Source organism: Netta rufina (assembly GCF_964035555.1).
Source record: "Netta rufina genome assembly, chromosome: 2".
NCBI classification, from domain to species: domain Eukaryota; kingdom Metazoa; phylum Chordata; class Aves; order Anseriformes; family Anatidae; genus Netta; species Netta rufina.
Genome location: NC_140124.1, coordinates 35,508,208 through 35,646,605, shown reverse-complemented (window position 1 = coordinate 35,646,605; position 138,398 = coordinate 35,508,208). Strand labels below are relative to the sequence as shown.

Below are 138,398 nucleotides of genomic sequence, written 5' to 3'. Positions count from 1 at the left end.
AACAGCAGTAACCTCTTCAGCTACATCAGCTAAATCCAAGATGAATCATCAATCACAACGCTCAGTGAGGTGCTGCCTTATGTGGATACTCTGGTTTATGCGCTCACTCCTGCTCAAGTGGCTTGTTTTTGTATAAATAGGTTTTCAGTCAGCTAGAGGGAAATCAATATGCTGGGATTATAATGGCTCAACAATGGGTATGTCACCTATGGAATAGATAAACCAACTATTACTCATCATTTAGCCTATGCAAATGACAACCATGGGCAAAACCTTAGTTGAAGTGACAGGGATTTTTTAATTTTTTTTTGTTGTTGTTATTTTTCTGTAGTCAAGACATGAATCCCCCATAGTAAAGCCTCTTCGATATTATACATGCTCTCAGAGGCTTGTTCTTCCACTGTTTCTAGCTCACAGTGCTGCTCTCCCATCTAGACTGTCCTGGTCAGTTCAGACAGCAGTGGCTGTATTCACATGGCACTCATACATGTATCATGTCCCAAAACAGCCCCTCCAAAACATGCTAAATCACATCCTAGCAGTGCCTGATTCCATGACACAGATTTGGGGCAGAACCTCATGACATAGTTTAACCAGTTGGAGAGGCATTTTTTTTATCTCAGAAAAAAAAAAAAAAAGTGTTTAGAAGTCACTGGAGTGTGGATGACGAATTTAGGAGGAGAGTAGGAGCCAGGAAATCTGGAGCTCTCTTCCTGCCTGACTGCTGGCTCCGTGGCCTTGGGCAAGCCCTAATCTTTCTGACTCCACTTCCCGGCCTGTAAAACAGGGGTAATGTTAGTTACTTCGTGGTGATGACTGTACTAGTGACCAGTTAGCAATTTTTCTATGGTGAAGAAAACTGTTAATATTATAATCAATAGTGTTTTAAAGAGGAACAATATCCTTGTTGTTCGTATTGATATTTAAAGCTAATAAGCTAAGACTAACCCACCCACTTACCCTATTCATTAGGATCACTTTACAGTACTCCTCCGCAATCCTGTCTTTGGAAAACGGACAAATCCAGTTTGTAATCCAATTCGTCTGCTTAGGGGCATCCCAGGCATTATACAGCTGCTGTGCAACATCTGAAATGGAAATGACACAGTTTTCATTAGAGTAGGTTTTGAGTCGAAAAAAAAAATCTCTTATTTTTTTAATGGCAAGCTTCATGCTTTCTCTCACACTTCTGGGTTGTACCACCTTCTCTTTTTCCCCATTTGCTCCCACAGGAACTTTCCTTTCTCCCTCTTGAGAAACTGAAATGAAACTCCCAAAACATTGCAGATTTAACACATTTGATTAAGACTTTTTCAAGAAAAAATGGCTGTTCATCTTCAGTTCTTTCCCAAGCCACCTGATTCCTGGCTCCTAGGGCAGATGTTGGTCAGGTAATCTGCCCCTGTTTTGTGTTTCCTACCTCCCCCCAGTGAGGCACTACCTCTTTTCCTAAAAATAGATGGAAAACTTTCTGGGGCAGAGGACATCTTTTTGTTTTCTGATTTCTACACACTCCACAAATGGAGCTTAATGGTGCTAAGGAGCAATGGTAATAATAATAGCAATTAAGAGGTATGATTAGGGACTTGTTAGCCCTAATAATTCTTCACCGCTGGCACAATGCCTGGAGGCCTTCTGTAATCAGGCAGCCTGGGTCTCTCTGACCCACGTGGAGAATCAGGACCACAGAGGAACAGGGGCAGCCCAGAAGCTCCTGGCCACCCTTGCTCCAGGGATCTTTATGGAGGGGTGGGAAGCTGAACCAAAGGACCTAGCCAGAATTCCGGCTCTTCAGAGGTGGCAAATATTTTCTGTCTGCAACACCACTGCTTGGCTCTGTAAGCACTAGGTAAATCTAAAATATAGCCCAAACCCTCTATAAAAGTAATGTAAGCTGTCAAGATCTATAACTGATGCTTTGCTCTCTCTTATGTTCTGTTGTAGATTTTATTGCAAGTTTTCATAGAAAGTCCTTCACCTACACCCACATCCTGGGTAGGACAGTGTTGTCTGACAAGTGTCTGTCTGGAGGAAACCACAGCAAAGCCATCATAACCATTTTTTTTTTTTTGGTGGAAAACAGATTTTCTTATTAATTCTATAGTCTCTAGTTACTTCCTTTCCATTTTCTCAGTTCCAGGCCTTCCTTGTCGTTGCTTCTATTGTGCCCAAATGCACTGCCTGGGAGGCTGTAATAGAGCTTGCATCTCTCGTGTAACAAGGGATTACAGGACAAGGAATGGCACAGCCAAAGTCTTTTTCTAGCTTTCTCACAGAAGTCCTGACACCAGTTTCACAGTGCCACACTCATGAGACAACTGACACGGCAACACCCAGCCAAAAACACAGCACATTTCACACAAGTGGGTAAGAAGACTGTTGTGGAGGGACTGGCTTGGAAGACACCAAATAGCTTTTTTTGGAAAAGCATTTGTAGTGTTGGGATATGAGCCTCTGGCATGTCTCCACCAGCTGGGAGAAGGAACACCTCCAGAGACGTGAGGTGGGTACAGAAGGGTGCTCAGCCTTCGTCTCTGGCCTGGCTGGTTTTCCAAGGCTGCGGGCAAATGTGCTATTCATCACCTGTATGGTTGCAGCTGAACAGGGCTGGTGGTTTTCCATTTCTAACAAGACACACGCATGAGTTAAAATAAAAAATGAGATGGGAGGCAGGAGAAGCAGCTGCTGGGCCCGATGGCCGCTGATCCTTTCCATGTGAGGGGGTAACCTTTGGTAACCCTGGCCCCTTGTCATGTGACAGGGCCAGGAAATAAACCCTGGGCTCTTACCAGCACTCCTGTGTGTTACACCTTTATTGCAGTGATGACAGGTTGATGGCTCCACTGAAAGGTTCTTTTCCTTCAGGGAGTCCTGTCCAATGTTCAGCTTTATCCATCCATAAATGCTGCCTAAGTAGTGTAGGGTCGCTGGAAAAGGTTCCCGCTCCCCCTCCAGCCCCCCCCCACCACCGAAGACTGGCTTGGAAAGGGGCCCCTCACCTGCCTGTCAAAAGCCACTAACTCACTGTCACCACAGCCAGCTTTCTCCCCCTGGAAGTGGAGGGAACTTACCTCCGTGGAAGCCTTTCAGAAGGATCCCCCTTTCTCCCTCCCTTTCCCACCCCATCTCATCCCAACCCGCATCCTAAAAGACCAAACAATCCCCGCGTGCTTTTCTTGGATCTCAGACTGAATAGGGAAAGAAGTTCTCAGTTTGGATAACTCCTCTGACAGACTGGAGAATGCCTTAGCAGTTCCTCTTCTTAACAGCTTCATTTTTCCATCTTCCTTTTTGACAATGACATTATTAAAAGATCTTGGTATGTAGTAGGGCTACACATAGCTGCTGTAGGGCTATTGGAAAAAAAAATAGAAATCAGGAGTCAACTGAAGAGCTAAATGGCTTGGAAGGATACCAATCACAGTTTGTGAGCTCACCATTTCTTGAATGTGATTATCCTGTTTTATTCCACCCCACACACACCCGCTAGCTCTCTTTTAATTACCACTCGTGGGAAAGGTAAGCTGACCGGTTTGATAATTCTCAGCACCACAACAAGTGGTAGGAACGAGTTTAAACTGGAGATCCTGAAAGCTTTCTCTTTGCATAAGGCGAATTTATAGCTTGGAAACTAAATATTTGTTCAAAGAACTTTTGGAGGTGTTTGAGCACACAGGAGAGATGAAATGGCAGATTAAATATTTCATTTGCATGCGATAAGCATGGCATTAAGTCCTATCTTAATTCTTCACCTGTTTTCTGAAATCCTTCGACAAACACGGCACATTTCACTTCGCCGTTGCTCTTTCGAGTGGCTTTCAGGCTGATTTAATCGTTTTGTGATTCTGGCTGGGAGCACGCCGGGGGGGACAGACGCCGGTGCCTAACGGGAGCGCTGCAGGCTCGGGCTCCTTCCTTCTTCAGGCGACATTTGCCAGGCGCTGCTGCCGAGCAAGGACGGGGCTGCGCCCAGGAAACCAGATCTGGCTCCAGTGGGCATGCAGATGCTCCGGGGATGAGCTGGGTGCAAATGACTTTAAATAGAACAACCAAGCAAACAGCCAAGCAAATGGCGCTTGCCACCACCCGAACTCGAGTCACTTTTCACCGGCGATTTCGGGGCTGCTAGGTGTTGATGGCAGGGGGTACTTCTGCATGGCAAGCCATCTGATGTGGGCTTTACGAGAGCCATTTCCACGGCTGGGGCTTTATTCTTGGAACTCGCTTAGCTATCATGCAACTATGATCTACAGCTTGCCCGACCAAAGCTTTTCCGTGCTGTAATTCCTACAAACAGACCCATCGCGCCATGCATAAATCTGAACGTCTGCAAAACTGTGTGGCAGAGCTCCCTCCCTTCCTCCTTTCCGCACACACACACACGCACTCGCACACTCTGTTCTTTCTACTTGCTAGCAGAAATACAGAAGAGGAGAGAGAAAAAATTACTTCTCTGCTGACGATGATCTTTTAATCTCCCGCAGCCTGCTTTCGAAAAAATAAAACGTGTTTATACATAGATTCGGGGGACGATTCCAGCCCAGAAAGTATGTATAAACATGCAAATTTCTACTCTATCCGTAGTTTACTAGAACAAAAGGTATTCCTTCCTTGTACTTCTAGTAGAAAAAAATTAAAACAGTACCAAATGTGAGCATTAGCGACTTTGGAAAGGGGTTTTATTCTTTATGCCCTAAATGCCTAAACCTAATATTTTGAGGTGGCACACAAGCTGTGATCATAAAACGAGTTTTACTGGGAAGCCATGTTTACTTCTTGTTTATCAGACTTATTTTAATTCATTCTGGGTAGGTTCCAAGCGCTGTGTTAGAGATTAAAGGCAACTGCGCACCCCAATTAGCAGCCAGCCCTTTCTGAGTAAAAATATTTCTGAGGGGCGAGATGAAAGTGGAATAATTTCTGTTCATTAACAGTAGAGCGCTGGGGCGGGTTTCTTTTCACTAAATGGCTGTACCTTGATTTTGAATCTCTCACGATTTAAAACGAGTGGCCACGTAAAAGCGAAACCCAGTGCAAAAATGCCCCTCCAGGAATTGCATTCGATAGAGCACACGAGCTGTGCAGTAAAAAGCATGCTGACTAGTAAAACGTCGGGGCTGTGCAGAACTCCAAGCTCTCCAGCAGAAAATCTAGCTCTGGGGCACTAATCTCACCGTCTTCCATGCAAAACTTTTCAACTCAAGCCGCAGTGGAGGCCGTAAAAACTTTTTGCTCCCATTTAACCAAGACAGCAGAAAAATCACAGCGTTCTGGGGGGACGGGGAGGTCCGGGGCTGAAAAGATCGTGTCTAAAAGGACTTTACTGCTCTGCCATCTCTTTCCGAATATGACTCCTCTGTGCAAGCGTAAATCTTGCCTTGTGCACACGGAGAGCCAGGGAAGTTTTTCCCTTCGGAGCAGTACGGAGTTTATCAACTGAAAACTGAGCAAATAAATGGCGAAACTTTATTTCTGGCGTGTACTCTATACCTGAAAGACTTATTTTTCCCGTCTTCGTGGAGGCCTATAAATCTTGCTTCGCACCCGCTTTACCTTCCGAAAAACACCCGTGGGTTGGCCACGGCCGAAGAGCCCGGCGAAAGCAGACCCGACACCGGTGCCAGCTGGGGGGGCACAGTCCTGCATCGCCCCCGGCACGGTACAGCCCGGCACAGCCCGGTACAGCCCGGCACAGCCCGGTACAGCCCGGTACAGCCCGGCACAGCCCGGCACAGCCCGGTACAACCCGGCACGGCGCTGCGCGGAGGGGAGCGGGCGCGCCCCGGTGCGCACGGGCGTCCCCACCACGGCGGGAGCCGCCGGGCTCGGTTTCCAGACGGCTGTTAGCAAAGCTCCCCCGGTGCCTCGGCCTTGGCAGCCCTGTCCCCGCTCCGTTACCCCGGGGTAAATCTCCGGCGCCTCCTATTAACTTTCTAATGAGTAGAGAGCCGGGGAAGGGGAGTCAGCAACACGGGCTAAACCCACCCACCCCCCCCCAGGATCCCGACGGGGACCCCGATGACTGATTTATTTACTGTCATTGTTTTACCAGACAATGCTCGCTTCCCGAGAAACTTTGGGAGCCTCGGCTGCATATTGTTTGGAAATATCTTTGAAAATGCCCCATCTGCCCCTCGTTTCAGCCAATCGTAACACCTCTTTGATTCGAACGGGTGAAAGCTCAGATCCTGCCTTTTATTGAAACCAGCGAAGGACCTTGGGAGGGAGGAGGGGGCGGGCGGGGAGGAGAAAAGGGGAGGGGGAGCAGGGCCGGGGGGAGCCGTCGGCCGGCGTTAATCACACGGCCACTTCGGCAAGAGGAGACAGTGCCCGATGCGTGCGGCGCACATGCTTCGGCGGCCGCCATCCCCGCACCTGTGCGGAGCCGAGGGGTGCGGAGCCGGGGACTGCGGAGCCGGGGTTTTCCTTGTCCATCCCTTCGCTCCTGGGCTCTGGGAAGTACGCGGGATGCAGGGCCGGGGCCAGCCGAAGGATGAGGGCTTATCTCCGGCTCGTCGGGGCGGGTCCTGGCTCTGACAGCCGAGTGCAAGGGCAGGGATGCAGCCCGGCTTCTGGGAGGGAAGCCTGGCTGGGAGAGCTGAAAGTACAGCTCTGCCGCACCGGCTGCGCTCCTCCTGAGCCCTGGGAACACTTTTTAATAAAACGTCTAATAATACGTATGCTCCCACTTCATCTAGAAACACAGCTTTGGTGTGCAGGCTGGTACACGTGAGTGTGAGCAAATGCACATCTCTCCCGCCTGTGAGTGACCCTTCCTGCTACTTAGGAGCTTTGCCTTCTTCACTTTGCCCTTCTTCCCGGTATGCCAGGCTCTGCCTCTAAATACCAGTCGGGTGCAAGTTTTCAGGGCGATCTCTGCGGGAGACGTATTCATTCATCTGAAGTAGCCCCATGCAGTGCCCTCTGCGCTGAAAATAACATAAAATAATAATCGGAGGACTGTGTCTTCAGCACAAACCCGAGCCCAGAGTGCAGCCCACATCCTGGTCCTTATTCCGGCTGCCCCGTGAATCGGGCGTTTGTATGCGCCTATGTGAGTGCTAGTTATTGCGGGTGAACAAAAGTCTCCAGCAGCTCCTGAAGGCGCAACACTGGTGAGAGCAGTGAAAACAGCTCATTGTGGCCTCGCTGGCCACTAGCATGAAGGGCAAACTGTCTGCGGGAGCAAGTCGCCTCGCGGAGCGGCAGGGTGGGTGCATGGGACCCCACGCTGCTCCTTGTGGGTGCCCACAGGCGCACAGAAACACTCATACACACACACACACAGATGCTCCGAGCCGCCGTGCCCACTCCCAGGACACACGCGAGGGATATTTCCCCTGTGGTCGGGCGGCACGGCCATTCGTGTCCCCTCTTGGAGCTGCCCAAAACCATCCCTCGCCAATGCTCAGCGGGAGGGGTGCATCCCGCAGCCCACCCGGCTTCACCCTGCCCCTCTTCCCCTGCTTAAGGATGCAGTTAAAGAAGTTCCTTACTCTCATTATTATTATTATTATTATTATTATTATTATTATTATTATTATGGAGATGGCTATGGCTAGGGATATTGCTATGGCTATTACTATTACGATTATTATTGCTATTACTATTTCCTTTCTTTTTTGAAAGTGAGAGGTCCCATCACCCGGGCCAGTTAGCGCAGAAACTAGCCGGTACACATACATTCATTTCTCCCCAGGGTGTTGCGATGGGGAAGAGGAGTTTTGGCTCGGTTACAGCTGATATTTTCCAAGCTAGCTGCTTTCTCAATACTCCATCCGTGATGGTGTGATCCATCTCACCCTGCTACAGAGAAAAAAAAAAAAAAAATTCTTCACTTTTCACAGCCTTTCGTGTATCATTCCTTCTTGCAGATTAAGCGACCGGCTGCTGAAAAAAAAAATCACAAAGACTGTGAAAGGAATAAAACCTTAAGTCCATAAAGATGAAATGTAACGAGTATGTTGAATACATAACGCTGCTATATAACAGTTTCAATTAGTTGAGTAAGTCCTCTGTAACGTCTTGTAAAGGTGTAAGGACACGTTTACAGTATAAGCAACATAATGTTCTCAACTGTACGAGTTAATTATTTCCAGATTTATTTTTTTTTAGAAGTGAGTTTCACAAGTAAAGGCTCTGTCCGGGTATAAAACAACTGATGCATTTTTCCAACATTAAACATCTTGAGTTCATAATTAGAAGTGGAGGACAGAGAGGACAGTTAAATAATTGGACTTGGGGATTTTAGAGACAGCTTTCTCAAGACCATTCTGAAAGAAGTGAACAGGCTTTTGTCTTTATTGAGCTGCGGTTATGGCGACCGTGACTCCTTAGCTCAGATTTATCTCCACTAAACACAACAATACATGAGGCAATAACGCCGCCTGTTCCAGCCCAGATAGGTAACACGGTTATGGGGAGCAAACGGCTGGGAGGGAGAGGAGAGCAGAGATTTTCACTGGCAATCGATAGCGCTATCAAAAAAGAAATTTTGCGGAGATGCCTATTTCTTCTTCAATTCCTCCAAACGCCTTGAAATGACCGCTGTAAAGTCTCGGGAATTTTGTAAGGTCGGTGCACAACCTCAGCTCTCCTCGCCAGCAGCGTTGCCCTTCTCCCCCCCCCACCCACAGACGCCCCATCTCTGCCATCCCTCCCACGGGCAGCCGTGGGGACCGCGACACTCCCCGTCACCGGTGGGGCTGGGACAGACCCCCTGAGGAAGATGTGGATGCCCTTCTCGGTTTCTTCCTGCCGTGCCTGCGTCGCTGCCCGTCCACTCCTTCTCCTGCTTTTCACGCCATAAAGCTCGCCGGCTTGCGAGTACTTTGTGCCCGAGGAATTGAACTTACCCCCACCCCACAGCGGAGCCGAAATCTCAGCCCTTCCCTCTTGAGACTGCGCTGCCTACCTGGAACCTTTTATTTCTAGCCGGCTCCCCAAAACGAGCTGCCCGAGCCCACATCCCTCCTGCCAGATCCCTTTATAATTTACCTAATATTTAATCACAATTTAATTTCCTTCGGAGCGGGTGTAAAGCCTCAGTGGGTCCAACCGGAGATGAAAAGGAATTAGAAAAAGAAGGATGGGATTTCCCACGCTTAGGCCTTTCCTATAACTGAGTCCAGGACCTAAAACTCCGTGCGAAAGGCTTGGCTTTAGCTCCCTGCGCTCCACAGCTTCCAAGCAAAGCAGAAGTCGAGGCGAAGCAGGGATCCATTGGTAAAAATCAACGCAAAAATTAGTTGTCACAGATTGATTGGCAATAAAAAGGCCCACAAATCCCCCTCACTTGTACGTGTTAACCAAAAGTTGTCTGATTTAAAACCAGGTGCTAGCAGTGTAGCAAATAAAGAGTTCCAGATTTCTCTTAAAAGTACTCACATATTTGCTAGGTTTTTTGCTCATGAGGAACCTCGCTCACCTTGGGCTTGCACAGGGCGTCCGCACTGCAATGGGACCAGACAGAAATTCTGTAGAGGATTTTTTTTTTTTAAAGCAATCAACTACGACATAACTTTTCGGAGGAAGGGCTTCCTAACGAGGAAACAGTCAAACATCCAGAGTCATTAGCCGATAGCGATGGGAAACCTTGGTCATTTTAATTTTTAATTTTTTGCATGTGTATATACGTATATACCTATTTATATACACACAATTCCATGCAAAGCTTCTCTAGATTCCTGTATGGATTATACACCAAGGCAGGCAGAGAGGTGCTTAACAGCGAGGAAGGTTTTCCCTATCCTGTCAGACGTCTAAAGGCGAATGACAGAAGTAGAAACCCTGGAGCCATGATTCTTGGCTTGTTTTTTTTTTTTTTTTTTTGTTTTGTTTTGTTTTGTTTTGTTTTGTTTTTCTTTCTTTCTTTCTTCTCTCTCTCTCTCTCTCTTTTTTTTTTTGTTTTTTTTTTTTGTTTGTTTGTTTGTTTTTTTTTAATAAAGTAACAGGAGCAAGGAGTTTCTAATCTCTCTTGGTAAGAGCGTATTTGCGCTTCCAAGGGTGAGAAGACTGGGAACGTCTCTCTGACCTGCGATGGGGATCATATATTGTTCTAAAGTAGAAATGTCAAAGTAAAGTCATTTACCACCTGGACGTCCTTGACTTCGGATGATTAAAGTTTAATCCGAGGTGTGTGCACAGCTTTACCGTGTTATTTAAACACATCAAAGGTCATAAAGGGATTCCAATAGCATGAGTCGAACACCAGAAAGTGTTCTCAGTGGAGAAATCCGTATTTTATCCTAGCCTAAGCTCCAGAACGCTCTTTAAAGAAAAGGGAAAACAAAGAAAAAGAAAATGGGATGGACGGGGGGAAAGGGGATTTAATTTCTAAAGGGGATGCCAGACTTCAAAGCGGCTGGAGGGTCGCACTCGGGGGGGATACACCCGGGCGCGGAGAGCCTTCGCCAACCATTAGCTGTGCAGACATCTAGTGGGAAACCCTCGCCACTGCAGCTCGGCCTCCTCCGCCCCGCAGGCAGGCTCTTACCCCGGCTCCTCGGACGCCCGGCTCCCGTCCTCTCCTCCGGCCGCCTTCTCCCCGCCGAGCCGCCGCCGAGCTGCGCGGAGCCCCGCGGGCGGCCCCCGCTCGCCCCCATTGGAGGCCGCCGATGCCAGCCCGGCCCCTCCCGGGCCCTGCCCCGACGGGACGGGCCCCCCCCCCGTCCCCGTCCAACCCCCCCACGGGTCGGGCGCGGCCCGCGGCCCCTCGCGGCCCCCCGCGGCCGCGACCCCTCTGCCCGCAGCCCGCCGTGCTGCTCTGCCCGCTGCCGCGCTCGCTGTGCCACGGGCGGTGCTGCCGAGGCAGGCAGGGATCTCCCCCTTCCCTCCCTCCTTCTCCCCCTCCCTCTCTCCCCCTGCAGCCGCCGGCTCTCGGCTTCCCCTTGCAGACGGCCGATGGGGATCGATAAGGGGATGGGGACGGGACGGGAGCGCACCCCAGCTCCGAGGTTTCCTGAGAGCTTTCCTGCCGCCTCCTGCCTTGCATTTCTACCCGGAGCATGCAGGACAGGACAGGCGGAGGGGGGGTCGCTAAATCACAGCCATGGGCAGAAATTTGCCTTCGCGGACCCCGCGGGACGGGGGCAGAGGACGGAGAAAGCCGGGAGGGGGAAAGGCAGAGGTCGGCCCGAAGCTGTGAAACTTTTGCTGGCACCTGAGCTGCCCGCCGTGGGGGGCATCCCAGGCTGTCCCCGTCTAACAGGTGGCCTATACTCGGCCGCGAAAGGCGTTTCCAAGCTGCAGTGAGTCCCACTGACACCAAAATTGCTCGCTTTCCCCGCAGAGCTGGGTGGGTATTTTCTAAATGTGGTGGTCTTCCCTCCCCGGCCCACCTATCCTTTTTTTTTTTTTTTTTTTTTTTCCCAAGGAGCTCGGATCGCCACCATCTTCTTACTTGATACCTAATCACGTAGTGACTGAAATACGGAAGCCCCATCACCTGCCCGAATGATGAGGATGCCGAGGGGTGGAGGCGAGGACATCTCCTCCACCTTGGGAGGACTCAAACTTCTGCTCTTCCAGCCCACACATTTGTCTTTGGGTTCCTTTTTTTTTTTTTTTTTTTCCACGCGGGTTTTTCCCCGTAGCCTGGTTCCTTCGTGAGTTCTGTAAAGGACACATTTTTCTTTCCACCCCATGTATCAGAACCTACTTAAGATCCTAAATACCACCTTCCTCTTTTTCTTCTTCCTCCTCCTCTTCCTCTTCCTCCTCCTCTTATTTCCTCCAGTCGTCAGTCACCTGCAGTCCCCGAAGACTTCCCTGGCTCGCAGGGATGCTCCTCGTCTCAGAAAGCAAAACCATCCCTTTGGGTACCCAGAGAGGGGAAGAGACATCTTGCTACGAGCACGCGGGTTTGAATTATTAGGCTGTAAATTTCGTACCGTGATAAAAGCTTCAGCTGTGTTGTTCAATATTAAAGTTTTTGGCAATCGCATCACTTGTTTTTTCACTTCCTTTATCCCCCGCCTCAGACCTACATTCCCCTCTCACAGATTTCTGAGAAAATCTTTCATGTTTTGTTTTAATATCGCATATATACGTTTCAGGTTTCTCCGCCGCTATACAAATAAGAATGGACATATGGCAGGAACATTTGATGTTTGCAAACGGGCAGAAGATACTTGCTAACCGATTTCCGCTGTGGAGTTATATGGGATTCTCTTTTTATATATAGGCAACTTTTATGTTAGCTGGGATATTCTTGCTCGCAGTTTTTAAGGTTTCGGTCCTGTGGTTATTGTTAAAAAAAAAAAAAAAAAAAAAAAAAAAAAAAGTACAATCCATCATCCTCCCCTCCTGATAAACGCAACTTCATCGTAATGCTCTCACAAGAGTAGCTGTATGCACAACGCCTTCTTCCCAGCTGAAGTGGCAAATTATTTTTGGTTGGGTTTTGTTTCTTTTCTTTTCTTTAATTTTATTTTTCCGTGGTCTTGCCATCCTACTGAAGATACCTTATTGATGCGTAATGATAAAAGATGCATACTGATAATAGATGCATAATTAACGTTATTGAAAGCTAATGATGAAATGACGATTACTAGGTTAGATCGGCAGTGTCCGAGCTCCAGGGGAACTTCACCGCAAACTTGTGACCTCCCTTTTAGTGACCCCCGGGGTACTCACAGACGCGGAAACTCTCCCCCCGCAGTCCCCAGCTAAAGTTAATGGGTTCGACTCGCTGCCTCTCCTTTATTTGCCAAATATTTACATCATCCGAAGTGGTGATGACGTGTCTGTTCGTGCCTTCATCACCTCACAGAGGAGTTATTCCTTGTGGGTAACGCTTTGGGAAGGGTTACGGGAGCGAAGCGCCCCCCCGCCACAGGTGGGCTCCCAGGCCGGGGCTGCGGTACGTGCCCCCGGCTCCTGCGGGGCTCTCCCAGCCTTGCAGGGGCAGGAGCCTTCCCCGCACATCTTCTCGTGGGGTTTCAGACCGGGGCCGTGACAGACTTTTCCAGGTCGAGTCCCCGGACCAAGGATTTGTCGAGCAGAGGACACGGGGAACCCATGTTACATCCAGCTGGTTTTTTTTTCTTTCTTTCTTCTTCTTTTTTTTTTTTTTTTTTTTTTTAATTCTTTTTAGGGGGGCGGGTTGGCAGCGGGCTGCGCCAGGAGATGACAGATAGTCCCCACACACTCTGCAAGAGAAATTGCGAAGAAATATGGCTTTGTGAAAGTGGATGACAATTGGTAATTACTGGCAGGCAGCGAGGATCTTCCTCACAATGGGAAGGAAGTGGCTCTGAGCAAGGATACTCGGTCGCTGGCACAACGGCAGTAAAATCTGCAGGAAAGCGGCCTCGGGTTGCGTGCAAGGGGACTGCGGAATTTCTTCCTTTAGGTATCTGTGCTACAAGACCAAGGGGCATGCCTGACTAGCGACTAACCTTTATTGTTTAGCCGCTCGTTATTTCGCATGTCGCAGAGGTTGCTACGAAACCACTCCCTTTTCTCTGTGCCATTATTGGACTAAATATACTTTGGCTCCTGGGACGTCGCGAATTGTCTTCAGAGCGTGGGAACCTTGGCGTGTGCCCTCGGCTCCGCTCCGACCGCTTGGCACCGCCATCCCTCCTTCTCCCCGGGTATCTCCCCGGCTGCTTGTGCTGGGCTCGGCCCCGTCCCTCTTGCCCCGGAGACAATGGGAGAGCCTGGCCCATTGTCTCCAGCTCCGTGCACACCCGCGCGTGGATTTGGGGGCACAAGGTGGCAGTGCCCGGCTGTGGCATCTGGGCAAGGACGGCGATGAAAAGGAGAGCCGGTGCGCCCACCATGATGTCCCTGCCCCAAATGAGGAGTCCTGGTTAGTGCCCCACGCCGCCCTGCCCAGGTGTGGGCAGCTGGAGCTGGTGGCGTGCGGGGTCAGTAAGGACCGACTCTGCTCCCGCCTTCCCCGAGGAACCACGAGGCTCAAACGCAGAGGTTTAAGTCGATTCCAGAGTAAATAACCTCTTGGAAGTAGAGTCAGCTGTCGTGTATTTAAGAATCGGATTCAGCCTTCCACAGGGCCACATATGTAACTGCTTATCTAGAGAAGACATAAAATACAATAAGCTTTGGAAAAATTCATGATTCAGCAAAAATGAAGGGAGTAATATACTCACCCTGAGATGCAAGTTATCAGCTAGTGTGCATTTGGCTGGTGTTATGTTTAAAGGAAAACACTGTATAATTCCTATTTAGAGAATGTGTTCACGGTATGGACGGAAAAACATTAGTTCCATCTAACATGAAGAGTAGCAAACGTCTGTTGTTATTAAAGACAGCACGTAATATATATACCTGAGAAATGTACTCTAGGCGCTAGAAAGTATTTTCTAGACCCCGGTTTTACTAGCTTTTTACCGAATAAAATTTTAACAGAAATGCGTGTGCGTGGTGAAATGTAAAGCTAATTGGAGAACACGGGATCATATCACGGTATCGGGTAACTTTCTGCTGGGAGGTGGCTGACACAGGCAGCACCCACGGCATAAAGCAAGGGCAGTTCAGTGCTGCCGAGGACTCAGCCGAAGCCAGCTGGCTTTTTCTGCCCCGAACCCGCTCGCAGAGCCGTGCAGATGGCGCCTTGCTGCTCGTGGAGCGCTCCCCGAGGGCTGTCCCTATGGGATCCCACCCACGAGGGGAGAAGGCTGTCGCCAAGCCCGAAGAGGGATGTGCTTGGGGGTGAGGGAGGGTGATGGGAACCCCATCCCGGGACGGAGGGGTGCCTCAATCCCCTAACTCGATACAGGCACAATGTGCCAAGCAAAAGGCATGGGTGTGGCCGTGCACACAAGCACACACACACCCCGAAAGGGCTGAGGTGTACACGGCACCCACTGGGGGTGTGGGCTTTTGCTGGCTGCGCGGGTGCACGCCGTGGGAAGACGCCTCCCGTGGGCACCACAGGGCTGCAGGAGGGCGGCCGGCTGGCGGGGCCAGCAGCCCGGCACAGGTGTAGCGGTATAAAAGGCCCAGCCCCGGGTTTGGGGCCGCAGTCCAGCACCCTTCAAGGCCGGCCGGGCTGGCTTGGCAGGGATTTCGGTAGGGCGGGGAGCTCCAGGTGTGTCGGGCAGCCGTGCCCCTGCTGCCTCCCATCCGCACCGGGCTGGCCTAGGCAGAGCTGCCCGGGGAAGGGATAGGGATGGAGATGGAGACAGGGCCCCCGAGGGGAAGGGCAGCCACTTCTGCCCCTTCTTTCAAGCCCTGGGACAATTGCAGAGTTTTGCCAGATGCAGGGTGTTGTATCTGAGGGGTTGTTTTTCCCTCCACAGAGAAGATCCCCACCCGTGCTGGGGTAACTTCCACTGAGGGTGTCCTGAGAAGGTAAATCTCTGCTCCTGCCAGGGTGTGTGAGCCCCCGGCCCTTGAAGGGTATTTCTTAAGATAGCCGTGATTATAGCCCCACGTATGTACAGTCTCATCTGAGCAAAGGACTGGAAAAGTGAGGAAAAAGAGCTGTTAGACAGACCCAGACATTAGAGATAAACTGCCTCCATCAAGTCAACATTTTAATCACTAAAACCACTTCTGAAAAGGCAACCAAAAAAAAAAAAACTCTTGGAGAATGTACTCAAACAGCTGTCTTCCAGTAAAGGCAAACATGTCCAATATTTCCTGTATGACTTTTTTTCTCCCTTTTCTTTCTTTCTCTAGATACTGCGCCCAGTTGCCTTTAGCACTACAAGCCTCGCTGTTTCCCCTAGGTGAAGATACGGCTTTGGCGTCTGCATCCAAAAAAATAAATAAATATAAAGACCCTGCAACTTCTCCAGGAGACAGCAGCGTCCACTGCTGCCACTGAGCCCTCCTAAAGGGACGCTGTGTACATGTCACGCTAGTACAGGAATGCTATGGTGAGAAAGGCTTTGTGGAAATGCTTTCTCCCGCATTGTTAGGGAAAGGGCGACTTCAGCTTCCCTCCGACAGCCTTTCAGAGGGAAATAAAAACGGCGCAAAGTGGGCCTGAAGCTCAGGAAGAACTTTTTTTTTTTTTTTTTTTTTTTTTGTAATGAAAAAGGTGGAGGGATAAGTTTAATTGTAATCAGGCTGCAACAATACACCATGTGATCATGTGGTAGCAATTATTACAAGCTCCCAGCAGAAATAGAGAGAGGATATGCCATTGCAGCTCACTGTAGCCTGGGTTTATTTTCTTTTTCAAAAAATATGACCCACTGATATATCTATCAGGCGAAAAATGATTTTACCCTCCAAACGCTAAATCCTGAAAACCGGAGGATAGCCCAACAGTATCAAGAAAGATTAACTCGACTATCGCTGTATTATCCATTGCTACTACCCGGCCGTACTAGAAAGTTTTTAACTGGAAGATGTATCTGACCTGATAAAAACTGCTGAAGTGGGTATCTACTCAGACAGCCTGGCCTCCTCGCTTATCAGAATTTGCTAAGACTAAAATAAAAATGTTCTCGGGTTCCTTTGTGCGAACCGGGATAGCTGATTGCGAAGGAATCCGTCTGTTTGCATGGCAAGGCAAAATTAATTGAAATTGTAGGTGGGATTTATCACTGCATTCAAGCAGTCTGCGGCTGACAGAGAGCCTGCAAGGGCTTCTGTTCATCGGTGCATTTACACGACAGTTTAAGAGAAAGATTTTTTGCTGATTACCAACATGTAACGACAGATTTCTTGTACTTTCAGCCGCCAAATACAAAAAGAAAATAATCTCAACCCCCCTTGAAATATGCTAGTGAAAATATTACAAAAAATAAAGTAAAATAAACAAAACAAACCTAGAAAAGAGACCTTGTCGGTGAGACAGAAATCAGGATCATTCCCATTTTCACTTTAAGCACTTGAAATACCTCCTGCGTGTTTTCTAGAAATGAAACAAGAAAAATAATACAGAGAGGAGTGATCTGAGAACTCCCTCCACAAAAATTACTGTGTCCCACACTTCGGGCAAAAGCAATTCCATTATTTTCGAGCACACCTTACTTATAGGAGGTGGCAACTGGAAAGTTTGGGTAGACTGAAGTAGGTAGGTCCGTACCTACTGTGCGGCTGAGGGGTTTTGTGACGCTTTTTATACCTAGCAGAAATGTGGGATTAAGTTTTTCGCAAATCTTCCCGGCGTTTTCCCTTTCTGCATTTCCTTTTACGAATTCTTCTTATTTTGCAATTATCTCGGACCCCCCCAGCACGCAGTGGGAGGGAGAGAGTTAAGATGTCCTGCGAACCCTGCTCGTAAAGCTGCTCAGTTCCATTAGAAACACATGAATATCCTGAAATACAAAGTGTCTTTAAAACGGACTCAGGAATGTTTATCTCAAACCTTGATGCTTTAGAAATTATGGACGAAACCAGCGGTGACAGTTCGCGTCCAAATTAACCTTCTGGCAGGTAAATTTCATTTGCTCATGAAAATCAAATTCGATTAAGGATCTCGCTCCTGCTATCATTTTACTCCTGCATCTTCCAAAAACTTCTGGACTCTGAAGGACGGAGAATAATATTAGTAACTAAGATCCTCTATCCTCTCTATTATCAGCGAAGATCTTTTAGCGGGTTTAGAGGGATTTAACTCTGCGACAAACACATATTTTCAGCAGTCAGTCACAATTTTTTTCTTAATGCTCATTAATTAGCTTTAAACAATGGAGGGAAAAGTAAGAGTGGATTTCCTCTGACTACGCATTTTCTTCTGTATTCGTACGATTTTGATTATCCTACAAGAAATTAAAGCTCCTCTCAGTGGGGCACTCCTGTAGCAGGAACGTGTGTGTTATCACACAAAGGGCTGCTTTTTAAGAAAGCTGTCTAGATAATCTGTGCCGACAAACTCGGTTTTTGCAAAACCTGACATTAAGCCGAACGTACTTTTTGGTAGCGTAAGCAAAGAGAAGTTGTGAGGCCTCTTCAGAAAAATGAATGGCCATATTCCTGTTACGTAGGGAGATTTACAAATCGTTTATATTTTCCCGTTTAAGGCCAAAATCCTGCGGTCCTCCCTGTGGCAAGGCTATCTTTGGCTTCGTGGCTCCAGGAGCACAAAGTGCCTTGTAAGGGACAAATTCTGCCCTTGCTTACACCTGCGAGGTGGGTCACCACTCGCAGTGCAGCCAAGGGACGAATATGCCACTAAAGCACATCGCAATATCTCACATGGGCACTGTGGTGAATCTGAAAACCAGTTTAAAACCGTCTGGCTCTGAAAGGATTCTGCACCTTTTAAAATCCTCCTGCGGATCACGGTTGTTCATCCTCTTGCTCCCTGAGGAATTAATACTCATTTTAGGAGAAACGACTTAACAGACGTATTTCTCTCCGAGAAGCTTCACAGGCTATGTAAATACAAAGTGGTTCGGGGGGTTGCATGAAATCTCCTGGAAAATGCTGGCGCTCTATCATCATTCTGTATTTGCTGTATCTTAACCTTACTTTACACGAAAGGGGGCAAAAAAGAAGAAAATCCTACTGGTCTTTCTGTTGCATAAATGGAAGCCTTCGATTACCAAGTTAATTTCCCAAAATTAAGTCTTTGTAGACAATGGCCAAATCCAATCGGTGGGTTCAAGTAAACTCTTCCTTAGTTTTGGTAGATTTAGCTAGCACATCTCCAAGCTTGCTTTGCGAAAAATAAAAGCTCTTCAAGAATTGGTAGAGAATGATGTATGTTCAAGGCGGGGGGGATAGGCTCAAGCATATTTTTATCCCTGGTGTTCATTACAGGGTCCATGATTTTCGAAGAACATCTGTTCTGCCCGATGCCTTCAGCCCTCCCGGTTCCTTTCTGATATTTAATGGCAGATACCCATTAAGGCGGGAAGGAATTATAGCCTCATAGATGGGGAATGATTTTTTTTTATTATTTTAGGAAAAAAAAAATAAATTTGACGAGGCTTTTCTCCTCTATCGGTGTCAATAATTTATTAAAAGTCAGTCCTGACAAAATTCGGGAAGGAAAACAAACGCATCAACTCTCTTATCCGATAATAACTTCTTTTTTGGGGCTGCACACGCACCCTGCAGATGCCATTTTGACTATTTTGAGAAAACGGTACCATTACAGGACTCCCACCCACGTCACAGCAAACAAGGGAAGGGTAGAGCTGCATCACCGCCCTTATCAGCACCGAGAAGCATGGCCCTCTTCCCTAACGAGAAATAGAGGGAGAGATACGTGTAAGAGAGAAAAGAGATCTCTTTAATCTGATCTCCCTTTTGCACACAGAGCTGGAGCAAATCCAAGTGGGTAAACACAACAAAAAAACAACCACCAAAACTCAGCAGACCGGATGCCCCCCCCTCTCCGCTCTTCCCCCCCCCCCCCCCCTCCACTCCACCACTTGTACAGTTTGCACCGGGTCTCCGAGCGGCAGTTTCACATGGCTTCTCCCTCCCTATGGAAAGAGGCTGGAAAAGTCGGGGCAGATAAGCGAGAACCGGAGCTCCGCTGCTGCGAGAGAGGAGAATTAGTTCGGCTAGGGGGGCGGGCTGGGGGGGGGGGAGGCGAGCTGGAGAGATTGCAGCTCTCATGGCCACCCGATTTAACAAATCAGACAGATCTCCGGGCTGTGAATGACAGTTCTCACATTGGCTAGACTGCAACTTTCAACTTGACCTTGGCCTCTAGCCGTGTCTAACCCGTATGTAAAACAGCGCTGCCCCATAGAGCAGCCTCCCCTTCCCCCTTCTCCCCCCCGCCCCGCTGCAGGGCGATTTTGAGAAGCAGCTCGAGAAAGCAGGGAAAAACAAACCGGCCCGATTCGTGCCAGTCAAGCACAACGTTTGGCCGGGGGAATCCACAGGTTTCAAAACTGGAGCCTGGAAGAAAGGGAAAAATATGCGGGGAATAAATATTTGCTTTTGGCCATGAGGAAGAATGCGGAAAGGAGTACGCTAAGGCAAAATGGGAACCGTTTATTGGCTACAATGAAGGAAAAAATGGGGCTAAAACATTGCCAGATTAGCGGGGGGAATGACAGCGACTCCAGGTATCCCAGCCCATCTCACGTAAAAATCGCCTGGAAAAATAGATGGTCGCCTCTTTCTCAGGGCTGGCAGATCTGCCGGCTGCGATAGGCAAGGAAAAGGCTGCTCGGTAACAATGTACGTCCCGGGACTACTCTGCGCTCGTAGCAATGCGGGCAAAACAATGCTACAACGTCAATGGGAAGCACAATAGTCTAATAAATACGCCGAGCTGTCAGGCACAAAACAAAGCAACATGCAACTGCAAAAATTAGTTTTCAGTATGGCAGCATTTGGGGATGTTTTGTCCGCACACTTTAGGGCTGAGAGCTGTTAACGATGAGACGAACGCTTCTTTGGGTCAAGTTTATTGAGAGCTCCGTGGCAGAGCACTGCGGGTTCAAGGTTGGGCGCAAATAGCTGAAAGCTGGGGGGAAACGCATCCGAGCCGGTGGGAGGTGCGGTGGATATTAAAAGTGGGGGTCATTTCGCCCCATGAAAAATATCAGCGTTTGCCGTGAAAAAGAGAAGGCGATTTTTTTTTTTTTTTTTTTTTTCTAGTCTTCGCTCGCATAGAAAAATGACCTTAAAAAAAAGTAAGCAGCCCATAAACCATTTTTTCCCAGCACAAAAAGGCGCCGTGGGTCCGTCCGCACGCTATACAAGCCGACGTGCTATTTTACGGCCAAAGAAGATGCAAGCCGAACTGTAGGCCCCGGTTTTTATTATTATGATTACAGTAACAAATACTAGAGCAGAGTTACGGCGGAGATCCAGTTAACCCTCCCGCTGCCCGAGTCCGGCCTGAAACGAATCAGTAAACAGAGTGAATCTGGATTTCCTGCTCCGCTCCTCTTATCTGGCTGCCGAGGCTTTGTGGCGAGAGAAGCGAGCCGGCTCTTGGGCTTTCGACGGGCAGGAAGGAAGGCGGAAAACACCCAGGAAGGCCCCCGGGACACCCCGCTTCGGGAGCCTCAGTGGGGGGCCGGAGGGGTGGGGGGGTCCCCGCGGGGTCCCCACGGTACCTGGGCGGGGAGAGGCGAGGGGGGACGTGGGGACAGAGGGACGGGGGGACTGCGGGCGGCCCTCCCAGAGGCCGGAGGGGGCCGCTGGGGCTCCCGCTGCTCCCGGGGTGGGGAGGGGGCAAGGATGTGGCTCGGGGAGGGGGGGAAGAGGCCGGGGTGCCGGGGGGAGCCGCGCACCTCGGGGAGCGCGCCGCGGCAACAACAGGGCCGAAACGCTCACGCCTCGGTGGCGAGGGGAGGAGGGAGGGAAGGAGGCAGGGAGGAAGGAGGGAGGAAGGAGGGAGGAAGAAGGGCAGGCCCCCCCGCCCCCCCCCCCACCCACCCCCGCGGCGCCCGTGCCCCGCGCGGCGGCGGCCGGGCCGCGCCGTGCCCGCGCCCGTGCCCGCGCCCCCGGGCCGGGAGCCGTCCCCGCGCGGTTGTGGCATTATTTAATTATCTCCGCTTTATTCCTTCCGATGTTTATCAGCTGCTTTGCATATCACGTGGGGGCGGGCGGCCCAATGAGGGCCCGCCTGGCGCGACACTGGCGCGTCAGCCTTGGTCAAGTCCCGGAGATTTAGTATCTCTTTTTTCAGTCTTTGGGGCTTTTAAAAAAGAGCCACTAGTCTCAATGCGGAGCGGGCTATGACAGCCTCCGTGCTCCTCCACCCCCGCTGGATCGAGCCCGTCATGTTCCTCTACGACAACAGCCTGGATGAGATCAATAAGAACATGGACGGGTTTCACGCCGGCAGCAACTTCGCGGCGGCGGCGGCGGCCAACCCCTGCCGCAACCTGATGGCTCACCCCGCGCCCCTGGCCGCCCCCAGCGCCGCCGCCTACACGTCGAGCGAGGCCCCCGCCGCCGGCATGGCCGAGCCCGCTGTCAAGCAGTGCAGCCCCTGCTCGGCCGCCGTGCAGAGCTCCTCCGGCGCCGCGCTGCCCTACGGCTACTTCGGCAGCGGCTACTACCCGTGCCGCATGACCCACCACAACGCCATCAAGTCCTGCGCCCAGCCCGCCTCCACCTTCGCCGACAAGTACATGGACACGTCGGTCTCCGGCGAGGAGTTCACGTCGCGGGCCAAGGAGTTCGCTTTCTACCAGGGCTACGCCGCCGGGCCCTACCAGCCGGTGCCCGGCTACCTGGATATGCCCGTGGTGCCCACCATCGGCGGCCCCGGCGAGCCGCGGCACGACCCCCTCCTCCCCATGGACAGCTACCAGCCCTGGGCCATCACCAACGGGTGGAACGGGCAAGTGTACTGCCCCAAGGAGCAGAGCCAGCCGCCTCACCTCTGGAAGTCCACCCTCCCGGGTAATAATACACCTGCATGGCTCCCCGGCTCCCCCCCCCCCTCCTCGCTCGCCCCTCGCCCCGCTCCCCCCGGGCTCCCCCCGGGCCGCGCCGTCCCCGCCCCGCCCGCGCTCCCCGGCCCCAGCCCGCCCCGGCGCCGCGGGGATGGCACCGGTGCCGCCCCCTCCCCGGCGCCCGGCGCATCCCGCCCGAGGCTCCGGGAGAGGAAACAGCTGAGAAGGGCGCTGGGAGGGAGCAGGGCTCCGCGCCCGGCCACCAGGTGCCACAAGCTCCGCAGCGGGGTGGGAGGGGAGGGAGCGGTGGCAGCTCCGCGGAACTCCCGCTGGAGTCGTGGGTGTCCCCTCCGGGGGGCTCCGAGGGGCTCCGCGGCTTCGCTTTGCCCGGCTGGAAGGAAAAACACCCGCAGCGGAGAGGCGAGGGGAGCCCCGGGTGCAGGGCGGTGCTGCGGGAGCGGAGCTCCGGGCGGGCGAGGAGCGGGGCGAGGAGCGGGGCTCTCCCCCCTGCGCCGCTCCAAGATGTCCCGGGAGGTCCCCGTAACGCTCTCCTAACGCTTTCGTGCACGGTTTTTCTGTTGCAGACGTCGTTTCGCATCCCTCCGATGCGAACTCGTACAGGCGGGGGAGGAAGAAGCGAGTGCCTTACACAAAGGTTCAGTTAAAAGAACTCGAAAGGGAATACGCTACAAATAAATTCATAACCAAAGACAAACGGCGGAGGATATCGGCGACCACGAATCTGTCAGAGAGACAGGTCACAATCTGGTTCCAGAACAGAAGGGTCAAAGAGAAAAAAGTCATCAACAAATTGAAGACGACCAGTTAATGGATTAAAAATGGAGAAGCAGCAGCTCGAAAGTTTCAGAACTTTTTTTTTTGTTGTTCAGATTAAAGTAATTATTAATAATAATTAAAAAAAGAAAAGACAATGAACCTCTTCTTTCAGAACAAGAGATCTGTATCCTTGGAATTATAGCATTTTTTAAAATATTGCTGTAGCAAATGGTTAAAACTGACAGTTCTCCTGAAATCCCAAGCAGACAGTGTAACTGACAAACTGTAAAGCCCACATGCCCAGCCCCGAGAGATACACTTTCAATTAAGACACACAGTTTTCTGAGAAACTTGTAAGTACTTCTATGACCTTACTATTTCAGAACACTCTTCGTGGCCACGATGTGAGAGCTGGTTGACGTGAGGAGGTCGATGTGTACACATAAGCTTGTTTTCTTCCATTGCAATCCAAACTGTATGTTGAATGACTGCTCAGGTAAACCATAGTGAAAAAAAAAAAAAATGTACAATTACTGTATGTTTTTAAGCAATGCATTTAATGTAAAAAAAAAAAAAAAAAAAAAAGTAATAATAAACCTCGAAGGTACTGAATAAGGATTTCAGAGACATCAGTAATGAAGGAAGCTCTGTGGAGGATCTATCCTGATAGCAAATTAGAAACATCGCAAACTATTGGGGATAGAAGGGAAAATATTTGCTTGGAGATATCTGTTGGTTTTAATTTTTATTTTCAAAAGATGATTTCTTGTCATCTTTTTTTTTTTTTTTTTTTTTCTCCTGCAGACCGTACAATAGATACTTTTTAAAGGACTCTGCCTATTTTAAACCTCAAACTATCTTCAAGAATTAATATTTTAAGTCCCCGGAAATTTTTTAAATGTTTGACTCTGGGTGGATACAAAAACGTGAGCATTGGCATTTCTTCATAGTTAAAAAATATATATATATCCCTTTCTGGAAAAAAAAAATATCCGAGAACTTCGAACTGAAATACATTTTTCCCCAGAAGTATTTTGATTTATATAATCTATATTTTGATCTATAAGTAATTAGTCGTTTCTCCTTGTTTATTGTCTGTTATGAGGCCGCAGTAGAACGTTTAGGGATTCTTTTTACAGCACCTTTTAATCCAATCAGTTATTTCAACCAGCACATTATTTTGTTTTTATTCACTATAAGAAGCTATCTTGTAAATAATAAAAAAAAAAATCAGCGCACTGTGAAAATGTACTTGTGCACCCTCATTTTTTTTTTTTTATATTTCTACTGAAAAGTGAAAATCCAAGACGTGTAGATAGGTATAGTAGTATTAATACTGTTAATAAAATAGTCACTGTAATAAAACCTGAAAGAAATACTCTTTATTTTTCGGTACCTACGTGCATTCCATAAGAAATACATATATATATATATATATGTGTATATATATATGTATATATATATACATAATGTATCTATCTGTCATATAATTGTGATATTGTTATCTTTCTTTATGTAGTTTATATGTATATAGATACGCATATATATATGTATATACACACACATATATGCTTACGTATATATATATGTGGATATGTGGATATTTTTTTTTCCTGCACGGTATTTATCTGGGAGCAGGCATGCCTGGTATCCAGCCTTCCTCTAAATGTTTTCGTAACGTTAAGGAGAGGTTTTGCAGAGGGGCTGGGGCCAGGGGGAGGAAGAGGAGGATGATACCAGCGCAGCGCTGCAGCCCTCGCCGGAAAATGGAAGCGGGGCTGCCAAGCCCCTGGGACGCGGGGACGGCCGCGGGAAGGTGGGTGCGTTCGCGGCGATGACAGGACGGGGAAGGCCCGAAACCTTGACCTTGAGGGGAAAAAAAAAGAGCCGATTTGTGACCTTGACTTTTGACAGCTCCCGGCGCCGCCGGCATTCGCGAGCCGACGGCGCCACCTCGTGGCCGCGCCGCGCCCGCGCCCCCGCGCCGCGTCCCCGTGGATCCGCGCAGCGCTGCGCGGCCGCGGCACCGCGCGTGGGCGTGCGCGGCCCGTGGGGAGCCCCGCGGCTCGGCGCGGCCGTGGGCGTGCTGCGGAGGGGGCTGCGAGGCCGGGCAGGTTGCGATCCGCTCCCCCCCGCTCCGGGGGCGGCGGGAGGTGCGAGGTGGAGTTCGGGTGGTGAAATTGGGGTCCGGATGGTGAAATGGGGGTCCGGATGGTGAAATCGGGGTGCCCTGTTCGGGGAGCCCCTGTGATGCGCGGTGCTGCGAGCTTGGTGGCGGTGTGAGCGGCGGCCGGCTTCAGTGGGGGCACAAAGGGAGGCTCGCTTTGGCTGCCCTGTCTCCCGAGGTGGTCTGCAGCTCTAATTAGAGCTATCGGGGAACCTTTACGGTGCATTTAGAGGGTATCATGTGCCGCGCAAAGTGTAGACTTCTAGCCTTACATTTCTGAAATTCAAAAGCGCCTACCTCGGTCGGGGATCAGCGCGGGGAGCTTGCTGGCGCTCGGCTCCGAGCGTAACGCATTCGTGCAATAACTTACACGAAAAGTACCTGAAGGAGAGAGAGATCTGTTTTCCAGGGAGCTGCGGTGCCTGGGGCTCCTGGCTCAAGGCTGGAGCTGAGCCTCCCGGGCTGGCTGCGGGCTGGCTGCGGGGCTGGGGCTGCGCGGGGCGCGGAGCGCTGCGGATGCTCGGGTGGGTGACCTGCGGCCGCGGAGCGTGGGAACACCGGTGGCATCCCTCCGGGGGCCGCTCGGGGACTTTTTGAGCGAGGTTTCCCTAGCCCCGCTGCTGAAACAACCGGGGAGATGGAGCGACGCGGCAGCCGGTTTACAGGCCTTGCAGTCAGGCTCTGCTTTGGGGGCACAGCGTGACCCCGGGAGGGAAAGAGGAGGCAGCCCCGACGGCGAAGCTACGAGGCAAAACCCCACCGGGGCACCGCCGAAGCCGAGGGGAGCCGGGCAGCCTCCATGGCCCCGCAGCAGCCCGGCGGCCTGCCCGGCTTCGGGCGGATTTTCAGCTTCTAGCTGCAAAATCCCGCGCTGGGATCCTGCGAGGAGGTCGGGGGCTGCGGACTGGACGGGGGGGAGGCGGCGGTAGCAGCCCCCACCGACGGTACCTGCCCTTCTTGGGCAGATACCTGCCGCGGCGGCAGGCAAGGGCCAGGCGCAGTTTCTCCGCTTCGTTGCCCCGCTTGCTCCCGCAGGAGCTAAATGGCCTGGAGAAAGCCACTTGTGAATTACACTTGTTCTCGCTCCGGGTGGATAATTCTATTTATTCCGTTATATTTCGCAACGTGTATAATTATGGCATGAGACACGCCGCAAATTGCATGCATTTCAGGTCGGAGATGAGGGTGATACGCGCGAGTCGAGCCCGTGGTGACTTGTGTTGCCTATCTTAGGCAGTATCTTCTATTTTCACACCGTGCCCCAGAGCGTTATAATTCAGGGGCGCCTTGAAAGAAAGCCTCAACGAGAATATGGCCGACTTTAGTAAAATAACAGTTTAAAAAAAAAAAAAAAAAAAAGTAAATTCTCCGTCTGTGCTACCGTTTGAAGATTATGTTTTCACACTGAAGTGCTTACCGTTCAAATCTCCTAAGCATTTCTAGACCGTGGATTAGCGAATTTAAATTCCCACTACCGTTCAAATAGCTGCGCCGCATATATATTTCACAGGGCAAAAAGGGGAGCGGCTGACTTGCGACCGCTGGCAGGAGTAAGGTAACATTTTGGATCGGACCCCCGCTACCATGTAAGTCAGCGTCGAGGCTCTCGCAGGCTTGGGCAGGAGGAGCAGGTCGTGTTTCCCGGCTGGCAGCCGAGAGCCCCGGCCCGGGGAGCAGGATCAGGCCCGCGGAGCATCCCCCGGCCGCCCTGTGCCTGCCCCGGCCGCCCCGGCGGGGGCTGCGGCTGGTGCTGGGAGGGCTCGGTGACCCCACTGCCTCCGGCCTGGACCCACGCAGCGCTCCGGGACCCCACTCAGGACCCGGCCACGGAGCCCAGAGGCTCGGTCAGGTGAGGGGAAGCCGGCAGCTCCGCGCCTCGCTCACCGCCGCACCGGCCCGGAGGCGCGATGGGGATGCCTGCGGTTTTCTGAGCGGCGGAGGATGCGTGGTCTGCGGGGTTTGGTGCCTGCTGCCCTTTCCCGGACCTCCCCCCGGCCTCTGCCGGCATCCACGCACCCATCGCTCAGTCCCTCCGCCGGGTGTAAGGGGCCTGGGGGAGCGGGCGTGTAGGTGTGTGTGTGTCCGCGTTATTTATTGCCTTCGCTTACCGTCCAAAAGCTGTTGGCACATACATTTTCAAGTACAAATTGCTGTTGTATTACATATTCCCCTCTCACCAATCTGCCGCCAGCGTCCTGAAATACGTCCCTAATATGTTTTATAAGAAAATATATCACCGACGAAAATAATTAGCCGCCGTGATACATTACTTCACGTCCATGCACGCGGTTGCGAGAGAATTATTATTTATATTATTTATATTCCCCGCGCTACCGAGAATGCTTTAAAATGGTGGTGGGCAGCTTATTGTGCCTGCCTTGTTTTGTGGAGTTATACGTGCGAGGACTTTGATTTGGAGACATGAAGAAAAAAATGTCCTGGAAGCAGGATTCGGAAACAAAACAAACACAAAATTAAAAAACGAACCGTGAGCAAACAAAATAGTCTCTATATTTTCAGCTCCCCTAGAAATAAAAACGTTGCGTATAGTAGAGGATGTGTGGAGGGACGCAGGGGACAGAGGGAGCATGTTACTACTGTATATTTAACGTATTTATTGAAACATTAATGTCAGAGCAATATTTCACTCCCGGTGTAAAATGCAAAGCATAATTAAAGATTTAAAAAATCACTTCAGTTTCACTTCAAATAATTGTTGCAAGATTCAACGGCGTGTACTTTAATTTCGAGTGTCTGGATATATTGGTTTATAATCACCTAATCCTCGGCGTCCTTGGTCCCTGCAATTTGCAATTCCCATGGACAAAAAGTGGGTTTACGTTTTGGATGCGGACAGAAGGGCAGAGCAAATGTTTTGTATTTTTTCCCACTAAGAGAATAATCCGGTATTTAATCTATCCGCGCCTCGAGCTCTTGGCAGTAGCAAAGGTGGTTTGCTATGGGAAATAAACCTTGACAGGAGCATATTTCCGAAAAAGAATGATAAGTCGAACTGCAAAGCTGTATCTTTTTTCGCCTTCTTTTTCTCAGAAAGACTTCCGCTTAAAAATGCTAGCTAGCTGAGAAGTCCTTCTGAAGCGAAGGGATAAAAATATGGTGTTCAATACTGAAATACTCGGGGAAAAAATAATAAAAAAAAAAAAATGAAAAAATAAAAAATAAAAACGCCCCGCGTTTCCAGAGCAGCGACTTTATTTTGTATTCGTCAGAACGAAACGGGTAAGCATCTCGGCCTTTAGCCTATAAATTAAAGTTTAGGAAAAAAAAAAAAAAAAAAGAACTGGCTAATGCTTAAATAAAACCCCACTCCTCGTGCATTTCAGCATTCTCCGTGGGCAGGGTTAGCAATAAAATCAAGACAGCGTTTAATACAAAAAAAATATTGGCAGGCGCTAAAAGGCCGGTTGTTGCCATTCATAACTTTTAGATGCGTTTTAATGCACTTTAATGATGATTTGAAGAGATGGCCCTGCGCGTCCTCGGCCGGTAAAGGAGTCCAAGGAGAAGGGGGGGACTCGGGGGCGGCTGTCCCTCGTGGCCCGGCGGGGCCGTGGGGGCCGGGCCGGGCCGCGGGTGTTTTAACCACGCTGCGAGCCCTTCCCTGCCCCCTGCCTCACTGCCCCGGGCCCCCTCCCCCTTGAATGCAGTTGATTCATGAACTAGGCTACGAAATGCAAATGTTCATTAAGTCTTTCCTCCTCCCTCCGGCCTCCCTCTCGTCTCCCACCCACCCCCCCCCAAAAAAAAAAAAAAAAAAAAAAAAAAAGGATTTTTTTTTCCAGTGAATAGCTTCAACATGGCGTGCTGAAAGGCAGAAGCTTTGCCCGTTCCTAGATCTGAATTGTGATTAAACATCCCCAAAGAGAGCATCTCCCTTCCTCCCGCCGCTCCCCCCTCCCTCCCCTCCCCGTAGCGCGGAGGAAAGCGCCCTCTTCTACGTAGGAAAGGTCAAGTCCTACAACGCACAACCCACGGTCATTACTGTACTGTGACCCGGGGTGTACTGGGGAGGAACGGCCGGGTGTCCCGTGATCAAAAACACTTGGACTTCTTTTTTTTTTTCTTCTTCTTCTTTTTTTTTTTTTTCTTTCCCCTCCTTCTCGTGCGATGGGAATCCGAGGAATTAGACAGCATTTTAGCCTCCTGCAATCACCTTGTTTGTGTGCAAATCGCCATCGGAATTCCTAGGGGACCAGGAGAGACAGAGAGAGAGGAAAAAAATAAACAGCAATAATAGCAGTCATAATAACAGCAATAATAATAATTAGCCTGTGATATTGCTGCATTTTGTAGACAGCCTGAAGCTGGTAGGAAGGACGATGTGCCCTAGTGGCTACATTTCTCTCCGCTCAAAGGCAGACAACCGAGAATTAGAGCAGAAAACAAATAAAAACCCAAATCAACAGCAACCCAAGTCAATGGGAGAAGAGAAGGAATGTTTTGTGGACCGGGTATGTTTAAGCTGTAGGGAAGGAAACCAAAAACTGTGCAGTCCATCCTCATTGATCTGGAGGTCTCCAGCCCAGCGCGGGATCCTAGCTGTCAGTCTCCGTGGGGATATATTTTTGCACGGGCGAGAGACGTCTGGATGCTGGGGTAAGATTTGCGTGCTCTTCCTGGAAGCGGCTGAATGTTTGTCCTCTCCCCGTGCTCGGTGGTGAATTAAGCAAAGAAGCCAACAACAAACACCCACCCTGTCCCCCCGCAAAGCCCCGTGCATGGCTGGGGCAAAGTCCTTCGGAAGGCCTTTGTGGAGGGTTTCCCAGGCCCCCGGTCCTCCCCGAGCCCACCCACCCACCCGGCTCCCTCTCTCCCACGCTGTTATGAGCAGTGGGACCGCTGCTGCCGCGGGGACCTGGGAGAGAGAGGAGGAAGGCTGTCTGGGGTGATGCTATTTGGGACGAGGAGCCCGCTTAGAAAAGTAAGATTGCTTCTCCTAGCCTGGCTCAACCTTTCCCAGCGATGCTGTTTCCCAGTCCAGCATAGGTGGGAAGCAAAGAAGCCTCTTGGCAGGCAAGTGGGCCAGGAGAGGCTGGGGTGAGCGCCCAAGATGAGGGCAGACTCGCAGATAGAGCTGCTGCTTGCTTGGCTTTGTGCTTTGTGTTGTGCTGGTTCGCCTTGCAAAGTTGGGTCGGGCTGCATTGGAAATTTATCCCGGATTTTATTCCCGGCCGTCTGTGCGTGGTCGCCTCCGAAATGATTTTACTCTTTCGTGAGACGGGGAGGAGGGTCTGTGTGGAAGCGGGGGAAGGATGTGTTCCCTTGGAGAGGCTATTTAACCTGCCTGCTGTTGTGCGTGTGTGTATCCAGAGGGAAAAAATGCCAGCCGGGCGGTGTAACCTGCCAGTTTGAATTAATCCGAGCCGCGTCGTAATCGCCTCCATTCCGCATCCAGCAAAGTGCTTTTATTTATTCCTGACCGTATAAATCGGCCTCTACAGTCGGCTTGGGTGAGGAGTAATGGAAAAGCAGGGTGTTTTAAGGCACTCTGATTTTAGGCTTCGACGTGCGTTCGGATAGGCATGAAAAATGTTAGATTTTAATACAAAGAGATCTTGCTCCGTCTCCAGCTAGTGACTGGCTAAGGCTTAAATACACCCGGTTTTGCAAAATGCAAACCCCGTGCTCTCTGGGCACTCGAAGGGAAAACAAAAACGAAAGAGAAAGGAGGCATGAGCCGCACACTGCGCCGGATCGGCCTCGGGTGGCGGTGCCAAGCCTCCGCCGCCGCTGTCCGGGGACCGGTGGCGGTACCACCCGGAGCGGTGGCCGTATCTTAACAGGGAAGGCGAGCACCGCTGCCCTGAGCCTGTGCGCACCCCGGCACGGCCGAGAGCAGCCATGTTATGCTTAGAGGGAGAGCTCTTTGGATGGGTATCTTTGCGGGACATATCACAAACTAGGCGACGAGCAGCTCTCCCAGGGCTCTGTGCATCGCTTTGCGAATCGCTTCGCATGTTTTCAGCTCGTGTTAGACAAATACATCCCTGTAAAGGTTACCCACGTACAGGTACCTTCGTTACAATGCACTTCGGAAAGTCTATCAAAATATGAAGTAGGGGCTTTGAAGTCGTTGATTTGACAGCCCCGGCACAGTGATACTTCCTGTACCCGCCCCCGGGAACTATCCTGATGGAGAAACCTCTTTACCTCGGTGGGTTTCACGATATGGGAAAAGGGCTCTCCTATAAAGTTAGCGGTGTGGTACAGTAAAATCCGATGTGTTTCGTGGCGAGTTGGGCAAAATAAAATAAAAAATAAAAAAATAAAAAGCCTTTATAAATCACTGTTAACATTCAGTGTGCGTTAGCGAGAACATTATATCCTATAAAATTCAATTAAGCTGAGAATCCCGGTCGATTACCTTGACTCGAATTTCTGTACCGAGTGCGGCAAACTCTGGAGCCTGGCATCACAGAAAACCCTAACTACAACAAGCTTGTCTCGGCGTTGGGGCAGTTCGCTTTCTGTAGCTTTCTGCCCTTAATGCAGAGGGCACGTCATATATCTCATAACCCGCCTGCGTTGTTTGCATCCTGAGCTCGGAGGCAGAAGAATCCCCGTTTGTCAGAGGCAACGCGATTGGAGTTCTTTTTTTTTTTTTTTTTCCTTAACTGAATATATTTCCTGGATTAACAAATCTAAGGTCAAGTTCAAGGCATCAGTTGTAGCAATACTTTTAAATGTAAGTCGACATGGGAATGTTTGGGCGGGCTTTTCTTCTTTTTTTTTCTTATTTTTTTTTTTTTTTCATTTCATTTTTTTTTTTTAAATGTGTAAAGCGGCATTCCAGGCTGCGGGTGAACTTTGCATGGGAACATCGCCCGAGATGTTGCCGGCCGCAGGGATAACCTCATTGTTTAATAGCACCGCACTTTCAAGGAATCACTGGGGATGTTCCCTCCACCGCTCGGATTAATCCCACATAAAATACTGGCACATGAAAGGTGACTGGAACCTGCTTCCTGCCACCGACGCTAATGACCTAGATCCCAGTGGGTCTGGGTGGGAATCGGTAGGAAGTGGCTGGTTTTCGGTATCGGGAGGCGATAACCAGGGAAATTGGCTCTCGCACCCGTTTTAGAGCCCGCCGCTGGGTCCAGACACCCCTCTCCCGCACCCTGGCTTTGTCAGAAGTCTCCTGCACCTGTATCTGGGTACATAGGAAAAAAAAAGAAACGAATGAGTGCGCACTTTCACGTGTCGGGAAAGCCTCGCAGAGCATTCATGTGCAGAAAAAGAGACATTTATGGCAGTATCGCCAGTCGGTCAATTTCTGAAATATTTGACCGTCTACGATAATAATTCCTTACGCCCCCTTTACTGACAAATCTGCCTCTATTGTCTTCCAGCAGCAAGCTACGAGCAGTAAATACAAACTAAATTTTAGAAGGGCTTCAGCGAAGCAGAACGGGGGGGCACAGAGTGCTGGAGAGGCAGGGTTTTAGGACACACAGCGTTATGAGAAACCCTCCGCGCTTGTAAAGATGCTGAGAGTGTGTTAGAACAACAAATAGTTTGGCTGCTAAAGGGCAAGAAAATAGTGCTCGAGAAAGAGAAGCTATCTTGCTGGAATAAGCTTCCTGTTTTGAAAAACTCCCCCAATATTTTTGCTTGTTGCAACTACAGGAGTCGGAGTCTGACTGTAGATGGACCGGTCCATTGTTGCAAAGGGATGCAAATTACCGTGGTTTATCTCCAGACCAGGGTAGATTTATTTCTTTCGGTCCGAAGCCATTTTATTCTAATGTTCAAACTAAATGGTAGGATTGGGAGGCTGAAAGAAAAAAAATCAACACCCACCTAAAACTTATCCATCTCTGCGACTAAAAAGAGAGGTGACGGAGTAAATAAAGGGTTTTGGTAACTGATATTAAAAAACAATCTAAAATTTTCTACTCCCAGATGACCACAGCCTTTCGAGAGAGGTTCAAGTCTTTGAAATAACGCAATCAGATTAAATACAACAAAAAAGTCAGAATAACCTTGCCTTGGACTCTATTTAAATCTGCCCTTTCTCTTTACACGTATTCTGCAGTTTCCTAGCAAAATAACAACCATACTGCTTCAGGTTTGGGACAATACATAGCCTGTTCCGTATCACAGCACAAGGGTTCCCCCTTGCCGTTATCAAAAATCACTTCAAATTATGAGGTAAATTAATATTTGAAAAATCGTAGATAGCTATTGTTCCACTTCCTTCTATTACGGTGCTGAAGGAAAAGTATTTAGATTTTTTTTTCTAATAGATGGATTCGTATAGCTCCTTTCCATAACAGGAAAAAAACATATTAAAAAAATATATAAAAAGCGCACAGAAAAGAACAAACGTCGGTGAAGACCTTCTGAGCCCGAAATATTTTAAATCTAAACAATCACCGTGCGTTTCTGAAGCTACATTCCTGGCAAATTTTGAGAAGAATTATCGCCTTATGGCCTTATTTTCATTGGAAAAAAAGGGGAGGGGACGTGCCTTTCGTAGGCAAAAACGCTCTGAAGTCCCTCGTATTACACTTTTCCTATAAGTCTTTGCACACTGTAATCGTCCCGTAAGTTTACAAAACGCTGTCCTAATTCCTGAGATACTTTCCTGTGGTTGACTCGCAGCAATCCTCGCCGTGCCTAGGCGAAGGGAGAGTAAGAAAGTTAAAGCAGTGGTCGGGCAATATTTTAATTAGCTCTTCTTGACACAAATTCCTTTTAGCACACGTTTCCCCTGTTAATTACAGGCACCCACCCTATGGGCACGGTAAACGGTGGGCTGAAAATGTTTAAAAGAAAACGCAGTACGAAAAAAAAAAAAAAAAAAAAAAAAAAAAAAAAAAGACAACAATTTGGATACTATAGAACTTGACCTTTTGGAGAACAGCGGTAGTAAGTTAAACAGTTCCCTTTGCACGCGATCTGTATATATAAAAGCTGGGCTATCGAGGCGTCCAAGCTCTGTTTATATTCCTCCAAAGGAGAGATGTAGCTTTTTCCTCGCTTTGTTTAGCTTAGCTAAATGGGTAAATGTGCTCACAGCCTCCCCACCTCTTGGCCACATTCGTCCTGCGCAAAATGTGCTGCAGCGGAGCTGCAAAATTCATAGCGTTTTTAGCCACGTTACCCTCTCTAATCCGGCCGAAATACTCGGGAAGGCGTAACGAATGCATTTTGCTTCTCAAAACGAAATGCCTCCCTTTGTTGATGTTGTTTTCACTGAGGTTAGGAAGGGGAAGGCTCGATTTTCCCCCCTTCCTCAACGCGGAAGTCCCAATTACTGTATTAAAAGAGCAATTCAACATTAGACCAAATAATCAACATTGATAATTGTGCTGAACACAGCAACTTAACAGCAGGCTCCCTGCAATTACCCACACATTCCGGGGCTTTAAGCGTACATTATCTCTGTTTCACTTAACAGCAAATAAAGCAGAGAAGTCTGTGTGCCTTGGGTGTCTACTCGCTCCCAGACGCGCTGCGCCCCTCGCAGCCTTCCCCATCACCCTCCCTGATTTCTGGGGTCCCCTCGCGTTGCAAGCAGGATCGAGTAAATACGTTGCTTGGGGTGGTTGTCCTTTTTTTTTTCCTTTTTTTTTTCTTTTTTTTTTTTTGGGGGGGGGGGAGGGTGCAGCCCGAGAGCAACACAAAAGCAGGCATCGGGGCTGCACGTGTGCAGGCTGTGCAAGCACACATATGCCCACACACTCTCCCACACACGCCTGGTCTCGCAGGAGGGTGGCCGGTCTGCTGGTGCCTCCTCGCCCCTCTTGCCTTAATTTCCCTTTGTTTCCCGGAGGCAGCCCCGACCTCTGGCACGGCCGAGCCCCGCACGGCTCGGCAGCCCCGGCCGCAGGGAGGTGCAGGAAAGAGCCGCATACAAACCTGTGCCAGCTTTTTGCTCCCCACTCCTAGCCCTAAAATTTATTTAGTGCAAGAGGGGGGCTGCAGTGAGTCCAAGTAGGTGGCGTCCCGCGATTAAGCGCCGGGCAGCTCTGTCATGTCTGCTCTGACACAAGCTGAAGTTGACTGCCAAAGTGCTATAAAACCGCAGGTCAGTCTAGAACTGTTTTCGGTTCTCCTAGACGCGCCGTGTTCAATTATAGCCTTAAAAGCCCTAATACAAGTGCAAGAATTTGTTTGCCATCACACAGAGGCGGGGCGAGGCTCTGCAATGGTGGCGCCTTTGTTATCTCAAAGTCACTGAAATCCTTATACATTCCTTTTTGTTTCGGGGGGGGGGGTGTCTGTGTGAGAGCAGGGTGTGGGGGGAGATTTCTTCGTGGACAGAGTCGGAGGGTGGGGGGACAGAGGAAAAATAAACAGCGCTCGGGTACCAAAAGAGGACTCCCACCCACCCCACCCCCCGACAAAAGCTGGGGGAGAAATGAGATGCGAGCAGAAGTATAGAGTTAAGGAAAAAGCCAACCAGAGATCTTGCACCCCCCCACAAGCCCAAGTTGTGTGGGGAGGGAGGGGGGAGAGAGAGAGAGAGAGAGAGAGAGGGAGGGAGGGAGGGAAAATCCCCAAACGCTTTTACAATCCCTAAACGACAATGCAGTCTTCTGCTGGCGGTTTTGACGACATGCAATCTCTTTCCATCCACTTTCTAGCAAATATGTCAAGCTTGAAGATTAATTCATTAATTTCAAGTTCAGCTCGCAGACATGCAGCAAGCATGAGAAGTTCTTGCAGCAAACCAAAATAAAGAGTTCATTACGGGGATACGTCCAGAGCATTTGATTTGTGAATGGTAACCCTTGTAAAATAAGAAAAAGGCATATAAACATTAATGCTAATAAATTAGTTTACTCCACTACAAAGTAATTACTTGATAATATTGAATTTACAGCTTGAATTCAAATGTAATAGTTAACTATAATGTAGGGAAAATACATAATGAGAATATTTTTTCTGTGCACAACATGATTAGATTTGTTATTGAGTCAGTTACGATAAGCTAAGCAATAAATAAACAAATCGATGTTGACATTTAAATACCGAAGATCTCCAGAATTTACTATAGAACTTTCTCCGGATATATAAATACTTCCACAGCACTGCAGAGGAAGAGGGGAGGGAAAATCCAAATATTATTTCCCTAGCATTTTAGCTTCCCTTCCACTAGCCTCCCAAGCCCACGGGGGGACGGATCTCAAAGCACGTCTAATTTCATAAGAGCACCGACTTCACAATAGCCTTCTGCCGTTCTGTTTTTCTATTTTGATTAAATCCAGCCGGAACCCAAATATTTCTTTTCTGAAATCGAGCATCAGACTAGCAAAAAAATATTTTTTTCCAACAGCCGAGGGATGTCCATGCCTGAAAAGGTGCTGTATTCTTTGGCGTATTTCTCTGTTTTCTTTGGCTCTGCTCATTCGGTGGGGTGTGCATTTTTATTGGCAGAGAAGTGCTTTTTAGTCTCTGCCCTGTACAATCCGCTTTCTATATCATCCCTTTCATGCAACAATAGTAAAAGTTTAACCACGTTTTTAAAATAGGTCTCCCTGGGTCTCAGCCTTTAGCGACGGTACGAGGCGAAAAGGAAAGTATCTCGGTACGGCGAGTTTGTTCCTAGGGGTTAATAGTATGTCAAATCATTTTAACTAGGCTTCTGGCAATTAAACCCCGAATATTTGTCAAAGCGGGGCAGCCCAACATCCCCTGGTTTCCCAAGTATTTAGCAGCAGCGCGGAGGCGAAGAGATCAGCAAACACTTTCGAGCTTAGCGGTCTGCAGTTTAAAGGGCTTTCTGGCGTCGCACGTAGGCGAGCGAGGGTGTGGGGGGGCGAGGGAAGGGAACCTGCGATCGGGGAGTGAAATCTCGGGAGCTACCTCTAGTAAAGCTGGGATGAAGCCGCGCGGGGTATTTGAGGTTAATATGTAAGTAAGGGAAGGAAGACACTAAGCGCTTCGGAAGTGAACATGAATGCAAGCATGTAATCTATTCACCATGAAAATCAGTACAGACTTGACCCTGGCACATTCTTCCTAGTAACGTTTCCAGCAAAACCCTGCGGGGCGAGGGCTTTTTTTTTTTTTTTTTTTTTTCTCCTCTTTTTCCCTTGGGTCGGTGGGCAGGCAAAGCGAACCGAGGCGAGCTAAAAAAAGAAAAAAAGAAAAAAAAAAAAAAAAAGAAAAAAGCCACGGCCGCTCCTTGAGGAGCTTCCTGCTAGCCAGCAGCCTCCTCGAAGGGCTCGGCGCTGAATTCCTCCTGCTCGCTCCCTGCTTTTTCTTCTTTTTTTTTCCAGCCCGGCGAGCAAACAAACAAACAGAGAGCTCTCACCTAGCCCTGCGGGCATGGCTAAGCCGTTCCGCCGGGGAACCGGGCGGCCGGGGGGGTGCCGTACCCTTCGGGGGGGCATCCCCCGGAGCGGGGGGCGATGCCCCGGAGGGGGGCTGCGTTACCCCGAGGCGGGGAGGGGGGGGGGGGAGCCCGGCGCCGTGCCGATCTGTTGCATCCCCCGAGCCGGCTCCGAAGGGGCGAGGGCCCGGAGCCGCCGCTTGTCAATTTGGCGTGGCGTCACGTGACCGCACCTCCCTGCCGGGCTGGGGCGAGCTCTCCACGTCAGCCGACGTCTCCCAATTTTCCTCCTTCACGGATCCGCTTCAAAGGGGCAGCTGCGTTAGAGAATCATGTTAAGCTCAGCTAATGCGGAGAAGCCGAGGTAGCCCTAATGATGGATTTTGATGAGCGTGTTCCTTGTTCCTCTAACATGTATTTGCCAAGTTGTACTTACTACGTCTCGGGTCCTGATTTTTCCAGCCTCCCTTCTTTTTTGCCCCAGACCCCGTCTTCTCGCCCTATGACATACTCCTACTCTTCCAACCTGCCCCAGGTCCAACCTGTGAGAGAAGTTACCTTCAGGGAATATGCCATTGATCCCTCCAGTAAATGGCACCCCAGGAACAATCTGCCCCACTGCTACTCCGCAGAGGAGATCATGCACAGAGACTGCTTGCCTTCCACCACCACTGCTAGCATGGGCGAGATGTTCGGCAAAAACACAGCTAACGTCTACCACCCCAGCGCCAACGTCTCCTCCAATTTCTATAGCACGGTGGGCAGGAACGGGGTCCTGCCCCAGGCTTTCGACCAGTTTTTCGAGACGGCTTACGGCACCGCGGATAACCTGTCCTCAGCGGACTATTCGCTGGACAAGAGCGGCGACAAAGCGCCCGCGGCCGCCGGGGCGACGGCGGCAACTTCAAGTTCGGAGGGCGGCTGCGGCAGGGCGGCGGCGGCGGTGGCCGCGGAGAAGGAGAGGAGGAGGCGGCCGGAGAGCAGCAGCAGCCCCGAGTCATCTTCCGGCAACAATGAGGAGAAATCCGGCAGCTCCAGTACGTATAAAGGCAGCGCCCGAGCGCTTTAGGAAAGGGAGGTTGAAATCTAGCGCACCGCCGCTGTTAAATTTTTATATGCTGTTTTATAAGCATATAAGGTTTATGAAGGGCCTTTAGATTTCCCCCAACAAAACTTTGTTATAAAAGGCGAGATCACGTGTTTAGTGCTGAAATTGGCCGTGAAATACCCACCGGGCAATGGATGCCTTTAAAAAAAATTTCTTTCTCCTTCCTCTTTTCTTTTTAATAAGAAGAAAGAGGGGCTCTGCGGTCAGCTCTCGAAAATATAATAACGGACGTTCGGTGCCTGTAAATGCGGCGAAAAGGGGGGATCCCGACTCCTTTGATATCGATGTAATCCAGTGATTTTATAAAAGCCATGTGTTGCACCAGGAGTCTAGTTAGGAGCCGAATTCAAAGCCATCGCCGTTTTAACGATTGAGCTAGAATAGCGTTTAACAGATAAAGTAGCCGCCTGAACTGTAGCAATATATTAAAAGAAACAAATTAACCTAAAGCTGGCCTTTTTGTCTAAAGGAAGCCATTTTACTAAGGCGCTGTGGCAATTACGTGTTGCCTTCTGTCCAACAGTTTGTTACTTACAATTGTTATTCAATCTGTCAAAGTCTGATTTTTTTATGTGGGCTTTTTAAAAGGCAAAGCTAGTATACGGCTGGGGGAAAAAATACCTCGACAATGAACTGTACCAGAAAAGGAAGTTTTTAAAGGGATAGCGGCTGCGTTTCATGTAAAGAGCTCCTGAACCCTGAAACCTTTTATATTCCGCTTAATGAACTTTAAAACCGTGCTGGCTAATCGCGACGAGAAGACCTCGGCAGAGCCGAGACTGTGCTTCGCGGCGGCGGGCTGGGGGGAGCGGGCGGCGCTCAGCTGCAGCCCCGGGGCTCCGGGGCTGTGTCTGGGCTGGGGCCGGGCGGCAGGGCTCGGGCTCCGAGCTAGGAGCAGCGGGGAGCCGGCAGGGCTGGCGGCGGGGGACCGCTGCCCCCGGGCCGCTGCTGGAGGCAGCCAGGTGGAGGCTGCTCCGGGGAGCCTCCGTGAGCCTGGCGCCCGCCGAGGCCGCCTACAAAGGCTCGCTCCCGGCTCTGCCGAGCAGCGGCCGCCGTCCCCTCGACCCTTTTGCCCCTTCCTCCCGCCGAGCGAGGCCGCAGCCCCGCTTCCCGGCGGGGGTCGCGCCCTGCCCGGTGGCGGGGGCCGCGGCGCTGCGGGAGCCGGCGAGTCCCGGAGGGTCCCGGAGGGTCCCGGGCCCGGGCCCCCCCGCAGCCGCCCAGGCGGAGGACCGGCCGAGGGCGGCCTCGGAGCGGGCAAAACGCGTCTTTTCCATATGAACGTCTTTTGTCCTGGTGTACCGGTCCCCCTAACCCCTCCCCGGCCCTCCTCGGCCCCCACCAGCGGCAGCGCCGAGTGACAAACCCTTCTGCCTTTTCTCGCTCCACAGGTGGACAACGTACACGTAAAAAGAGATGCCCATACACCAAATACCAGATTAGAGAGTTAGAAAGGGAATTCTTCTTCAGTGTCTACATAAACAAAGAGAAACGCCTGCAGCTCTCCCGAATGCTCAATCTGACCGACCGCCAAGTAAAAATATGGTTTCAAAACAGAAGAATGAAAGAAAAAAAAATTAACAGGGACCGATTACAATATTACTCAGCTAATCCACTACTTTAAAACTCATAGGGTTTTTCAAGACGAGATTAAATTCCGATTTCGCCCTTGACAAGGTCAAGCCACGGGGTTACACAGAGGAAGGAGGTGTGTATCTGACGGGACTAGAAGAATCCGAGGTTTTACATACATGTAAATCCGCTCTGGGACTTCCACGACGATTTCTTTTATATATATATAGATATATTTACATATCAACTGGAATCGGTTTGATTTTGACACACATGGCATCCATTTCTAACGTGCACGTCACCTCTGAGCGCCAAGCCCATACCTCTTACCTTCCCAGGCACCGCGCCCCATCCTGCTCCCGATTTCGGCAGCCGCGGGCGGGGACGGCGCCCCCGGCCCCCTACCCCAAACCCTCGGTGCCCAACATGTGCGGGGACACCGTCGGGCCCTGCTCCCGCAACCAGGACCGCTGCAGGAGGCAAACTTTCCGAAATAATCTCCTGCCCTTCCTGGCGGCGATTTTCTATCTCGCAGGCTACTCTCCACCATCGCCCGTGGGGTTGAGACGGGAATTGGAGGGGGGGAAGAGAAAATTAAAGGGGGGGTGACAAGCCTACACCTTCACGAGGCCAACCACGAGCAGTTGTAATATGGATGTAGTGATGGGTATAATAGTGTTTCCTTTGGGGGGGTGGGAGCAAGGGGGGAGGGGGAAGAAAGAAAACTAAGTGAAAGAATTATTTACTAAAAAAAAAAAAAGAAGAAGAAGAAAAAAATCAGGTATAAATTTGCCATATATCGTAAAGAAACAATCACTGAAAAAAAAAAAAAAAGAGCGCAAAGATTTAGCAAATTTTAACTAGCTCTCGTTTTATTTATGACAACTGACCACGCGTTGCCATCTTTCTGGAGACAAATCATATTTAAATGCTAAAAATAAAGTCACACGGCAAAAGAAAAGTGTGAATTTCAGCGTTTTAGAAGAAAAAAATACATAAAGGAAACTAACCTTCTGGCTTCTGGCTCACAAACTTTCTTCAGGAAATACCTGTGGAGAACGACAGTTTAGCAAATACCACACAACACTTAATTGAAACTTGGAGTTGTGCAATGCACTCACATTGGATCATTAAAATAGCTCAATCGCCTGTTCTTTTAAAGGTGGCTAGTGAGGAGTTTAATCAGAAGCCAAACAATGTAAATATGGTAATTTTGTTGTTGTCTACTCTAAATGTCACGAGCTCGACTTTGTCGCCCAGTCGACATATGCAAAGAATGGAGAGTTGTTTGGAGTTATTTTAAATATCTATAAATATATATATTTCCCTGCAGGAACCAAAGCGTGAAAAAAAAATGCAATTTAAAAAAAAAAAAAAAGAATGAAAAAGAAAAAAAGGAAAATATTTAAAATTCTATATCAGTTTACAAAGGATACGGTGTTCTATCGTTAAGGTAATTTGCTGTTGAGAATATCTGAATGTATATTTCATACAGGAACGGTGTTTTACAAGACTTGTAAATAATAAAAAAAGAACCCATGACCTATTTTGTTCGAATGCTTTTTTTTTTTCCTGATTTTTTTTTCCTTTGGGGCTAGAGGGTGTGGGGTTTCTTTACATGTGCAACAAAGTGGTGATAAGAATGTTTTTTGATTAATAAATTTACTGAATGGATGTAATTTCTTTGACACGGTTCACAAAATGCAGTATCTTTATATGACATCACTGTTTTCAATATGTATCGACTATATGTATATACAGTTTTCTTTTAATATGCGAAAGTACTTGGTTGCATGTATACAGTGGAACAGCGCACAAGGAAAATAAAAAAATGGAAACTTTATATTTTTCATTCTGGTGTCACGTTACTGCAACGTTATTTTGCCTGATGGAGCTTTGGGACCCGAAACTCCTCCTGACCTTGGTCAGTCATTTCGGGAGAGATGCTTATCCTTTTGTGAACCCTCGCTGCTAAATCTTCTGCTCTAGCGTAAACAAGGGAACCTGGGCTTGCTTGTTCGAGCACCGTGCCGGCTCAGGAATAGAAAATGAAGCATGGTCATAGCTGGCTACGTGCTAGGCCCTTTCCTTGTCCTGCCAGTGCCGGTAGGGCAAGGTCTTGTGTGGAGGGCTTGCTGTGACACTGTTGTTTGCTCCCCAGCACCCTCAGCCAGGAGGGCTGCTCTGGAAGTGGTCGCGGTGTCGGGAGATCTTGGGGCATATTTCATGCGCCCAGCACCAAAGGGAAGGTCCGGGCCAGCCGATGGATGTGCTGAGGAGCGTGAGAGCCCTAAGAAAACTGTTGTCTTTGAAAAAAAAAATTCCGCATGGCAGTGTGGTGGAAATGGCCTGTTTGAAATTGTCCTTGATCTCCAAGGCAAGGAGGGGGTGGGCTGAGGCGGGCGGGGGGAGGGAGAAAGTAAGGAGGGGGGGAAAACCAAAGCAAAACAATAGCTGAGATGGGAATGTGTTTGGGGAAGAGGGCTAGGATCTTTAATGTTGACCCTATTCCTAATCGCGAGAAGAAAGTACATTCCGTTTTCGCATTGTTTACTGGCTTTGAACTTCTGTATTGCTTGGACATCACCCATAACCTTGAGGTGAAGGACTTACTGACTTGGGGCCTCTGCTGACAACCGCCACCCAGCCAGGCGACGTCCCGTCGAAGGAAACGTTAGGAGAGCGAGGGGGGGAAAGGAGACTTTGTTTGTTTGTTTGTTTGTCCAGCGTGCTGGGGGAAAGGCGAGCTCGAAAGCGACGGATGGACAGACGGACGTGGACAGGCGGCGGGAGAGAGACAGAGGGACGGATGGAGAGCTGAAGGGCAATGAAAGTTTAGCGAGAGAGCTTCCTTTCCCGGTTAAAAATTAACTGGCATTCATGGCCAATCCCAGAGACAGTTAAACCATGGAGTTTCTCTGCTCGGGGTTTGATTTCCTAGCCCAATAAAATCGCATCCTCTGTGCCGCTGTGACAATGCGGCCATAAAAAGTGTCCGTGACTTGTCCGCTCGCACAGGCGGAATGCCCCGCTATAAAGGCCGGCGGTTCGGCGGCTGTTCCTGCTCCTGCGGATCAGAGGGAGGCGAGGGGAGGTGAGCGGCCGCTGCCCGGCGCCCCGCGCCGCCACCCGACGGCTTGCAGCCGGGGCCGCCCGCGGCGGCGGCGGCGGCGGCGGCGGCGTCGGGGCCGCTTTGCCACAAGATGGCGATCTTCAGATCAATGTCAAAGCCGCCCGGGGCGAGGGGAGCAGCCCTGCGAAATCTTGGCCTTTGTTCACTTTGCAGCCGCACGTTCAATTCTTTGCACTTTCCGGGCTCCGCGTTGCGAAAGTCAAGGGGAGGAAGAGGTGGAGAGGTAGAGCCGCTGGGCTGTGGGTTGGGAAATGCGCGAAGGTAAGTGCTCGCCGGGTGCCCTGCGAGGCGTGTGCTGTTGTCACCGGGGTGTCACCAGGGTGCCGGGGTGGCCCCTGCCCCGACCTGGCTCCGTCAGGCACCTTGGAGGAGAACCGCGGGCAGGGGGAGCGAGGCAAAAAAAAAACTCAGGGCTTAAACCCGGGCAATAATATTTCAGCGACTTTCGAAGTCGCAGCTGACCTTTTTCTGTCTCTTCATAAAGTTTTGGCCAGCGGCGTGGAAAATCCAGGGGATCTGGAAATATTTTTCAGAGAAACTTGTAGATTTCTTCCAGTTATAAAAAATTGTAGCGGTGGAAATATTATGAAACTTGACATTTATGTGTGGAACAGTAGGTGTCTTCAATCAACTAGATCTATGGCAACCCAGACTGCAAATGACAGACAATTCTGACGATCTTATTGGACTTGAACTGTAGTTTGGTTAGGGTCGTTTGGTAACTTAAAAGGATAGCCTGCTTCCTCGCAGCTGGACACAGCCTGTGGTAAACAAGTTTTGACACATTTGTGCTAAAAACTACGCATGCGGTTGCACGTTAAGTCAATGCTCGTGCAGGACCAGATTTGGGTATCTATCTACCCATCTATCCATCCGAACTAGACCATGTGCTGTAAACAAACAACAGTCACACATTCTCATGTACTCAGGGTTGCTCGGGGTTGTAGCTTTGAAACTCTATCCTCGCTACGAGTATCCCCAACTCCAGGTTACTTTTCTCGCCCATAAAAGTTTCACATGTTTTTGTTATGTCTCCATTTGAGAAGGGGGGAGGAGGAAAGGTGGTATTGTATGGAGATACTGGTTTGGCTACATATTTTAATCCGCTTGTTTCCTATGAGAGGGTATGCCGTATTTAATTATCAGAGGGAAAAAAAAAATCATTTTGTCCTTGCTCTCCAAGGAGTCTTCGTATGTAAACTAATGTAACTCGCCTGCAGTATTCTTAAAAGAGCGCCCTTTAAAATTGTGCTCCTGGGGAACTGTTGCAAGCGTAGTTAAAAGCACATGTTCAGTCGGCAGAGAGCATTTTTCAGATGATTATCGGAACCTATCGATTTCATCAAAGATGCTCCATTAAAAGCTCGGGCACGCTGATCTCTTTTGACCTCCCCTCGGAAACGCCAGGACGTAAGAAGTCACGCCTCGAGAAGGAGCAGGGCAATTGCCGAGGGTCCCTTTGCAACATTTCATTTTACACCAGTCGAGTTAAACTCAGCATATTTGATCAAATATTTATTTTTCCCCTTGTTGTTTCCCTGCCCCATTCAATACTCTACTGAATAAATCAAAGGGACCCCAGCAGCAGTTAAAGCGCCCTCTGGTTACGAATTGTTTACTGACGGCCGCGGTCATAGGATAATATTTTAAAAAAACAAGCTTGTTTCTTACAATAACTGTTTATTATTTCACATGATTTGGGTTTGCATGTTTTGGAGGGAAGAGGCGAGGCCAACTCAGTGTCTACACTGTGTTTAATTAATCGTGTACTCAACTTCAGTTCACATACCACATCCAAACCCCTGGGAGGCTTTTTCATAAGCTCTTTGGGTTTGTGTTTTGTTGTCTTTTTTTTTTTTTTTTTTGTCACAATCTTTTCATTAAATGCTCTGAAATCGAAACTTCAAGCCAACGTGTGTGTCTGAGAGCCAAGCTATACCGCAACCAAAAAATATATTTGTACTTGCATCCAGATATTAAAGAAAAGAGGGCTACAAAAAGGAGGAGAGGGGATACAGTTTCAAACGCTTAATACAGCTGTGCGGCCCATCTCTCTCGACAAAAAGGGTACACTTAAAAGACAGATTTGTATATTTAAGATTTTACCGATAGAGATATAACCCGATACCGCTGTTGCTTCTGCACGGTGTTTGGGGCTCTCTAGACAATAGAAAGCACCGTTCTCCTTACCAGTGCCGGAGGAATGGCGAGGAGATAAAGCCTTCATTAATTGGTCGGGGTGTATTTTGTTCTGCCGCATACTAGAATTCGGAGCTCGTCAAAATTACTTGCAAAATATGCTCCTAATCCAAATGAGTAAACTGATACACATACAGCCTGAAATATAGTTAGGAGAACAAGCCTCCGGATGGCTGGAATAAAATTAAATCTCAGCCTAATTTTTAACAGGATAATCCGCCACAACAAGCCAGTTCCCCTTCACTCCCCCCCCCCCCCCCTCCCAGCGTGAAAGAATTTCTAGTAAAGATAAAATTAGTGGGGCCGTCATTTGTCACCTAACTTGGCACGGACGCAGTTCCTAAACCTCCTGTTTGAAATCCGCCTTCTTTGGAGCAAATCCAGAAAAAGGAAAAAAAAAATGAAAGAAAGAAAAGAAGGAATCTGGCACACATGCATGTTCCTGACAACTGACAGTTCCAATATTAAATAACTATACCCTGATTGCATTAATTTTTCGAGATGTATAAAATGTAATCTGCAGCTATATTCTCAGATAGGCGGCGCATGCACTCCTGCAACAAACTGCAAGGCCATTTACGTTTTCGCAAATTGCAGTTTGCCCCTGTCTACAAATAAAAGCATATTTTAATTAGCTTACAAAATGGGTCTCTGGATTAACAGTGCTGATCTTTTGGTTTATACGGGCTAATAATAAAAAGATAAATCACGGTTTAACATGATGCGTTTTGAAATTTCCAGTCAGAGTTTGCTTAGGCTGAGCTGTCGGTTTTTATTTATTCCCTTTTTGTTTTTAATTTTAGTCCAACCAATAAAACGGCTTAACGACGCTATTAATGCATCTATTATATTTTTCTTAGATCAATAAAGTTTTATTTTGATAGTGTTGTCTATGTACGCCGCGAATTTAGATTCTGCGCGAAATCACCTACTTGCTGCTTTTGATATTTATCAGAATTTTATTTGCTCGGTTTTATAGACCCTGGGATAGCTTTCCTTACGGGAGCAGAATTAAAAAGAAAGCATTTCTCGTCCCCTGGCGTCCACAATATTCTTTAAAATTTCTTTTAAATGGGGGTTAAGCTCCAAGGGACACATTGTTAAGCGCTGGAAATGCGGTAGCAACACCCAATGCATGCCAAATTAGTTCAGTTTAGGCAGAATTGACCATTATCTTTTATAGTTAAGAATCAAGTGAACGTTATTAGTTTTACTCCACTGGCTTTGATGATGCTGGTTACTATTTGCCTTGGCCTTGTTAGCGATTAAAGAAAGCGGGGAGAATGCAACGGCGAGCAGAGTTCATGATCCAGGCGTAGTGCCTTGACCATCAAGCCGGCACCAGGCGTTATTTTAAGCACAACGACGGGCGGCACCGACCGGCGGTTCCTGCCGGTCCTGTGCGTTCCCCTAGGTCATAGCGACCGAGGGCTGAACCCCAGCCCCTGCGTCGCCAGACCTTTGGCTACGAAACCCGCGGGGGCCTGGCCGGGGAGCGAAGGGAAAGTTACTCTAAAACCTGGTTCTCTTCTTCCGAGCTGTCCCCGGCCTCCGCGCCTTTTGTCTGATTTTGCCTGCATTCGCCTTCCGAGGAGGAGAAGCAGCCAGCTCGTGTTTGTTGCGATGCATTTTGAGTCCTTTTTATTCAGGCTGACGAGGATCGTAACGTGCTTTTATAGGCCTTTCCCTCCTTTAATCCAATTTTTAAAAGGGAGCTGCTTATTTTAAAAACAGCTTTGGAAGGATTTCAAGTGTTACTCCTCGATTCCGTATGGCTTTTGGGTTTGCAATCCATTTCTATTTAATTTGGCAAATGCAAAATAAACATACCGCAAGAGCGGACTTCCCCGGAGTAATTTTTATACCTGCCTCGTGTAGAGAAATGTATTGGGAACGAGGAGTCGGGGCTCACGTTTCATTTTATTTAGATCTGCATTTATAACGCTAAGCCTATTGATAATGGCCTTCCTGTATACTGGCCAATAAAACGGTCCCTTATATGGTATTAATTTTGTTAGCAGCGATACGGCCCTCATAGGAATCTGATAAGGGTTTGTCCATCACACATTAACACATCGTGGGCTTAGCCGACTTTGGGAAACACAAACAGTATTCCAGGAGGAAATGCGGGGAAAAACTCGGAGGGTTTCTATAGGCTGTCGGACCGGCTCCTATCACCCCATCCGACAGCGCTCAGAAAGGAGCGGTGCCTTGGTGCTCACTCGAGAAGGCTGGAAAAATAAGACGCCTTTCCATCAAGGTTTTATGGGTCCTGCAAAGTTGTAACAACCTCTCCCTGCCCCAGCTGACGAAGGACGGAGCCCCGGGAGGGCCCCAGCAGCTTAACTCGCCTGCGGAAGCTGACAGGCACGTCCCGCTGCCTCCAGCACGGAGCGACTCGTCCGGACCAATGTCAAAATGTGGCAAACAAGAATTTCCCCCTGGCAAGGCAAAGGCTCGCGGGGGCGACCACGTGAGGCGTGACAGAGCCGCGGGGCGGAGGGCAGAGCCTGCCCCGGGCCGCCTGCGGGGCGCTGCGAAAGCCAAGGGTAGGGGCCGGGGGCTGGGGACCGAGGAGCCGGGGGATCGAGGGGCTGGGGGACCGAGGGACCGGGGGCTGGGGAGCGCAGAGCCAGGAGCCGGGGGCCGGTGCCCGGGCCCGGTGGCTCCGCCCGGGGCAGCGCTGAGGCCCCGCGGGTGCCGGCGCTGCCCCCGCTCGCCCAGCCGGCCGGGAGCGGGGAGCCGGCCGCCTCCGCTTCCCCGGGCTGCCGAGGGGGAGAGGAGCGAGGCCGGCTCCTCCGGGGTGGGCAGCGAGCGCTGGAAAAGGCCTGAGAGCCCCAGGCTCCGCTTAGGCTGAAGGAGGCTTAATTCCTCGGGGCAGGCTGTTAGGCGACTTCCAAATGGCATAAGCGAGAGATGATGGAAGTGAAAGCAAGCGATCATTAAGCGATTCATTAGAAAATCTATCTGTCTCTCTGTCTGCGTGCCTGTCTGTCTGCTATCTGTCTGCTCCCTCTGCCACAATTACATATTGGCTGGACAGAGCTGTCTAGTATCTCAGGATTCATCTACTTATCCTTCTTTCTATTATTTAGTACGGTGCTTGTGACAGAGACGGTGCTTTTGAAGAGGCGAAAAGTGAATGACCCAAATGGAGGGAGGGAGGGAGAAATCAAAACGACGGCCCAAATATAAACACGTCAATAAACAGGGTGCGCAGCATCATGCGAGAATCCATTTGAACTGCTCGCGTCTGGATTCTTTCTGTGGCATATGTCTGGCTTTAGATTTTAAATGGCAATCAGACCTCGGGAAGAATCCAGCGTTAACTACAGCATTAGAAGCTGCAACCGCACAATTAATCCTCCCGGAGTGGCATTGCTCCCTCTGAGATCCCCGAGCGCAGCAGCGAGCGTTTTATCTCTAGGAAATTTAAGCCCAGCCTGGCGTCGTGGTGGTGATGCTGGGCTGGAAGCAGCCCCTTCCCCGGCACTTTAACGCAAGAGACACCAGGCCCCTTTACGGTTCCCAATGATCCGTGATAAACAATAACACGTCTTTTATTCCTTAAAAAACGAGACAATCAAATAAAACGAGCAGAGCCCGGCCATAAAACCCGCGGCTTTATTAATTTCGCGACACACGCGGGCTGCGCGGGGAGGTGAGCGCGCATCGCTTCCGGCAAGCCCAACCGCGGGGAGAGGAGCGCTAATAAAAACTTCATCTGGATGCAGCCTCAGCCTAGGTACAATAAACATCGGGGCGGCCGGGGCTGTTTTATCGCTGTGCGGGCCATAGCAGGGGAGCACGGCTCGGGGTGGGTGCCCCCCAGCCCTGCTCCTGCCCCTTCCCCGGCGCGCAGCTCCCGCATGGGCGCAGGCGCTCGCCCATGTGCGCCGCGCGTGCGGGTGGAAATCCATCTCCCGCATTAATATACATCCATATCCCAAATTCAGAGGTCGACCTGAGAGCAGCTCGGTGCATACGAAACCAGACGGGGAGGGGTTGCTGGGGAGGCCCGGGCTTCCATTGGCTGCAAGCGTCCGCCGTGGTGCGGGGGTATCTCTAATCATATTCAGCATGTTTTGCACAAGAAATGTCAGCCAGAAAGGGCTATCTGCTCCCTTCGCCAAATTATTCCACAACAATGTCATGCTCAGAGAGCCCGGCCGCAAACTCTTTTTTGGTAGACTCCTTGATCAGCTCGGGCAGAGGGGAAGCGGCGGGAGCAGGAGGCGGAGGCGGAGGCGGAGGCGGCTACTATCCCAACAGTGGGATCTACCTGCCACAAGCGTCCGATCTGTCCTACGGGCTGCAAAGCTGCGGACTTTTCCCCGTTTTGAGCAAACGCAATGAAGGTACTTCTCAAAGCATGGTCCCCACCTCGCACCCCTACGTGTCAGGGATGGAAGTGTGGCTAGACCCCCCCCGGTCCTGTCGCATGGAAGAGCCGGAGAGCCAGCAGGCCACCTCGTGCTCCTTCGCTCAAAACATTAAGGAGGAGAGCTCCTACTGCCTCTATGACTCAGAGAAATGCCCCAAAGGCTCGGCCGCCACCGACCTCGCTCCCTTCCCGAGGCTGAGCGCCGAGGTCAGCCCCGCAAGCAACGGCACCGGGGTTCCCGTCCCGGGCTATTTCCGCCTCTCCCAGGCTTATGGCACCTCCAAGAGCTACGGCGCGGGGCCGCCCGGGGCTGCCCCCTTTCCTCCGCAGCCCCCCGGCCGCTTCCAGACGCCTCCATCTCTGCCTCCCGTCCCGGACGCGGGGAGGAAGGAGGACGAGGAGCGCTCCCCCAGCCCCTTGGCGTGCGGCTCCCAGCGGGAGGACGAGACCCAGGCTTCGTCTTCCACCGCCGAGGAGCTCTCCCCAGCCCCGTCGGAGAGCAGCAAAGCCTCTCCCGAGAAAGAGCCCGTAGGTAAGCAAATAACGGTGACGGTGGCGGTGAGGCTTAAGGAATGGTAGCGGTGGTAATGAGAAAGGAAAAGCGGCCGAGGAGCGTGGCAAGGCGAAAGGAGGATCCCAGCAGCCCTGCGGGGCTGCCAAGAAGCGCTGCTCACACTGACCTTGTGAACTTTGTAATATTCGGGCATGGGGTTGCCGTAAAAATTAATGTCCGTCCTATAGTTTAAAACCCTTAGAGCCTCCGCTCTGGGCAACTTTAGCCTGCATGCAGCTTAAACGTATAGCAAAGCGAGATCAATCTTTCCCCTGCGATGCGAAGGTGCCTACCAGATAACAGAGATGTTTGTAAAGCATCCAAAATAAGCAATAGGCAGTGCCAATAAATAAACCTATTAACGCGGTAAGTTATATTTTACGATCCAGAATGCTTTTCGGAATAACAGCCGCGCTGAAATGTGCCATCTATGAACTGCTATCAAATTAGACTGATGAATGCACCGCGAATATCCTTCAGCGTCTACACTAGATAACAGGCTTGTTATTTATTCATTTGCTTATTTATTTCCCTTTCTGGTCCCCATGGCAAAAAAAATAACTCCCTTTCCCTGGGCTGCAGGCTTTTCAGGCGCTTCCCTCTGGCTGCATTTCAGACGCCCTGTTATTCCTTCAGGCGCCCCGTTGGAAAATAATAGGATTAAAACAAAAAGCAAGGAAAAAAAAAAAAAAAAAAAAAAACTCCTAGAGAGTCGCCCCCACAACAACGAAACACTCCGAGCCACCGAGGGATCGGTTTTATCTCTTTCCCAGCCGCTTCCAGCGATAGGAATAAACACCCTGAAACGGGTGATTTTTTTTTTCTCTTTTATTTTTATTGTATTTTTTCTCCCAAATCTTTGGAGAAGAGAGGGCCATGGCGAAGCTTCCTGGGACGGCAGGGGCAGGACGCAGGGAGGCTCCTGCTCTGCAGCTCACCTTGTTTTCAGCCTCCAGAGCACATTTACAAAGTTCAGATCTGCAGGGTTTTTTTTTGTTTGTTTGTTTTTTTGAGAGGAAACAGGTGTCTCGGGAGGGTGAAAAAAAGACCCCAGGACATCCACTAAGTCGCCTTCCAGCAGCAATGGGGTCGGAGCGGGTAAAAGCCTATTTTGGGGGTTTGGAGACGAGCTGCCCAGCGGGCCACGCTCCCCGCCGAGCATCCCAGCAGAGGCAAGGCTGTTCCCGGCCAGCTCCAGGGCCTTTAGGAAACCGCTTTGAAGCTCTCGGAAGCGAGGTCCCACCCGGGGCTCCCCACATCTCAGCTATGCCCTGAGGCCGCAGCTGCAGGAGCGAGCCCCTGTGCGCACAGCCGCACACACACACGCACACTTTTCCCCCTCTCGCTCCCCAGCTCGTTGCCTCCTACCCGCTGGTAACGTCCCTCTTTTACTTTCTCAAAACTAGGCAATTCAAAAGGAGAAAATGCAGCAAACTGGCTAACCGCAAAAAGTGGCCGAAAGAAACGGTGCCCCTATACCAAGCATCAAACTCTCGAGCTGGAAAAGGAGTTTCTGTTCAATATGTACCTGACTCGTGAGCGTCGCCTAGAGATCAGCCGCACAGTCCACCTCACAGACAGACAAGTTAAAATCTGGTTTCAGAACCGCAGAATGAAACTGAAGAAAATGAACAGAGAGAATAGGATTCGGGAGCTCACAGCCAACTTTAATTTCTCTTGATGAACCTATAAACACATCTTTATGGTTTAAAGAGCCAGTATCATTTTCCTAGGCTGTAGTCATCTGCACCTGTATGGATTAACGATTTTAGACGTTCTCAATATGTCCTTAACCTCTTAATAGCTACTTTGGGGTGGCGGGGGGGCGAAAGAAAGCCATGCTAATGCACAAAATGCCATGTGTGAACCTCCCTGGTTCCTGCAGGCTTCCCCGGGCCCGAATTCTTCTTTCAAGCTTTGAAACCCAGAAATATGATTTCAGGAGCTGCAAATATCTTTCCCCTTCATATCTCTCCGAAAAGTAAACGAGCTCGGTTAAAGGCGCATTCTTTTAAATTATAGGCGGTGTAACTTGGACTGTATGTAGCTTCAGAATGAATAATTTAAGCCTTGCCATATTTCTATATATTGGGAGCTCAGCTTTTCCCCCTCTGTTTTCCTTTCCTTTTCTCCCCCCTCCCCCCTTTTTCCTTCGAAAAGCAGGACTTACAATAATGAAATGCAGGCATCCTTTAAAAGGGCTTCATGGGAACTGGCGTTAAGAGCGATTTTTTCCCCCCTTTACCTTGAAAGTCAACATTACAGCTTTAAAATTGGCCAGGAAAATGAAATCTCTTCTCTTTAAAGGTATAAAAGAGTTCGTGTTGCTCATGGACTAAGTTATGACACTTACCTCTGAATTTCTCTCTCTCTTTCTGGTTGTAGATATTTACTTAATGTAGTTTTGCTTAAATATGTGGAATTAGTGATTTCTTTTTGTCTATAAATAACGTTACCGTTGGTAACACAGGACAAGCACAGAACAATTGCCCCTTGAGAAAAAAATAGTCACTTTTTCCTCACTAATTTCACTGCAAAGTGTATATCCTGAACATCAGAAGGACTTTCTGAGCCAGAGTCTAAGATAGCGAGGGAGAATATGTTCGTCTTCCTTTATACTGTGAAGTTACATGCATCAAAGGGTCAAGCATATAGGTGAAAAAAAATAATAAAAAAAGATTAAAAAAAAAGAAAGAAGGGGAAAAACTATAAATACAGATATGTATAAATGTCTATTATTATTAAAATGCCGATACTGTTTTAAGCAAATGCATTCTATCGTTATTATAAATGTTAGTTCTAGCTATATCTAGTTCTTACCTTAAATCGGAATAAATTAATATTGTAATGCTGCTGTGCGTGAAAAAGACGATGTTTATGTTCTCATAGAAGAATAAAAAAAGTGGAATGAATCCTTTTAATTTTACCTCTTTTTGTGACTGTTTATCCTCAGGTTCTACTTTATGTCTTCAAGAACTTTTACAACAGGAATAGTTGCCTAAACCCCCTGCAATTACTTTAGGAATCTATTTAAATATTACCTAGACGGTCGTAATTTGTCTGGGCCATATAGCGATGGTGCTCTAAGGTTTGTCGGCTTTTGTTCAGTTTTATGACTTGCTAGTATATCTGGATTGTTGCTGTCTTGAACGAGTGGTTTCAGTTGACTGAGGAGCTGCATAGACTGAGGAAGCAAATTACTATTTCTTGAGGGTCGGGAACGGATTTTTTTTTTTTTAATCAAGCACCTACGAGTGTGCGGAGATCTTTTAGCTCCAGAGGACGGTGACAAAACCTAGCTTTATCTCAGGGCTCAGAAGAAACCGTAAAGGTGAGCGCATGGGGAGGAGGGGGGGGGGGACGGGGGACATGAGAGTCGCCTTCGTGCCACCGGGCCGCTTCCACCCCCCCCTTAGACAAGGCTGTTCCCTACCTGGCTGCATGCGGGAGAGCTTACTCCACCCGGGCTGCTTTTTGCATCCTCCCTTCTTTTGCTGCATGCTTAGCTAGCAGAGTCTTGCACAAAGGAAAGGCAAAACGAGGGCTGGGAGAAGAGCGACAGCTAATGCTTTCTTCTCGGGTATGTGTATGCTGGGAGGAGGGGGGGGGGGGTAGACTTTGAACCCGGGCTTAGTGGGAGCCGTTAGCTTTTTATGATGTAACATTGTCGTGCACGGCCTTTTCTTCCCGTTTGCATCTGCATGGAGAGGAGAGAGCTGCCCGGAGGGGAGGTTATGATGATATTTCTCTCTCGTTTTCATTAACCCACCCGAGTCTGGCCGGGGGGCGCGGAGGGGGCGCCGGCGGGGTGTGCGGGCGGGCAGGCGGGTGAGAGGGGTGCTGTAGTCACGTCTCTGGTTTTATTTTCGTAGCGGGATCCTTGCGTTAAAGACCACGGCTATGGGGAAAGTAATAATTAGCGCCTGAGAACTGCTCTGTGGTTTAGGTAGTTTCATGTTGTTGGGGCTCCACCTTTCTCTCTACAGCACGAAACTGCCTTAATTACTTCAGTTGATATCATCACCAGGTATGCTTGGTGCGAGGGTCCTTTGTGCCCGAAGAAATCTTAACGCTGAAGTTATCTGTAGGCGTCAAGTCCCAATGCCATTGTTCCCCATCTGCAACGGAGGCTCCTTTGATTCCTCAGATAAACACGGCAGCCGAGGGGGGAAGCTTGACAAGTTCTTCAAGGTTAGCTAGCTCCTAAGCGAGTCCCTGCCTGCTTGCGGGATTTTAATATGTCTCGTAGGCTGCATTCAAGGTCAGGTGCGTTTTTGCGTTCTGCTCGGCCCGGGTCGAGCTCGGGAGGGGGACAGGAGGGGGGGCTGCTTTTCTTTTGCTGTCCGGATTTATCAAAACTCAGCCAGCAGAAAGCTCTCGGCCGCCCGGGGGAGGGGAGAGCCCGGCTCTGCCTGCTCCGCTCCGCTCCGCTCCGCTCCGCACCGCTCCGCGCACCAACGCCGGCAAGGCCCACGCGTGCCAGGGGCTGCCGGCCCCCTCCGGCGGCTCTCCCCCACGCAGCCCCCCCCGGGCTGGCCGCTGGTTCCCTCGGGAACCCTGGCGGAAAGGCTCCGAAACCCTGCTCCGCCGTCGGGGCCGCTCCCCCGGGGCTCTCCGCGGGCTGGGCGCCCGGGGGCGGCGGCTGCCCCGCGGCCCACAAGGCCTCGGTTACGATCACGATTGCGGCGAGCCCGGGGCCGCTCTTCCGCGGCGGCGGAACGGGCAACAGCGACCTCTCCGGGCCCTCCGCCGCCGCCGCCGCCTTTTGTGTCCGCCTCCCGGTCGCTCCTCCGGGCCCGCTGCCTGCCGCCCGCCCGGGGGGCAGCCCCGCCACCGGGGTGCCCGGGAGAGCGGAAAGGCTGATGCAGGAAAGGGCAGAAAAAGTCACGCGCCTGGGTCTTGTTGTCTTTTTTTTTTTTTTTTTCTTTCTTTCTTTTTTAACTAATAACTTTGATTATTTTTGCTGTTCAAAAAAAAAAAAAAAAAAAAACTTTTTCGAAAGTCCGAACTGGGCTGCAGGCACTCGGAGTAGTTAGAGAGCGGATTTTAGCCAGACCTACCCTAGCTGGATCTTCGCAGGAGACGTCTCGGCTGGGTCAGCAGCAGATGTCTACGCTGCAGTCCAATATAAGTGTTTGTGTCTGCCTCTATACACACTGCGCGTCTGTCTTGGCTCTGTGTACATACGCGGGTGTATTTACAGGGCACATGTGTGTGCGTGCGTGCCTCTCCAGCCTTTACACACAGGTTCGCCTCTGTCCACTTGAATCGCATCACTCTGATTTTTTGGACCGCTTCCCCCAAACTCTGAATCATTTTTTCTGCCCGCCTTGCCAAAATACCTCTGCGCGCTGGTAGCACCGGCAGGAAAAGGCGATCCTGAACTTCCCGTTCAGCGGAGATCGCGAACGGCCGCGCAATCCTGCGCCGGGGCTCCGCGGTGGGCTGCTGCTGGAGCTGTGCGCACCGATGCCCCCAGCCTAAAAATCCCGGGGTCCTCCTTCCTCTCGGAGCTGGGGCTCACTGCTAACGGCGTGGGAGCTCCACTATTTTGATCACGCCGGGATGGAGCTCAGGGAGCGTTTGGGTTCAGCCGCGAGAGGTACAGCAGGGCTTCGTTCCTGGAAAGTGCGATTTGGTATTGCGATTTGATGGGAAGGGCGATTTCTGGGCTGCTTGGGGTGTGCTGCGCCCAAGCGTGTAAAGTGGCCAAAATGCCGAAATAATTCGCAACGCAAAGGGTACGAAGCCCGTGGTACCCCCCACGAGCTGTGGTGGCTCGTATGCAAAATGTACTTTGGGGAAAACTGGGTCTAAAAGGATGAAAAAGGAGGCGAATGCTCCAGTGTTATTATCTGCAACATGACCGCGTGAAAAATGTCTGTAATTATTTGCCGTCTTTTAACTCTTGCTTTCTGTACTCCCTCTCCCGCCGCTTGGCTGCTGGCAGTGAACAAATTCAGAATTTTACAGGGAAATAAAAATACAGGCGCGTTCTTTAAGACGTTATTGTTATTGTTATTCATTTGCTATTAGTTTTGGTGAGGAACCAAAAAAATGAAACCCGCTGCAAGTTGAGAACCCAAATTCGAATATAAACATCCAGGACTCCTGCAGCTAAGATTATTTTTTTCTGAATGGAAAAAGGAAGTTCTACAATCACATTTCACCACAGCTGACTCCGTACTAATAAATACAAATGACGTCGAGTTCCGTCTTTCCAGGAAAGAAATACAATTATTTTTTTCTATTACGGCGTGTCTATACAATGGCCACAAAAAATAACAGAGGCGATCTTTATTTGCATTTTTTAAATGGTTAGAAAATAACGGGCTCCCTGTTTGCGGAGATCTTGTAACTGTTCTGTAATTTTCTAACTCTAATGTGGGATAATAGTTTCATTATGGGCCTTTGTAATCCTGAATGGAGAGAGGGCGTTGTTAAAATAGGATCTCCGTAAGATTTCTGATTAAACCGTTGGGAAGACATGAAAAGAAAAAGCGAGAAAGAGAGAGGGGAGAGAGGGAGAGGGAGAGGGGAAGAGGCAGCCCACATAGCGATGTAAAACTAATTAGAACCACACTTTTGCACGCACAATATTTACACGTGATTTTAATTATTGCCTCAGCCTTCCCTGCGATTCGCGAGGCTCTAATAAATATATTTCGACTAAATCGAGAGGAGATTTTTCTCGTGCCCCCCAGCTGGATCTCGCAGGCTTCTTGGCCAGCCCCGGGGAGAAGCGGGCTGCGTGGCCGCCGGAGAGAAGCCCGGACCCGCGGGCACGTTTGCGAGCAGCTCAGCCCCTGCTTTAATTCCTAACACTGGACTTGGATCTGGCCGCGGCTTTACTTTCCCCCCGCTCGCCCTCCCCTCCTTCCGCGGGGGGACCGCAGCCCGGTGCCTAGGGGCTGGTGCTGCTCGCGTGTGCCCTGCAGCAAATAAATAACTATATTCGCACATAAATATTTTGGGGTCGGCAGAATGCGGTGCGAGCGAATGCAAGCGCCCCTTTTATAGCCGCCCCGGCAAGCAGGGTGCCTTTCGGCAGCGGGGAAGACAGGGCTTTTTCTCCCCTTTCCCCCCGCTGCTTCGCTGCATATTGAAGGATTAATCGTGGCGAGAAAGCCCGGCCAGCCCCGCGGCCCCTCTCCCCGAGGGGGTCCAAGGGCAGGACGGGGAGGACGAGGAGGGTGTTTCGGTCTTGAGGATGAGGAGGGGGCTTCGGTGATGAGGATGAGGAGTTGGTTCGGTCACTGCTGCCCTCGGTGAGCCCGGCGAGGGGGCGAGCCCACAGCCGGCCGCCCCGGTCCTCCTCCGGCCTCGGCAAGGGGATGCGTTGAATTTGACTTTTCTCTGCTTAGCCCGGGACTGAACGGAACGGGATTATTTACAGTGAGCTCCCAAACTAAACACAATGGTATAATTTAACCTTTCCGAGCACTCGTAAATTTTTACTGCTGTGAAACACAGCGATGCAAATGAGCGCGCTCATAGTTACTGACTTAATAACAACCCCGTGGCTCCCGAAACAATAACTCCTTATGAAATATAATAAATATATATTTAAATACAGTATACCACAACTGCTATTTTCCTTTTTTTTATTGCTTCAATTATTGTATAATTTTATGTGAAGGTCTCCGATCGGGAGGGGTTTTGTTTTGTGATTTTTATTTTTTTTTTCGCAGGGAACACGACCCATTGATGGGATGATTAATTGTGATATAAAATAGTCCGCTTAAACGAAAAAAAAAATAAAATAAAATCAAGGGGGGGGGGAGGGAGGAGGCAAAGAAAAAGGGGGAGAGGCCGTGAGGCGGAATCTGATCTTTTAATCTCAGTTGGCCGCAATTAAAACAAACTCCGCTGTATAACTCGCGTATCCCTTTGCATAAAAACATATGGCCTCGCTATAAAAATGATGGCTGGAGAACACTGCCCCGTTAATAGCCCGCGGACTGATTTATACTTTATTGTTCTGCTCCCCCCCGCCACGTGACCGGGGCAGCCAATGGGCGCCGGGGCTGCCCCCAACTTATTACTGACTCTACTTCTCCGCCGGCACCGAGTTGGTGCGGGGAAGCCCCGCAGCCCCGAATTGCGGCGGGTCCGGCGCCCCCGCCGCGCCGAGCCGCGCCATGTCGGCCCCCGGGACCCTCAGCAACTACTACGTGGACTCCTTCCTGGTGCCGGAGGGGGACGAGCTGGCGGCGCCCCGCTACGCCCCCCCGCCGCTGGGGCCGCCGCCGCCTCCTCCTCCTCCTCCTCCTCCGAGGCCGGCGGCGCTGGGCGAGCACCCCGAGCTGGCCCCCTGCAGCTTCCAGCCCAAGGCGCCCGTCTTCGGCCCCCCCTGGAGCCCCGCGCACCCCGGCGGCGCCAGCGGCGTCCCCGCCGTCTACCACCCCTACGCGCACCACCAGGCGCCCGTGGCACCGCCCGACGGCAGGTACATGCGTTCGTGGCTTGAGCCTGTGCCGGGCTCCTTGTCCTTCCCCGGGTTACCTACCAGCAGGCATTACGGCATTAAACCTGAACCGCTGGCGGCCAGAAGGGGTGACTGTACCACGTTTGACACTCACACTTTGTCTCTGTCTGATTATGCTTGTGGTTCTCCTCCAGTTGATAGGGATAAGCAAAGCCACGAAGGCGCATTCTCTGAAAGCAATGGAGAAAGTGAGGCAAACGGAGAGAAACCCCAGATCGATCCAAGTAAGTGGCACCGCGAAGGGCAATGGACTTCATTCAGGGCGCCGCGCCGGCCGCGGGGAGGTGTCGAGGTGCCGGGGCTAATGACGTGCCGAGCACCGGCTGCTGCAGCTGGGAGCCACCCGAGAAAGGCAGCGCTGCCTTTCGTGGGCTCTGCTGGCATCCAGGACGGCTCCAGCTTCCCATGCTGCAAGGGGAACAAAAACCCCACCCTGCAACTTAAAAGGGAAAAAAAAAATAAAATAAAGCCCCCCCTCATCCCCAGCCCAGCACCCGAGCAAACTCCGCGGGACGGGCTCGCATCGTCCTGCTGCGCCGAGCTCACGGGCGTGAGCGAGGGACGGGGAGAGGGTGCCTGGGAAGCATTGGATGTGAATCTGATCTTTTTGTGACCTGGGGGGCGGGGGGGGGGGGAAGGATTATCGCGGGGCTGGGAGCAGAAACCTCGCCGTTGACTCGGTGCCCTCCTCCCCCCGCTCCGTCTCCTCGGTGGAAAATGCTGGGCCGGGTGCTCCCAGGGCTGCGGGAGCGGTAGCAGGGCACCTCGGAATTGCTACTGCTAACAACGCTATGCAAATAAAGCTCTGAAGCAGCCCAGGCTTTAATTGTGCCGGCCGCAGACTGGCTCGCCAGCTCCTTGCATCGTGCCAGTGATGACACGGGAGAAGGTCGAAAATTAAAAAGAGAAACAATTTCGACGACACGCTGCTCTGGCTGGGCACTCCCCGGGCTGGCCGTTTGAGGGGGGGGGGGGAGTGTGTGGGGAGGACAGGAAGGAGGGAGGGAGCTAGCAGGGAGAGGAGGCGAAAGAGGATTTTAAAATTGCATCCTCCTAACAATAAAAAAGGGCGAGAGGAGGCGGGGGCGGCGGGGCTGTGCTGCGTGTGGTTCTGTGTGACCTCTCTCTGCTTTGAGCCCATTGTGCCCCACCGTCCCGCATGTCTGGGGCAACGAGAGCCACGTCGTAAACCCCCAAATCAGGACACCTAGGCGGGACCCTAAAAAAGTCAGGGCACCCCTCGGTGGTCCTGCGTGCTGTTCTCTCGCCAGCCCCCTCTCGCCCCCCCCCCCCCCCGAGCCTGAACTTCTCCCGCTGTTTCCCTTGCAGATAACCCCGCTGCAAACTGGCTCCACGCAAGGTCCACCAGGAAAAAGAGATGCCCTTACACCAAGCATCAGACGCTGGAACTGGAAAAGGAGTTTCTGTTCAATATGTATCTCACTAGGGACCGTAGATACGAGGTGGCCAGACTCCTCAATTTAACTGAGAGACAAGTGAAAATCTGGTTTCAGAACAGGAGGATGAAAATGAAGAAAATCAACAAAGACCGAGCGAAGGACGAATGATGGTGATACGCGGGTTACACTGAAAATGCGTACAGTAAAACAAAAACAAAGTTAAAAACAACAACAACAAAAAATCCTCCCCTCGAGCCCTGCCATGCAATGCGTCTGGGTCCAGGCCTCATTTTTTTCCATGGCATATTCTGCTTATGATTGTACCTTGATTGTCACTGTAGCATGGAGAGGCCAGTTTGCCAGGAGAGGTACAGTAAGACTTTTAATTTTCTAATAGGAAAGAAAAAGGGGGCATTAGCACGAAAAGGCTGTCTAGCTGGCTTGTATAAATCTACCTGTTTCTTCACTTATGAAAAAAGAAAAAAAAAAAAAAAGAACAGAAAAAACTACCTTTTCATAATGCACAACTATTTACGGACTGTATAGTTTAGTCTACGTAGTTAATTTTATTCGCTCTTTGCGCGGCAGAGAGATCTCTGCTTTAATACTTGAACACTGTGTTTTATTGTGGTAATTATGTTTGTGACTCAATTTATGTGCTTGGGTGCTGTACCGGATGTAATTGTGTAAGCTAGAATTCAATTTGAACTCAGGTTGTTTATTATAAAAATTGCATAGAGTATAGCTCTGTAGTGTATTAAGTCTTTTCTGTATAATTAGACAGTTAACCTTTGATTGTAAAATATATATATTATATATATCCCAATTTAAACACAAAAAAAAAAAGTAGAAAAGAAGTTTGTCCGGGATGTCTGGGAATTACGGTTCTCAAAATATTTCGAAGCAAGTCGTTTTAGTATGCACAGTTGATATATATATAGTACTGTCTTTGTCAGTTGTATATATAATCTATATATTAAAAAGTAAATAAACAGACTAGCTTAAATATTGTTTTTGCACCAGTGAGCAGTTATCAGATTTCGGAGCTATACGTATATGTGAAAAGGGTAACTACCTATGGTTTACGTTTTAATTTTAATCGAATAATTTGATGGTTATTGTAATGAAGGTTAATTTTATTGATAATAAATTATACGCTATAAAAACCTACATTTGGTTATTGTAAATTTGTATCGCTTAGAAAAAAATAAATCTGGGAAGTGATGTCGATGCAGAACGTACACTGTCTATTTTGAAATGGTTACCTCATGGCCTACTGACCAAATCGTTGTGTTGAAATGATATTTAACTTTTTGCCAAATAAAATATATTGATTCTTTTATATTTTGTGATGTTTTAAGATTATTAAGAAGGGGTTCTCCGATGTCCCACCGAAAATCACCAGCAGACGTGGCAAGGCTGCGGAGGCGAGGCGAGCGTTTTCGTTAAGCCTCAGCCAAGGCAAATTTACCGCCCTATAAACGCAGCTCGGGAAAATATGGGACTTATTTTGGTCCTAAACGGGCCGATGTGGGTCCTAAACGCCTTGCCTTCATGGAGAGGAGACATAACTCCGCGCTCCCGGATACAATTTCGTAAGCTGGCGTTTAGCGATGTAAAAAGGAAGCGCTGGCAGATAGGAGCGGGGGCATAGGCTGAAGTTAACGCGTTTTTAATAAATTCCTCTGGCAGGGAGGGGGGGGGCTCGGATCAAACCAAAATGCCCAACTTCCTAGAGTGCGGACAGTAGTGTAAATCCGATTAGGCAGCGACATTTAAACCGAGATGGTTAATTAGTCTCCGAGAAAATGTCCAGAACTAAGCGTTCTTCAGTAAGCTTTGCGAAAAGCTCGCCTTGCCCGTGCGCTCATTTTAAATTCCCTTCTAGACATAATTGCCCATGCAAAATATGCTATTTAAAACGCCACCCATTTTTTTCCTTCCCTTGCCTTCACGTTTGGTTTTTTTTTTTTCCTTTTAAATGTCCCGTGGCAAATAAAAACAACCCGTTGCATTTTACCAGCGCCTCAGATTATATATGTATGTATATAGATATAGGTACAGATAATTTTTTCTGACAATTATGGTGGAATTTATGGTGTCAATATTACTCGGTGATTTAGCCGAAGGAAAGAGTAGGGCTAGCAGCCGTCGAGAGCGGAGAAGACAAAATAGGATTATATATATATATATATTTTTTAATTTTTTAACCAGAAGGAAGGTTTCTTCGGAGCGGAAGATTTCCACACACACCCCCATTGCACCCACCCCTCCCCCGCCGCCCCAAGCCAAACCAAGCTCAGCAACAAAAGAAAATAGCGAAGTCTGTGAGCTTGCTGAAATTTTCCCTTGTTTTGGGCAGACATCTTACTGCTCGGGGTGAATGTCCTCCATAATCTGATCCCCAGCGCGCTCCTGCGCCACGCCGCCCCGTGTTTGCAAATATGTCGAATAACAATAAAAGCCGCCTGGGTTTACGGACGTCCACTTACCTATGTATGTATTTAAAGCAAAATAAGACGGAACACACTTATGGTCTTGGCAGAAGTTGTTGTTAGGAAAATTCAGAGCCATACAGTGCAATAAAAGAAAATGACTGCTGTAACCGTTTATGGGGTGTAAAACGCTGCAGGGCTCAAGACAAAACTTAGGGAACCGGCAAGAAGTTTACAGATGTGCAGAACTGCGGGGGGAAAAAAATGCTTTCGGCTTCACCTTTAAAAAAAAAAAAAAAAAAAAAAAAAGAAATCCGGGCTAAGATTTGATGAGTTCTAATTAGTGAAAGGGAGCTCGTTCTGGTGTGCACACACACAAAAAGCCCCTAATTGATCCCTGAGCCAGTATTTGGGGATGCTGGGACGCCCTCTGTTGTTGCAGACAGAGGCAACTTCAAAGAATCAGCATTAAGAGTGTGTAATAAATGACGGGTCTGCAAACTGTCTGGAATTCGGCTCTTAATGAGTTTACAACTGTCCAGCCACAATTAAGATTTTCCACAAAAGCCTTTTCATTTGTTTTGTCTGGCTGTTTTAGATAAAGCGGGCGAGCGGAAATAACAACCTTTTATTGGCCTTCCCCTGCTTAAATCCAGCCCGGGCGGCGGACATTTATCTTGCCGGGCGCTGGCGGGGCCGGGGCGCGGGGCCGGGCGGCGGCGGCGGGGCTGCGGCGGCGGCGGGGCGGCGGCAGGTGGCGCTCCGAGCCCGCGGAACGGGCCCGCCGCCCGCCATCAAGCGCTCGGCCGCCTCCCCGACAGCTCCTAAAATGTCGACTTTGCGGGAGCATAACTCGGGCTGAACACGCTCATTTCTTCCCCACTAAGGCCGATAATTGCCTTTTTTTTTTTTTTTTTTTTTTTCCCCCCACTTATTTTTTTTTTCTCCCTTATTCCCCGCTTATTATGGCACGGGTGGGATGGCATCACTCGGTGCAGCAACAGCAAAGGTAAAAACTTGCTCTGCACCACGGCCGTATCCTGCGTTTATTATTCTCAAAGCCCCCCATGCGTTACCTACTAGTTCATAGAGCCGCATGGAGCCCTGTCACACATGTGCCAGCTCACCTTCCCCGTCCTCAAACCTTCACCCTTCCCTGGTGAAGCTTTGAGCCTGCCAACAGGGTGTCCTGAAGGGTTGGTTGAAAATGGAAATATTGGAAAACTGAGGGAAATTGAAGGTTTGGGGCAGGACGGAAAGAAAATCACGGCTCCACGGTGCTTCTTGGGTCTGCCTGGATCAGCCCAGGAGGAGAGGGGACGAGGAGGGAGCCTTGCCCGCAGAGAGGGTCTCAAGGCGAAGGGGTTTCGAGAGAAACCCGCCCGGCGTGCCTGGAGACGCAGCCGTGCGGGGAGGCGGCAGCGCTGCAAAGCTTTAATTTGAAAATTATTTACCGGCGAATGAAAATTTTCAACAGCTGTCTTTGATCCAAATAAAAAAGCCCCGCTTGCGTCCTCAGCAATTTCAGCTCTGTGGGACCCGTTGTAATTATATTATACAGATGCTAGCAGTCATGCTCTACAAACTTGACGGGTCTCTCAAAGTCATTCCTAACTTCTGCTGCCCTGCTATTTTGATTTCCCCCGGTCGTTTTCGTAGTTTTTCTCCCTTTTGCTTTTGTTGGCTTTCGCGTCTCGAGAATGAGATTTAGTGGGAATTCTGGTGCATTTTCAGACGTTGGTTGCCAAAAAGAGAGGGGGAAAAAGTAATTGGAAAGAAAATAGAGGCAGGAGGGAAGGAAGCATAAAATGTGGTCTGAAGTATGAACGTTGTATTTTTCAAGTTAAAGTCAGACAAGTAAATAAATCGCTGCATAGTACCCCGTAAGAGAACTACTTTTTCTGCGTTTTATTTACATTTCCTTAAATCAAAGCCAATATCTTAACATCGAAATTCAGCATCGGAAAGGAATGCGAGCACTGTGCTATTTTTTCCCCACCCTGTTTCAAAGATTTAATTCTTTCTAGGGATGAAGAGTAACTGCCACTCCCCGCTTTCTAATAAGAGCCTTCCTATCAAATGTTTGTCTACAATGGCATTGTTAAACTTACTATGATTAATTATTTTTTTTCCTTGGGCAGTAAAATTATATTAAAATTAAAAAGTGTTTATGCATCGTCATACTAAGTAATAACTTGGCACAGCGTGCTCCATTATAATCGTGGATAAATTACGGCGAGAACAGATTCCAAAACAACAAAATCCTGTCTAGTAGGAACCACATCAAGATACTGCTTAACACACAAGCCATAACCGTGGAGTGCTCCCAGGTCGCTTATAACTTATGAGCACCGTTTTATCACTACCTTTTACTTCCCGGAAAAGCTCAGAATGCAAAGAGAGGTAGTCCAGCTCTCCCACGAAAAAAATAAATACAATGAATCCCGCCTGGAGGATTATTTTTAAAGCGTGTGAGAATATTGCGGTGACGGAAACCTTGCAATCTGTGCTCGCTCGCTGTTTCCTCGACTGAAAAAAAAAATAAATAAAAAAGTGCATTCAAATGAAAAGTGCATTTTCAGACGCCGGGGATCCGGCGTTGTTTCGTAGGCTACAAAATGAGATATTTCGGGGGGCTATTTCAGAGGCAGCGTTATGCTGCTGTTTGACCAACACGCAAAGGGAGGGGGAAGTAAATAAGGCGGTGGGGACCGATGTCTGGGTCTCCTTTTAAGATTTATTCGGTGAAGGCTTTTTGAGATTTTTTTTGACGGCTTGGCAGGGAAAAAAAAAAAAAAAAAAAGGAAAAAAAATAAAGCTGCAAGTGAAATATTAAAAAAAGGCGGCGGTACAAAACAGACATGTAAAGCTAAATACATGAAGGCGCATATTTTACAGAGACCCCGAAATACACTCGCCCGACTAATCTATTCGGTTCTATATTATCAATATTTAAGTCTAGACATTGGTTATATTTGCTGCTCCTTTCTTCTTGCATCTTGGTATGTTGTCACCAGAGGAGCAATTTATTGGTTTAATGTCATCTACTTCAGCCTCTTTGATCTTCTAAGTCGTCGTCTTGTTTGCTCCGCGTTCGTTTAACTTCTTGGGCCTTTATTCCTTTCCAGCAGCCTCTTCTGCCGGCGTGTTCCCCCCTTGCACTTCGCAACCGCAGGGATATCGTCTAATATTGGAATAAATGAACGAAGGAGCCTCTTTCTGCAGATTCCCCCTTGCGCCTGCGAATAACGACTGCGTTTTCACGTGCTTAACACTTGGCAAATATCTAGATAGAGCCGCCACATTTGCATACTCCGAAGCACCAATATCTCAGGGACCTCGCCGCGGAGAATTTACTCGCTTCTGTCAGTATCCTATATTCATGGGGCTGCAATAACCGCGCATAAAGAGTCCCAAAGGGTGCGTGCGTGCTCGAGGTGTGTGTGTGGGGGGAGAGGGGCTTCCACGTTTACAAAACGTAAAGTTTAGGGTCCGTGCGAAATATCACCAAGAACAATTTTAACTGGTGAGAAAGTCTTTGTACACGGGGCACCAAACTATAATTGAAAGGAGAATTTCCGGGGCAATTCCATTGTGCTCCTTCCAGTTTATGATGTGCAATACAGGCAGGCAGTAAAAGCTGTCTTTACCAGGACTCCCTGTCTGAGGGAAGGAAACTCATTTTACGATCCGTTTAAAGGAAGGGCACGGTGCAGCATCCTCAATGGAGAGCCATTCTCATTGTTGGGGAGCCGAGTGTTTAGAAAAGCAGCAGCAACGTTCCCCGCGGTCTGCGCGTAACGTTGCCGCCTCTCGCTGAGGACTGGAAGGTGCGTACGACGGAAAGGTAAAGGGGACATTTAGAAAAAAAAAATAATAAAAAGTGAGGCGATTTGCAGACGATTCCTTTAATTTAGGGAGCTTGCTTTTTTTTTTTTTTTTTTTTTTTTTTTTAGGGATTCCCCCCCCCCTTTTTTTTTTTTTGTGTGTTTTTCTTTTAAGGCGTCCAGAAAGTTGCCTCCCCGCATACTTTCCCTTTCCTCGATTTTTTTGTTGTTTTACTTTTCTGCCGGGGGGGCGGGCTGTGCTGTTTCCCAGGGGGGACGGGAGGCTCGGGGTCCCTCGAGGAGTGCTCCCCTCTTTGCTCCCTCCGCTCCAGGACCGCCGGCGGCAGGCGTGGTGGGGCCGGGAGGACACCCCAACAGCCCCCCAGCGTTTTAGGGACGAGAGAGCGCTAATAAGACTAAGCAATACCAACACCCAGCTCTTTGACTCCTTTAAAGCTTTTTTATTATTATTATTTTTAATCCCCCCTCCCCGTCTAACGAGGACCACATGGCTTAAGCCCTCCCCGCGGCGGCGGAGAGGGGCGGGGGGGGGGGTGCTGAGCGCCCTCCCCCGCGCCGGGAGCGGCGGCGGGGCCGTCGGGGGCCGTCGGGGGCCGCCGGGGGGCCGGGGGCTGCGCCTCGACGGCGCGGGGCGGCGGCGGCCCCGTCCATGGCCGGGCACCGGCGGGCCGCGGCCGGCACCACCTGTGAGGCGGGCGGGGATTGGCGGGCGGCGTCATATGACCGGTCACGTGCTGGAGGCAGCTCAGTCCAAAAGAAAATGGGGTTTGGTGTAAATCTGGGGGGGTAATGTTATCATATATCACGCTACCTCGTAAAACCGACACTGAAGCCTGCCGGACAACAAATCACAGGTCAAAATTATGAGCTCTTCGTATTATGTGAATGCGCTTTTTAGCAAATATACGGCGGGGGCTTCTCTTTTCCAAAATGCAGAGCCTACTTCTTGCTCCTTTGCAAGCAACTCCCAGAGAAGCGGCTATGGACCAGGCGCGGGTGCCTTCGCCTCCTCCATGCCCGGCTTGTACAATGTGAACAGTACCATATATCAAAGCCCGTTCTCTTCCGGATACAGCCTGGGCTCTGATGCCTACAACCTGCATTGTTCCTCTTTTGATCAGAACATTCCCGTCCTCTGCAATGACCTAACCAAACCCAGCTGTGAGAAAGCGGAGGAAAGCAACCTGCACAACCAGGCTGAGGCTAATTTCCGGATATACCCCTGGATGAGGTCTTCAGGTAGGGGCAAGCGGAGAAAGAGGGCTGGAGCTGTGGCAGCCAGGCAAAGCGTGTCGCCAAAATTACTGTCAGCACAGCCTTTATGGTTTTAATTATAGCCGAGGCGCCATTGCGTAGAAAGCCCGTGGCATTGTATGTAAATGAGTATCATAAAACTTTTTATTGCCCAATTAATGGGTTCTAGCCTCGTAAATTTATTTAACTCCATTCGCTATGGAATTTTAGCATCGAGTTTATTTGCGCTGTTTGCTGGAGGAGCGTGGAGAGTTGGCTGCGTGCTCTCCGAGCCCCCTCGGGTGAGTGTCTCCCCTGCCCTCTGCCCATGTCGGGCAAGGAAATCTCCCGCTTGCTGGGGGAGGCAGAGGGGAGAGGGGCGCTCAGGAGCGGGGGACGGGCTGCTGAGGGCTTCGCCGGCCCACGCCGCTGAGCCACGCCGCCCTCGTCCCCCTGCCCTTTCCACGGAGATAAGAATCTATAGAAATGGACTAACAGGAAAACGGGGAGGGGGGGGGGGGAGGAGGAGAGGCTGGGGGGAGGCTGGGGGCGAGAGTGTGTGAAAAACGAGAGCTCTCTTCTGGAGCTAAATGCGATGTATTGTTTACGGGCCGGGCGGGGTAGGGGGTGGGGGGTGGAGGGAGCCCCCGACATTAAAATAAAATAAATACAGCCCAGCCTTCCAGATTTTTATTTCCCCTTGCGAAACGCCGAAGTCTGGAAGGTTTTAGGGAAATACATCGCCTGGGGGAAAGTTCCTCCTCCCAAAAGCAATTTCCTCCCCCACCTCCTCTCCTGAATGCTTTCTCTTCACTTTTCCTATGTCTCAGGCAACTTAATTTTTGCCCTGCCTGAGCAGGACAAGTCGTGTAGCTGAAATGTCTTTGTTAGGGTAAAGTGTGTGTGTGGGGTGGAAGTGAGAGAAGGAAATTATTCACTCTCGCTTGGCCGGTTTTAATTTTTGGTGGGTTGGCTAGTTGGTTTGTTGTTGTTGCTGTTTTTTTTTTTTTAAAAAAAAAAAAAAAAAGTAGAAATAGTGAAGAAAAAAGAAAACTTTCCTCTTCTCTTCCTGCCTAACTCCTGGACGTGTGTGCCTGCTTTCAGGTCCAGATAGGAAGCGAGGGCGCCAGACCTACACCCGCTACCAGACCCTGGAGCTGGAGAAGGAATTCCACTTCAATCGCTATCTGACTCGGCGGCGGAGGATAGAGATCGCCCATGCCCTCTGCCTGACAGAGAGGCAGATCAAAATCTGGTTCCAGAACCGGAGGATGAAGTGGAAGAAGGAGCATAAGGAAGAGAGCTCCAGCACTCCGGCTCCCAACGAGCCCACGTCAGCAGCACCGTCTGTTGAGAAAGTGGAAGAAGACGAAGAAGAGGAAGACTAGGGAGTCCCACTCGAGGAAGCAATCTCTTACTATAATGTATGCACGTGACAGTTATAAAAGCTCCCTTTAAAGAAAAAAAAAAAAAAGAGAGACACTCACTGTTTTTATTTAAAAAAAAAAAAAAATCAGTTCCCTTTAATAATCATCTTGCAAGCAAGCGTTTGCAAACATTAAAGCGTTTCTTGGGTTGGCTTTCCAGCCCTCTCTCCACTCTCCCGTCCTCCCCAAACCTACCCTGTGCCGAACTCTTCGGTAGTATCTCCTAAGCGCATCTTACAATCATTTTATTTTTCGTTCACCCAAGTTTGGGTGGGTTTGTCCAGGGGACATTTCAGTGGGAGAACTGCTGCTTGCACATAAAGTAAACGTGACCTTCCGAAGTAACTACCTGACTCAACAGTCCCAATCATATTCTAAGGGGAAAAGTGCATTAGGCTCACATTAAGAAAAACTACCTAATTTTGAATAAGTAGCTCTGCACTTCTTTTTTTTTCTTCTTCTTTTTTTTTTTTTTAATTTTATTATTGTTAGAAAAATATCATAACTAACAGCTACACTAACAAAATGTTAAACAGCAAGTGAGGGAATAAAAGATATTCCACAAACCACTACAGTCTACAGCAATGATTTGTACTACCTATTTTCCAGACTACCTATATATCTTGCTCCGCCTACCTATCTTCGAAAGTATACTGTATTTTAGTAGTCAAAAGAAGATAACGTACTAATGTGAATCGCAAAATGCTTTTAGAAACGTAAGTGTAATTGTTCGAAAAGCACGCATCAATAGCTTTGGTATAGAATTTGGTACCGAAAAGGCTGAATATATTTAAATTTAAAATAATATATTTATTCCAAAGCAATTATAAATGAAAACCATATGCTGCAATATATCTTTGTTCTCAAATCTTTACTATTCCGAGTGAGGAAGCAAACACATGCCAATATTGTACAAAGCGGTTTATTATCTTCCGTTGGCTTCTACCTTAGGCTGCCTCAGCTAAAGGCCGTTTTCGTATTCTAGGCTGATCTTACTTAATATAGCTGAAAGTGTTCTTTGAAAAGTGAATTTAAATGACCATGTAACCACCTTTAAAAAACAAAAACAAAAACAAAACCTGTTTGTCCTGATTATCCGAATGTGTTAATATGTAATACCGTGAATTTTCCTACAATAGCAGATACTGTATATTTGAACAATTTTTTTTTGTCATTTATATTTGTCTTGGAGCTCATTTGTAAGATCATGTCATAAATTGGGAAGTATGTAATTAATTGGGAAAGTTTGTAGCATGATGTATCGTTAAGAACTCTGTATAAATCCGTCTCGAAGGTTGGCTAAAGTTTATTCAAAAAATTGTATGTTACAATGTGTTTCGATGTGTTCGTTGTGAACATTTGGATATGCCGTGTAAGTATTGGAAGTGGAAAAAAAATGTCTGTGAACTCTCTTTGGAAGTGATACCGTGTTCAAGTATCTCCCACGATAAATGTGTTTTATGTTACACAGAAAATAAATATGCTTGTTGACAATGAATTGTGTTACTTTATTAGTGATACAGTTCGAAGGAAGCATAAAAAAATAATTTACATGGACAAATAAAGAAATTAGACCACATTATTATTTTTTTTTTTTCGTAATCGGTATGAAAAAAAAAAATATAAAATCTTAAGTGATGAATGGATAGGAATCAGTCAATTTCTCTATCTCGACTTCATGATTTTTTTCCCTAGCGCAGTTGATTAATAAAGCGGAAAGCCTTCTGTATGGGAGGGCTTCCTTCCACCGTGTTCCAGTGTCCTCTTGAAATCGCGATCCCAGCCCAGGCGGCCCGTGACCAAGCCGAAATCGTAGGCAGTGCAATAATATTTAGAAATGAACAAAAAGTGCGATGCGAAACTTCCAAGTGTAAATGTTCGGGTACGCGCCGGCGGCTTTCTAGATGCGGGGGATATGAGAATGGGATTAAAAAGGGGAAAAACAAGCCTGCTTTAAAAATAGATAATTTTTTTCAATGTACCACATAACGCCAAGTTGATCAAATATTTTCAATCATTAAAAAAAGAAAAAAATGAAAATAAGAAAAAAATAAGCCCGATAAGTCCCTTTATTCGACCGGATAAATACAGGTAGAAGGAAAGCATCATTTGCGCAGAAGTTCCTTTTTTCTGCTGCGCTCAGTTCCTGGTCAACGTACTAATTGTAATTTTAATAAAATTAGTGCAAACTCCAGGTCTTTTAAAAAACTCCAGAGCTGCCTCTGTGGTAAGATGGCGCCTCTCTAAGACCTGCCTCTTCTTAGTGATGAGGAAAAGGCCATAAATCCGTTGTTGTTTATGAAAATTTACAACTTTGCAATACAACTTTATGAGTTGTTCGGTTTTTCCATTGGTCGTTGTCGGTCATGTGGATGGTAACCGTGAACATGAACTTTTTTATAATTTCCCTTGCGAGAATAGAGCCGCATTCTTTTGCTGAGCTCTGTCCTGCTTCGGATCTCTCTGGCTTTCAATCCCCATTTCATTTGTTCTTTGTAAGGCAATAGTGAACAAAGTGTGCGGAGGTTCGGCATAAGCAGCCGCCTAGAACACAGATCCGGGATGGCAATTTCCAGTTCCCCCGCTGGAAGGTGTGGCATATTGGATTCAAAGCACTGGCGTGGCAGATTTTCAACTTGCAACCTGGCTAATTTCCTGCTTCTTCTGGCACCAAAAGGAGGGCGATTCGTCTCCTGTGCAGCCAAAGCGACAGCTGTCAAAGTCGCAGGGGCTCCTGTGAGCCAGAACCTAAAAGGTGAGAAATGTATATGACACTACCGTAAGCAGGGAAACATGGTTTAATACGTTTAAATATTAGACATGTGCAATTAAACCAAATGGAAATGCTACCGGCCAAAAATAGATGTGGCCACAGCTCAGCTTATTTCGGTTTAACCAGTGCATGCAAAAATATGCCTAAATAAAATGTCTACTTGCTATTATTTAATAGGGAAGCCGTGGATTTTTCACGAAGTTTATTTCTGTTTGTATTTGCCTGGGGGTTGCTGTGACATTCAGCTTATTTTCAGGTTTACAATATCAATCCGAGGAGATATTTAATATTTTTTCCCCCGCAGGATGAAAAAAAAATAATTATATAGAAATATAAAAGCTGTAATTTGTCTTTCGCAGCATTAGCTTAAAGTTCATTTGCGGCAGCTGAATTGTAGATGTAATTTATTTGTGATTATTTCGAGGGGGGTTGAGGGAAGGAAAGAAAAATCACACCAATCAGCACAATGTCTCCTCAGGTTATTTCTAGAGCGGGGAATGTGGCTTTGATTTTCTTTATCAGCCCGGGCGCTGCCTGCAGCAGCTCCGCGCCCCGCGGCGGGGCCGTGGGAGCAGCGCCCCGGCAGCTTTGCGCGCCCCGGTTGCGCGGAGCGGGTTTGGCGGCGGTGAAACCGATTTCAGCGCCGGAGACGGAGATTTTCCCTTTCTCCCCTCGGCTCGGAAGAGGGGCTCGGGCGGGGAACGACCCCCGGGATGGAGCCCGGGACCCCGCCGCCTCCCCGCTCCCTTCCTCTCGGTGCCAGCCATCACGGGTGAGCGGCTCGGAGCGCTGGAAATGTGCGCTGTTTGTGCAGCCGGGCTGCTAAAAGCATCGCATTTGCATTGCATTGCGGTATCCGCCGGAGTGGAGCTGCAGGGAGCGGCGGATTATTTATTGCGGGGCCGCGGGTGCTCAGTGCTGCCACGGCGTGGCCGAGCGGCGGAGGCGGGCGCGGAGCGGAGCGGCCCCCGCAGCCCCTGCGAAGGGCAGCGCTGGGAGCGCTCCTGCGGGAGCCCACGGGGGGGAAAAAAAATAATAATAATTTTAAAAAGACTGAATTTTAAATCATACTTTAAAAAAAAAAAGAGAGATTAAAAAAAAAAAATCCGGCCTACCTCACCTCTATGGCAGCATCAAAGCTCGCTCCCGGGTATTCCGGCAGCTGCCCCCTCCCCTTCCCCTCCGCTTTTCCCTCGGTGTGTGTGTCAACTGCAAAATATCACGCTGGGCAGGACGAGCCCGAATCCCCCCAGCGAGCTCCCTAATACCCCTCCAGTCTAAACACCGGGTCGCGTTGCCCAAACTGTTTGGATTAGAAGCTATTAGTTAAAGGTTGTTTTTGGGGACGCTGCCGAGCATGAGAAGGATTTGTAAAGTGGATTTGTATACGAGGAGAAGGAGGCTTTGAAGCTTAAGAGGGTAACTGCCCCCGCACCTGCATCCGAGGGTGGCTGGAGCCGCTGACGGGGATCTCGGCGCGGGGAGGAAGGCGAAATGCTTGGTGGAGGAGGCGCTGGCCGTGCGGGGAAGTCCGCAAACAAATAAAAGGCGGATGGGATAAGTGGCCGTGGCAAAGTGTGACTTTGTGGCGGTGGCAAAACGCGCCGGCTGGCTTTCCGGGAAGGAAAAGTGCTGCGAAATGTGTCCGGGAGGGCCAGAGCTCGGGGGTAACGGGTCGGTGTAATTTGGGGTTTTCTGGGGGTAGGGGGAGGAGCGGAGAGGACGCATGAATGTGACCGAAGCGGAGATTGCAGTGCAGATTGCTTAGCTGTCACTGTAAGCACTCTAACACGACCCAGCCAGGCAAACGTGCACGTTTAATTCCTTACAATATTATGGGATCAACGAAGAAATGTTTTCGCTGCCCGCGGTCGGCCTTTGGGCGGTTTGATTTGGATGCGAGCAAGAACTTGAGAAACAGAAGGAAAGAGTCAAAGAAAAAAAAAAAAAAAAGACAGAGAGAGAAATAAATCAGTGCGTAAGCAATGCTATAAAATGTAAATATAACTAAGCCTTGAGCGATTTTTCTAGTTTGGTCTCCGTGCGATGGATTCAAACAAAAGGCCGTCTGGCCACAACTTTTTCAAGTAGGGGCGGTGGGCTTCGCTTGCCCCAAGTCTTGATTTTTCACGGTGCGTTTTCGTTCTGACCCACGTTGGCAAAAATCTGCTCGTTTTAAAACCTCTTTGTGCTTGCCGTGTTGTGTGCTTGTTTGCTGTCCTTCCCCTCATTTTATAACTCTGTTTGCCGAGAGCATAAAACTTTTTTTTTTTTCTTTTTCTATTTTTTTTTTTTTGAGAAGGCTGGCTTGCAGTAAATACACGTTGCTCGAATGACCTCCCAAAGCCTGTAGCTAGAGAGATGTAATTCTACCAGGTGTGTTTATGGATTAGCTGGGATGAAGAGGTTAAGGAAGTTGAAAAAAAAAAATCGGAGGCAATCAACATCTGAATGTGAAAGTCCAGCTGAGACTGCGAACAATACAAACTATTGTGGAGAGATGTTTTAACTCACTACTGTTTTATAGGTATCGTAATCCGCCCCCGGAAATGAGATAAATAGTCCTCCAACAACAACAAAATTCGCCTTTTAAAGCTACTTTAGGAAACGGGGCTTGCATGAATACCACTTTCTGCCAGAGCACGTTTAAAATTAGGCTATTCAATCGGTTGTAATGGGAAAGGATTATGAGTAAACACAGCTTGCAATGTACAACCTCGTGCTATCCCCAGGAACTGCAGGGTTACGGCTGAATTAAAAGCGTCTCAGCGAATTTCATCAGCACTGTTACTGTCCCTGCCCTGGGCCAAGAATTATATTTCCGCTATGGGGTAACTGCCATGTTGAAAAATGAACGTGGAAATGCTTGTTTCATGTATTTTTTCCCTCTTAAAGACACACATCCGCGCTTGATCCAATTATTTGGAGCAACAACGAAACCGATTGGCTTCTGCTGACTCATTAGCGGGGCTATATTAATTAGGAATAGTCCTACTGGCTCGTTTTTGAATTTGAATGTTTGATTCACTCAGCTCCACTTTGGCGGGGGGGGGGCTCAGGGAAGGCAGACACGTGGAAGTTTATTTGGGCTGCTTGCGGGGCTCCGAGGGCTCGCCCGGCCCTTCCCAGGGCCTTCCCGGGCACTTGGTGCAAACCAAAAATCCCCTTCCCCAGAAGGCCGCCGCCTCCTGCCCCAGCCAAAACCTCGGCGTTAATTACCGGAGCGTTCATTAAGACACGAGACCTCACCCACGCAGGAGGTGCAGCCCCCGACACAAAAGCTGGCGCTGGGGCTGGAAGCCTCAGCCGAGGGGCGGCCGCGGAAAATCGCCTCCAAGCCGGAGGGTCTCGGCCGTGGCATGGCGGTGGGATGAAGGGAGAAGCGGCGGCCTCGGGGGCTCAAACACCGGCAAGACCCCCCCCCAAAAAAAAAAAAAAAAAAAGAAAAAACCACCAGCGCTGCACGGTGCTGCGCGGAGCCCAGCTCCCCCTTTTCACGTGCTCCAAACTTTCCCTCCGCAGCATCCATCACCTCCTCCCGAGGGCCAGGGGCCGGCTCTCCCACCCTGCGCGGCTCCCGGGGGGCGGGGGGGGGGGTCGCCAACTTTTACCGGCCGCCCCCCTTCACCCCCCACCCCCAATTAAACCGCCGGGGGCAGGGGGGTCGCGTCCCCATCCTCCGCTGTCACGGCGCGCTGCGGCTCGCTGTATTATTATAATCATCATCATTATTATTATTATTATTATTATTGCTGATCTTGGGGCATCTCCCCGGGAGAGGGGCGGCGCCGCCGGGGCCGGGGGCGCGGCCGGTCCCCGCGGGCCGGGGGCGGCGCGGCGGGGCCGGGGCTTGCCGGTAACTTCGCGGCGCGGTGGCGGCGGCCCCGGGGGAGCGGGCGCCGCTCGCTCTCCCATTGGCCGCCCCGCCGTCAGCTGCTCCTATTTTCTGCTGTCGCTTTTGGCGCTCGGCCATCCAGAAACAAACCACTTCGATGACTACTAATAGTTATAGCCAGATGTACTAATACACAACAAATCACGGGCCGGGCGAGGGGAGAGCAAATGAGTTCCTATTTCGTGAATCCCACTTTCCCTGGGAGCCTGCCCAGTGGCCAGGACTCTTTCCTCGGGCAGATCCCCCTTTACCCGGCGGGCTATGATGCTCTCAGGCATTTTCCGGCTTCGTACGGGGCAAGCAGCCTGCAGGACAAGACTTACACCTCACCTTGTTTCTACCAACAGTCCAACACCGTCCTTGCTTGCAATCGGGCTTCCTATGAGTACGGAGCCTCTTGTTTTTATTCGGACAAGGAAATTAGTAGCGCCTCTCCCTCCGGCAGTGGCAAGCAGAGGGGACACGGGGACTACCCGCACTTTTCTCCCGAGCAGCAGTACAAATCGAGCGGCGTGCAAGCCAAAATTGTAAATGACGAAGGCACCGACCGGAAGTACACGAGCCCTGTTTACCCCTGGATGCAGCGGATGAACTCCTGTGCTGGTAAGGCATTGAATGCAACGGGGAGGGGAGGTGCGGGGGGGGGACAGGAAAAGTTTCTTTCCCCCGGATTTTTGTTATTTTTCAAAATTTGTTCCCCTTAGATAGAGTCCGGGCTGCTGGAGAGAAATGGCTTCTGCAGGGCAGCGTGTAACGTGAAACCCTCCCAGGTTATTTCAGCCCTGGCACACTGGCACCCTGCGAGCGGTGGCCAGAGCCCTGCTCGGGGGTCCGCTGGGGAAAGTTACTGCGGTACCCCTGGGAAGCAGGCAAAAAAAAATATAAAAATAACAACACCACCACAAGAGTGGGAGCAGAGAGCTTTCGCCCCTCTCCTAAAGCCACCCCAAAGCTTCTGCTCGGCTCCTTCATTGTCAGAGAGCGATGTAAGGACTATGCCCTCTGCGCTGAGGATGCAATGCGTTTGTGGCACATTCCTCCTCGCCCCCCTCCCCCAGCTCGTTAGCGTGGAAGGATTGGATATTGGGAGCACGTTTCTGGGGCCGTGTGCGCACCGCCAGGGCACGGCGGATTTTCTCTGCCTTACAAGTGAACTTCACAGAACCGAACTGTTCCGTCTAGGAGTGGTGCTGGTGGAGAGGAGAGGGGGGGGGCTGCATCGGGCTGGCACTTATTTGGAATCATCCCATTAACACGTTTCCTTGCAGTGCTCGCTAATGGCTCCCCCGCTCTCCCCCTCCCGGGTTTACGCTTGTTGGACTGTGGCTTGCCTTTCTTTTTTGGAAAGTTAAACTTTCAGCAAGACCATTCTGATGCTGCTTTGCAGTCGAGGGCAATAAATTCCGGAGCAAATGGCAAAGGCTGTTCTATGATCTTTAGCTGATGTCTATCGTGAGACTTAAATTACAGACCCTCCGTAGCCATAGCCACGGCGATAGAGCGTGTTTGTGTAAACACACGCATCTATGCACGCCCGCAGCCACCCGCACACATGCGTGCAGCTCCCCGGCCCGCACACGTGTGTCTGTGTGTGTGCGTGTGTGCGCACAGGCTGGCTGCATGCAGAGGGCAGCTCCTGCTCGGCGATTTATAAGGGTGTTACCTACCTCGCTTCCCCTAGGTCCACCTTACTGACTCGCTTTGTATCACGGTTACCCCAGAAGCACGACGCACGTCCGCTTTTACAGCTGTTCAGGCAGGAGAAAAGGAAAAAATAGGGACCCAAAAAAAAAAAAAAAAAAAAAAAAGCCTCCAGAAAATCAGAGCACCCCCTCCAGCCCCCCGCCCCCATGAGATTGTGCCTACGAAAGGAGGCAGAATATACTAACCGCTCTTTCTGGTCTGAAATCACTGGGCCCTGTCCAATGCGATCGTTTTGTCTTTACTTCTACAGGTACAGTATATGGAACTCATGGGAGACGAGGGAGGCAAACTTACACCAGATACCAAACGCTAGAGTTAGAGAAGGAATTTCATTTTAACAGATACTTAACCAGAAGACGACGCATTGAGATTGCAAACGCTCTCTGCCTTACTGAACGCCAGATTAAAATATGGTTTCAAAACAGGCGGATGAAATGGAAAAAGGAAAACAAATTCATAAATTCCACACAACCCAGCAGCGAAGAAACAGAGGAAAAGTCAGGGGAGTAGAACCATGTTTAATAAACGCTACCAGGCCTTTCCTTAGCGCTTACTGTTGCTATTATTATTTACCTTGTGTTCCTTCTGCTACTAAAATCCTATAGGTTTGTCACAGCCTATTAATTCCCAAAAGGCTTGGTGAAAAAGATGTACATTTGCAATCAACTGTGACTTTCTCTAAAATACGTAGAAGTCCTAGCTTTCGAGCTGCGGTCATGTATATACATAGCCACTTTTCCAAAGCGTAAATGGTGTTGCTTAAAGTATTAGAGACACGGCCCAGATTTTTAAATATTTGAGGGGAGCATGTCTATGTGGGTGAGTGTCCCTGGCGTGCCTGTGTGAGAACAGATAAGCTAGTATTTTTTATTATTTTTTTGTGTGTGTGATTATGAATGTGCATATTGTAGAAATACGAGAGATTTTAGAAAATCTTGGCTTTATCTTTTTACTAGTTCTCGCTACGGCGGGCCGTCTCGTTATGCTATGTTTGGGATTTTATGGTCTGTAGGGGAGAAAAAAATAAGTTTTACACACGCATAAGATATTTAAATAGTAAAAAAGAAGAAAAATACTGTAAAAAAAATTGTTGTATAAAAAGTTGCGTATAAGCTTGCAGTTAAAGCGAAAAATGAATTGCAGGGAGGTTTCTAAATGCCGCTAAACTGACTCTAATCTGCACTACTGGTATTAAAGTAAGAGCACGGCGTTCAACTTTAGGACGAGCGAGGGAAGAGGTTTTGAAGCGGGCGAATTTCTGTGGTTCCCGTTGAGCTTATACCGAGATTTCGGTGAGCTCGGCTGTACACTGAAGGGGCTTTGAATTATGGACTACGTTTCTTGGGGATTTGTGGGCTTGGGTCGGTCTTCTTTTTTTTTTTTTTTTTTTTTTTTTTTTTTTTCCCTTCCTATTTTGAATTAAAAGAAAAGTGTCTGTCGGATTAACTCGGAGATATTCTCCCCAGCTTTTCTGGTATCTTGATTCACGTTCGCATTTCCTCGCACTGAGAAAAAAAAATAAAAAATAAATAGATACTCTAAGGAAAAGTAGCTGCGATAACATGGTTCCATGTCGAGTTCTGTGTAAGTAATATAGGCGCAGTGAAAATTTTGATTAATATATACGTTATAGCTCTCTCTATTATATTGTGCGTGTGTGAGTGTGCGTGTGAAGCTGTGTACAAATCCACTTGTACACGCATCGAGGCTCTTTTGTTTGCAAGGAAGCGCAGTTTGGGCGACCGCTCTAAACATTTTAAAAGCCACATCTCGAGAATCCTAATGCAAAATGGCTACCACCGGCTTCGTATTTTTTCTGGGAGGCAGGAAAAGTCTCGGCGACCGTGCAGCCGCCTGGAATTTGCCCCCCTAGCTAGGAAAAACGCCGTGTCCTGCCCGCGTAGCTACCTGCCACCGCCGGCCGGCGGGACCCGCTCGCCTCTCGAAACCCGCTGCGGGGGAGAAAGGGGACGATCATAGGAACCCCGACAGGGACTCGCCCGCGGCCGGCATCCGACGATGGATCCCGCAGGATCTGTGCGTGCCGCAGCCCAGCCTCGCCCGGCCGGGGGGCACGGAGCCCCGCCGAGCTGCGGCCGGGGGGCGGCGGGGAAGCTCCGGGGGGCGCCGGGGAAGCGCCGGGGGGCGGCGGGGAAGCGCCGTCCGGCGGCCCCTTCCCTTCCCCGGCGGAGAGCTCCTCTCCGCGCCGCCGTCGGGGGCCGTCACCCCGGGCCGACCCCGCGGAGCCGCCGCCGTGCCCCGCGCCGCCAGCGGGTGGCGCTCGAGGCCGGCGGACGGGCGGGCGGCGGCGGCGGCGACGCGCGGCGGCGGCGCGCCCCGGGCCGCCCGCGCCCTCCCAGCTCCCCCACCAGTGCACGAGTTTACCTCTAGAGGTCATCAGGCAGGATTTACGACTGGACAACAAAAGCACGTGATTTGAAGCCGTACCCCATATTTGGGTGCCTACGTAGGAGGGAACCAAGTACATGTCCCAGTCATTTCCATAATTCATCATAAATTGTGCAAGGGTGCTATAGACGCACAAAACGACCAAGAGCCACAAATCAAGCACACATATCAAAAAACAAATGAGCTCTTATTTTGTAAACTCATTTTGCGGTCGCTATCCAAATGGCCCGGACTACCAGTTACATAATTATGGAGATCACAGCTCGGTGAGCGAGCAATACAGGGACTCCGCCAGCATGCACTCCGGCAGGTACGGATACGGCTACAATGGCATGGACCTCAGCGTCGGGCGCTCTGCTTCCACCCACTTTGGTGCCAATGAGAGACCCCGCAGTTACCCGGCCAACACCACCTCTGCCTCGACAGAGCCCAGGTACAACCAGCCCGCGACGTCTTCCCACTCGCCTCCCCCTGACCCTCTGCCCTGCACCGCCGTGGCCGGTTCGCCTGTCAGCGAGAGTCACCACGGGGTGAAAAACTCCCTCGCCAACTCCACCAGCACTTCGTCCAATTCCAGCAGCAACACGCACATCAGCAGGGACGGGGTTGGCACCTCGTCTGGGACTGAGGAAGACACTCCAGCAAGCAGCGAGCAGGCAAGTGCCCCGACCGACCAAAGCACAGCCCAGCCTTCACAGCCCCAGATCTACCCCTGGATGCGAAAACTGCACATAAGTCATGGTAAAGCAAATACCCTGTTCTTTCTTTATTTCTCTGGAGGAAAAGCAGCCTTTAATGTAAACCGGGTGTCTGCGCCGAGCAAGGTCGGGGAGAGGGGGAGAGGAGGGCGTGAGAAGCGTGCAGCCTCCGCGCACAACTCCGCTCGCAGGGAAGCCCGCTCCGTTGTCTGGGCAAGTCCCCCCCGAAAGCAAAGCGCACGGCCCCCCGAACACAGCCCGCCCGGCTCCCACCGCCGGCCCCAGGCTCGCAGGGAGCGGGGGAGCAGCAGACGCCTTCCCGGAGGGGGGACCGAGAGCGGGGGCTGCCCCTGGCTCTGCTCTTCCAGGGGGATCCTCCAGTGGGAACAGCGCTGCCGACCCCCTTTCTTTTGCCGAGCCGTGGTAAAAAGAGAATAGCCGAGGGCGAGGAGGGCACTTTACACTGCCGGGAAGCCGGGGGGGAGGGGGGCGAGCACCCCCCCGGACTCCGGGGGAACGGGCAGAGGGGCGCGGGGGAGCGCAGCAGCCCCCAGCCCTCGCTACCTGCCGTGCCCTGGCGGCCAGGGGAGCAGCCGGGGGCTCGCCGCCTCCCGGAGCCGTCCCCAGCTCGGCCGTGGGAAAGGGCTGCAAGCCTCAGCCTCGCTCGCCCAGCCCCGAAAGCCCGGCGAGCGTCGCGGGCATCCTCCACGCCAGCTTAGCTGGGGGAGGCGTTGCGGGGGGGGGGAGAGCACTAAGCGCTCGATGAAAGAGTAGTTTTCTCTTTTTGGGGGAAATCGAAAGCAAAATCCGAGCGAAAACTTCCCACGACCACCAAAGCCCCCCTCCCCCAAGCCTTTTCGGAAAGGGGCTGGAGGGGGAAACTTGTTGAGCATTTATCCAAACCAGAAACAAAACCGAGCAGGGCTGAGAATAACGGTCCTGGTGGCTCGTAGCTGCAATAAGACACGAAGGCTCCAAGTCGCTGCTGAGAATCTAAATCATGTACTTTTCTCTTCCAGACAACATAGGGGGACCAGAAGGGAAAAGGGCTCGGACTGCTTACACCCGATATCAGACCTTGGAGCTGGAAAAAGAATTTCACTTCAATAGATACCTGACCCGCAGAAGAAGGATTGAAATAGCACATGCTCTTTGCCTCTCAGAGAGACAAATAAAGATCTGGTTCCAAAACAGGAGAATGAAATGGAAAAAGGATAATAAGCTGAAAAGTATGAGCATGGCAGCTGCAGGAGGGGCATTCCGTCCCTAAGCATTTGATCAATTAAAAGTACTGAGCAGTATTAGCTGACCCTGCGTCTCATGTCAGTACTAAGTTGACTTTCTAAAACTTCCTTGTGTTACTTCTGTGAAGAAACCCTGTTCTTGTCGCCCTTATTCATCTTTTAATCATGAGCCTGTTTATTACCATTCTCTCGCGTGTATAAGTAGATCTGCTTTTATCGTACATTTCTTTGTCTTGAATGGCTTTGTCTTGAAAAAAATAATAGATGTTTTAACTTATTTATATGAAGCGAGATGTGTTACTTGAAGTAACTGTTAAAAAAAAGCAAAACAAAAAAAGAAAAAAAAAAAAAAAGGAAAAAAGAGAGAGAGAGAAAGAAACCCTCCCCCGGTTTAGTACAAATGTTATGTGTTGCACTCAACCTGCTTAACTGTGCATGTGTGGTCAAGTGTTAATGTCTGTATAGCTCCAAGCTGTTAAAAATATTTTTATTCAAACTACCTATATAATTCCTGTGTAATTAATGCTGTTGTAGAGGTGAAATGATGAAATCAACTGAACTTGTCCTACGTGTAGTGAATAGTGAATCTGTGACGAAAACTGTGATTCCAAGCAGTATGTCCTTGCTGTGCCTTTGTATATGACTCTTTGCACGAACTCTTAGAAGTGGCTCTTATTAAGCGCAGCTTCTGTGATGTATGTTTTTTTGTGAACAAAGTTACAAATATAGTCAAAGTCTGGCTGTTTGAGCAAACTGTGATCAGCTTTTTTTTTTTTTTTGTATTTGTTTTTAAAAAAACTGACTGGAAATCAACAAAAAAAATAAACTTTCTATTGTAAAGTTTTCGTGATCTGGTTTGTGCAAAGCAAGAAGTTGTGCTTCCTGATTTGCCTCTTAGAAATATTAACCCGTGCAGAGTTTGTAATAATATTTTACCTGGCTCACGCTGCACGTTGTAAGAGGTAGAGCTGCATTTGTCCGATACCAGTATTTTTAATTGAAAGTTTTACCATAAGTTCCTCCTTAATGGTTTCTGGCTAGGTGGAAAGCTGCATTGCAGGACCACAATCAACACCCTTTGTGGGTGAATCAACTGTTAGTTGTTTGCTGATGGTTGAAAAAACATGTGCTTTGTTAAAACACCCTGCTAACTCCAAGATGTGTTTGCATCGCTCTAGATTTTCTCCTGTGGTTTCATTAAGTATATTTGCAGGACAGCCACGTTAGAGCCCTCTGCGTCTATTAGTAACACTCGATAGCCACTTTCCCACTTTTCGCCCTTTACAGATTTTTTTGGTTTTCTTCGCTACGATTAGTTTTCTATAAACGCAATGTTACTTACCCCATCAGAGCTTGAATGGTTAACTCTTCTGAGCTTCTAAGAGCAACTAAAGATTTGCACATTTACTGACTGGTTACATTGATGCCTTCCCTTAAAAGTTATAAAACAGTAAACTTTATAAGCCCCAGTTCCGGCTATATGACATTTGGGTGCCAAATGAATAGGGTTTTGTCTATGAATTAGATCGTAAAATCATCCATAGCACAGACAGATAGGCTCACTGGCTATAAAAAGTCACGTGGTGCCATTAAAGTAAGTTTTATGGTTTTGGGGAGTTGACATCCAACATTATATACCACATAACATATAATCTCACTGACGCTGGACTTCATTTGACTCTTTTGCAGGCTACGTGTGCCTCCTGGCCATTCAAATTGTCAGTTTTAGGTACAGAAGTATCCAAACCACAAGTTCTCAGTACTGTATGAAAAATGGCTCCTTGCAAGTCAAGGTAAGTTTTGTGCACAAGTTCCTTAAAGTTTATTTGTACAGTTGGGAGCCGAGGCTCTCGCTCGCTCGCTCTCTCTCTCTCTCTTTCTCTTTCTCTTTCCCTTTCTGTCCGCCTCGAGCCTTTCAGGACTGTCCCACCGAGCCCGAGAGGCAGGAGCAACCACTAATGATACAGGTTGCGCTGCAAATTCCCCCATCCCTTCACTCGCAGCAGCTAGCGCTGTATTTTAACGATCAAATCAAAGTAAACCACAATAAGCGACTTTGGCAGAGATGGATTTTGGGGCCTAGCTTTAATCACTTTGACTACCGCAGAAGATAATTACTTCCTTTGCTCCAATAGACTCTCCAAGTTTGGAGAGGTTTTGTTTAGCAAGGACTAGTTACTGCAGGCGATTAAAAAAAGGGAAACAAAATAGATAGGGCTTGATATTATCTGGGCAGTGTCTTAAATAAGCATGATAGAGGTGGAGGCGTGCTGATATGGTAATAATCTTTGGATTGGCAAAATATGTTGCACATCAGAGCGAGTATTAAAATGGCACGGACTGCACTGGAGTGCTTAAGATTCCTATTTTCTGCGATGGGTCGTGCAGAAAGCTTTAGCTATGTGTATACGTCCATCCGCGAGTGTGTAGTGTCTTGTGAGTGAGCATATTTAGAACATTGCTGTAACTTTTTCCAGCTCCTACGTGTAAATATACAAATATAAATATATGTGAATCGTGCGCGTGTGCATGCCTGTACAAATCTACATATGCGCCTGTATAAAGCTGGGCACATGCATCTGTTTATCCAATACCGGTGTATTTATGCATACAAAGGGTGTGTACGTGTGTATACATATATATGTTCCTGCGAGTTTTTTTTTTTTTTTTTTTTAAGCGAACCAATTGACTGTAACTTGTAGCATTAATACAAGAGACTACAGGTCATTAGAGTGCTGCAAATTATGAAATACGGGCTTGGTTTATTGAAGATTGTAAATATCCCCATAGCTCTGCTCTCTCCCTCTCTGCCTTATATTGCTGGCTGCCATTGTGGGGTAGGCCCCAGCTGCATGTTTACTTCCACATTCTTTTTATTTAAGTGGACTGTTCTCACTAGAGTGTGATTACTCAGCAATAAACTTTATGGCCGGATTTAACTTTAGTCTTTGAATTTCCAGGACTTGAATGAAAGGGTGAAAGGAGCTCTGTCTCTCTTTGGGTAGCTTTAAGGCCTGATCCTTACCCTTAGAGAGAGGGATCGTGGGGGTGTGGATGGACTATTCGGGGGCTGGGGAAGAGATCTGAGAATTAGCTCCAAAATACTTCTGTATGCAAACCAGTTGTGGGTATCTCCGCTCAGGTTCGGATCAGAAGGGATTCAACGCAATCGCTTCTGCAGGTTGCATTGTTTTCCTCGATGTGTCATAAACTCGAGTTTCAAGAAGAACTGGGCGGTTTGATGCGAGATGGGAGACAGGCTTTGTTGTATTTTGCTAGCGCTACCCAGCCTGAAAGCTGCAGTTTGGACGATATGTGGCACTGAGAGCAAAAAGAGAGGAAGGCAGAGGGGTACAGGAGGGTGAGGTTGGCGCGTACCTCTGCAAGGTCTGCACAGGGTCCACGACTGACATTGCTGACTGATCCCTTTCTTAAATCTGTCTCCCTTTCATGTTAAAGAAACGGTAGTATATAAGGTTGGCTCAGCTCAAAGATTTCCAAGTTTTACAAATATTTAATATTTGTAGTCAGCCTCCTGTGTAAGATAAATGAAGTCCGAAGCCTTTGTGTCTGTGGATCTTTCTGTGAGCACTAAACAAACACACATGCATATGTTTTTATATTCAAAAAATGGGAAAGGCTTTAAAAGCGCATATCCAAATACAGATTTGAAAATTATTTCCGTAATAAACAGCTGGGGATTTTATAGTACACTAGCTGTCACAGTTTCATCAATAGGAATACCAGAAAGTTTTTTTATGATAGGCGTGTATTATATTATATTATGTGCCATAAAAAATTGATAGTTCGAGGCAAAGGCATGAAAGGACTTTAAAAGTTTGGGCTTCATTCATATACGTGTCCTTTTCTGAAGGAAAATCCTGTTCTTGTTACAGAGAATGATACTAGGCGCGAACCATTCACTATTACTCAATAGTCGACAACATTGCGTTATTTGAATTATCTGGTGAATATACAAACACACCCCCACACCCTTTCAACTAATATTTTTGGAACCTGGATATCACCCCGCGCTGTAATGGTCTAAAGCGAAAGATTTGGTCCTATTACTTTCACATTTTTGGATGTGCTTTCTAGAGTACATTCTCGTAATGCTGGGAACAGAAATTCAAGAACTATGGTGAAAGAAAAAATATCACGAAACCCATAAGCATATAAACCCGCACGTACTGCAAGAAGCACACTAAAAACAAGAGAAAGTTAGCTAGCAATGACAACTTCTCAATATTTTTGGCCCTGCCTCGTTCTAAGCAGAGCAGTCGAAGTCACTCAAAACCAGAAGCTCATTAAGATTTTATAATCCACTTTTTAAATTTTAAATTCAAACAACTCCAGACTGCCGAACTCTACAAAAATATTCCCAGGTCCTAATTGTTTTCTGAGTGAAAAATGTCATGGAGAATAATCGCCTGGAATCGAGAGAGAGGTCTTATCTGCGCACATTATTTTTCTGCTGTGTTTTGGGGATTAATGCGTGCGAGTTTGTTTTACTTTAGGCATGGCAAGTGGCGTTGAGCGCACTGAAATATAGTTTACTTAATCCTCTGAAAGAAATACTTGAGTGTAGTGTGTCATGTCTAAGCGTTAGGCCAATTAAAGATTAGGCAACTCTCTTAATGTGTGTAACTAGTGACTTTGTAAGTCGTAACTTTCTCTAAACCAGAAGTAGAACAATTCGCTTGAAAGTCATCCGTAAATTACAGTTCTGAAGCGCTTCCTAAGCCGCGCAAACGCCCTAATTGCAGAACATTACGGGGAAATTATTATTCTGCCATTTCCTTACGTTTAATAAGTGTGTATCTGTGGAAGGGTGACAATAGAAGGGTTTGCAATCTGCTCCATGGGAAATTGAATGGAACAGATCAGGAGGGGCGGATCAGGAGGTTTCGATTTCAAACCCTGGATACTGGAGCAATGCCTTTTCCCTCCCCGCAAATACAGATTTAACGCATTAAAGGCAGACATAAGTAAATCTCCTGACCAAGTCAAGGCATCGCCTTGCTTTCTTAGCTCTTTCTCTTGCCTGCCATTAAAATATCCCCAATTTGTTGTTAAAGTTGCTACCCAGAGCGCAAAAAAAAAAAAAAAAAAATAATAATACAGCTCCCACAGCCGCCTGATCATCTTCGAAAATATTATTCCTTTCAAATGAAAGCATCCCCACTAACGTCTCTCTGGAAGGCACATACTCATGGACCATCATAGTCACATGTTCGTGTAGCTACACGCACAAACAATATCAAATCTGACACGGAGAGCGTGTAAAATTTGCTAGGATTTCGCCTTATAGCACGCATAAGGAATCTTTCCTATAACCCCCCAAAAATGTCTTTTCAATAATAATATTTGCTATGAAGGTTATTGGGTAATTATTGCAATTTTGTGGAACAGTCCTTGCTTGAGGTGAAGTCTGTCTCTAGATAACAAATGGCAGCCCGTGCAGTTCACTGCCAGGTTAAGTAAATGCAGAAAAGATAAATCTGCACACCCTAGGAATCACCAGCAGAGCTCGCTTTAGACCAAGTTCACAGTCAACTCGTTTGCCTAGACAAGGCTTCGCAAACAATTAGAGTTGTTTCTTTATGTTTAAATCAAGGAGAAATGACTAAGACCCTAGCAGCAGAGAGCTGCAGCTTTTCCCCCAACGCCAGTCTCTACATCCTTCCAACCTCACGCCCAGAACTTACCCAGCATTTCACCTGCAATTGTAACCATATAGCGCCTTTGAGTAACAGGCTTTCCTCCAACGCTGCCGAAAGGGTGTGCAAACTGATTTAACAGCACTTTACAAAGCTGCCAGATTAAAGAAAAAAAAAAAAAAAAGCAATAATTAAAAATGCAAACGTATCCGATTTCTCAACAGCAAGAAGAAAAAAAAAAAAAAAAAAAAAAAGCCCTTAGAAAGCGGGGGGAAACGGCAGAACTATTGAAACAAACAGTGCGAGTCTCTTACTCCTAAAAGAAGCTGCATAGCTTTTGTATATCTTTGTGGTTAAGGGCGTTACAACTGCAGGTCAAAAAGTTGAGGGTCAAAAGTTTACGTTTTGCACCACTCTTAGTCATTCGCCCAGACAGAGTTTGATGTCAATGTTATAGCCGAGATCTTGACTATCAGCACAAAAGATAAAATAGCTTTGAGTTACGTGTGTATCACAGTATGGACTCCAGGTGAACCCTACTGGCTGAATGACCTCAATTACCGAGGAAAGGATAGAAAATTCCTCTTTTCAAGAGTAATACACGTTGTATTTCATCTTGAATTATCGGCCACATTTGTGTCTGAATATCTCGGGTTCAGGCGCGGCAGGTAAACACGCATGTTACCCCCACGCCAGCCGCTGGTGCTGCCTCCTCCGAGAGTCAGGTAGCAAAATGTTTCACCCTTGTTTATTATATAATAACCCGCTTTAAGAGGTTTAATGTTAAGCCTTCTCACTTTGCAAAATGGCAGGAAGATAAGATAGGAGCAAAGCTATTAACGTGTGTATCGATCCTAGCCGCGTCTTTGTTTTTGCTCTCGTTTCTGTAGCGACCACTAAACTGTGCTTAAACAGGACATGCTGCAGATAATACGGGCGGGTTATATGTTTAGTCCGAGGGAGCTCGCTTAAAACCGCGGAGCGATGGGGCCATGTTGTGCTACCGATGGAAAATATTGTGGAGAAGCTGGCGCCCAGCGCGGCTCCGTGATTTGGATGGACCTCAGAGCCTACTGGAATTACCCGAGGCAGCAGTTGCCAGTGAAATGGGGAGCAGGAAGGGATGTTTTCCCTCCTCTCCCCCGCCAAGAAAAAAAAAAAAAAAAAAAAAAAAAAAGTTTAGGGGAATTTCTTTGCGCAGAGAGTTATTTCCACATTGCTGGGATTTTTTGTTCCCAGTGCTGCCTCGGTGTTGAAGCTTTAGCTCCTCGGCTAGGCGGGTCTGGAGGGAGAAGTGGCCAATATTGCACAGGGAACTGCATTTTGGGGAGAGCACTGCAAGGCGCCGCCGGATTCAGGTTGCAATGATGAGGATGGAAGGGGGAAAGGAGATTCCAAAATATTGATAAACAGCTGTGAAAGGTGTGGAGGAGGGGACAATGCCATGAGGAATGCAGAAAAGGAGCGCACCTCGCCGCCATCCACGCCTTTCGACCCCAAAGGCAGGAGGCTACACCGTCCTCGATGCATTGGGCACGCGTGAATTATTTGCCACAGACCCAGCTGGATCGTGGCAGCCGGGCGATATTTCTTGGGAAGAAATTTGCGAGGTGTTAGATTTCAGATTAGCCAATGCTGTTATTGGAGATTTTGCCCGAAGTACCTGCCGAAGCGCAGAAAAGGTGTGCATGCAAGTATTTGCTCGGCGTGTAGACGTTGCTCGCATGTCCCTGCTGCTGCTAACTTGCAGAGAGCCCTGGCATTGCGCGTTTGGGGAGCCTTCCCTCACCGGAGATATTGTTTAACCTTTCACATCTAGAGTATTTATTTGGTGTAAGAGCGAAGCCTGATAACAAGCTAAAAGCCATAGCCAAATATCTATTTTGTTAAAGAATAGCAGGCAGATTGTTTCCAAGAACAACAATGCGTCTTTGATACACCCAGAATGAAAGCTGTTGCTATAACTGGGTTACTCAAGAGAAGGTGACTGAAATTCATTTGCTTCCTTACCAAAACAATTAGCTTCTCGAATTCCATATTTTTCAATCCAGTCTAGAATAAAAATATCAATGGGAATAATGGGAATATTTTCAAGGAAGCTGAAACTTCAGCAAATATTGAATCTTCTGAGTCGGTGTCTAGATTATTCCTTAAAAAAAAAAAAAAAAAGTTAATAAATTGAGACAAACTATTTCTCCCCTTTCACTCTCTGCATTCAGCACACTGCTCTCTGGTATGGAAGGTATGGTCAAAAGACCATTCATTTCAAATCCGGGCACAAATCACATTTTCTGTGTGTTTATTTAACCATGCCAGGACAGAGCGAGCAAATCCCGCCAAACATCCAGTTGTTAAGAAGAGAGCCAGTGCCAGTGAAGTCCCCGCTTACACAAAAGTATGAACTTGGGCAAAAATATGAACATTGCCCCAGTAGCGACCATATAGAGCGAGTGCTTGCAACCGCGGAAGGCAGTAGCTGCCTCGGGGCTTTATGATTCCCAGGAACAAAGGAGGGAATACAGTCGATACATTCCATAACGTTTACATTTTCCCGCGATTTTTTCTTAATTTTCCCTTAGAAGTAGTGACCTGGGCAAAGCACCCCGCTATCTAAAAGACACTGTTATAGACCTTTTAGAAAAACTAAGTCCAAGGCCGAGGTGAACTTCAGGTCACCGCGTCTAACAAATATGAAAATGTCGCCTGGTGAAGGGCACGCCTTGTTATTTAACAAAGACTGTCAATGTGTAAGATTAATAAGAAACAAAATGCACACGGTGTCACTTTTCGGTCACTTTGAAACTTGGGACAGCCTCGCATTCAAGAGGGGAAAGCTGGGGCTAAATATATTCAAAATGGTTCAAATCAAATTCAAACCAGGCTGCTAGTGCGATTCTTCCTCCTCCTACCACTCTCTCTGTGGAGGGTGCCCGGGCACGGCGAAAGGTTGACTTGAATTATTATTATTATTATTACTATTATTGCTGCTGTTATTGCTATTCTTGTTATTATTTTCTCTTTCGTTGTCATTACGGTTTAGCCGCGCACGTGGAGGGGAGCAGGGGTGCTCAGACGTTTCCCTAGAAAAAAGGGGGATCCCCCTCTCCCCCTCTTTGGGTATGCATGAGGTTGGCTCTTCTTGGTGCATGGCAATTAACTCTCTCCCTCTCAACTTCATTCCAGTGCAGTCCCCATCTCCTCCTCGGCCAGCCTCGGCCAGGAAACTCTGGCTCCTCTATTAACTGATTAAAGTCTCCTTCACCAGCGAAACCGAGCCTTCAATCCTCCTGCAAAAATAAGGGACCTGGCCTATTTTTCCTCTCCTTTTCTTTCCTTGAGAGGTTAGGATGATGCTACAAGTTTGTTAAAGGGAAGTACCGGGGGAAAAAAAGGGTTTCTGAGATTGTTTATTACAGCCATAAATCTTGCAGTAAAATGTCGAAATGGCCGTGTGCAAGATAACACTTGGTGGTCTTGGCTGGGTTCTTGTTTATGATAACAAAACCACAAAGACATGGAACAGGCCTTTTGGAGGTCCTGCCTCAGCACATCTTCGCAGACTAATAGAACCACACGAAAAAACAGACTGCAGCCGCGCAGCTCAGGTCACCTTGCAGATTTACAGTCGTATACAAAATCGCATCCTTCTCCGTTTAACCGAGCGCCAGAGATACACAGTAGAAAGAGGTGCAGTGAAACAAGTATACTTTGAGATCTAATCACGGTAAATAATAGGAAGCAGAACGCGGTCAGCTCTCCGAATAGAGCGCTCAGCCTACAAATCAGGACACCAGTTTTCGTTGTGTTTTACCGTGGCTCGGGAGCACGGTATCTGCTGTAGTGTTCTAGCCATAGTGTCTCAGGACTTGTCCCTTATGCCGAGGATAATGGGTACGGTAATCCAGTGTAATTCATCTGGTGCTGGCCAGCAGGTATTTGTACGTGTGTGTCTGTGTGCGTGCATGCATCTCCTGGACGCCGGGAAACTGCTCTCTGCTCGCGGGGGTCGCTGACAATCTTTCATTTTTTACAGTAACGTAGGTGGGAGCTTTAGTCTTGTACAGTATGAGTCGCCGTGTTGCTTTCGCTTGCTTGTTTGTTTGTTTGCTTGTTTATTAATAAAACAATGTCGCCTTTCCCGTCAAATGGGTGCTGCTGCACAGTTGCGGCTCTCTCTCTGGGTGCGTGTGTGTAACCGCATTTCCTCTCCATGCAGAGTAAATAGAGAAACTTATCTATTACACCAGTTAAAGAGTTCCATAGATGTGCTGTTGGAAATGAGTAAGTAAATGTGTTTTAACTCTCTTTACAAATTAGACATTCGATATGAGCAGGAAATGAGTGATTGTTTAGATAAGTACCCCAGTATACCCAAGTGCTGGAAATGTTCTAACATATTACAAGCCGCCTGCAATGTGCGTGTGTGCGTGTGTAGAAAATATAAATCGATACGCGGTGTGTCTAGTTAGATAGAATATATATTCAAATAGAATTTTATTGCATGTATCCATTATCTATAAAACTGCAAAAGGCAATAATCTGAATTTAAACCAGGCTAACTGTTAATGTAATATCTTTAGGAGGGCAAGATCTAAAACGTATCGTATTTACGCTTGATATATTAGATGTATTTTCCCATACCAGGGGATGAGATTACCCACTCAGCAATTATATTCGCGAGGGGTGCGGTAAATATTTATACGTGGTTTTATGCTTTCGTGAAAAGGTGAAAAAAAAAAATCCGAGAAGTTCGCTTCTAACTCCCAATCTACGAGAGTAGATGGCGTTCAATAAGTATTTTTTCCCCTTAGAATAAGAGTGTAATTAGTTTCACCATCAAATTTCAATTACCTAAGGTCAGGGCGGTTGCCTCTTCTCCCTCTGAGCTGAAAATATCGTTAACAGACTCAGTTTTAGCACGGCAGAAGTGCCCGAGTGCCCTCTCCCCCTCTCCCTCCTACACCAGGGTTTCTGAGTTACTTCTGCGAAGGCTCAGGCGATTTCTCGTGGAATTAGAAATCCAGAAATAAACCCAGCACCACGCACACCAAAGCGGCGGGCTTAAATTCGTAGTTTGGCAAACGCTGCTCTGCGAGAAGGGAGCAGCGAGCAGCCGGTAGGAAGTGTTAGGGACCTCCGTGTCCGCCTCCCTTTCCCCCTTCCTCTTCTCCTCCCCGTTATTCCCAGCCTCGCTGTATCCCTCCCTTGCCCCACAAGACACTTAGGGGCTGTCTTCGGCCTTCCCTCGCCGTCCACGCTAACTTTTGCATCTCATCCTCCAGCGACCGCGGCTGCAGAGGCGCTGGGGGCCGGGGGCTGCCGGCCCTCCGCGGTCCGGGGGCGGGGGGGCGAGCAGAGGAGGTGGCCGCAGCCCGGCAGCCCCGACTCGAGGCTATTTGGAGATGGGCTCGCTTAAACCGATCGTGCAACGCCCCGTGTAACGCCTGCCTCCCTTCGGATCACGCAGCTGGGCTGCGCTCCGCTAAATAGGGAAAAAAAAAAAAAAAAAAAATCGAACCCAAAGTGTTGTGGGGAAAAAAAGAAAAAAAAAAAAAAAAAACCACGAAACTGTCAGGTCTGGATTAGTTTTATCTCGCTTGACACCGCGACGGCCCGAGCCGGCGGGGATGGGATGGGATGGGATGGGGTGAGGAGCGGGCGCGGGGCGCGGGGGAGCCCCCGTCGGGGCCGCCCCGGGAGGAGGCGCGGAGGCGGCGGCGGCGCCGGGAGCGGCCCCCGCGGAGGGCCCGCGGGTGCGGAGCTGCCCCGAGCCCTGCGGCCGCTCGCCCTCCTTCCATTTCCTGATCCGGGGTCCGCGGCCCCGCGCGGTAATTGGCGCTGGCGGTCAGGTGGTGATGGTGTGTCGGGGTGTGTGTGTGTGTGTGCGCGTGTGTTGTGTGTGTGTGTTGTACGCGCTCCAGGGGTGGGAAGAGAGGAAGGGAGGGGAGTGCGGAGGGGAGGGGGGGGGGAGAAAGCTGGAGGCCCAAACTTTGGCAGCGGCGAGCACTTGACAGCGGCGGGAGGGGGAGAGGGAGGGAGGGGAGGGAGAGGGGGGGGAAGGGGAGGGGCCTCGTCGAGCCCAGAAAAACGACAACGCGAGAAAAATTAGTATTTTTGCACTTCACAAATTAATGACCATGAGTTCGTTTTTGATAAACTCCAACTACATCGAGCCCAAATTCCCTCCCTGCGAGGAGTACACGCAGCACGGCGGCAGCGCCGGCAGCTCCTCCGCCAGCTACCACCCGCACCCGCACCCGCACCCGCACGCCCCGCCGCCGCCGCCGCCGCCGCCGCCGCCGCACCTGCACGCCGCCGCGCACCCGGGCCCGCCGCTGCCCGAGTACTTCCCCCGGCCGCGCAGGGAGCCCGGCTACCAGGCTCCCGCGGCGCCGCCCGGGCCGCCGGGGCCGCCTCCCGAGGCGCTGTACCCGGCGCAGGCACCCTCCTACCCCCAGGCGCCCTACAGCTACAGCAGCGCCGGCAGCGCCGCCCCGGGCCCCGAGCAGCCGCCCCCGGGCGCTTCGCCGCCGCCGCCGCCGCCCGCCAAGGGCCACCCCGGGCCGGCCCAGCCCCTGCTTCCCGGCCATGCCCTGCAGCGCCGCTGCGAAGCGGCCCCCGCCGCCGGGGCCGGCACCGGGGCCGGGTGCCCGCTGCTGCCCGACAAGAGCCTGGCCGGGCTGAAGGGGAAGGAGCCGGTGGTGTACCCCTGGATGAAGAAGATCCATGTGAGCACGGGTGAGTTGCCCCGGGCAAGGGGGAGGCTGGGATGAGCCTGCAGAGGAGGGAAGGGGGGGAGGGTGCTGCCGGGGCCGGGACGGGTCGTTGCGTGTGTTTTTTTTTTTTTTTTTTCCTCCTTCCCTCCTTCTCCCTCCGCGTTTCCTAATAAAAAAAAAAAAAAAAAAAAGTGAGAAACCTTTTGTATCCGGGGTCCTTTATCAAAAGATTTACGAGACGCCAAACTGTTAAGGCAGTAATTATAGCCCCCATAAATTTAATTGCCCTGCAGTGGCTCTGGGCCATGTGTCTTTGAAGCTTTTCTTCTAACCCAAATGCCCATCACCATTTTTTATTGCTCCTCGATTGTCCCCACTGTCGATAGGCTGCGAAACAATTTTTCTTGCCGTTATGTATCTTATTTGAACCTGGTGTCAAGTTATTATATAATGATTATGTTCCATCGCCCCCCCCCCCCCTTTTCTTTCCCCTCCGCGTGTGTGTGTCCGTGTGTACACGTTCAGTCAATCCCAATTACAACGGAGGGGAACCCAAGAGGTCTCGCACTGCCTACACCAGACAGCAGGTCCTGGAGCTGGAGAAGGAGTTCCACTTCAACCGCTACCTGACCAGGAGGAGACGCATCGAGATCGCGCACACCCTCTGCCTCTCCGAGCGCCAGGTCAAGATCTGGTTCCAGAACCGGCGCATGAAGTGGAAGAAAGACCATAAACTGCCTAACACAAAGATGCGCTCCTCAAACCAGTCCACACTGAGCCAGCAGTCCAAAGCACAGACACAGGGCCACCCCCATCCGCTCGATGGGTCTACACCCAACGCAGCCGCGCTATAAATACGGTTATTATTATTATTTTTTTTTTAATATATATATATTTACCTATCTATTGGGGTTTTCCAGCTGCCCGTGCTGGTGGTTGGCCGCTTGGACCAAACAACTGTGTAAAATAAAACAGGAGCAGAAAAGGAAGACGAGACGTGCCCAAGAACGGGCACATGTTTAAACCAAAACCCGGACGATTGTCTACATTGTATATAGATAATGGTTCCATGCCCATCATTTTTTTTCTATTTATGGAAACACTCTCTTGCCCTCGGTGTAAGAGAGTGCTGGATGCTGTCACGGACGAATTCTCTGTACCTAAGACGGACTTTTTTTTTTTTTTTTTTTTTTTTGTAGAGAACACTTTAAAAAATAAAAAGACGGTTAAAACAAAGCCAAGACCTCGTGAGACACTTGTGTAAGGCATTGACTTGAATAGCGGTGTTTCGTGGCGTGGTCGTGGATTCTCGTGTGCATGTGTGTGCGTGTGAGGGTACACATACACGTTTGCACACACGCCAACACAGGAAAGCGAGTGAACACGTTCACGGAGGTCAAAAACTTAAGAAAACTGTCCCCTCACGCTGTCTCAAGGGAAGTGTTTTATGTATCAAAGGTAACTTAACTGGTTTTAAGTGTAGCCCCCGCTGTAGCTGTGATATATTAGTTTTTCTCCACGTTCCCTGTTGCATTTATTTAAACAAAAAAATGCTATAAAGGCTGTTGCTGTCTTCATATTTGGCACCGTCTCAATCGTTTGGGTCCATGTACAATTTTGTGGATTTTTGGTGTAATGTAAACAGTGCCAAATGCTGGTAATAAAGATTATCCTGTACAAAAGAATTAAACGCTTGAAACACACTAGTCCCCTCAGTGCTGTTTCCTACACCTTGTGCTTCGCTGGTGTTGGCACCAGGAACGGAAAACAACGGTTTAACGCATTGTTTTAACTTGGATTAATATTGTCAATAAGGTAATGGTTGCTTTAAATATAGTGCAAAGCGTCTTGAATCCTAAGTGCCTGCCTGGAAAAAAAATGAAAAAAAAAAAAAAAAGGCACAGTAGGACGAGGAAAGGTCTTGCTGTATTGTGTAGGTGAGTGGTCTTCTCTAGCAGACTTGTGGCAAAATTAATCCGGCTCTCCATCGCTGGGCTTGAGACTGTTTTCGACCGCAGCACAGAGAAACTGAGCTTCTACTGGGAGCCAATAAGCTCCCCTGGCGGATTTTGCTGGAGGAGAAGTCACACATGCTCCCCATGATAACACTTTAAATCTCTAGCCAGTCGTGATTTATTCGTTCATTTTCGTCCGATTGTGATTTCTCAATTGGCTAGCACTTCGAAGGGAAATACATGGGCGGTAACCTGAAGTTTCTCTAGCTGTCTTTTCTGTTCCTCTTCCTTTTTTTTTTTTTTTTTTTTTTTTTTTAAGACCATTTCGAAACGTTTAGAGAAAGCCTTAGCAGTGACACGAAGCCAGGCACAACCAACTCGAACCGTTTATCTAACCGAGATCCTCCAAACGATGGAGGCGAACCGGGGGCCAAGAGGTTGCAGCTCGGAGCCTCCCCTCGCTGCCTCCGCGGGCTTTCACAGCTCTTTCTGAGACCAGCACCGAGCTGGGGAGGAAAAAACATGGAAAGGAGCTCCAGCGCTAGTAAATCTTCCAGGGAAGCACCACCGAAGGCCAAGACTTAGTTGCTTAGCCAAACACATCCGAGAGGGGTTTTTGGACCCTTCACGTGGTGGAGGCCGGAGGAGTGGGTGCCTCGCCACCCCTCGGGTGCCTTGCACCAGGCCCTGGTTATGCTGAGCATCCCTGCCTGTCCGAGGAGCACGTAGCGCCCGGGTGAAAAATTTAACGTGTCATTGGCAGAGTATGTTCAGCATCAGAGATATGGCGGTTGTAAATACGCTGAGCAAACACCGCTGTCTCCGAACCCGACCAGCAAGCAGGCCTGAAAAGCGCTCTTGCACTCACGTATTGCTGTTTGCTAAACCCTAAATTGCCAGCTGCCTCCTTATAAAGGGGGAGAATATAGCTGTAAGTGAGGCGACTGCTATCTGCAAGCGTGTATTGTGCGTTGCTCGAGAGTCCCTCCATATACTTAGAGCCCACATTAGCACAAGCGAGCAAAATTCCAGCTGAAACGTATTAACTGGCAATGCAGGATTTCTTTGGTGTGCAGCCTATGCGTATAAACCTGTTTGCTCCCATTGAAAAGAGAAATGAAATCACGCTGCAAATAGCAATTTTAGCGAGAATCATTAATCACCTCCTACAATAAATACTTCTTTGTAATTCAACAGCGGTTCTGAAAGGCATTCTCTTGGAAAAGTCTGTGAAGACGCAAAGGATTTTCCTGGAAAAAAAAAAAAAAAAGAAAGAAAAAAAAAAAAGTGGTCATGTGTAAAGACACAGCATCTTGGCTGTCTGCTAAAAAAATGTACACGCTCTTGGTGGAGATTGAACAGCGGACTGCAAAATATCCCATGGCAGATTTTCGTCGTTTAAGGTAAATTTTCTTTTTTCCCCCCTTCCCCCTCCGCCTCCGCTGGGAGCAGCGCGGTGCTCCCGGGCTGGGAGCCTTCTGCTCCCGCTTCCACACCGCCCGTCTTACAATAACTTCGAAAATTACATCGTCCAGCTTAAATTCTCGCATTGTGCTCCCTTTGCTAGGGCAACCAGGAGTTCACCGAGAGGACAAATTTTCTATCCCATTAATTGTTTTTTTTAGAGAAGCAGACTGACCCTTCAAACCCTTGACCTTTAAAGACAGTATTCTTTTTAATCCGGCACTTGGACCTAAATGTCTCTTTCTCTCCCTCCCTCTCCCTCGCTCTCCCGGTGTCTCTCACACATGTATTTATCTGCTCTGGCCACAAAGGCGAGCGCGGCCCAAAACGCTGGAAGTGGAAGTTTGTCAATATCTCAAAGAAAGACAAAATCACCTCGGAGTCAATTTAATGGCCGCAGGGAACGCCACGCCGTTAACCCCGCTCCCCACCTCCCCTCCACCCAGCAAGAAAAATGGGAGTTTTCCAAGGTCTCCCTCCCCGTTTCTCCCGCAATCTCTTGCTATACCTGGTGTTTTATTACACGGGGAACTCAGCTGTGACAAGCGCCTTGCGGTATTTAATAACTAGACCCATTCTGCATCGGAGGGTTACCCAATCCTGTGATTTTATTTTTATATATATATATTATATATTTTTTTTCAGGGTGCTGGCCGTCCCATGGACTTGCTCCTCAGTGTTTATAACGGGGAAGGGATGGGGGGAGCCCTCACACAGGCAGAGATCTTGGCAGCCTCGCCATCAATAACCGCCCCCCCCACCTTCCCAGTGTCTCCCCCCAGCCCCCTGGCCCCGCTCTGGGGCCCGATCCGGGCGGTCCGGGCCCCTTGGCCCCGCCAGAGCCTCTCCGGGGGAGGGTGGGACCTCCCGCGGGGGTGGCCCGGGGCCGTCCCCTCGGGCAAGCCCGGCCCACGCGTGTCCCGGCAGGGCCAAGGGCCGGGTCTCCCCGCGTGGGCAGGGGGAGCTCGGCGGCCGCCTTCCCCCGCCCCCCCCTCCGGCCCCGGGCAGCCTTCCTGGCTCCGCCCGGGGCAGCACGAAGGCAGGATTGACCCGTGCCTTGGAGGGCAGCCCGGGGGCGTGGGGGGGCCGGAGGGGGTACCGCCCCGATGCTCCCCCGGGCAGCAGCATCCTGAGCCCCCCCACCCCCCCCGGCATTAGTACACCACGCCGCATACAATGAAGCTCTGGCTTCAACTCGCTGATGTGTGTGCGTGTGTTTGCGGGGGGGTGGGGGGGTTGCAAGGCTGCCCCATCTCGCTATGGAGCAGGACAAACCCGTATTATTCATGTCCGAGAGCTCTCCCTAGAAACTGAGGAGCTGTCAAAGCCAGCAGAGATTAGGGGACCCAAGTACGAGGATCCCTGCGCTCGCAGATAAAGGTGTTGCGTCTGTTCTGGGGGAGATATTGAAATTTTAATCTTTAGGGTCACGTGACTCATTAAATAATTAATGCAGATAGTCAGGAATGGATCTGTGGCCGTCAGTCCTCACTAGGAGTGATTCTCTCACAAGTGAAACTCAACTCCTTATTACTGGAGTTTGTTTTTCTTTCTTTCTTTCCTTTTTTTTTTTTTTTTTTTTTCCCTTAAAAAAAATCCCACCTGATTTATCTTGAAAGATTCTAAACTTCTTAAGCAAGCAGTAGGGTCTGTGTTGGTAAGTAGGTAGTGTGTATTTCTAGCTTGATGACTTTAATTGTTTGTGCTTGCTTTGTCTGCTGAGCATTTGCTTAACAAGTTTAATATTTAGAAATGTTAAATCTTTGTTTTAGCTGCCTTGTGGTCACATTACGGCTTTTGGTGATTAAGCGTTACCGAGGCAAACACATTTGATAATGTTCTAATTCACACTGTGGAAGGCTGGGTGCCACAGTGCAGGAGGACCTGCTTTGTTCAATTTTCCTGGCGTTAATAAATCACCGGCTCCTAATGCAGGGCCAAAAAAGCAATGGAAAGGCAGTGAGCATTGTAAAGGAAAAGTCATGGGCGAATTTCTCTATGACTCATTAGTCTGAACGATTTATGTACGAACTTAAAGTGCCGCAATGAATATTAGAGTTTGGGATAACAACAAATTAAAAAAAAAATGTCATAGCGTTTGTAAAGTGCTTTATTGCTACTTAGCAACTCTTTCAAGAAGAAGCATAGTTTAAAGGACTGTGGCAGTGTAAAATATGGTGGTGTGGCTTAATAGCTCCAAAATAAATAACAGAAAGTCGCTGGCACCGTTTTCAGATACACACTCCATATTTAACACGAGTGGGGCAATACAGTCACGGCGTGCTTGATCAATGTTTATTGCCGCTTGTAACATGACTATTGATTAGGGATCAAAACGGCTAAGGTATGAGCTGGAGCCTAAAATGCCAGGGGGGTTCCCTCTGCTCCGGAGCTGAGCGGAGAGCAAGGTAGAGCTAAGGACAACGCCAGGCAACAGCGCCCGGGCTCAGAGATCGCAGATTGAACTTTCCATTTTCTTTTGTGTTTGCCAGTAGATTTTAACAGTCAGCGCTCTGAAATTTATGAGACGGCAATAAACAGCTTAGTAGGCTATTATTGCATGATTTTATGTAGACTGGAGTTCAACACCAAATTTAAAATTATTAGAGTAATTACGGAACTACTAAATTACCAAAGCAAAGTATCTGCTCGAAAAGTTCTCCCAAGACAGACTTAATATTTCCAAGGCTCAGATGACATCCTTCCACAAGAACTGTATTATTTAATTATTAGCATTTACATTTACTGACAATTTTAAGATGCGTTAGATGGCTTTTATTAGCGAGAATGAATACAGGGGGTACGTTATTATATCTGACAAATTCATATGTAAACGTGATTCAGTAAGTGGCATCCGAATAATCTGACTATTGTCTTTTTGGATTGTGCAATATTGTTTGTTTTAGGCGAAGAGAGACTGTCCAGTTTTCCACCCCCCTTCAATGGCTTTCAGTGTATATATTTTTTTTTTTTAAAGGAAAGTTTCGGGCCCGATGCTGTTTCAGTGAAGTCAACTGTTAGTCTCTTATTGCGCTGGTGGTGCCAGGATCGGGCCCTGGCTAACTGTTTGAATAAAAGCCCAACCACAATACTCCCCGCATTAGAACTGGAACTCTTTCCGCGTTTTATTCAACAGAGATGAACACCACTAGTTGTGTTTAATGTCTGTTCTTGATTAAATGATCCTAAACAAAGGTTTCCCAGAGGAAAATAAAGCAGACATTCATGTAACAAGAGTTTGGAATGACAATATTTCCAAACACTTGGAGACAGAAGGCATAGCTGTCTACGGGAAAGAGGAAAAAAAAAAAAAAAAAAAAAAAGAAAGAAGGGAAAAAAAAAAAAAAAAGCCTCCCTCTTTTATTTCTCAGATAGCAGCGCTCCTCGCCCCGCTTCGCCTCGGACCCGCACCCGCTCCGGCCGTGCCCGCCCGGCGCTGGGGCTCTCCCGGCGAGCCCGGTGTCGCCTATGAGTGAGCGGCTACCTCCCCCTGCGCTCCCCGTTAAGGCGTTGTTTGTTGCTTGTTTTCAGAGAGCCCGGGCACCCAGGAAAGCCGGTCCGGGCGGGCGGCGGCAGCCGGGAGAGCCTCAGCCCCAGTCTTCGCGGTGGGACGAGGTAAGAGCCCCGGGGGTTGGGGGGCGAGGGAGACGCTGCCCCGTACCTGCGCGCAGGGAAAAGCCCCCCGGAGCCGGGCTTTGGTGTGATAAATATTTAACCCAGCCAGGATTTTTCTGGATTGGCTCTATTCATCTTCCGCGGCTGGTGAATGCGCGTGTCCGGGCAGACAAAGAAGCGTGCGGGACCTGAGTGATAGCCGGCCTTATAAAGGGGACAGGAAGGATGCAAGTCATTGGAAGAGCCAAAGAGGTTGAGAATGCCTTTGTCCCTTCTTAGCTCCTTCCCAAATCAAAGGGCGAGGGAGATAGCGGGAGGCATGGCTGTGCGGGATGGCTCGGCGCTGCTTGCTGCCTCCTGCTCGAGGAGCGGTGCCGCCAGCCCTGCGCGCTTGGCGACGGGAAAAGGTTGAGTTCAGGTGGCGACCCTAGAAAAACCTGCCTTTTGTCTGAGTGCACGCACCAGAATGGACCGCAGATAAGTTTCAGGTATTTGTCCGTCCCGGCCTGCCTCGCCCCGGCCGTGGGGTGGTGGCTGGTGCCTGCCTCCTGGATGCGGTTGTTCCGCTGGCAGGAGGAACGCGATGCTTCTCATAGCGAGCATTTGCTAGAGCCAGCCTCAGAGGAGGGAGGATTACAGAGAATTAGCTTAAATTCCTGCTAGATTTACCTGCTTATTTTTGGACGCTGATGTACAATTAGTATATTTTACTACCTTTTAAAAGCGGCCATAAATTACAGGACTACAAGGGCTCTTTGTGTTGGCTTAATGGGCTGCTTAAATCTTAACTACAAAAAGGCGCTGCAAATGTCTGTTCACGCTTACGTTAGGAAATTAAAAGGGAGAACACGCTACGAAGGAACCTTCCTCCGGTGGCATGCGTCCACGGTATTTCGTGCAGAGATATTTGGGATTCCTAAACTGACCCAGCGCTCCCAGCCTCAGCTGACTCCCAGCAGAACTTCTTCCACGAGGGCAGAGTCGATAGCTCTACTCTTTATCTGCTTCGAAGTGATCAAAGAGCAACTTTATCTCTATCAGACGCACAGATGTAGGTGAACAGTTCTGCATCCCAGCAGATTTCCAGTCTTTCGAGGAAGCAAGAAAATAAATGCTTGTGTCGTATGGTCATTCCTATGTCTTCTCCACATGGGAGTGACACCTTACCTCTTAACAACTGGCATAAACGTAAACATGAAAGAAGGCAAAAATCCTAAATCTAATTGTATTGAAGGTAAATTTAAATAGCATTAGTGCTAAGAGTGGCTATTAGTGACAGAGCTCGCACAAAGGCTTTTGCCTAATGAATGTACTTTATGAACCCAGATCTGTTTGTTGTTACTGAGCTTGGAATTTCAGCTCAGCTCGAAGCCATGTGTATAAAGTGCAGAAAAATCAGAAGCAGACCTACTGATAAACGCCACATTTTTTATTTTTTTTTTTCTCTTAGAAACCTTTTTTCAGGTCTCCAAATCATCGAGGTAATAAAACACAACGTTGAATGTCCAGGAACAGGAACAAAGCAATATAGGGGTTGGCGGGGGAAATCTAGCGTCTGCTACTTACAAGATCATTTGAATTCGTATTTGAAATCTCGTAATCATAGTACTAGAGCAGAGAAAGCTTTTTCCAAATTCGGTGGAAGGGAATCATTTTCAGCTGCGACCCAGGACAGTGTAAAGTTAGGAAGACTCCCCCTTCAGCCCTCCCAAAGTACACCCTGTGTAAGGTATTCACACGTCAAGAAGTTACTTTTCTTAAGAATTAATTAGTTTCCCCGCTACATACACGAAGTTAATTGTTAAACAGTAGTTTTAGCATTAACTTGACCATTAATACTAATAAAGATGTTCATAGAAACAGGGGTTTGAAGCCAATAGCCATAGCTAGCGTTAAGGCATTTAAGCTGACTTATGATTGTGATTTATTGCTTTTGTAGTTTCTATTTGCTCAGGACTGCAACTTCTAAAGCCATCTTTCTGCTTTTGACGCAAAGCAGTCGATAACTTTTTACAACAGACCCAAGAAAGTCTTGCTCTGTTTTTTTCAACATCTGCTCCGTTCCCCATTAATTTCGGTTTCATTGTTGCAGAAGAACTTTTCTCTGTGTTTCTTTCATGAGATGTAAACGCACTGGATTTAAAAGAGCCACGAATTCATCTCATCCAGTAAATAACAGTCTTGGTTTGCATTTAGTGTGAGGGCAATGGAGTTCAAGTCGTGATGATAGTTGCAGCCTTAGACATGTTGTGTGTGGATAATACTCTCTTTCGTTCAGAGGTATATAATTTTTATTCCAGTTCTTAGTGAGGGGTAATATATGTATTTCCTGTCAGGAGCTCACTTCAATATGAAAAATTGCAAATTCTTCCTCTGTTGTAATGTCACGCTGACTTTGCTGCACTGTCCACTCATATACACTGTTACTGATGGGTTTAAATTCCAGTGGCCCACTTTTGCAGTCCAAGTGAGGGTATGGAAGACACGCCTGTAACTGTAAAAGTTACCTTTAAAAAGAAATCGCCTTCCATTCTGTTCAAGGAAGTGCAGGTGAAACACTAAGAGGGGATATGCAGTTAGCTGAAAATTTTCTTCGAGCTTATGGGGGGTGGTGGAAAGATTTAGGATAAGGTATATACATCATGATGCAAAATGCTGGACTCACAGAACTTGGTCAGAAACACGTTAAAAGTGTGAGCTATCTGATTTTCTTTGACTCTAGCCAGAAAAGTTATGTGAGTTTAGGGTTTCTTTTGTTTGTTTAGCTTATTGTGTCAATAGCAAAAGTTAAACAATCTTGCAGGAAAGATGTAGTGTGTTCACACACAGGCGAAGCTGGCTCGCGTAGTAGGCTGGCTCGGGGACCGAATAGAGCTTTGCTCTTTTTTTTTTTTTTTAATATATATATATATTATTATTTCCCCCCCTTAGGCAGAGAGCTCCCCCTTCCCATTTTTTTTTTTTTCATCGTTAGAAACCTATAATTTTGTGCATCACTCAAACTAGCTGTATAGGAAATGCGTAAGCACAGGTTTAACAGCAAGGTCCCAAAAGGTTTTGCAAAATTCAGAGGCACGCCAGTGAAGGAAGGTGTATTCTTCATAGTGTGTTACAAGGACAAAAATCAACTAGCCTCTTAGAAGAGACTCTTTTTTGCCTTTGTCAGGTAATTATAGGTCTTTTTAGTTTCTACAGGAGCCCTGATGTAGCGTGTGGGAGTTGAGCAAGCCCTGTACAATGGCAGGGTAAAGACGTCTGGGGGTGGGGGGAGGTTGGTGGTCGTCCCGTGTAGAAGGGGGCTGGAAATAATGGTATTAGGGTTTGGGCTTTCTTCGGGGGGTTGCAGAGGACACGCGATGTGGAGCAGAGTGGCGGGCCTGGGGAGCAAATGCCGGTTAATTAGGCTAAGTAGCAAAGTGCAGAGTAATCCCATGTTACGAGAAGGATTCCTCTTACTTTCCAATGGGCTTTGTATAAAGAAATATTGATGTGGGAGGAAAAAGACTCAAACCAATCTCCCCCCTTAGTCAGCTACATCTCTTGATTTTTTTTTTTTTTTTTTCTTCTTCCCTCCCTTAAAACTCTTCTTCAACATACCGGGCTAAGGCTTTAAAAAGCCAAGGCTCGCTCTAAGAAACCCTGTTCCTTCAATGATTCCCTATTTCAAATAAAAGGATTTAAGTTGACGTATGACCACGTGAGCACATAATACAGCGCATTATTGTGGCATTTGGAGTGGAGACCCGGTCTGGCTCCGTCTGCGATTACGCTTTTCCAGTTTCTGTTCAGAGCAAGCACTGCTTTCTATTATTTTTTTTTTTCCTGCCCCCATCACCGTCCCCGCAAGAGCTGGCCATTTCGCTGACAGCTTTCGTTCCTTATGGAAAGATTATTGTCGAGCCGAGAGGACGAAATGCTTCGTTAGAAAGGATGGATTTTATTTTAAGGTATTTCCGTTGATTGTTCATTTATGTGGTGAGTTATTGCTGTTCGAGGCAAAGGTCAGTAGAAAAGGCTGAAGCGAGTGCGTGTGTGTGCGTGCGTGTGTGTGCACCCGGAGCCAGGCTGCTTCCCCCTTTGTTTCAATTTGCTGCGGTAAATATTCAACTCTCCCCTCGCAGCGAGCGGAGCAGGGAGAGTTTGCTTCTTTATTTATTTTTCTCCATAGAGATCCCACACGGCTGTTGATGGCCAGCTGCCTCCGCTCCAGCCCCTCGATTGCCATGTTATCGTTATTTATGATCGGCTAGAGATGGGAAAGCCTCTTGTATTGTTTTCTTGCCGGGCTCCTTTTTTTTTTTTTTTTTTTTAATTAATTTTTAATTTTTAATTTTGATATTTGTGTGTTTATTTCTGGATGTATTTGGGGAGGTCGGGGAGGACGGCGCGGGGGGGATGCTCCTCGGCTGGGGTCGCGCTCGAGTGTGCGGCGGTTGTTGTTTTATGTGTGTTTGTTCGGCCGCTGCCGCTCTGGAAATCGATGAGTATGCAATTGTGCTGCCATTTTATTTATGATGCTTTAGTGGTACTTTGTTTACCGGGAGCGGAGGGCTCAGCTCTGTGGCTTCCCCTTTCCAAATGAGCCAGGGGCTCCTCTTTATTTCTCCTCGGTGAGAAGGAGCTGAACCAAGAGCCAGCCATGGCTACTAACAATAAATCAGCCTTGGAAATGTGGTGTTGATTTTTTTTTCCCCTCTGAACGGGGATCTGGAAAGCGAGAATAACAGGGATAGCAGTGGAAATTATCTTCTAGGTTAACATATACTAGTCCTAAATTCATATTCGTACTGTCTTTTACATAAATATATACATATCCGTATGTATAAATATTTGAGTATATGCATGTATGTATAAATATGTCTATGTAATTACATTATAAGGAATGCACTTAAAATGACGAGTATTGAAGAATTACGTGGTTATTCAAGGAGGGCAAAGTGTTACAAAAAAAAAAAAAAAATACATTTCCCCGGTGGGTCCCGGCTTTGGAAAAGGTCACAGCGCCGAGGCTTTCTTTCCTCCAATTTGGTCAGCGCCTATTTCTGCTGTACCATTTTGTCCCCTGTTACTAGGTACTGGCAATTACTCGTCTTCTAAGGGGTCAGGGAGGGAGAGAGGTAGAAAAGAGAAGGATGAGAAACAAAACCTACTAAAAACAAACCAAAAAATAAAAGGTATTTCCCTTGAACCTATTCGTGGCCATTGTGCAGGGACCCCCAGGGCCGAGATGCTAGCGCTGATTTCTCGCTTTCTTGCTCCTTAAGCCGCTCTCAGGACAGAACTGACCCAAATATTCCCCCCTATTCCTCCCTATTTCCCCTTCAGACCATTCTGAAGCACGTTGTCCTTTATCAGACACAGCGTATCTCTTACGCCAGGGAAGGAGAGCTGCTTTGCTCTTTTAGCATGTCTAAAAGCCGAGGTTGGCTTTGCCATGTTTTGAAATGGGCCAAAACGCGCCTCAAAAATAAAATGTAAGCTTTAATTGCAGCTCAGTTACTTGGCAGCGTTTCCTCTGATTTATGACCCAGTTCGGATGCATATTGACCCAGTTAAAACACTCATAAATAATACAGTCCTGCTCTGGAGCGAAAGAAAGCGAGGAGAGTTTTGTAGGAGTGGGGCATTTCGGCGGCTTGTGTAAATAACCTCGGTCTGCTGAGCAAATAGCGAACTGTCCATTGCGATTCTTTGCTGGTAGAGAACATAAACAATAATCGCGATTAACCACGTCTGCTTGGACTGTCCGATAGCCCAGTCCTTCTACTATCCCCTGCTAACTCCCTAACGACTCTCAGAGACACCGCTTCCAGAGTCTGTCCCGTTCTCCTGCAGCCTTGCCCTTTCATCCCTAAAAGCCTCCCCCATATCAACCTTGAATTATAGCGCTGGCCGCTCTTCGGAGCATCCCAGGATAAAGCGCTTTCCGGGCATTATTTTATTTGGAAACTAAGAATAACTCCACGAAGGCGGACAGTCCCGAAAACGAGACTTTTTGGAAGAGAACGCGGCTCGTTCCCGAGTCAGGAACCAGCCCCAAAGGCTCCCCGTCCCTCCCCGAGCAGAGCCCTATCGCTCCCTGCGGAATGTGGCAGAAAGAAAATATTCGGCCTCTGAGAGGGAAAGGCAGATAAAAGCAGCAGGAATCTGTGCGTTGGGACACTTATCCCTCCATCATAAGGCACATAAAAAAGAAATCATCTTCTCGTGTTTAAAATGACCTCTTTGGGGAGAGAGGGGGCGTGGGGAAACGGGACTAAGAGGCAAACACTCTTTGCAGGCAGTGAGACGAAGGGAGGAAATACTTCAGTATTGCGAGGAGCCACTTCGGTTCTTACAATTAAAGTCCCTTGCAAATCCCTCCAGTTTTAAAAAGCCCCCCTCCCCCTCCCCGTCCCCGCTTTTAAATACAGACATGCAGCCCGAATAGCCAGCTCCGACGGTTCAGTGCACTCCTAGGAAAAGATGGCACAAGCTTTCGGCAGCGCTCCCCAAACCGGCCCGGTCCCCGGCGTCCGCAGGTTTCTGCAGTCCTCGGTTTCCCCTTGGCCAAATCTCTCCTCTTTATCCCGGAGGGCTCCGTCGGGGCTCAGCGGTGCCTCTGGCTTTTTGGTCGGCAAACAGGGCGAATGGCGGCTCAGCAGTTTCAGAAGAAAGTGTGGGGTTGATTATTGACTAAAAAGACTTTTCTTCCGATGCAACATTCAAGGGGTTGTTTGAAGCAAAATGCATACGCGGGATTTTTGCCTCTCCTCTCCTCCTACGCTGCCCGCTTCCCCTTTCATGTGGTGCCTTCTCACTTATGCCATAAGGAGCAAGTGTTTTCTGTTTTAGTGCTCTGTTTACAGCTTTGGTGCATGAAGTCATAAATCTTGCATAGCCATAAATGACAAAAACCATTGGTATGCGTAAGAGGCCACCCCAGCCTTATAGTGCTTTTTATTTCTTGCTTCCCCCTCGCTTTGTTTGTGCTTTAAGATGACGCCGGGCTCCCTCGTGCTTTTAACGGACAAGTTTTATTTTTAATGCCTCCATTAACCAAGTAACGTCAAATTTACACCTAGGCACTCTGCGGAGCCCCCTCTCAGGGCGCGGAGCCCACAGACCCTCACGCCTGGGGGGCAGCGGCTGCCACTTGCTTGAAGTTCCCGTGCGAGAGCCCGGCTTGCGCCCTCGCTCCCGGGTTTCTCTTGTAGGGAAAAAGGGGGGACACCGCCCCCCGCAGCTTGGGGTGTTGGAAGAATAAAGGCGAATGCCTTTCCCGGAGCTGCCGAGGAGCGGGAGGCGAGAGAGGGCTCCCACGGCGCCCCCCCCCCGGGAGGCTGCGGGCACCCCGGGCCGCCTGTGCAGCACATGTGGGTGGGTGGGAGCGCCTCTGCGCCCGTCCCGGGCAATGGGGAGATTTGGGGGGGCGAGGGGGGTGTCCGGGCGTCCATCTGTGTGTGTGCGCGCTCACGCATGCATGAGTTAATAATTAGTAACTCTAATGATTTCCAGCGTGGCTCTGGAAGCATTGCCCAGAGCGGGGCTCCTGGTGGGCTTTGCTTGGCTCCCCGGACCCGGCTCTCCGGGCCTCTCCCCTCCCGGGCTTCGTGGGGCTCCCGGCGGCGGGGCTATTCCACGGCCGCCCCCAAACCCCACTCGTAAGAGGGACAAAACAAACAACCCCGCCACAGCAACCCCGGAGGCTGGTGAGAGCGACCCTTTGTGAGCGCCGTTTGTCTTCATTAGCATAATTTTCCTGGACTTTGGTGACGCCCGGGTGCTGGGGGGGGCCGCACTCCTTCACTGCCACACTCCTCCGCTCCTTCCCCCAGCCCCCAGGCTTCCCCAGGCGGCCGCCTTTCTTTCTTCCTTCCTTTTTTTTTTTTTTTTTAATTTGTCTTTTTTTTTTTTTTTCCCTATCCCCCCCCTCTTTTTCTTTTCCTCTCTCTCCTTCCCATCCCCGTCAGGCGCGGGGAGCAGCCCTGGGAAACGTCCCCCTCCTCCGGTGCCCCTCGCAGGGGGAGCCCGGGGACGGGCTGGGACAGGGTGGGCAGCGTGGAGCGGGAGGGGGCCAGGGGAGGCGGGTGCCCGGAGCAGCCGTCCCCATCCCTTGCGGGGCAGGGCTCGCCCCTCCCGGCCGGGTGCGGAGGAGCTGAGCCGGTGCCCATCCCGCAGCCGCAGGGACTTGGCTGGGGCAGCTAGTCCTTGCTCTCCCTGGGCTGTGTCGCCGAGCTTCCAAAAAAAAAAAAAAAAAAAAAAAGAGAGAGAGAGAGAGAGAGAGCATGCTGGCTTCCGCCTCAGTCGTCAGAAGTTAAGGTAAGCAGGCCACAAATACGCTGCTATCAGTCGTGAATGGCGGAGTTTATGTCCCAGTGATTTATGACCGTAGACTTAAATGTCGGTTCAAGAAGAGTTCACAAGCTGGGGCTTCCTTCCAGGCAGTGACTGATACCCTTACACTTCGTGTTCAGGCAGCTCTCTCTCCTCTCCCCCCAACCCCCCCACCTTCTCTCAACTTTGTCTTTATCTTTCAGGAAATCTTTCGGGGGGGCTGCCTGTTTTTTTTTTTTTCGTCCTGGAGTCAGAGTTTGGGGCTCGGCTGGGAGTTAGAGGGAAAAGATGTGGTGGTTTTAGGGACGGGCAAGGGGGAGGAAGGAGAGGGTAGGGGAGAGCTGAACTGAGGAGCGGGGGAGACGGGGGGGACATGCCTCCCCCAGGCAGCTTTCATCTGCTGTCTCCGGTCTGTCTGGCGGGGGGAGAGGTTGGTGAAGGGCAGAGAGGTGTATTGCGCAAATGGAGATGGAGCCGCTGAAACGGGCACTGGAAAATTTGGGGGCCCAGCTGTGTTGGCGAGAGCTGGCCTTTTGTCTTTGATGGGGGAGAGGAGAGCTCTTCCCATCCCAAGCACCAGTTTGGGTGGCAAACTTTCTCTCCCCCTCCTCTCCCGCTAGGGCGCTGTTATTATCGTGATCCCTGGCGCTATAAATCCCGCTAGTGCTCTTTTCGCGAGTAATGGCCGTGCGCTCCTCAGGTTACCCCGCTCCTTTATAACTTTGTAGGAAGTGATTAACTTTCGCAGCCAAAGGCGGGTGCCGATTTTCCTTTCCTGGCAGAGGGCCGAAGATTCACTAGCATTTTGCCTCCGAAGGGGAGCTGCCCATTGTTCGCGCTCGGGGCGCGCAGCTCTCTGCGGCGCTCAGCCCCCGGCGCGGTGCGGGGCTCGCCCCAACTTGGAGAGCCCAGGGAAGGGCGAAATATTTGATGTCGCGACCGTACAAGGCGAGTGCCTTTTGTAAAAAATCGCTGCTGGCTCCTCATTCTCTTCTGGCAGCGGTGCTCGTTTTTTTTTTTTTTTTTCGGAAGCAAAGGAATTGAGAAAAATCACAGCAGGCCCAGAAGATATCATTAGGAAAGGGAGGCGAGGAGCTGGAAATTGTGTGCGCGCCTCAGATCTCCATCGGCTTATTAGCTTAATAACATCCAGAGAGCTTGCTTAGTGCAATAATAGGGCAGCCGCCCTGCTGTAGGTGTGCTACCTTAATTTTGTTGTGTTATAACAAAGGGAATACTGTTTTCTAAGAACTTGTGTAACTTGAAAGGCTTAGAATGAGATCGTTTGGTGTATGTGTTGTGTAAGACTTTTCGCCCCTAAGCATTCGTCGTCGTTAGATGTTTTTGGGGAAAATATCCAGCTGCTTAAGTGCAGGGGAAGTGGCAAAAGAAATGAGGGCTGATGTGACTCCCGAAAAGACGGAGTTGTTTGTCAGCAAGAGGATAGGGGGACGGTGAGCAACACATTTAATTTCTGGAACAATGTGTGTGCATGTAGAAAGAGCTGCTAGATCCGAAATTGCGCATAGGTCTCTGCTCTCATTAGTGCGGGCAATTCTTTAGCTGGTTATTTTCAGGCAGGTAAGCAGTAGAATTTAATTTGAAGAATAGCAGTGAGAACAGAAGGACTGGGGGGAAAAGAGAGGGAGGAGAAAGGGATTCGCCCGGGCAGGAGAAGCATTCTCTGGGTTTGTGTCCACCCTCTCCCCAGCCAAGTGACCCTCATACATCAAATTACATAGCAGTTTCCAAGACAGAACCTATTATCGCTAAGTTGGAAGGAAAGTTCAAGCCGTGGTCATGGAGATGAACGCTGGTTTTTCAGGTTCCTGTTTTCTTTTTTTTTTTTTTTTTTTTTTTTTTTTCTTTCCAATCCATCATGTTTTAACAGGTAGAATCTGGCTGATTCCACAAAAAGTTAGTGTCTTGAAAATAACAACAACAACAAAAATCACAAAAACCGAAACAACAACCTCCAAAGCGCCTAACTTGCCCCTGCTGGCCTTGCTGAAGGGGCTTTGCATGGAGCTAGGTCCAGCTGAGGCTCCAGAGCCCTTCGCGGGTGGGAGCGGGCGTGGGGGCTGCGGGGGCAGGGCCGGGGGCTCCGGCTGCGCTCCGGGGCCGTGCAGGAGCCGCTGCGGGGTGGGTGCGGGGGCTCGCCCGGGCAGGAACCGCTGCTGCCAGGGTGCTTGACCTGGGCGGCTGGAGGTGGTGTGCGAGCACGGAGGGGAGAAGGCGCTGGCTTTGTTTATTTTCCTATCGAGCGTTTCATAGACAAGCCAAAATCCGTCACTCGGGATCGGCGTGTGTAAATATTTCTGGCTAGAAAACCTTTCCACCCCTCTCCTGCCCCCTGCCACACGTAGACAGGAACAATTTCATGTATTTCTTTGAAGTTGGATGGAGAGCCGTAACCTGGAGAGAAAGGCTAAAAATAAAATGACGCTGGTTACAGGAGAGGGTTTGATCCTGGAGCTGGAATGAAGGCATAGCCCAGCCCCTTTGCATTAGCGATTCCTCGATCACCCTTATCTCAGAGACCGGTATTAAAACAGCCTCACGGTGATAAATGATCAACCCGTGTGCCGTGCGGTGCCCCGCTCTGTTTCTTAGGAAGAAAGAAAGGAAAAAACCCTAGAAAGCCCCTATCCCGGTGCAGCAAAGCACATATTTGTAGCTGCCAGTAAATCCAGGCAGCTTTTATATCGAAATGCTCTGTGCCTGAGGCCAAGTCATGCTGCTAAATATTGCTGACCACTTTTTCTTTTATGGCTTTCATGTCACTTAGCTATTGAAAGTAAGATGGATTTGTACCATTTCTTCACCCTGCTCTGCTCTCCCCACACCCCAGGTCTGCCCGGAGAGGCCATTGGAGGAAGAGTGCCACGTGACAGAGGGGTGCCAATGTTATTCTCCAAGGGTGTCAAGACCCTGTCAGTTTGCGAAATAAATATTGGGAAACAACGAAATGCAAAAAGCGACCTACTACGACAGCTCTGCAATCTATGGTGCCTACCCCTACCAAGGAGCAAATGGTTTCACTTATAATGCGAGTCAGCAGCAATATCCTCCGTCTTCGTCACTTGTGGAAACTGAGTACCACCGCCCCGCGTGCTCCCTCCAGTCCCCTGGCAGCTCCGTGTCCCACCACAAGGCCAATGACATCAGTGAGAGTTGCATGAGGACCCTCCCCAGCCAACCTCTCCAGCCCCCCGGCCTCGCGGACCCGCAGGCCCCACCGCAGCCGCCTCCGGCCCAGCAGGCACAGCCTCCTCCACCTCCGTCCTCCGCCTCGCCATCTCAAAATGCCAGCAGCAACACTGCCCCGGCCAACCCCACCAAGAGCCCGGCTCTTAACTCGCCCACCATGTCCAAACAGATATTCCCGTGGATGAAAGAGTCTCGGCAAAACACAAAGCAGAAAAACAGCAGTTCCAGTTCAGGTATGAACCATGCTCCTCTGCTCCCTGGGTGCCCCTGGGCTAGCCACATGTCCTGCGGGGAGGAGGGCAGCCCTGGCCACCTTCACTACGGGGGAGGGAAGGGAGGGGTACTTTTTTCCTCTCTGAGCTGACCCCCTTGGGCTTTTGGAGAGGAGCTTCTGCTGCTTGCAGTGGGAGCTCAGTGAGACATCACCCCCCTGGGAAACTTTCCCAGGCTTGCAGGATGGATCCGAAGTGATCCAGTTTCCTTGCGGCTCTAGTACTTGTGCCCTCCTGTGTCTATCGCATTTCGTAGGTAATCCCCACTCCAGTAAATCATGTCAGTGCAGAGCAGCCCAGGCCTTAAGCCAGAGGCCCATCCCAAGTACTTTGTTGGCACAGTGCTGCTAGATTAATAAGACAGTGACCTATCTCTGCTGAAGTGTAACACAAATAAAATAGCTCATAATCATGTGCAGTCAGGATCAATGCCTTGCACGCAGTCAGAACCTCTTCCTATTTTAACAGGCTGATTGGCAAAGTTACAAGCCTGGTAAACAAAAATCTTATGTAGTGACATAAATGTAAGCCCATAAAATATTATTTGAGGGATGGAAGTGTATATTAACACTTTTATTACTCAAGGAAACCCAAATCGATAACACCAGTGCTAGCTCCAATGCCCAGGAGTTGTGTTTATATTAACCTCTTCCTCTTCTTCTCTTAAACATGCCTTGGAAATAGAGTCCAAAACTTTAGCGAATGTCTGCTCCAGTGTGCTTTTTAGAGCTCTGGTAACACTGCTGTTTACAGCCTTCCATATCATGTATTTATTTTATTAAAAAGCAATAACGTTTAAATATGTCTGTACGCCTTTATGCAAGCATAGCCACCGTATGTTCTTATGTGCATTATACTTCCCAATTACTACCATACGTTTATGCTAGATGTCCTAGAAACAGTATACTGTCAGTTTTATATGTTATAACTTTATATGTGGATACCTGACCTGCAAACTTCTGTAGCTGATGTGTATACATCAGGGTTTTCAGAAAAAGAGGGCTGCAGATCTTCAGAGTAGTGAAGAAGACAGGTAGTTGTTGAAGAGCTGCTTGAGCCTGGTATGTAAGCAAAGCCATAGATTCACCTTCTGAGTTTCTAAAACTTTCTGCTTTATTTCTCTGAACCTCTCTTATTCTTTTATGCAGTGTTCATGTTATGTTGCATGCTGTCATTCTTACAGGGAGCAAGGATAGCCATATAATGATGTTAATGAGGTGAAGAAAATCTACTGAGGCTTGTAGATTGGCATGACTGAGCTCATGCCAGGGCAAGTACTCATCACACATGTGGGCATCTCATGGCCAAGAGCTGGACCGTGCAGGTGCTGGTGTTGTAGGGTGCTGTCTGTGGTTGCTGTGTCCAGGTTCACCATCTGATTGTGTTCTTTGTGTGATTTACATAGGTGAGAGTTGTGCTGGTGATAAAAGCCCTCCAGGGCAAGCCTCCTCTAAGCGAGCCCGTACAGCTTACACAAGTGCCCAGCTGGTAGAACTGGAAAAGGAGTTCCACTTCAATAGATACCTTTGCAGGCCACGAAGGGTAGAGATGGCCAATTTGCTCAATCTCACAGAAAGACAGATCAAAATCTGGTTTCAGAACCGCAGGATGAAATACAAAAAGGATCAAAAGGGCAAGGGCATGATGACCTCTTCAGGAGGACAGTCCCCAAGCAGAAGCCCTGTCCCTCCAGCCGCGGGGGGATATCTAAACTCTATGCATTCTTTAGTAAACAGTGTCCCCTACGAGCCCCAGTCGCCTCCGCCATTTAACAAGCCTCATCAAAACACCTATGGCATCCCTGCATCGTATACCGCTCCTATTAATAATTGCCCACCTCCTCAAAAGAGATACACGGGGACAGCAGCTGTGACACCTGAATACGATACTCATCCTCTTCAAGGCAACGGTTATGGGAATCCACATATACAGGGAAGCCCCGTCTACGTAGGGGGCAACTACGTGGAGACCATGACCAATTCTGGGCCTTCCATCTTTGGTCTAACTCATCTCCCTCATCCTCCCTCTGCCAACATGGACTACAGCGGGGCTGGGCCAATGGGCAACAATCACCACCACGGACCTTGTGATCCGCACCCAACATACACAGACCTTACCGCTCACCATCCTTCTCAGGGAAGAATTCAGGAAGCGCCCAAACTCACCCATCTGTAAGAGACAGGAGTCACTAAGTGGAACACGAAGCCCCCAACTTTTTAGAAGTACTCACCCCTTCCTCTCTCTTTCTCCTCCCTGCCATGTGCCCTCCCCTCTCTTTCTTCTTTCTTTTGTTCGTTTTAGTTTGTTTTGTTTCCTTTGGTAAGAGCGTTTTCTAGTTTATGTGACGTAGCAATATTTGTTGCTTGAATTGCTCTATAGTTTCACTAGTGGATATTTATCTTCTTGAACTGTAGCCTTGTGTCTCACTTTGGGAGTATACATAGGCTTTATACTTTACCTTCTACACTTTTATCAAAACAGGGTATATGAACAAATTTTCTATAAAAGGAATTCTTAAATGTGAATTTGTTCGTACATGATTGATCCCACGGGGAAGCAATTTTTTTTATTGCACTTCTTTTAAATAGCGAGAAAGACATCAAAAGCGCTTGGACAGGGACTCCCTGGACAATTATTAATACGTGTAAGTCTTTCAATGTGTGTATGCTGGTGAACATTCAGATTTATTTATATTTTTTTTTGCAAACATTGAATAATCTAAGTGTTTAAAATTTTATTTATCCCCATTTGTTCATATTTATATATATATAAAAAATCTGTACCCTGAATATTCAGGAGGTATTTACCTGGCCATACATTAGATGGCATATCGGCACGCGTAGGAAATATCATTTGAAAGGAAACTATAACTCCTTTATTCAAAGTGATGGTAACGATGATGATGACGATGCAATAAAATCTGGGAAAAAAAAAAAAAAAAGATCACAGTTTGAATAATTTATGCTTGTAACATCCAGCTAGGCGGAAAGCGTGTAAAGCTGAAAAGGCTAGATTTGTTTTGAAAGTTATACATTCCTTGCTGCTCACGTTCTGAAAAAAAAATAAAGTTTTTATTCTGAATAATAAAGAGTTAAGAACATGTTATTTGCAGTGGAAGGGCAGGGAGAGCCCTTCATGACGTGGGGAGCCGGTAACTCGTCTGGAAGCTCACACGAGGACCGGCTCTCCCCCCCGAACGGCTCCGTAGCGCCTTTTCAGCATTGTAGCGATAGAGAGAGGGATGGTGGATTTTTTCCTTTTTTTTTTTTTTTTTCATTTTTTTCATTCCTTTTTTTTTTTTTTTTTTTTCCCCATCGGGGTTTCACAGCCGCCAGCGGCTGCATCCTTCCCCCCCCCCCCGCGCCCCTCCGCGGCCCAACCGGGGGGACGGGGCATGGGTGCGCGCACGCGTGGGTGTGCACGCGCGTGTGCGCGGGGGCGAGCCCACGGGCGTGGAGGCCGGAACAGAGCCAGGCGCGGGCGTGGAGGGACCGCTTAATGCCCGGGCTCCCTGCGGGGGGAAGGAAGGAGGGGAGCCGGGCGGCGGCTGAGCCCCGCCGGCTCTGGGCAGCGGGGGTGCCTGAGCCCCCCCAGGCAAACCCCAAAGGCGGCTGGGAGGGGGGCTGCCGGGCGCAGCTGCCTCTGGACACCTCTCCTCCCCCCTGCCGTTTTGCTTCTTTTCCTAAAGCGAGCAGCTTCTCTCTTTTCTCTTTTTTTTTTTTTTTTTTTTAATTTTTATTTTTTCCTTTTTAATTTTTGATTTGATGCTGGGGTCCTTTCCCTTCTCCCCAGCCTCCTCCCCTCCCCGCTGCAGCCTGAAGCAGTGGGGGAGGGGAGCCCCGCTCTCCCTGCCCCCCCCCCTCCCACTCCATCCTTGCCCCCCCGCGGGGGTGTGCGTGTGTGCGTGCGTGTGTTAGGGGGTGTGTGTGGGGTGCACACCGGGCTGCGGGAGGGCCACTGGCCCCAAACGGGCACCCCCGGGGTCTTCGGGCCGAATCGGTCCAAGGGGGATGGCAGGGACTGGAAACGTGGGTTTAAATCCCATCTTTCTTCCTTTTCAGGCCAAATGTCCGTAATTTTTAGATCGAAACTTGAAAGATAAATCAAAAAGGACCTTAATAGACTAGGTAAAATATACCCGTGCACGTTTATAAAGACATATTCCTACGCTGTGTAGATAACAACGCACGCTGTTTACCATCTGTATCTTCCAGAGCACAGAAAAAATGTCGCCATTTTGGTCTCATGCTGAAATATTATTAATCTTTGGGCTTTATCTTGTTCCCAGAGCCATCCTTGCCTGATGCTGAAACATTGTCATGCATCCACGAAGCTATATAGAGCTTTTCTGCATAAATAGATAAAGCATGCTCAGTCAAAGAAAGGGATTGTAAATATATTTATACCGTGCGGTTTATTACATAGAGAGATATGTAACCATGGAAGGGAGGCTTATTTAGTCTGATATTTTTCATTGAAACATGGTTATTACCCAATACAGACCAACGACTGATGATTATTTTGGAGGAGAAAATGTTTTTTTTTTTTTTGCCACATTACAAGACATGGCTCCTTTCAAATAAGCGCACATACATAAAATTCAACACCCCCCCTCCCCGCCCCGATAAGCTGCGTTAGATAAAACAAAAGATAACGGTACAGCCGGTGAATTCCTAACGTGTGGTTACTTTAGCAGCAATAATAACATTTCTGAAAATGTTCAAGAGAAGGAATTTGGCGTTTTTTCCCCCTCCCACTCCGAAGAAAGAAAAATACAGGCGATTTTGCCCCTTCTTTCCAGAAACCGTTCCCTACCCCATCTTCAGAGGCTTTACGTTACCAGTAAGAATTTGTATTTTTGCATTTAAGATTCTCCCGATTAAAAGATCCCTCTGGAGGCAGAAGTAATTGATTTGCCCAAGAATTTCGCGTCCCCTCTCCAAAGGTTTTGTTCCAGGTGGTTTTTGTATTAGAATGACCACAAGAAACAAATGTGCAGAATAGAGACACCCACGCAGGTTTTTACTCACAAAGCCTGGTTAAAGTCCAAACCTCTCTCTTTATTATTTGCCATCCTGCTGTTAATCCCAATATTTTCCAGAAAAAAAAAATAAAATAAAGAAAATAAAAATAAAAGAAAAGCCCGACCCCAAGGTAGGCGCAGAGAAGCAAAATAAAACCGGGCTTTCCCACAAGCAGAGCAGTCCTCTGCCAGCATATTTTAAAAGCAGCTTTTTTCCTTGTTTACTCGCGTTTCTTGCTCTGCCTCTTTTCTCGGCCACATTTGATCTTGGAAAGAGCAAGAAGCTTTAAATGTGTTCTTAAGGGCCAGTAGCTGTCAAACCTTTTGGCGGCCAAGATTGATCGCGCGCAGACACCACCAGAGCTTTGTTTGGACTAAAAGCAAGAAAATTAAACCCCTCGCATTTTCCAACAGCATCGATATTTGTAAGGCATCCCTTTTGAGGGATTAAATGACAAGTCTCGTTCTATATTTTATTTAAACAAGCAACCACCAAAAAGCCCATTTAAAGCCTCCCAGCCCCTCCCCTCCCCCTCTCTCCAATGCCTTCGCAGATATGCTACATCTTGTGGGTGCATTAACTTAAAACCGATTTTTTAAATGCACTTCGTGCAGTCTGGACGGAGACTGATCCGCTGAATGCTTGGGGGTCTTCTTTTCTTTTTTTCCTTCTTCTGCTTCTTCTTCTTTATTTTATTATAATTATTATTATTTTTAAATACGAAGACGCTTGCCGACCCCTTTTTGGCAACTCCGAAAATAAAGAGAGACGGCAACGCATCGCGCAGGCGATGGTCCCCGGCTGCTCGAGGACACGGAGACCGGCTCGGATGTTCCTTCCCCCGGCCCCCCCGGCCTCCCCCGGCCCCCCGGGCCCCCGGCCCGACCCGGCTCCGCGGGAAGGCGAGCTCCGGCCCGGCTCTGACCGTAGGACTCATCGGGCTGGCTCCTATGGCCATCATTGTCATCGCTCGCCTCGGTCTGGTTGGAAAATTGTGCCCAAACCTTCCAAATTCGGGGCTCGACTTGGCAGAGGCAAATGGAAACGACGGCAGAGAGCCAAGCTTCGGAGGCGAGAGCCGTGCCTCAAGTTATCGCCCCCGCAGCATTTTCGCTCTGCCTGGCCCCGTGAAAACAAACCCGCTACCAGCCCATATATTTCCTGGTAATCGAAAATACTCACCAGACCCAGCCTACTACGGTTATTAAGCAAATTATGCCAGCAGACGGGAGTATCGTTTGCAAGCTAAGGCACAGGATTTTGGTCTTTTTTTTTTTTTTTTTTTTTTTTTTTTTTTAAAGAGGCAACAGCCAGACGCTTTCGCAGCCTCGCGATTTGGCTCGCCCAGAGAGGTATTCCTAGGGTATGTTTTATGGTCCAATCCCGGGAAGCCAACTGGAGAGGGAAGTCACGAAGCGCAAGGGCTGCTGCCTATGTGACTCTTCCCCTAGAAGCAAGGTTGCTGAGGAAGATCCAGTTAAACAATGGCTCGGCACCGGCGGCCAATTGTTCTCCGTACTGTACGCCCGATAGCCACAAAAAAAAAAAAAAAAAAAAAAAGGAAGATAAAAGAAAAAAAAAAGAAAAAAGAAAAAAGACACAAACAAACAAAAAAATAAAAGAAGGAAAGAAAAGAAAAAGGAGCCAATGGAGGCTGAGTCGGGAGCGATAAAGTAGTTTTGGAGGAAGTGCTATTCCCTAGGAAAAAATCAAGACTCTCTGCTACAGACTCCTGCCTGGGTGCAACTTCTTATGTGGGGGCCTGGCGGTGTCAAAACTTTGAAGATTAATGGATTACTTTGTTAATGACTCAAGGCGTCAGATTGAGGTGCTTAAATGATTTGTGAGGTGCAAAGCGTTTTCCTGACAGTCCCAAACAATGAGAGAGGAGTGTGCGGGTGGAGGCGAGGGAGGCAGCAGGCTGCAGGACAAGCAGCCGCACACCCGCACACACACTCGCCCGCTCTCTCACACACACACACACACACACACACACACACACACACACGCTGGCACACACACACCAACACTCGCACACACACTCGCAGCCTCCCCTCCAAACACAGAGACGCACCCGCACCTCCCTCCCCACCCCCGATCATTTCGGATTAGGACGCCAAGGGGATAGATACTAGAGATATCATTTCCCTCTTTAAAAAAAGTGTAAATAAAGCCTTTCTGGCCCCCAATGAGGCGTTCCTTCCCGACTTTTTTGGATCAATCAAACAGACAGTGGCTTCTTTTGATTAAAGCCCAAATTGTCATTGGGCAGAGGCAATCATGTGACAGCCAATTCGGTCCAATTTCAACCTTGTCTCCATGAATTCAATAGTTTAATAGTAGCACGGTCCCCATACGGCTGTAATCAGTGAATTAGAAAAAAAACACCCCACCAGCGATCTTCTATGATATATTTTTTTCTTCTCTCTCTCCTTTTTCCTGGGCCTTCCCCCCCCCGAGCCCCCTGAATCCGAGGGAACTTTTTCTCCGCGGGGGCTGCGAGTTGAAGGCCATGAATTTCGAATTCGAGCGAGAGATTGGTTTTATCAATAGTCAGCCATCGCTTGCTGAGTGCCTGACATCTTTTCCCCCTGTCGGTGATACATTTCAAAGTTCATCAATCAAGAACTCGACGCTTTCACACTCGACACTGATTCCTCCTCCTTTTGAGCAGACCATCCCCAGCCTGAACCCAAGCAGCCACCCTCGCCACAGCGGCGGCGGCCGCCCCAAGGCGAGCCCCCGCGGCCGCAGCGGCAGCCCGGGCCCCGCCGGCGCCCCGCCGCCCCCGGAGTACCCCTGGATGAAAGAGAAAAAGGCGTCCAAGCGATCCGCCCTGCCGCCCGCCTCGGCCTCCGCCTCAGCCGCTGGACCTGCCTGCCTCAGCCACAAAGGTCAGTCCCAAGACTTTGGCCGTCGGGCCGCTTTGGGGGGCTCCCCGCAGCCCCCCGGGCCGGCCCGAAGGGGGACGGGGGGCTCGGGGCGGCCGGGGCCGTCGGGGCTGGGCTCAAACCCCAAACTTTTCCCCCAAGTTGCCCCGCCGCGGGATGATTTATTTGAGTTGGAGCTGACCTCTCTTGTCTCGCTGTCCTAGACTCGGGGTATTTGACAGTAATGAAGAGTGATAGATTGCTCCCGCTCAGCTCGGCGGCTGATGCATTAATTATAAATTGCGCTATGGCTAATATAAAGTTTGCTCTGGCCTGGGGAGGTTGGCGAGCTGCAGGCGACGAGCTGGAGGCGGCCGAGGGGCACGCAGCACCGGCCGCTCAGCAGGGCGACACAATGGGCTCGCAGCACCCGAGGGCGGCCATTTTGTTGCAGTTGCTGGTTTATGCTATGTGGACATATAGATAGAGCCGCTTCCAACGCGGGGAGAGAGGGAGAGAGCGCTCCCCCCCCTTCCACACACCCCCCCCGGGATGCGATGGGCTCGGATGCTGAAATTCAATCCGTGCATTTATCCGTTTTGTGTGTGTGCGTGTGTGCTTCTTTTTTTTTTTTTTTTTTTTTTTTTTTTTTGGCTTTTCGCTTTCCTGGTGCTGGTGCTTTTGGGGTGTGTGCGTGTGGTGGTGGTGGTGGTGGTGTTTTTCTTTTTCTTTTTCTTTTTTTTAACAGACCCCCTTGAAATCCCCGATAGTGGTAACGGTGGATCTAGGCGGCTGAGGACGGCTTACACCAACACCCAGCTTTTGGAGCTAGAGAAAGAATTTCATTTCAACAAGTATCTCTGTAGACCGAGGAGGGTTGAGATTGCAGCCTTGCTGGATTTGACTGAGAGACAAGTCAAAGTCTGGTTCCAGAACAGAAGGATGAAGCACAAGAGACAGACCCAGTGCAAGGAGAACCAAAACAGTGAGGGGAAATTTAAGAGTTTAGAGGACCCGGAGAAGGCGGCGGAGGACGAGGAGGAGGAGAAAGCCCTCTTCGAGCAAGCCCTCAGCAACGTCTCAGGCGCTCTTTTGGAAAGGGAAGGCTACGCTTTCCAGCAGAATGCACTGTCGCAGCAGCAGGCGCAGAATGCGCACAATGGCGAGTCCCAAAGTTTCCCCGTTTCGCCTTTAACGAGCAATGAGAAAAATCTGAAACATTTTCAACATCAGTCACCCACTGTTCAAAACTGCCTCTCAACAATGGCCCAGAACTGTGCAGCTGGCCTAAACAATGACAGTCCTGAGGCCCTAGATGTCCCTTCTTTACAGGACTTTAACGTTTTCTCCACAGATTCCTGCCTACAGCTTTCAGATGCAGTTTCCCCCAGTTTGCCAGGATCTCTGGACAGTCCCGTAGATATTTCAGCTGACAGTTTTGACTTTTTTACAGACACACTCACCACAATAGACTTGCAGCATCTGAATTACTGAGAAATTAAAGACGTCCTCTCCAAGGGTCCTGCCTTCTCCTCCTTATTCTCCCTCTTTATTTTTATTTTTTCAGTGAATTAATTTTATTTCCCCATCCCACCCCTTTTCCCGGTCAGTATTTTCTGTTTATTACCTCCCTTTTGCTGTGCCATTTTACCGTTTCCTACGAAGTTTTAGTTGTGTTCAGTTTTAACCTAGCCACATTCTAGGTCCTTCTATGAAAGCAATATATGAGGTCTGTAAGAAAGTGATCATATAGGAATTGTATCGTCACTTTCTTTTTATTTTTGTATTGCATTAGGATGCGTTGTCATAAGTATTTTTGGTAGAATAAATTCTTGTTTGCTACAAGGAGCTTTCTCTTTTTTTCTTTCCCTTTTTGCCTCTCTCTTGCTCTCTCTCTCCTTCCAGCACTGATAACACTACGGGTTTTTCTCCCACTCCCTTCCACTGTTTACTAATAACCAAAATCCAACATTCTGACTGCGATCTCTCCCCTTTTGGCAATTTAGGACATTTAGTAGAGAGGAAAAAAAAACGTTCAAATTCTTTATTGCAAGGGTTTCTCACAAGAAAAAAAAAAAAAAAAAAGGAAACTAAAACCGTTCACAGATTTGACGGAGATTTCTTTCCTTTAATGTATAAACGCAGCATCTTATCTCCGTGCCGATACCAAGCTTGGGAATTCTGAACTGTAACAAAAGCATAAGCGAGCACTTTCTCTGTTACAGACCAAACGTGAGGCAGATTCAGGAGGCTGTCTCCTGCAGAAACTAGCCTGTTACATACAAGAAAACCTTTTTTTTTTTTTTTTTTTCTTTTTTGGGGGGGAGGGGGGGCATATTTTTCTAGAATGCAGCGCTTAGCCAGCAAGCTGATGCAGGGATCTTAAAAGATACGAGAGCTCACAGAGGGTGTGCTTGGTGAGTCCTCACGTGCTGAGCGGTCCAAGAAATCAGCCCTAAAAGGAGAGGAAAAAGAAGAAGTTAGCGTTTGCAAAATCAAAAGGCACAAAAGCGAGGAAAAAAAGCGTCTAGGGCGGAATCGCACCCTCCGCTCGGTCCTCTTGAGGGAAGGTTTTTCCCGTTTAAACCCTTCCTTGTGGGGCGAAGGGGTGCTCCCGAAAAGGGTCGGGTGTGACTCCCAAGCTGAGATTTCCTCGGGGATCCCCCCAACCCTGGGGCAGCAAAGCCAGGCTTGGAGAAAATCTCCGGCAAAGTGCGTGCGGCCCCGGTCAGCGGTGGCGGGGGGCTCGGGAGGGGACCGAGCCCCGTCCGGGGGCGGCGGGCGAGCAACAGATGCGAGCGGGGCTTCTCCACGAAGGGCTGAGGGCGTGGGGACATCCCGGAGAGCGTGGGGACATCCCGGAGAGACTGGGGGCATCCCGGAGAGAATGGCTGGAGCGGGGGCCGGGGAAGGCACCGTCCGTGCGAGGAGTGCTGCTGCCTTCCCAGCTCGGCAACACGCTGTGGAGCTGGGATGCGTGGGTTATAGCTGGAAGGGCTGAACGCAATTCTTCCGAAAGTCATAAATCAAACTCTTTCTATGAATGAGAATGTCATCAAAGAGATCAATTGCAGGAACACATGCACAAATAAAAATCCTCTTACGTATTTGCCGGGGCTGGGGATCCCCGTCTAAAACCATTAAGTGAGAAGGCGTTTAGTCATAATTCATTTTTATTGCTCTTTTAAAACAACAGTTGGCTGAGCTGCGGCCGCGGCGAAACCTCGGCCCTGCTTCTTGTCCTTCTCTCCGCTCCAGCCCAGCCCTGCAGAAGGCGAGCCGCAGTTTAACTCCCGTGGCACGGGGCTGCATCGGCCGGGTCAGGGCCGCTTTTGTGCCCAGATGCCTGGATGCTGAAAATACTCAAAAGAAAAAAAAAAAAAAAAAAAGGACCAAAAAAAAAAAAAAAGGTATGGGGGAGAAAAAAAATACGCTACAAGGCTCAAACCTTTAGCTCGCTATATTTAAATAAATGGGGGGATGCGGAGATCAGGACTCGCCTCAGAGTCTCCCATGAGCCCTGCGGCCACAGCGGGGGCACTGGGGGCGGAGGCGAACTCCCACGAAAAAGCCTAAATCGCCGGAATCGCCCCGTTGGCCCCAGTCTCGGACAGGAAACGCCAGTTCCCGGCCCGGCCTGGAGAGGAGTAGCGGAGGGCAGAGCGGGACCGGGGGCCGCAGCTCTCCTCGCCGAGGATGGGGGATTGCCCCCTCGGCTCTTACCCTGCTGCCCCACGCACAGTACCGGCAGCAAAAACCCAAGGCATCGCGAGAGAGACAATGCAACAAAAGAGACGGGGGCTCTTCCCAAAAATGGCACGGAAAAGGGAAGAAAAAAAAAAAAAAAAGGATTTCAGATTTCAGGATGCTGGAGCCTGTAAGAGAGGTGCTGTAATTTGTCGGATTTTACGGGTAAAAATAATCTATTTGGAGTAAAATATACATTATTCTTGGCCGGCTGATGTAAAAAAAAAAAAAAAAAGCTGAAAAGATGCCAGCTCTTTTATTGGTAAACAGTCCCAGCGGCCTGCCTTTTTTCCTCTGCCTTATGCAGTATTTATCACAACAGGTTTACAGGAATGAAATAAATATGTTTATGTCCCTTTCCATAGCTCAAAATGATGCAGTATAATGCCATAAACGCCTCTGGAGTGTTGTTTCTGTTGTCCTCCCCCCGACCCCCCCGGAGTTTAAGAAAAGGAACCTTTCCAGAGGGCCCTTAACCATTCGTGCCTGTGCAGTAAATGAGAACAAATAGAAATAGTAGGAGCATCCGGATAGACGCGTGGTGGAGGGAGCAGCCCTTCGGTGTCTGCTGGCCATAGGGAGGCCTTGGAGATGGCACGGGATAAAGGCTGACCTAACAGCAGTAGGAGAGCTTGCACCTAGGAGAGGATGTTGTGGTTCAGATGGGAGGGAGGAGCTTGCGGGTGAGTGTGTGTGTGTGTGTTGGTGAGCAGAGAGAAGTGGCAGGGTTAGAAGAAGCCCTTTGGATTTCCAAACGAGCAGCAGCCGACCACGAGAGCACAGCGATGGAGGAGCCGGCTGGGAATGCACCTGCAGGAGCGCGGGAGGCGGCTCCTCCTGGGGCCGGCGGCTGGGAAAACCACTTCCCATCCGTCCTTCCCCGAGGTTATCGTTAGGACTGTTGGTGCCATCCCCTCTCCCTGCAGACGGATGGGTGCCCTGGGGCGGACGGATGCCCGGTCTTCACCTCCCCTTTCCTTTTCCGCATACGTAACCCGAATACGGGGTCGCAACCCACATCCCACCGCCCTCCCTCTTTTTCGGACCTTTTTTTTTTTAATTTTCTTTTTCTGGGGGGGGGGTTGGTGGTGGGGAGGGGCAAGCTGCAGTCGATGCTCAGCGCGGTTCCCAAGGGTCCTGGGGCCGCCTCTGCCACCGGCCATCTGCCACCTCCCGCCGCTGCCGGCCCGGGTGCTGGCGGAGCGCGGGGACAAAGGGACCGGGGCGGCGGGCCCCGCACCTCCCGCAGCTCCCCTGCCCCGGCCCCGGGCCGCCTCCCCGGGCCGCCGGGCTGCGACCTGCGGCACCCCGGGCAGCTTTCCCCCCGCCCGGCCCGGGGCGGGCGGCAGTGGCGCCGCGGGGCCCCAGCAGATGGGCTGCGGAGCCCGGCGGGTCCCCGCCCCGTCCCCGTCCCCCCCTTGTCCCCGGCTCCCCCTCCCCTGCCCCAGTCCCGGGCTGGCGCGGGGGAGCCCGGCGGAGGTGCGGGGGGAGCGGGGATGCGGGCCGGGGGGAGGCCGGTGTGCCCGGGAGAGCACAATGGCCGTCAGTCCCAAAAGCGCCTCATTTCCATGCTAATGCCCGCGGCCGCCTGGTGATGCGGCTGGACAAGCCCCTTTAACTCTTGGCGTCGCGTCGCGCTGGGCTCTGCGGCGAGGCAGGACCCAGGTCCTTTGGCCCCATCTCCATCCTCCGGAAGACCCCCGTCCCCGTCTCTATCCCCAGTAGCAGTCCCCATTCCCGGTTCCATCCCCATCCGCGTCCCCTGGGCTGGTGCTCTCCGCGCTGCCCCCTCCACCTCCCCCCGCACCCCCCGGGGGGCCCAAACCGGGGGGCGAGGGGCGTCGGAGATGCCCGGCACCGGCCTGACAGCTCCGGGGCCGCCGCAGAGGCACTCACCCTGGAGGGGCCGGGCTCCGCGGGCCGGGCTCCGCCGCCGGGCTCTCTCCAGCCTTCCCCTCTCAGCGGGCGGGCGTCCCCCGGTGGGCAGCAGCCCGGCCCCCCCGCCCCCCGGGGGGCCGCCGCCGCCCTGCCCCGCGGTGCCGCGCCGCGCCGCGCCGTGCCGTGCCGCGCCGTCGGAGCGCTCGGCGTTTAAATGCCCCCGACGCGGCGATCTATCAGCGGCAGGAGCCGGGAAAGTCCCGCAGGCGCCGCAGCCATTGGCTGCCGCCCCCCACGTGCCTCCCCGCTCGCGGTACCTTCGTGTCATTTTCCTCCCGGCCCCATGGAGGATGTGGGAAAGTTGGCGCGGCCCCGCTGGCCGCTGAAGACCCGGTGGCGGCGTGACAGCAGCGGGACGCGGCGAGGATGAGCTCCTTCCTCGAGTACCCCGTCCTCGGCGGCGAGGCGGGGGCCTGCGCCGCCCGCGCCTACCACCCCGAGCACGGGATTACAACTTTCCAGCCCTGCGCCGTCAGCGCCGGCAGCTGCAGCGGGGAGGACCGCTTCCTCGTGGGCCGCGGCGTGCCCATCAGCCCCCACCGCCACCACCACCCCCCGGGCCAGCCCGCCGCCTACCAGCACCACGGCGGCCTGGGGGTGTCCTACGCGCACCCCGGCTGCGCCCCGACGTACGGCTCGCAGGGCTTCGGCGCCGCCTACGGCCCCTACCCGCTGGGGCAGGACGCGGAGCTGGCCGCCGGCTTCCCCCCCTGCGCGCCCGCCGTGTACTCGGGCAGCCTCTCCTCCTCCGCCGCCGCGCAGCACCCGCACCAGGGCTACGCGGGGGCGCCCGCCCAGTTCGTGCCCCCCGCCTACGGGCAGGAGCAGCAGAGCCTGCCCCTGGGCACCTATAACCATGCCCTGTCCCCCCTCCACGCCGGCCACCAGCAGGAAAACTCCCGCTCCCCCTCCGCCGAGACCTCGCCGCCGGCACAGACCTTCGACTGGATGAAAGTTAAAAGAAACCCACCCAAAACAGGTCAGTGGCCCGGCGTGGAGGGGAACGGGGGAGGTCGGGGCAGCTCCCTGCCGTCGGGGTGCCGGGGGTGGCTCGCAGGTGCCCCGCGCCCCTGGGAGCCCCGGAGCCGTCTGCCCGCAGCGCTGGGAGCCAGCGCCGGCCCCTGCCGCCCCCCCGCTCCCCTCCCTTGGTCGTACGTCTTGTAATTCATAACCCACTTATCAAGTTTCCTCTGACACCAGAGGCTGACTCCAGTTTAGCACCTCGCACTCCATCACTCACCCTGCCGGGGCTTCCCTCTTATCCTGCGAAGTCCCCGCTCCCTATCGCTTAGCCGGTGTGGACATATTGATTACGTCGCCTATAAATCATTTGCGCTCACTTAACGCCGCGTGTCCCCTTTGCAGGCAAGGCCGGCGAGTACGGCTTCGTGGGGCAGCCCAACACCGTCCGGACCAACTTCACCACCAAGCAGCTCACCGAGCTGGAGAAGGAGTTTCACTTCAACAAGTACCTGACCAGGGCCAGGAGGGTGGAAATCGCCGCCTCCCTCCAGCTCAACGAGACGCAGGTGAAGATCTGGTTCCAGAACCGCCGGATGAAGCAGAAGAAGAGGGAGAAAGAGGGGCTGCTGCCCATCTCCCCCGCCACCCCCACGGGCTGCGAGGAGAAGGCGGAGGAGTCCTCGGACAAGTCCTGCTCGTCGCCCTGCAGCGCCTCGCCAGCCTCATCCTCCTCGGACACGCTGCCTGCCTCCAACTGACACCGCCGTGCCCCGACGGGGGGGCTCGCCCCGATCTCCCACGGGTGCCCAGATCTCCCACGGGTTCCCCCGATCTCCCACGGGTGCCCCGATCTCCCATGGGTTCCCCCATCTCCCACGGGTGCCCCCATTTCCCACGGGTGCCCGCGGCTCCCACGGGCGCCCCCCCGCCGCCGGGCCCCGGGGTGCCGGCTCGCACCTCGCCTCCCAAAGGTCCTTTTTCGGTCCCCCCCCCGTCCCGTTTCGCTGGAGGAGCCCCTTACCCGCTCAAGGACGGGTCTCTGACCTTCCCCGAGCGACAGGCAGGTTACATAGGGTACACGACCTCACGAAGAGCTGCACTATTGCGAGTGTTTACACGACTTACAGGACTTTCATCCCTTAATTTAATGTATTCTTTGTTCGTGTCTATGAGTTGGTTGCTTGTAAATACTTTGTCCGAGAGATTTATCTTTTTACAGATTTTTCTAGAAATGACGTTTAGATGATCAGGTTGAGCAGGGTGAGTGCATTCGCAGAACCGGATCCACTTTTGTACCGGCCAAAAGCCGACGACCGCATCAAGCAAACGCGTGAAGCTCGAGCAGATACCTCAAAGAGTAGCGCTGTTCCTCTCCGTGTGACAAGCAAGGCTTCAATTGCACTAGGTTTTGTAACCCTTACCCGGTGTGCTTGCCCCCCCGCCCTAAAGCTGTGCCGGGTTATACCCGCCCGAAGGGTACACCCGTCCGAGAGAGACCTCACCTCTTCCCGTTTTCGGATTATTTAGACTCGATGTCTTTTCAACCTTCTCGTGAATGTGACGAATGGCCAAATGAATGTATCATTTCTGTGGTTGGTGTCTGGACCGTTGCATGACGCCCCGTGCTTTGATGTACCCCGGGTACACTGAGGTCTATCAGTTGTCGCGTGTCAGCGACACCTCCTGATTTTCTGTACAATCATCGGAGCTCTGGGATTACCCGCTGCTGGAACCCAGGGCAGGATTTACGGGTCCTTATAATGTCTGTAATAAATATATTCCGCTTTCAGGTATACCTCGTGTGTCTGCCTCTGCGTGACATCACCGAGGAGCCCCAGCCTGGGCCCAGCACTTCGGTTTCCCCAATTTTCCTCTGCTGGGGCCTTTTGTAGGGTCGGAGGGAGAGGAAGTGTCTCCCAGCGTTCCTCCTCCCGGGCTGCCCGGGCTGACTCATAACACAAACCTTCTTCCTTTTCTATGCTTAAATAATATTATTTTTAGGGGATATAAGGCCCTCCTCTCCCTCCACTGTAACTGGGAGGAATTTATGACCCCGATCTATTTCTGAAGCACAAACACGAGAGCTTCCTGGGTCAAGTGCTAACCTTTTCACCTCGGGATGGATGTTGACACTTACATAAACAGAGCACGCTTCAAAAGCAGAAACTGTCTTCAGCCAGTCTTTCCTCACATCGCAGGCCCCTCACCAAGGGCTGCACATTTCATTAGCTCGGGCACTGAGCTGGGCCAGCTTCTCCCTCCTTCCCCCCCCCCGGCTGCCATCCTGATGGACTGCCAAGGTAGGGAGATGGCTCCCAGGTGCTTGGCAGCCTGCTTCTGGCAACTCCCAGCCCATTTCCCAACCACCAACTTTTTATTTCGGGGAAAAAAAAACTAATAAAATAAAAAAAAAAATAAAAAGCAAGTTCTCGCAGGTAAATAGCTTGAGGTTTCCAAGAGGTGTCAGACGAACGCGGGGTCGGGGAGGGGGGAGCATGAGTGTGGGGAAAGTGGGTGCCGGGAGAGAGCAGAGACCTGCTGGGCTGCACGGGGGAGGGTGTCTCAAGTCACCACTGCCCCTCGCATTTCGGGGCAAACACTCGTGACTTCTCCTTCACCCGGCACATCTGCAGGGGAGCGCTCCCGGGCTTCTCCCGGGGCCGGGGTCGGTGCCCGTGCAGGCTGTGCCGTGCGGGACCCGCGGAGAGGCAAGGAAAATTTTCTTCACTTTGGTGTCAAAAGAGACAAGCCCCGATTTGCAAGGCGCGGCGGCCATATCAAGAGCCGAGCTAGCTGCGAGGGAGCGGGGCTGTCTCCAAAGGCGCCCGCCACTGCCTCTATTTCTTTCATTTCCCCGCCTGCCATATACTTTACCTTTTGTTTATTAGTGTAAAGCCACAAAGCAAAACAGATGGCCTTCTTCCAGAGACTTGGATGTGTTAAAGTGGCATTTGCATGCCAATGAGGGCATTTCAATATCGAAATCTGGATCTAAACATTGCTGGAATCCGGATCTGCAACTCGGCTCCCCCGGTGTTGACTTAATGTGCTAGAAAGAGCGGCCATAAATTATAGCCTAAATGCGGGAGACGAGACACTTGTCAGTGCGTCAATCTGCGCTGGGCTGCGGCAAAGAATCTTCTCTCCTTCCAAGCCGAAACCTCATTTTATCCTTTTTTTTTTTTTTTTTTTTTTTTTTTCTCTCTCTCTCTTGTTTTTTTTTTTTTCCCTTTTTTTTTTCCACAGCTCCGAATAATTTCAAGCGACGACACCCCCAAACCTCCCAATCCCGTCTCGTTTTCTTATTTTATGGTTATTATTTCGATGCATTCAACCTCCCAGGGCAGGTGGTGTGCGCAAGAGGACCGAGAACCTCCTGCCCACCCCACGTGCGGGGTTTCTAACAGAGAAATAGCACTGGCAAGCGGAGCGTGCTTTGGCCTGACGGAGTCACTCAACTGGCCTTCAGGTTGTAGGGATCCTTTTGTTTTTACACCATTTTTTTCTATTTTTCTCTCTAGAGTCTCAGGGGAAAAATGAAAAAAAAAAAATCAAACCAAAAAAAAACCCAAACCACCCACCAAACAACCAAGCCGCGTTCAAATGTCAAACGGAGTTTAGCATCTTCCTATCATACTTAAGGCCAATTCTGCTGTTCACCTTTAAAGTTTACTTTTGGAGGCTATTGAGATGCTTTGGTGTTTTCCTCTGGGGCAATCAGATTGAAACCGATCAATATTTACTCAGTCTGAAAGGGCTGTTGAAAAGGCAGCTAACAACAAACTGCTTAGCTGCTCTCCCCTCTTTAATCTCAGGTTCACCGAAAGTTCAAGCAGAAATGAATTCAGTGATGGGTCACTTTAAAATAAGTCCCAGTGCTTAATCTCGCAGCCTCGGCAAAGGCAACAATTACAGAGCCATCCCTCTCTCCCCGTCCCTCTCGCCGTCTCCCCGGCAGCGGCAACTTTCCTCCCCTTGCAGCCCAGCGCTATTTTTTGGCTCTCACCCGCTCTTTTGCCGAGGCAGCGGCCGCTCCCGCACCGCTCGGGGCTGCCCCGCACCTTCCCACGCGGGGACCGTGCGTTTCCCAGAGGGGTGACACGGGGGGTCCTGGGGTAAGGGAAGGGATGCTCGGGGCTTTATCCCCTCAGAGATAAGGGTCAGCTGGGACGGCCGGAGGAGCCGGGTGGCTGCCTGCCCCCCTTCAGTCCTCCCTGGGCAAAGAGGAGAGAGAAACCCGGGCGCAGCGCTGCTAATTGCAGGGACCCTTCGGAGGCCAAAGTTCACGCAATCGCTGCATAAATGCATGCTTAACGGGGATTTATTAGTACCTCTCTAATGGCAGCTCACGCTGGAGGGGCCAGCGGGTTTTCACCAGCAAATTGCTGCTCAGGACCCCCTGACACCCCGAGGTATTGCCCGGGGACCCCTCCGGCTGAGCATCTCCGGGCCGGGCACCGCGCCCGCTCCTCCGCTCGCGCTCGGCCCGGGCGACGTTTTCTTTTTTTTTTGGGGGGGCGAATAATAATCGTTTCGGCATATTTTCCTCATAAGCTTAGGAACAACGTTCTTTGCTTGTTTTCCCTCTGCAATTCTGCGCCAGCTTAGTAAACTACAAGAAATAAAAAAGGAAACACAGAAATTATTCAATGAATAGTATATAAATAACATCATAATATCGAAAATGACTCAAATTATTTCTTTCTTTGCATCTTTCTTTCTTTCCCCTTTCTCCCTTTCTCCCTTTCCAAGGCAAACATTCCTTTTCTCCCCCAGGCACACTACTTGGCCGGCTTGCACTGTTAACATTATTCTTTTATGGTTTATGTGTCATAAAATATTACAGGTCACAGTTACTCCTGTTTCAGGCTCAGAAAGACCATTGAAATCAATGGGGGCTCTGGGAAAAAAAAAGTCTCCCCTTGTGCTTAAGAATCTGAGGGCAAACTTTGTTGATTTTGATCATGTGAGGAGCCCTATTTGCCATATAACTTCAAAAGGATTACACATTTCAGTAATACGAGCAGAAATTGGCCCGGAAAAATGCTTCCGCGCTATTTTTTATAGGGCAGTGACATATTTTAAGCATTTGTTCCACACGGAGAATGTTTCAGCCATTACTTTTACAATTATTTTGGCTTTCCGATTTACTTTCCTTGAAAGTTTATATCTCGTAAATTTAAATCAGGACTATTGATTCTTATAAAAGTGTGACCGGATAACGACTAGCCTCAACAGAGACGATGAAAGCAAAAAACAGTTCGTGCCTTCTGCGGGTGTTCAGTTTATAAATACAAACTCAACGCTGCGAAGTTTTCTCTCCGTTCACGACTGTAAAAGCGGGGGAAAAAAATCAAATAAAAACAAATTTAAGCCCAAACGAGCCCAGAGAGGCGCTACCGTTTGTGGACAGCGAGAGGACACGGAGCCAATCTCAGCCACGAACTTTCCCCTAAGCTCACGTAGGTTTAGGATGCGGTGCATCCCAAAGCAGAGGGATGGGGAGCAGACGGGGGCTCACGGAGCGTTTCGCGACTGCTGTGGGAAGAGGCTGGGCGGCCGGGGAGCGACAGCCCTGCCCCGGCTTCCCCGTTACTGGCATCCCATGCGCTCGGCTTGGCGCAGAAGTATTTCTGTGTTTGCTAATCCCAGCCTATTCTGGTTTTAGCTCGGCAGGCCACTGGCCGCCAGAGGAAAACCGAGTAATACGGTATCGATTATTAAAAAAATAAAAAAGAAATAAATCCCGGGAAATATCTACTTTGATTGAACGCTCCGCTAACGCCTTTTGGAGGGATCGATTGCATTCACAGCTGTCCTCGGGTTTGATCTTCGGGAAGTGACTAATAGAAGGAAAATTCGTTGTGCGCACCGTGACAGGAACCGAGGGAGCCGGCCGAGGGGCGGCGGGGCCGGGATCCCCGGTGCATGCACCGTCTTCACTGGGACAAGGCGTACAGCCGGGCCGGGAGGGACCGGGGAGGTCCCGGGGGTCCCTGTCCCGGTGGCTGCCTGAGCCCGAAGTGGCACCGCAGAACCGAGAGAAGGGCATCGCGCTTCTGGGCTCCTTTGTGTATTAATGCAGCTATCAGCAAATCCCCGATAACCTCCCTCTCCCTCTGTCAACACCCCTCAGCTCCGGCCCGGGCTCGGGGAAGAGGGATGGGACCTGCCACCAAGGGTCCTGCAGCAAGAGGTGCCCCTTTTGGGGGTTTCTCGGTGACAGATGTTGACGTTTCTAGGGAGCTCGGTAAACACAGGGTTGGACTGGACTTTTTCATAGCCCATGTGGTTTTCATCATTCCCCGTCAGGCTCAGACCAAAGGCAGGAGCTTCCCTCTTCACACTCCTCATCCCCTCTCATCTTCAGCAGTCACTCAGCTCCGGTGACACGGAATAAAGAGCAGAGAAAACACAGGAGACCAGGTTCGCTAAGCAGTGAGAGGAGGTGGGGGTGAGGATGGGGCTAGCGGTGGGAACGGGGGGAGTGGGAATCTGTGCCGCGGCACGCAGGGAGCCTTCAGGTGCAGAGCACATCTGTGCGAGTCTGACTGCATCTGGGGACAAACCAGGGTGAGCACGGCAGAGGAGGGAGGTAAGAGCCTCAGAGCACAACCACTTGCCCAGACTTCTCACTGGCTTCCTAGGAAGGTGAAGGTCAAAAGGGGCTCCATCATGACAGTAGGAACTTTTATAGTTTTAACTGAAATTCCTTTGTACCAATAAAACATTTTTTTTTTGACTTTTGCATCAAGTCTACTACCTAAACAAACTCCCATGCAAAACATCAGTTACACTGGAAATGCCATGCAAGCCTCAATTCACATTCTTGACTTAGTTGTAAAATATTCCCTCCAGCACCCAGCAAAGATGGAGACTTTAACCAGTCTGTTTTGCAAGAAATAAAATCCCTGCAGCATTGCTCTGTAACATCAGTGGATTCAACACTTGTGCATAGTTCTGGGGACAGATGGATCATAAAACAAAATGTGTTGGTTGGCGTAGTGCTGTGTTCCTCATGCTGTGTTGGGGAAAAAATAGTTTAAAAAAATAAGGCTGTCTAGAAACTGAAAGGTGATCCCATCTGAGCTGAGCCATTGAAGAGCCATGCATATTTCACTGTGCAGAAATATTATATTGGAGGAACCCTCCTTCCAGAAAACAGTATTAGCATGAACAATATCTTTAGACATGGAGGTGGGTATTGCAGACAAGTAAGACTCTGTGGGGCTTTGCAATTTATTACATTTCCCTCCTCCTCCCCCATATATTTTATTTTGGCATTTCCAGCAGTGCTAGGAGGCAAAGCAATGATCATGGAAACACAGTGATGCAAAAAGGGTTGGAGAAGGCCCATCCCCTGGTCAGAAAAGGATGAGGATGAGGATGAGGATGAAGATAAACATTCCAGCTCACATATATATCACAGAACCACACAGAATCACAGAATTTTCTAGGTATGAACACATGTTTTCCCAAAGAACATAGATTAATTTAACAAGCTATCATCCTAGCTTCTTTAAAATCAGCTCATAAAATGAAATATTTAGATGTTAGCAGAGGATTGTCCCTGATCCCATGATTACAGTGATGTTGTGTGGGACCTGCTGTGGCCCATTGCCCAGGGAGTTTTGGCTCACCTGAGCCCCACTGGTCTGCAAATCAAAAGATTAGGCTAAGAGAATATGAAAATCCCCCAGTAAAGATACCTTTTCTCTCTTCAGATTAGATCTTTCTCACCCCAGGGTTTTGAATGCCATGATAAAGCACATAAGGAGCATAAAGAAAAACACAAAATTCTGCTGAGACCTCTCCAATGATCTCAAATTTGACAAGAGACTATAGAAATAAAAAAAATCTCCATGAAAGCCCCCTTTAAAACACAGTGGTGTGTTTTGAGACTGGTTGACCATATAGGTTGCCTCCCACTTTCACCAAGGCTGAGACAGAACAAGACATGACCATTCCAGTGAGCTCTGGATCAGTACCTACTGCAAGCTCCATATTCAACAATGTGCAAAAATTTCTCCTCTGCTTTTCACTGAGAAGGCAGCAGGGCAGGCTGTAGACTGCAAGCAATGGAAACCCAACAAGCAATCTGGTCTGGTCAGACCCTCAAGTTTTTTCTTTTTTTTTTTTTTTTTTTTTTTTTTGCATTGCATTGTGCATTGCACTTGTGATCTAGCACTGCTTGGAAAGGGGAAGAGGGGAAGATAAAGCATTTAAAATAATTTCTGCTACCAGAAAAGACATTTTTGCTCACCCTACAGAGTGCATGTGATTCAAAATAAATGCAAATCATTGAGGTTTAAATGAAAATCTGATCTGCAACCTTAGCTACGATCTTACTCAAAATCCAGAAATGAAGAAGGCTCTTTGGTAACCAGTCTTAACCAGGGTTAAATGCAGAATGTATAATGGGACCCTCTTCTGCAGACCTTATTCATTACAATCAGTGCAGTTTTGCCTTAGAAAATACTGCAGACAGGGTTTTTTTGAGCCACTAACCATTTTTCAATGTGACATTTTGCAATTTAAAATAATAAGTGAAAATTAGTTACCACAAATGCAGCATTTAAAGCAACAGTGAGCCCATGTTAACATTGATTTCTCTCTGTGTGTCTCCTTCTCTCTTTCTTTATAAAACTTATGCACTCTGTCGATACAATACTACCCCCTTTGATAATAAATCTGTTGTTTCAAGCGAGGATGCTACCATTTCCTTTTCCATGTAATTTATAGCTATATTGATTCTAAAGCTCCGGTTCTCTATTTCCCTCCTGTTGTATTAAAAATGAGTTCTAATTGCAAGGCAAATGATCTTTGGTCAAAGCACCTCACAGAGTATTTTAACTGTGGCTAAGGAGATTTAATTTGATTAATAGAGAAATGAAAACCTCGAACATCTTAAATGATAATTTTCAGCTTAGTGGAAAAGAGAGGCAGAGAAAGAAGGGAGGTTAATGGAGCCAGGGAAAGCTTTAATAGATCAGCACGAGCAGATGTTCTTTTGCTTTTCTGTCAACAATTCTGGTTTGTTGTGCATATAGAAAAACAAGCTTTTCAACTCTCACCACGATTTCAGCCTGTTGCCAGCTTTGCTTGCCTGCAGGATATCTGCTTATCTAGCAAGGGAGCAGGATCAGGCCTCCTCCCCTTTGGTCTAGAAGCAAAACAACCTTTCACATGAGCTGTGAGGTTTGTCACACTCCCCCTCCTCTGCACACACTTTTTCAGCCCTTAGATCTTTATTTCATAAAATTCCTTTCCTCTTAGAAACTGAAAAAAAAAACCTGACCAGGAGATGAATGGAAAAGCTGAGAAATATTAACTGCATTCAGGTGTGCGTTTGCTGAGGGGAGACGAAAGGAGCTCGGCCCCTTCCTTGAGGGCAGTGCGTGCATTCATCCCCGTGGCCCTGCTGTCGATGTGCAGCTGCATGAGGTCCTCTGCACCCTTGGTGTCTGCACCCGGTATGCAGCCTCAGAGGGAGAAGAAAGCTGCTAAGCAATAGGGGAAATTAAAGCAGCCATTCTTCTCTGTGAAGCATCTTTGGTAGCTACTTTGTATGCTGGAGGGTCCACGTTGAATGAACAGTGATATATGGGTGCATGGGTGTGTCTTTCAGGATTTAGGATTTGGGTTTAATCCTTGGAGCAGGTATTTTGTTTAGTGCATTTCCCTATCAGTCCAGAGTAGCAGCACTAAAGGTGATGGAGTCCAGTTTGAGCCTCAAAATCAGGTTTGTTTGTCTCTAAACATTCTCCAAGGCGAGGAATAAGCATCAGCCTTTGAAACAAAACAAAACAAAACAAAAACAAAAACAATCTGCATTTAAGAGAAGATTAAATAATCTAAGATTTATCATTCACTTCTCAGTGGGTAGGACTTCACTGGAGTAAAACATTTAAAGTAGAAAATGCCTACAGGCATCAAGTAGAAAATTCCCTTTCATCACAAGAGGCTAGCTCCTGCTCTATTTGTGCTGTATAAAAGGCCCAGAAGTTCCAATGGGGACTGTCAGAAAAGGGACAGTGGAAGTAGCCCCAGAGTCACTGTCTGTGAGGTAAACTATATCTGATCTCAAAGAGAAGAGGGTGGGAGGAAGGAATGAAGCTTGTCAGCAGCCCTGTCTTGAAACATACCTGCCCGAGGTGGGTTTGTCCCACGGCAGGCACAGCAGTCTGCTCCAAAGATCCTGTCAACTAGATGTCAAGACATTCCTTCAGCCAGCACGTGTGAAGACCCCTTTGGTTGTGAGGAGGAGTATGTGCGCTTAGCCAGAATGTCACTCCTGAAAATACTGCTTTTTCTTGTCCAGTTTGGACACACTCAAAGGGTGAAGACTTGCAAAAATTCTTACTGAGAGAGAGGGGGGAAAGGAATTTTTCCTTGTACACAGCTTACACTTGTATTTAAAAGAAATTGGGGGAGGTAGAGAGGGGAGGAAGATTCATCTATATGTTTTCCAGATGCTTATCCACATCTATGAGACCAGCTCTTCAGGATCTCATCAGTGCTCCAAGTATTTGCAGGATCCAAGTATTTTCAGGACTTCATTAGCTTACTTTCTCCAGCCTGTGCTCGTAGTGCAGCACTTCCATTGCTTTTATCCATGTTAGGATTAGAGTGGCCAAAAGGCAAAGCTGA

At 49.4% G+C, this 138,398-nt stretch overlaps 11 protein-coding genes and 2 long non-coding RNA genes across 14 annotated transcripts; 11 read left to right on the top strand and 2 right to left on the bottom strand.

The window, feature by feature from the left end:
• Positions 1-21,581: 21,581 nt before the first annotated feature.
• HOXA13 (homeobox A13) lies at positions 21,582-23,076 on the top strand (the record flags this gene model as incomplete). The annotated part of the gene is made up of 2 exons (XM_084281216.1): positions 21,582-22,254; positions 22,832-23,076. The coding sequence occupies 2 exons, from the start codon at positions 21,582-21,584 to the stop codon at positions 23,074-23,076; spliced, it is 918 nt and encodes a 305-aa protein (XP_084137342.1).
• Positions 23,077-29,132: 6,056 nt separating this feature from the next.
• On the bottom strand, positions 29,133-38,042 carry LOC311222638. The gene is made up of 3 exons (XR_014619363.1): positions 37,935-38,042; positions 37,481-37,815; positions 29,133-29,396 (listed from the first exon to the last, which is right to left on the bottom strand). It is a non-coding gene; the product is annotated as an uncharacterized lncRNA (long non-coding RNA).
• On the top strand, positions 37,808-40,733 carry HOXA11 (homeobox A11). Its single transcript, XM_084307027.1, has 2 exons — positions 37,808-38,535; positions 39,995-40,733. Exons 1-2 carry the CDS (start codon positions 37,872-37,874, stop codon positions 40,225-40,227), a joined length of 897 nt encoding a protein of 298 aa, XP_084163153.1. The 5' UTR covers positions 37,808-37,871; the 3' UTR covers positions 40,228-40,733.
• A 7,428-nt stretch (positions 40,734-48,161) lies between these two features.
• Positions 48,162-53,324, top strand: HOXA10 (homeobox A10). The gene is made up of 2 exons (XM_084281350.1): positions 48,162-50,423; positions 51,851-53,324. Exons 1-2 carry the CDS (start codon positions 49,604-49,606, stop codon positions 52,123-52,125), a joined length of 1,095 nt encoding a protein of 364 aa, XP_084137476.1. The 5' UTR covers positions 48,162-49,603; the 3' UTR covers positions 52,126-53,324.
• A 3,402-nt stretch (positions 53,325-56,726) lies between these two features.
• On the bottom strand, positions 56,727-59,372 carry LOC311206916. Its single transcript, XR_014618245.1, has 2 exons — positions 59,027-59,372; positions 56,727-57,815 (listed from the first exon to the last, which is right to left on the bottom strand). It is a non-coding gene; the product is annotated as an uncharacterized lncRNA (long non-coding RNA).
• HOXA9 (homeobox A9) lies at positions 58,518-61,642 on the top strand. Its single transcript, XM_084282717.1, has 2 exons — positions 58,518-59,156; positions 60,262-61,642. Exons 1-2 carry the CDS (start codon positions 58,586-58,588, stop codon positions 60,498-60,500), a joined length of 810 nt encoding a protein of 269 aa, XP_084138843.1. The 5' UTR covers positions 58,518-58,585; the 3' UTR covers positions 60,501-61,642.
• Positions 61,643-67,386: 5,744 nt separating this feature from the next.
• Positions 67,387-70,831, top strand: HOXA7 (homeobox A7). Its single transcript, XM_084307025.1, has 2 exons — positions 67,387-67,854; positions 68,953-70,831. The coding sequence occupies exons 1-2, from the start codon at positions 67,479-67,481 to the stop codon at positions 69,234-69,236; spliced, it is 660 nt and encodes a 219-aa protein (XP_084163151.1). The 5' UTR covers positions 67,387-67,478; the 3' UTR covers positions 69,237-70,831.
• Positions 70,832-71,703: 872 nt separating this feature from the next.
• On the top strand, positions 71,704-78,314 carry HOXA6 (homeobox A6). Its single transcript, XM_084282911.1, has 3 exons — positions 71,704-72,030; positions 76,289-76,546; positions 77,898-78,314. Exons 1-3 carry the CDS (start codon positions 71,838-71,840, stop codon positions 78,155-78,157), a joined length of 711 nt encoding a protein of 236 aa, XP_084139037.1. The 5' UTR covers positions 71,704-71,837; the 3' UTR covers positions 78,158-78,314.
• Positions 78,315-80,085: 1,771 nt separating this feature from the next.
• HOXA5 (homeobox A5) lies at positions 80,086-82,805 on the top strand. Its single transcript, XM_084282910.1, has 2 exons — positions 80,086-80,797; positions 81,774-82,805. The coding sequence occupies exons 1-2, from the start codon at positions 80,236-80,238 to the stop codon at positions 82,022-82,024; spliced, it is 813 nt and encodes a 270-aa protein (XP_084139036.1). The 5' UTR covers positions 80,086-80,235; the 3' UTR covers positions 82,025-82,805.
• A 10,927-nt stretch (positions 82,806-93,732) lies between these two features.
• HOXA4 (homeobox A4) lies at positions 93,733-95,926 on the top strand. The gene is made up of 2 exons (XM_084283130.1): positions 93,733-94,396; positions 94,900-95,926. Exons 1-2 carry the CDS (start codon positions 93,790-93,792, stop codon positions 95,226-95,228), a joined length of 936 nt encoding a protein of 311 aa, XP_084139256.1. The 5' UTR covers positions 93,733-93,789; the 3' UTR covers positions 95,229-95,926.
• A 1,701-nt stretch (positions 95,927-97,627) lies between these two features.
• HOXA3 (homeobox A3) lies at positions 97,628-116,230 on the top strand. Of its 2 annotated transcripts, none has more exons than XM_084281894.1 (3): positions 97,628-97,732; positions 112,576-113,167; positions 114,612-116,230. In XM_084281894.1, the coding sequence occupies exons 2-3, from the start codon at positions 112,693-112,695 to the stop codon at positions 115,379-115,381; spliced, it is 1,245 nt and encodes a 414-aa protein (XP_084138020.1). In that variant the 5' UTR covers positions 97,628-97,732; positions 112,576-112,692; the 3' UTR covers positions 115,382-116,230. The 2 variants fall into 2 exon arrangements, with proteins under 2 accessions (XP_084138020.1, XP_084138019.1); XM_084281893.1 differs by lacking the exon at positions 97,628-97,732 and adding an exon at positions 109,647-109,709.
• A 4,470-nt stretch (positions 116,231-120,700) lies between these two features.
• On the top strand, positions 120,701-122,594 carry HOXA2 (homeobox A2; the record flags this gene model as incomplete). The annotated part of the gene is made up of 2 exons (XM_084281208.1): positions 120,701-121,124; positions 121,849-122,594. The coding sequence occupies exons 1-2, from the start codon at positions 120,743-120,745 to the stop codon at positions 122,592-122,594; spliced, it is 1,128 nt and encodes a 375-aa protein (XP_084137334.1). The 5' UTR covers positions 120,701-120,742.
• A 4,557-nt stretch (positions 122,595-127,151) lies between these two features.
• HOXA1 (homeobox A1) lies at positions 127,152-128,506 on the top strand (the record flags this gene model as incomplete). Its single annotated transcript, XM_084281913.1, has 2 exons — positions 127,152-127,764; positions 128,151-128,506. The coding sequence occupies 2 exons, from the start codon at positions 127,152-127,154 to the stop codon at positions 128,504-128,506; spliced, it is 969 nt and encodes a 322-aa protein (XP_084138039.1).
• Positions 128,507-138,398: the final 9,892 nt, after the last annotated feature.

Excerpts from the sequence above, each read along its gene's own strand:
- HOXA10 (XM_084281350.1), top strand. The coding sequence starts at position 49,604 with ATGTCAGCCAGAAAGGGCTATCTGCTCCCTTCGCCAAATTATTCCACA. Across the intron at positions 50,424-51,850 it reads TCCCGAGAAAGAGCCCGTAG|GCAATTCAAAAGGAGAAAAT; the intron begins GTAAGCAAATAA and ends TCTCAAAACTAG.
- HOXA3 (XM_084281894.1), top strand. The coding sequence starts at position 112,693 with ATGCAAAAAGCGACCTACTACGACAGCTCTGCAATCTATGGTGCCTAC. Across the intron at positions 113,168-114,611 it reads AAACAGCAGTTCCAGTTCAG|GTGAGAGTTGTGCTGGTGAT; the intron begins GTATGAACCATG and ends TGATTTACATAG.
- HOXA9 (XM_084282717.1), top strand. The coding sequence starts at position 58,586 with ATGTCGGCCCCCGGGACCCTCAGCAACTACTACGTGGACTCCTTCCTG. Across the intron at positions 59,157-60,261 it reads GAAACCCCAGATCGATCCAA|ATAACCCCGCTGCAAACTGG; the intron begins GTAAGTGGCACC and ends TTTCCCTTGCAG.
- HOXA5 (XM_084282910.1), top strand. The coding sequence starts at position 80,236 with ATGAGCTCTTATTTTGTAAACTCATTTTGCGGTCGCTATCCAAATGGC. Across the intron at positions 80,798-81,773 it reads AAAACTGCACATAAGTCATG|ACAACATAGGGGGACCAGAA; the intron begins GTAAAGCAAATA and ends TTTCTCTTCCAG.
- HOXA4 (XM_084283130.1), top strand. The coding sequence starts at position 93,790 with ATGACCATGAGTTCGTTTTTGATAAACTCCAACTACATCGAGCCCAAA. Across the intron at positions 94,397-94,899 it reads GAAGATCCATGTGAGCACGG|TCAATCCCAATTACAACGGA; the intron begins GTGAGTTGCCCC and ends GTACACGTTCAG.
- HOXA11 (XM_084307027.1), top strand. The coding sequence starts at position 37,872 with ATGATGGATTTTGATGAGCGTGTTCCTTGTTCCTCTAACATGTATTTG. Across the intron at positions 38,536-39,994 it reads GGAGAAATCCGGCAGCTCCA|GTGGACAACGTACACGTAAA; the intron begins GTACGTATAAAG and ends CTCGCTCCACAG.
- HOXA7 (XM_084307025.1), top strand. The coding sequence starts at position 67,479 with ATGAGCTCTTCGTATTATGTGAATGCGCTTTTTAGCAAATATACGGCG. Across the intron at positions 67,855-68,952 it reads CCCCTGGATGAGGTCTTCAG|GTCCAGATAGGAAGCGAGGG; the intron begins GTAGGGGCAAGC and ends GCCTGCTTTCAG.
- HOXA6 (XM_084282911.1), top strand. The coding sequence starts at position 71,838 with ATGGCAATTTCCAGTTCCCCCGCTGGAAGGTGTGGCATATTGGATTCA. Across the intron at positions 72,031-76,288 it reads TGTGAGCCAGAACCTAAAAG|AGTCCAACACCGTCCTTGCT; the intron begins GTGAGAAATGTA and ends GTTTCTACCAAC. Across the intron at positions 76,547-77,897 it reads GCGGATGAACTCCTGTGCTG|GTACAGTATATGGAACTCAT; the intron begins GTAAGGCATTGA and ends TTACTTCTACAG.